General features: G+C 47.0%; 2 protein-coding genes across 3 annotated transcripts; one reads left to right on the forward strand and one right to left on the reverse strand.

Moving 5' to 3' along the window:
- The first annotated feature begins 856 nt into the window (after positions 1–856).
- ABCG4 (ATP binding cassette subfamily G member 4) lies at positions 857–79,948 on the forward strand. The gene is made up of 15 exons (XM_078608214.1): positions 857–1,156; positions 19,708–19,987; positions 44,654–44,771; positions 46,382–46,514; positions 48,620–48,670; positions 62,659–62,804; positions 63,981–64,104; positions 68,987–69,101; positions 70,974–71,131; positions 74,753–74,857; positions 75,515–75,683; positions 76,359–76,459; positions 77,705–77,863; positions 78,728–78,846; positions 79,662–79,948. The coding sequence occupies exons 1-15, from the start codon at positions 1,115–1,117 to the stop codon at positions 79,891–79,893; spliced, it is 2,052 nt and encodes a 683-aa protein (XP_078464340.1). The 5' UTR covers positions 857–1,114; the 3' UTR covers positions 79,894–79,948.
- A 15,906-nt stretch (positions 79,949–95,854) lies between these two features.
- On the reverse strand, positions 95,855–123,881 carry LOC144728644 (beta-secretase 1-like). Of its 2 annotated transcripts, none has more exons than XM_078608216.1 (10): positions 123,486–123,881; positions 119,965–120,252; positions 113,411–113,499; positions 112,564–112,780; positions 111,354–111,485; positions 110,199–110,333; positions 108,316–108,417; positions 107,641–107,790; positions 104,862–105,033; positions 95,855–103,239 (listed from the first exon to the last, which is right to left on the reverse strand). In XM_078608216.1, the coding sequence occupies exons 1-10, from the start codon at positions 123,540–123,542 to the stop codon at positions 102,989–102,991; spliced, it is 1,593 nt and encodes a 530-aa protein (XP_078464342.1). In that variant the 5' UTR covers positions 123,543–123,881; the 3' UTR covers positions 95,855–102,988. The 2 variants fall into 2 exon arrangements, with proteins under 2 accessions (XP_078464342.1, XP_078464341.1); XM_078608215.1 differs by having other exon boundaries at positions 123,468–123,881.
- Positions 123,882–136,050: the final 12,169 nt, after the last annotated feature.

Genomic DNA, 136,050 nt, shown 5'->3' on the forward strand with positions numbered 1-136,050 from the left:
ACTTCACACCGGCATCAATTCCCTGAACAGCGTTCACGCTTTCATCAATGATTTCACGCCGTTATCATCGTCAATCACATTCACACCGTTTGCACGAGCCCCAGACCAATTCTAGATTTGAAGCTTTCGTGACTGCAAGGATTCATATTCTTAGGGTTTTTCGGTAAAGTCACGTAAGTAAAAAATGAAAATTCAACGTCGTGAATTTTATTTTACTTTAATTAATTTTAAAATTTTACCTATGTGATTTTACCGAAAAAACCTAAGATAATAAGCCCCAGACCAGATGCAACTTCTCTGACACGCACAATCGCTCTCAATCACCACTTCTCACGCGCTCTTTAATGATCTCCACACGCTTCCCGAACTGTGGCGAGTTATACTCGCTTGGGGAGTTCACAACTTTACCACCACCACCACCAAAACCACCACCGTTAGTGGGGTTGTGGATTACCCCATTGGTGGGGGGCTCGAATCATTAAAAAATGTGCGCACTCCACGGCCCACCACCCCTCCACCCTCCCAATGTGAATGTATAACATCCTGGTGAGATAACAGAAGGAGACATCGACAATAAACACAAAATATGGATCTTCTCTATGTTAACGAATGCAGCTTATGTTAATCAACACGCGTTCATTTTTCACTCCGTACACTATTTGATATTTGTCACGAATTCCCCACCCACCACCACCACTTCCCACCAATGAACTACTCGGAATCCGTGTAAGCTTTTTGCTTGGGTTGTTTACCACCACCACCATCAACAACAACAGCAGCACAACCAACTTCTGTCCCGAGCACTGAATGGGGGGGGGGGGGTAGTCGCTGCGTGGCCACGTGATGCGGGCAGCACCACCACCAGCAGCAGCATCATCGTCTGCTCCTGCTGCCGGCTAAACGCGCATTGTGCTGCCACCTGCCCTGCTGCTGCATCCGAGCCGGTCAGCAGATGCCATCATCATTTAATTCTCTCTCCTCCCACACACACTCTCTCTCTCTATTCATTGTTGTTAGAGGCTGTGTCATTGCTGGCTGTCGTTGTCGCTGAGAGCAGCAGCAGCAGCAGCGACTCCCCCGTGTTTCGGTGCGGCCGTGGGCTCTCTTCCCACGTATGGCTTGCCTCACTGCTGCGTTCTCCTCCAAGATAGCCAAGGTGTGTGTTGTCTGTCTGTGTGTTTATGCCACTACTACATAGCACACACACACACGTGTGGTTTGTATGTCTGCACGTACACGATGTGTTTTTTGTTAATTTATAAAAGTGTGCGAAAATGAAGGGTCGTTGCCCGAAACGTCGCCTATTTTGTGTGTTGTTTCGCCTATAGGCTAGTGTTATTGAATGACGAATGTGTAGAGTTTGTTGTTATTTGTGGTCCTGCACCACTGCTGCCAACAAACAAAACCCTTTATGTTATACGGGTAAGCTTACAATCGACATGTGATGTGATATAGGTGTGTCTAGTATAATGTATAGAGTACAGTACTGCAATATACAACCCGGTTATGATTAATCGCCGAGTCTGTGATATTCTAATGTGTGCTGTGCAATGATTGCGATACACACACACGCTAAACATCGCCTTGTTCACTCTGTACACGGTAATATAGTTACACGTTCAGTATATTTGTGCAACTCGCTATACTGTTTGCCACCATGGAAGTTTGTATCCCTTCGCATTTCTCAAATCAACACAGACCAGGCGTGCGCCTCCTGCAATTCACCCAGTAGACAGACACACACACACTATACACCTTGCAATAGATATATGCAATGTTTCGATTTAAAGCTTTCGTGACTGCAGGGATTCATCTTCTTGGTTCTTTCGGTAAAGTCACGTAGAAGGGAAGTACTAAAATAATAAAAATAAAACATAATAAAATGAAATAATTATGTTTTATTTTTATTATTTTATTACTTCCCTTCTACGTGACTTTACCGAAAGAACCAAGAAGATATATGCAATGATCCATATGTACATTTGTGTGTGCGTATAAATCGCTTCCATTCGGCAGCGAAGCGGTGCACCGTGCCCGGGTTTATCAAACTGCGCAGCATGAAGCACCTTGCGGGAATCTCTCCAAGTGTGCGCGTGTAGGCTGCATGCAGTATATACAATGCAGCGCTTGTGTGTGTGTATATCCTGCATAGGTGTGGGAGGCACCATTGACCTTCTCTCGCGGCTTTAATCGCTACGTTGTTGCAAGCACGGAGGCGAGCTCCGATTGTGTAAAACAAAAACTTGTCACGATCGCGATAGCCAAAGCGTCAGTCTCGACATCATCAGCCGATCCATTCGCCGGTGTCGTGCCCCCAGCGATGTTTGCCCATCGCCTCGTGCAAGCGACAAACTCGACATCCGCACGAATCGTCGGTGGTTTGTTTGCTTCGCTGCGGGCGAATGTGATTTGCTAAGCTTCTGTAAGAATCGTACGCGCACAGACGCGTTGGCAACACAGGAGGAGGAACGCTGATGATGATGTTGTTGTTGTGACTGCACTGGTTATAACATCAGCGTCATTTTCAATGGGTGATGCTATCCCCAGAGCTCTGTGTTATCACCACCAGCCCCTCCTCCTCGACCGTGCTGTTCGGTAACAAATGTGTCGCCGTCTATAGAGGATGGTTTGCATGTTCACACTCGCAGCTCGAAGGCTTCTTCTTTCCGAAGAAACTTTACCCCGACCTTACGCAGAGCTCTCTTTTTCAATCCTTTATATTAAGTTCGCTTGCTTAGGACCGTGCAAATCTTTCGGTCGTTTTTTAACCCACTTCCCGTGATCCAATCGAGCTGACATTTTCCACACAGACTCGTTGTGTATGACAATTAATGTTCGTGAAAAATTTTTTCCTAAATTTTACACTTTTTATGACAAAAATATTATATTTAATTACCAATTGCTTAATGCTGCCATGCAATCATCTGACCCATAGGTGGCAGCCATCTCAAGCCAGAGGACGAGAGGACTCTAGCCGCCACGCATATAAAGGATTTATAGTGAAAAACTTAGTTTTTACGGGTTATACTTGTTCGCGGTGATGTGATGATGGCACCGTCATCACGGATCATATTATTGTGTGGAAGTGCGTGGATTAAAGGGCCCATCCATTTAGTAGGTACGCAAAATATATGTCAAAACTTGACCGCCCCCCCCCCCCCGAATCCTATAGAACGGCCAATATTTAATTCACGCAGAAACGATAAAGGATCAATAATATTGACGTGTTGAAGCAGACGGTCCACCGCCGGACTATCTAACTGATTTGGAGGCCAATGTAGACACATTATTATCGAGGCTTCACCACTGCCCCCGTTTCCTATCCGTACGAACATTGTCAGTAGCCCCCCCACCCCATACACACGCATTTGGGTTAACCCCCCTCCATGCGTACGCACTAAACGGATGGCCCCTAATGGGGAGATGGATGATGGGGGTGGGTGTGGGGTTAGTTGATTGGCGTGTGAGCGATTTGCGACACAAAATAATCGTGGAAAGATCATCGCGGATTTATAGGAAGAATAGGGATGCGGATAGTAGGGCTTCTTCGCGGGACCCTGCATATACCACTTCCCATATAGGGTGGAGGTAATAGGGTCGCGGATAAGAGGAGTTCTCAGAATCGAAATATTGATTTCAGCTCGAGGAATCCGATGAGCTATTAAGCTCTTTAAAAATAAATGCAATTAAAATGAATACAAATTAAATAAAAAATCACGACGTTTCGGAGGCAACACAAGTCTCCATCATCAGGTGGGACCGTCACAACCGGAGACTTGTGTTGCCTCCGAAACGTCGTGATTTTTTATTTTATTTTTATTAATTTTAATTTCATTTATTACCTACGTGACTTTACCGAAAGAACTAAGAGTATGAATCATTGCAGTCACGAAAGCTTCACATCTAGAATTGATTTTTTTTATTTACTTCCAGCCGTTTCACAGATGTCTCCATTTAGACAAACGTTACGTTTGAGTTTTTCACTTCTGAATTGTAATCTGTTGCAGCAAAATCCACGTTGTGCTGTACTTCTATGCCCCCCCCCCCCCCCCCCCCGATACAAACACGGGCTGACCAGCCGTGGTGAAGTATGGTCAAATATAATCTGCAGCCTTGCTGGACATCCCGTGGCTTCTGCTGTTATTGTCGATGTCAGGCCGTACTGTATCTTGTAATGACAGGCGACAACAGGGACGCGACGTCAGGATTGAGGTTTTGATCGAGGGCCCTTTATGAAATGAAAGTGCGAGATACGAATCGATGCGTTTTCTTGTGCGTCGGTCAATATTATCCTTTATTTGAAATTAATCACCCACCCAACAAATATTCATATAAACAAGGCCAGTTGTAGTGATTGGGTGAACGGATAGTGGCAGGAGTAGTTTAAGTTATTAAACCGGCCCCAAAAAAATGTTGTTCCATTTCCCCGAAATATCAAATTTCTGATTAAATTCGGTTATCATTGATATGGCCAACCTTACAAACGGAAGCGATTCCGATTTCGCGCGTTCCACGCGAATCGATTTGCGGCAACAGCGTTGTTCAATGGAAGAGAATCGATTCCCGATCGCTGTCACGAATCGATTCCTGCTGACTGCCAGTAACCTCTCCGTGTGTCCGATAGTAACCCCCAGCCGCGTAACGCAAAACCCATTTGACATTTTGGTATAGCAACAAAAGCGCGCAAGCTCCGTACGAAGGACAATTAAACAACATCTCACGGATTAAATTGTCAGTGTTCACTTATTAACACGTAAAAAAAAAAACCTGCAATGCAGAAGTAATAGATTAATAACACCAATTGCTCGTTCGGTACAACTGTATGCCGATATTGCAGTGATAGTGTGCGCATTTATTGTGAAGCCGTAACCAATGACATGGATAGTCATCGGTCATGTACTCTTATCAGGATGATGTGTACATTTTCACGAGGTAATTGTGGATTACAGTGACAATACAGCGCCTTAAATATGCAGAACAATACATTGAGATCGATGCTTGCATACGGGACGATAATATAATTGCCCTTCTTCTTGCTTCTTTCGGTAAAGTAACGTAGAATGGAAATAATAAAATAAAATGAAATATTCTTATTATTTTATTATTTCCATTCTACGTAACTTTACCGAAAGAACCAAGAAGATGAATCCCTGCAGTCACGAAAGCTTTAAATCGAAATATAATTGCCCTTGTTCTGGAATTATATTGGAAAGAAAGTGGCCCTCGTTTTGATCATCATTACTGGCTGATTGTTTGTGTATTGTAACGACACGTTCGACTGTGACGGTACCGCAGTGCAATGCTGTGCTTCTTGTATTGAGAGCTATTAAAGCCTCACATTCCTCAGTGGAATTATGACAGTTCATTGATGGTCATCAGTTATTGATGGCCTCATAAATAATACAGCAACGCATTGCTGTTCAGTATTTGTCCAGCATATGGTGATATCCGTGTGGTTTAATCCACATATAGCTGCCCTGCACACAACTGCCAAGTCCCAATGTAATACTGTACAGTACCACGTTTCGGCACTGTGCCCGTACTGCATTGATATCGTCAATGCTTGACATCATTATACACATTTTTTTTCAATAACATCGCAGAATTGCGGTGTTGTTCATTTATCGCCAAACCGGCGCTGCTGTAACCGTGGTAGGGGCGTGAATGGAGGAAACGTAGCCCGCATGTACACATCGTTCTTCCACGTTTGATTAAATGCCCCTTGAAAACATTTCCCTGGCCAGTGCGCAATCATCCACGTCAGTGTCCTTCACTCGTTTCCAGAGGAGAGGCCACACTTTCGCCGATAAGACATCGTCGGTGTGAGGGCCACCACACGTTTGAAACCATTGGGGGGGGGGGTGTTTAACAGGAACACGATGAACGGGGCAGGGTGTTTTCATATTTGTGTGTTGTCGGGGGCCGCACAAAAGGCCACCCAGGACCCCCCAGTGACCAGCGGGCCTTGCAATGAACAACACCGCTCTGCAGTCTGCTACAGCAGTGCTTCTCAACCGGTGTGTTTTCAGAATCGCAAGTTTGCTGGGAACAGACAAACTCCCTCCGTGCCGTTCAGTGGCTGATCCACCCACCACCTCCCCGCTCTGAAGCCCTCTCCACATTGGCCGTGCGAGCGAGCAGTACGGCGGGTGGTAGATGGTCGTCGGCCCTCGTCCTAGGGCCCCCCTCGTCCTAGGCCCCCCTCAATCTCCCCCTTGGTCGCACAAGCGAAGTCGGGCAAAACTGCAACGTGCAGTCAAAAACGGGGCGAGACGCACCGGTCACACCGAATTTGACATGGGCGCTGTTGGGGTAAGAATACACTACGATATTGAAACGTTTCCCCCCCAAAGAGAAAATTCGGCAACGTCGTACGATATGAGGTCAACGATAGTCGTATCTTTCGATTTAAAGCTTTCGTGACTGCAGGGATTCATCTTCTTGGTTCTTTCGGTAAAGTAACGTAGAATGGAAATAATAAAGTAATACCAATAAAAAGAATATAATACATCTTTATTTTATTGTTATGTTTTCTTTTTATTATTTTACTATTTCCATTCTACGTGACTTTACCGAAAGAACTAAGAGGATAGTCGTATCGTCGTCTGTGTTGCTGAAATATCGTCGAATCGTTGATTGGCATTCCTCGTTTCGTTGTTAACATTTGATTTGATTTCCTGACAAAATGTCTATGGATCAACAATAGTTCAGGAACACGGAGGCAATTATGAAATGGTGAAATAAAGTAGCCGCTACTCATGAAAGTAATGCTTTCTAAAACGTTTCCTGTAGCTTTAAGACGTCATCGTCATTTCCGTAGTTAATTAGATGAATTGATCATTTCTTTAACTGGCACTTGCGCGTGCTTTTTATGAGCGTTATATATTGTACAGTTACCATGGTTACTCGCCTAGTGTTGAGTGAACTGCAACTGAGCAACCTTTAAGTATCGCACAGTACTTTCCATTCGTACAAGAAGCACAATGGTTCAAAAGTCAAGACTATAAAGATGGAATTTAACATGACAAAGTTGTGAGAAACTGAATCGCCAACTTCAAGATCCTCCATGGACTCGCCTCAGTCTACATCTCCCCTCTCATCTCATTCTGCTCCTCTGAATGAGACGAGAGGGAAGATGTAGACTCAAGGGCTTCCTCTTCACCTCTGCCTTGTAATGGTTACGATACACCGTATGCATAGCAGCCACATAGCCGCAAGTAACTGTACCTGTGGGATGGCAGGAAGGACGGCAAGGTCAAATTTCGATTTAATGCTTTCGTGACTGCAGGGATTCATATTCTTGGTTCTTTCGGTAAAGTCACGTAGAAGGGAAATAATAAAATAATACAAATAAAACAATAAAATAAAATTCTCACGACGTTTCGGCCACAATGTAAGAAGTCGTCCTCCTCCTTCCACCCAGATTAAAATACGCTGCCAAGCTTAGCAGTGTTCATTAGGACGCTGTCTTTCCGACAGCTCGGTTTCTTCACCTGAGGACGGCTGCATGCGTTGTGGCCGAAACGTCGTGAGAATTTCATTGTTTTATTTTTATTATTTTATTATTTCCCTTCTACGTGACTTTACCGAAAGAACCAAGAATACAGAAAGGTCGTTTATATGCGAGCTAAATGTGGTTGTTTTACCGTGAGACGTGTGAGTTTTTGCCAGATATTCCAGTTCTCCCCCGCCAGAAAGCAGAAAATACTGAGAACATGACCCAAGCGGTGAGGTGCAAAAGAAAGCGTAGCACGTGACTATTAGCCTCATGCCCTATTCACAATTAATATTTCACAACATTTACGCTAACCATAGGGTACAGAAATATTATAACATCTCAAACTTTTTGACGGAATAACATAAATAACAGAATTTAGAATTAGACCATTGTGGTAACATTGGCAGATATACTGTGCAGGTGTTTGGTATAATATGCTAAATGAAGCTAAACAATACAATGCAGGACTAAATTACAGGAATTAAGACTTAACTTGTCCATTGTTCAAATGTGTAAATGTTTGTGACTGTAATGACCAGGACCGCCCAGAGGTAGCTGGTGGCCCCAGGCTGGATAGAGCCTGGGTAGAATGTCACATGGGGTGGGGGTCCTTATTAAGCCGGCAAAAATGAGGTCAGTTGTGGGGCCTCCTTGTGTGGTGCCTGTGGCAAAATTCCCCCTTTGCCCCCCCCCCTCTTTGGGCACACCTGACAAAACTTCACATGTTTTTTAACCCTTTCCCATTCTGAGACATCTGCAAGTTGCAGGGTGGGTCCCGTTCACCGCTGAATCTCGGAACGTGCAAGCGGTTGGCGTTAGTTTTATTTAGAGAGGTGTAGCGACGCTGTTTTTAAAGAGATTGTACTGTACTCACCGCAGAGAACTGTAGCGACACGACCGCACTCTAAGATAGCTGGCGCCCAACTGTGCCACACGCCCTCCCGCATGGCAGTTTTACTTCCGATTCCATTCAGAATCGATTCCATTCAGAATCGATTCCGATGACGTATACGTACGTAATCGGAACAGAATCGGAAGAAATGCTGATAACGTACACGAACGTCATCGGAACGGGGAAGGGTGACTAGAAACATGACATGGCATGGCGGTAGCGCACTCACCGCTTGTTGCAGATGTCCACGGTTCTAATCTAATGGCCGCCCTGATTAATACTGCAGTTATTTTAACCACACACAAATACACGCCCTTCTGCTGTGCAGTGGATTGTCAAAGATCCTGTGACGTCGTTCAAAAGAGTGGGCCTCTGTGTGTCGGCGTCATGGTCTGCATTTGGAAAATAATCCGCAAAATACTAAATTGGAATCTAACCAGAAAACATTGACGTCAACTGCGAAAACTTGGCAGGACCCTCTTGAAAAAAGACTCTTATTTGTAATACATTAATAACAATACCTTTTGGCATGTACAATTTTCAACTAATTCTTGGGGGGTGGGGCATGCAAAATTTTCTAACAATGATAAAATTTGATTTAAAAAAACGTTAATGTTTTGTTGCTATGGGAGACCGACCTTGGCAGAGAGAGAAGAAAGAGAGAGAAAAACCAGCGCTAAAAGGCTGCTATATAACACCATCAGTCGCCTATGGCACTGTTGGAGGAAGACCTAGCCACGTATGCGGCATTGCTCAGCCTTGCGATGCCACCATTCATCTCGCTCATGTAATTGAGCTAAATACGGCACACTGCCTTAACAACAAGGGCAAATTACGAATCGATTCCACGTGCTCCTCCCCTTCTCCAGTCGACCCTTTGCCGATGGAGGTGTACTCCCTCCACACTGCTTCTGACACTGCAGACTCGAGCGCTGCCGTTATTGTTGCTAATTAAACTGCGGTTGCCAATTAAACAACTGTACGTACTTCCGATGACAAAATGCACGTTGGAAAGCGCTACTAAAAGCCACTTCATGTGCACGATTTGTCTTGGTTTTTTTCGTTGATCACAGAAAAGGGTGGACGTACCGTTTCATCCGTCTCCTGCCACCGACAATCGGCGCATGTAGTGGCATCACGTTTCCAAAAATCAGCCCTTGCTGGCCATTCCAAAATTTGTAATTGTGTTAACCGGTCCAAGCTTTTCCCCTTGTCGTACAAACTAATTCTACTTGCAAATACAGGGTGCTTCAAAAAAAATGTCAACACTTACGTGGGACTATCGGTTTTAATAGAAAAAAACAGATTATAATAACAAATGTATGTTAATAACGTCAAAAAGTCTCCACTTTTTCGCCACCATTGTCAAAACGTGCCTGGAATCTTCTCCAGGTGGTGTCCAGAGGCCGGAGGCACATCTCTTGTGGTGTTGTTGCAAATTCTCCGAAGTGTTCACATTTTTTTGAAGCACCCTGTATTATCTTCTTGGTTCTTTCGGTAAAGTCACGTAGAAGGGAAATAATAAAATAATAAAAATAAAACATAATAAAATAATTCTCATGACGTTTCGGCCACAACGCAAGCAGCCGTCCTCAGGTGAAGAACAAGTCTGTCGGGAAGACAGCGTCTGAATGAAACATAATTTTTATTTACATTATTTTATTATTTCCCTTCTACGTGACTTTACCGAAAGAACCAAGAAGATGAATCCCTGCAGTCACGAAAGCTTTAAATCGAAATTCACCCTGTATTAATCTGGAAAAAAGGCGCACACGCAGGCTTTCAGCTCAAATATTTTGTTATAGACACTAGTGAGACCTCCTCCTACCCTCTACAGCCTTTAGTCAGAGAGCGGCGCACTGAGGATGGCAGAGGTGTGTGCGCTTGCAGGTGGGGAGCGGTAGTGTAGCGGTTAGCGCGCTGCACTACGAACCTCGCCACCTGGGTTCCATTCCCACTCTACGGCCAACACCAGTGACGATTATCTGAGCCGGTCCTGGACCTCCCCTAGGTCGACTCGGCCTCAAATGAGTACCTTGGCGCGATGTGTGAATATCACCACTAGGGAGACAACGGTGACCGGGCGTGGTTTTTGGCCACCCACCCAACCCGTTCGTGTGACGTGCCAAGCCTTAATGGGTGCCACTCGCGAAACAGCACTTGCCCCCAAAAGTCTGCTAAGGCTACACGGGTGGGAATCTTTGTCGTCTGTTGTGCCTGCAGGCGACGGACGAGCGTGGTTGTGGGTTGCCGTGTGGGAATAAAAAGTGTGCTGTACTTGGCCCTTCCCCCCTCTCCAACCATTATATAAACGGAGTGGTAGCCCCTGCAATCTCTCATTTACTTGATACAGCTGTCGTGGCTGTGACGGTTCCACCTGAAGACGGAAGCTTGTGTTGCCTCCGAAACGTCGTGATTTTTATTTTATTTTATTAATGTTAATGTTTTACCTACGTGACTTTACCGAAAAAACCTAAGAATATGAATATTCGCGAGGAGCTTTGGCGAGAGGGAGGGAGGGCTGCATTTTCAAATCTGACATCACAAGTCAAACAGCCGCTCTGCCACTGCGCACTCCCCAGCAGATGATGTCACGAGCGCCTCTTCCAGTCCTCTGCATCTCTCCCACCCCCACCAAGCACCAGCAATCCATCCAGCCAGCCTTGAGCCTTGAGGCAGGCATGAATATTTAATATCGACGCACAGCTTGCGCGCACGCAGGCAGGCACACACACACACACGCTACCAGCCGCAACGTATTCCTTATTTAGCGCATGTGGAGCCGACGCAAGAGTATACGCTAATTAGCTTTGTGTTGATTGTCGGTGCGTTGGATGTTGAAGGCTTGGCTTCACGTAATTGTCCCACGAAGAAAGCTGTGCGGCTGAATGTTGACGTCAAGGTCATCCCAGTAAACTCGGTCCCCAAACGGTGCTCACGTACAAGTCGCGGTAGTAGTAGTAGTATACAGTGTGTTGCAGACACAGCGTGAGACGACAGGGTTTGCTGTGTGTGTGTGCAGTCTCCAGCCACACGGTGCCTTGCAGGTGCTGTAATTGGACCGAGACTCGCACCTGTAGAGGTGAGTGTATAGTGACATTTACTAGGCGGTGCAACGGTGTAATGCCGGAGCTTTGCTTCAAACGCTCTGTAAACTCACACACTTGTGTGTGTTGTTCCCTCCGCTCACCACCACTGCCGCTGCACCTTCGATTAGCACGGTTTTAGCTACGTACTGTGCGAAATAAGTTAAATGTGCACTTGTGACTCGGGGAAAGGGGTGCCTGCCTGTGTGTGGGCGTGCATGTTTTTCTTAATGTGTTGCATGCGGACGATAATTTCGAATAGGTTATCGCATTTTGGTTTGTCCACAATACGTGTTGAACTGACTTTGGTTTGTTATTAGTTAGTTTAACACGTAGGCTTTCGCGACCAATATTATTCATAATCAACGTTTTTGGGTTTAGATCGCGTTATTTATAAATGTGTCGTAACCCTCCACCACCCGACACGGCCAATCAGTAAAAAAGTGTCACGTTGACAAAAGACAAATAGTTCACTGCTTTAGCCCACCGGTGTGTTGAAGCGTGAAACCACAACATTTACAATTTGAGTACGACGTTTCGCGGGCAATTCTGGCGAATTGCCCGATGATGCTGGATGCAATTACCAGCGAAACGTCGTACTCAAATTGTAAATGTTGTGGTTTCACACTTCAACACACCGGTGGGCTAAAGCAGTGAACTATTTGTCTTTTGTCAACGTGACAATTTTTTTACTGATTGGCCGTGTTGGGTGGTGGAGGGTTACGACACAATTATAAATAACGCGATCTAAACCCAAAAACGTTGATTATGAATTGTTATTAGTTGTTTTCACGTTCCGTATGCGTACAAGACAACCCAATTGCTACTTTATCATGCTTTGAATGTCTGCTGTGAGTTGTACTGCGTCTATAGGCCACGTGACCGAACATAGCTGGTGTGTTGTCGAGCAATCGCAAAGTGAGATCTAGAATATTCTTAGGTTTTTTCGGTAAAGTCACGTACGTGACTTTACCGAAAAAACCTAAGAATATGATGCCTTGCAGTCACGAAAGCTTCAAATCTAGAATGAGATCTAGAATTTGGAGTTTCACGCAAACCATTAACTTGCCTGAAAGGCAAAGCAATGGAGGTAAGCGATTTAAAGGTATCTATGTATAATTTAAATGTGCACATTCTGTATCAAAAAAATAACACCTCTACTTCGTAGGTTATCACCTGTCCTGATTTTCCCAGGATCGTTTTCTCCCTGAGGTAGCTTTCGCGGGAAATCAATAAGTCTTTCGAGAACATTAAATATTAGTATTTTGAGAAGTTCTACTTCCCACGATGATACACTGTATCCCGGTTTCTTGTACGGCAAGAAGTGGAAATTCGCATACTGTACTGCACTGCACTATTAACTATTCTATTAGGGAATCTGTTCGGGAATTGTACCAGATCTGTACAAGAAAGTAGTTCGTCGTCAACTGCTCTGAAACCGCGTTATAATGGAGCTCGTTCCTCGTTATGGTGGGCGCCTTCTTTGTTATAACGGCACGCATTCCTCGTTATAACGGGAGCGTACCTCGTTATAACGGGAGCGTACCTCGTTATAACGGGAGCGTACCTCGTTATAATGGGAGCGTACCTCGTTATAACGGGAGCGTACCGCGTTATAACGGCACGCGTACCGCGTTATAACGGCACGCGTACCGCGTTATAACGGCACGCGTACCGCGTTATAACGGCACGCGTACCGCGTTATAACGGCGTGTGTTCCGGGTCATCATGCGCGCCTTCCGGGTTGTGCGACAAGTGTGGAAGAACCGCGTTCAGTTTTTTAGAAGGGTGTTTTAACTATCAAAGTCCACGTGGTAGTTGAAATGCATCAACTGCTACTTGCAAAGCACCGTGGTTGAGTGAGCACAAAGACAAATAAGGGCATTGGGGGGTAGTGAGTGAAGTCCATTGTGAAGGTGTTGCATGAAGTGTTAGATCGGTTCTGCGTTGCCCTTAATGGCAAGCGGAATTATTTTCCCTCTTCCATGTACAGATATTCAGGATGTGTTCCTGATGTTCAGATTGTTCAGATCAGTTACATTTGGCGCCGAGAAACAACATTTAAAAAAAAATGTGATTACGAATCAAACTGATAATAATTACGTCAAATGAAGTGATATCTCTTTCACGACGTTGCAAAAAGTGATATTGCATGCCGTTCGGGTAACACTTTTTCGCGTGCGAAAAGACACGTTAAATTATAACGCAAAGTGATTAACGTATCTTGCCAAAAAAAAATGAAATGCATAACTCTCATCTCTCGTGTAGAGGCAAGGCTAAAGTCAAGGTTGGGAAGGGTGTTATCTGAGCCGACGTGCCTAGGTGTGGTTACTAAACACCAGAGGTGTGGACTCGAGTCATGTGACTTGGACTCGAGTCAGACTCGAGTCATGAATTTGATGACTTGCGACTCGACTTGGACTTGCATAACAATGACTTTGTCCCACCTATGAGATGTGGACTCGAGTCATGTGACTTGGACTCGAGTCAGACTCGAGTCATGAATTTGATGACTTGCGACTCGACTTGGACTTGCATAACAATGACTTTGTCCCACCTATGAGATGTGGACTCGAGTCATGTGACTTGGACTCGAGTCAGACTCGAGTCATGAATTTGATGACTTGCGACTCGACTTGGACTTGCATAACAATGACTTTGTCCCACCTCTGCTAAACACCGAAAGCTTTCTTTCTTTGCACGTGGACTAAATCGTCTGCACCTTGTATAGGCGTAATGTGCTCAATTGGTCCCTCTCCTGCCTTGGGTGGCTTCTTGAGCCAGTGCTCTTGGGCCAACCGCGGTTTGGAGAGCTTACACGAAGGGTGAGAGAGGGGCTACATTATTAATCAGCACATTCCACCTCCACGAAAGGGCCGTGTCGACTCCCAACAGCCAAACACGATTTATTATGCGGTGTTTTGTTTTACCAGGTAAGGCCTACTGAGCTCTATATAGTTATTTTTTCAGAAGCGACCTGGCCACCACAAATGACAGCTCATCGGAGTGGCTTATCATCGCGTAGAAAATGTATGTCAGCCAAATACTCTTGAAGTGCGTGTTTCTTAAATGTGGAGGGGAAATAACCGGAGGGCCCGGAGAAAAATCCATGCCACCACGCGGAGAACTGGGTTAGCATCGGACCCACAACCTCCTGCATACCAGGTGAGGTTGTGAACATCTGGCCACTGTGGTGTCCCATAATTCTACTTATTTAATCATCCCTATCTCCTGCAAATGGCTCTTAAACTTGAAGGCGCAGAACATCGCTTTATCCGCAAATGGTACCGATGTCCTAATTATGTCCGCCCCTCAACCCACCAGTGACAACCCTCCAACAATAACAGAGGAAGCAAACGGTGTACAGAAGGACCTCTCACTAGCTGCGCGAGCCCTCGTGTGACCTCCGCAAACCCTCTCGTTGCTCGCCGTGGTTGTCCCACGTGGCCAGGATTCTTCTGCTCATTATCACTCCTCTCCGACTTCACTTTTCACAGCCAAACTCGGCCCAATGCTGTAATGATAGCGCATAGTCGGCGAACGTTTTGACTGCTCTTCTACCCCACGGCCTTTTGGGAGACCTTGTTTGCAACAGCAATTTGTTTTTGCTAGCTCGTTGCCGGCACAAAGTGCTCAATGTATTCAACCGTGTGTGCAGTGCAGGAAAGCCTTGCTGAACGTGGGGCGGTGGGGGTGGCTGGTTACGTTTCTGGGAAATGCCGCGTTGGGCAAAGTTGCGTTAGTTAAAACCGTGTTGAAGACGAGGAGGGTTCCCCATACTCTGAACGCGCTACTTAGAGAGACGTGTTTTGTTAGTGTTTTGCCTCTTCTCCCGCTCTCCCGTAAAGACTTGACAACATTTAAGGAGATGTACCGTATTCTCTGTATTTTAAAGTAAGGCACGCGCCTCAAGCATTGGGGGACATTTTGGAAGAAAAATAACCAGTCCAACAGTTATCTGGGAAATAACAACGTCCATAACAAAAGTCTCTTGTGAGAAAAAAATTTCACATCTAATATATGAAACTATAACCATATACGAAATTTCTACTCTTTGGTTCTTTCGGTAAAGTCACGTAGGCATAAAATAAAAGAAATCACGACGTTTCGATCGCAACACAAGCAATCATCATCAGGTGGGGAACCACAGCAAGATTTTTTTTGCTGAAGTGGGAGAGAGATGCCGTGGTAAGAGGTGTTATATAGGTGAGAAAGGGGTGAGGGGCAAGGGGGGGAGAGAGAGGGGGGGACTGTGTGGAACGCTAGCCTTTCTCACTTATGTAGGACTTGAAATATGACGCGCCACGCGTTCGGTTGTTCTGTTGCTATGCAAGCGAGCGGTGTACAGTGGGGGGTATCTGAGGATGGGGTTGTTGTTGTCGGGCGTGAGGGAGACGTCGTTAAGATCGGCGACAGGTGTTAGGGGGTAACCGAGGATGCAGGCCGGTGATTGGTTAGGAGGGTGAGTAGTTAATGACCGGCGCCGCTCTGGCGGGAATAACAAGGTCACATGAGGCTGGGGGCCTGGGGGCGAGTGACGAAGGGGGGGGGGGTGAGATAATTGATTGGGACTGATTGGTGTGGGGATAAGAGGATAGCGTAACGGAGAGACGGGAGTCTTGATTGGGATTGGAGCTGGAGCGGTTGGTGCCAGGGAGAGAGACGGAGCAGCAGTGAGTAGAGAAGATACGATAACGGTAGCAGTGGATAGAGATAGGATAGAGTACGGTAACAGTGGATAGAGATAGTACAGAGAGTACGGTAGCAGTGGAGAGAGAGAACGCAGAGTGCGGTAGCAGTGGTAGCAGTGCATCGGAGGAATAGAGAACAGGGTAGCAGCGGAGTAACGGACCTTGGGAGAGCAGGAGAGCGAACGGAGAGACATAGAGTGTCGTTGATGGCGGATAGTGTAACGGAGCGAACGAGGAGACACGGAGCGGTGATGAGGAGAAGGTGTGAACTCTGAAGTGTGAATAAATGGAACGAGAAAGGCAACCGGAGTACGAGTCCTACACTTATATAACTTCTTACCACGGCATCTCTCTCCCACTTCAGCAAAACATTTTTCTTGCTGTGGTTCCCCACCTGATGATGATTGCTTGTGTTGCGATCGAAACGTCGTGATTTATTTTATTTTATACCGACGTGACTTTACTGAAAGAACCAAAGAGTATGGATTCCTGCAGTCACGAAAGCTTCAAATCAAGATTAGACGAAATTTTATTTTTAGTATGCGAAACCGCTGAGGTATTCGCGCTTTTCAGAGGTGGCCGGATGAATGCCGACACCACCAAGCGAGCCCTGGTGGTCACCCATCCACGTGCTAACCAGGTGCACCGCTGTTTAACACATAGTAAGCTTTCGCTACCAATGTCATCCTTAATACAGGTTTTTTGGGTTAGATCGCGTTAATATATACACGTGTCATTAAACCCGCTACCACCCGACGCAGCCAATTCATAAGGGTTGTCACGCAAACAGAACATGTCATTTCGTTGCTAGTACAGCACGCCGGTGTGTTGGAGAGCAAATCCACCCCTGCTTAGCTCATCTGATAAATCCTTAAGCAACAGCTTTGGCGGATGATCAGGTACGCACGACACCTGGCAAAAGCAATGTGTGAGCTTCTTTTATGTGGTCGTTTCCGTGCCCCCCCTCCTCCTTTTTTTGCGTAGATCCAAAAGTGTTGCAAATATTTGAGTCCGTATGAAGCGCTGCCTTTTTCCCAACATTGGGGTCTAAAAATAAAATAAAAATCTCATTTATAATGGTCGTTCATGCAAATTGAATTCTCACAATAGCTGAAGAACCACACGACAAGCTGGAAGGCCCCAGGCAGTGAGCCGGTGCCAACCATTGCTCTGCACTTCTCTGTAATATTAAACAACAAAACTGAAAGCAATTTTTTAGTTTTACCAGGTAAGGCCAACTGAGTTATGTAGCTCTCTTTCAGAAGCGACCTGGCCACAAGTGGCTTAAGTGGAAATGTATAGCAGGCAGATATTCTTAAACGCGCATTTCGAGAATATTCAAATGTTTTCAGCCAATTGGTGTGTTTACAGAAGGGGTGATACACAGTGTGTGCTACCTTGAGCTATTTCGGGACGAGAGTCGTTCGTTACCACTCGTATTTTAAGATTTTAGGTTGTAATTAATGCACTGACTGGATTCTTTCCGTTGACTATTAAGTTGTACTTTTTGTCATCATCCATGTTCAATCCACTGCTTGATTAAATATACCCCGCAAGATGCTGCCACATGAATATCATATTATTCATGATATATGCAACTTTTTATTTATTTAACTACTGCAGTTTAAAATTAGTTTTTTTAATGAAACCCCTTTTCTAAACGTGTACATTACAGTACTGTGTTTGCTTATTGTTGTAAAAATAAATCCTTTTGTGGCGAAAAATGGTACATTAACAGTTTTAGTGTTATATTCAACGATCGTATGTATGTGAACTTTCGCACCGTACGTAGCCAATCGTGCTAATCGGAGGTGTCATGTTTGCTTCAAAATCAAGTCGTTCCGAACTATTTCAACCACATTCATCCTTTGATTACAAGAACCGCATCCAACTGCAATCTACGGACTGTCTGCCGTGCTAAAATTAGCCCTTTGAGCAGATGGTTAACAGTGATCTTTCACAAAAAATGCCAAGTTCCCCTGCTTGACACCATTATACATGCATGCACTCTCATGCAGAAACATTGACAAATGCATCTTTCGCTGTTTTAAAGGGACATTGTGGATGTTTTATTTTTCTCACCTATTGTAACCCTTTGTGAAGGGGTGCATGAATGTCAAAAGCCAGCCGTTTCCCTTGTGAAGGGTGGCACAGAATGTGCACTTCTCGGATGTGAAAGTCTGTAATGCGAAGGGGCCCATTTCGGTCGGCTGATATGAACGCAAAAAAAATATCTTAACCAAGGGTACGTGGTATGCAAAGCTTCGATTTTGTCACCTTTGCTGATCTCAAGGAGCATGAACCATCACGCGAGCTCCTGTCATTCTCGCAGCGGCTGCTTTTGGTTGGCCATCGAGCAAAGGTGGTCACCGCATCGCGCGCTTTACAGATGCGCTTCTGCAGGCGTCTGCAACACTCTTCCGATATTGGGAAGCAACTGGGGCTATGCACTTTCAAATCGAGGTTGAAAACGTATTTCTTTAGAACTGCTTTTTGTGTGCAGTTTATTGTTCTTCCCCAGGCACGTCCGATTAGCACAGATGGCTACGTACGGTGCGAAAAGAAGTTCAACATATTTACGTATAAGTGCCTAACCTCGTGTGTTTTTACAGCCGTTATCAAGATTTCACTTTACACTTGATGCAAACTCATGAAATCCGTGACCTTGACTGCCATAGCAAAATAGGAGCCATGGTTAAATATGTAATAGTTTTTCCGCCGATGAAGCAGAGCAATAATGTGAATTAGGTTTCGTTGTTGTGAGCAGACATGCTGACCTTACAGCAAAGTCCGTACCAGATTGGTTTGTTACCACCCTCTTCTTTATTGACTATTACTAAACATAAGTATATTATTATTTTGTTAATGTTTTTTTTATTTTCAATATCCCCCCCTCCCACTAAACATGAAACGAATTGTCTACCGGGTCACGACGGAGTGGTCAAAACATGTAGTCGTCAAAGTCTCGGCGTGAGACCGAGTTTGTCCCGCAGCAGCAACCCACGTTTGCTGCTGCCGCCCCTCCGCGGTGAGTCACACGGTGGCGTAGGAACAGGAAACCATTCAGAAAAGCGTCGGCTACGCATGCTTCGGAGTTCCGTGAAAAGTGCTGTGGATGTGGTGTACAGGCACATGCCGGCACCATCCCCACCAGCTGTCGCCACGAGTGTGAGATGTTAACTACCTCGCCTGGTATACAGAAGGTCGTGGGTTCCATCTTGACTCTGACGCCTGTATATTTTTTCTGGGTCCTCCGGTTTTTCGCCTCCACATTTAGAATCGACACGTCTTTCCAGCGTTTGACTGCTAGAAATGTCCACGTGATGAGCCACTTCGTCAAGCAATCATTTTTGATAACCAGGTTGCTGCTGAAAAAAGAGCTATATAGCTAAGTGGGCCTTACCTTGAAAAAATAAAAATTGTTTAGTTTAAATTGTCATCAAGTCGGTTGTTTTGGCAGGATGACGACGACGAAGACGAGAGAGAGAGAGCGAGATACGGAGAGAGACCCTGACATGCCGGTTGCCCATGCCTCTGCAGAGCTTGGGCGTGAAGATGGAGAAGGAGGGCGATCACGTGAACGTGGCGATGGAGCCCATCGCGTGCCCGCCGCTGCCGCCGTCGACGATGTCCGGTGGCGCCGCGGCGGCGGCTGCGGCGGCGCCCGACGTGCCGCTGCTCGCCACGCACCTCAAGAAGGTGGAGAACCACATCACGGAGGCACAGCGCCTCTCGCACCTGCCCCGTCGGCCCGCGCTCGAGCTCGAGTTCCACGAGCTGAGCTACTCCGTCCGCGAGGGCTCCTGCTGGAGGAAGCGAGGTTAGTTGCTGCTGCTGCTGTTGCTGCTGTTGCTGCTGCTGTTGCTGCTGCTGCTGTTGCTGCTGCTGCTGTTGCTGCTGTTGCTGCTGCTGTTGCTGTTGCTGCTGTTGCTGCTGTTGCTGTTGTTGCTGCTGCTGTTGCTGCTGCTCCAGCTGCTGCTGCTGCTTCTCTCTGCTGCTTGCCGGTGCTGTTTGGTCTGTCGATCGTTGTGTACGCGCGTGTTCTTTATTTCTTTCTATTATTCCGCTTGTTTAACCCGGTACTCTCGGTTTCACGAGGGTCCTGCCAAGTGTTGCCATTTGGTGGTGGTGATTGCTGTGTATATTCCAGTGGAGTAATTTGGGCTGTGATTTTCTAATTTGGAAACGCGTTTGGAGCGTTGGTGCAGTGGTCAGCTAGCACACTGCGCAAGCAACCTAGGTGGAAACTGGTTTCTGAGCCAGTTCTGACAGTTGTATGGGGTTATATAAATATGTGAATTCTTGATATTATTTGGGCAATAAGTACGGGTGTGGTGTATAAATGGTATCTTTCTCTGCACTTACAGGCTGTTCACTTGTATATGTTGTTGTGTACATGTCTGTTCACATCTGTAAATGCATATTCACGTGTGCATGTGTGTTTATCACATGTCACGCATTTACACTACTGGCAGTATTGGCTCCATTCTCATCCATTCTCGTCACTGGTGTCATTCAGTTTCTCACTCTGGCCTGGGAATTCCTTTAGGTCGACTCGGAATTGTTTGAGCACCCGATGCAGTGTGTCTAGATGAGAGGTCACTTAATTGGCGGAAGGACACATCTTGTCAAGGAGCATAGACCATCACGCGAACTCCGGTCATCCTCGCAGCAGCGGCTTTTGGCTCGGCCATCGAACAAAGAAGTCAGATGCGCTTCTGCGGCCGTCTGGAACGCTCTTCCTTCCGATATTAGGATGCCACTGGAGCTATGCACTTTTAAATCATCTCGATTGAAAACTAATTTCTGTAGAACTGCTCTTTTTGTTAAGTTTGTCCTTCCCCCGCACCTCCGATTAGCACGGATGGCTACGTACTGTGCGAAAGAAGTTTAACATAGTCCAGTTCTGTGGTCAATCATCAATCGGCCTGTGGAAACACTGGACCCCACCATAGCATGGTGGAATTTCCACCCTTGTTTCAGGCCGGCCGATTGGAATGGACGCCACCGTAAGCTTGTGTGAGCAAAGTGCTGCTCGCCACAAGACAGCCACTGGACACTCAGTAAATGCGCGATTGTTTTTCTTCGTTTGATTTTGTAGATTTTAGATTAACACATTGACAGTAGTTTCACCCGTGAGCCTCTTTTGCATTTTGTTCCCATCTATGTTTGAACAGGTGTGCTTTACAGTTCCGTGACAGGCATTGGCACCCGTGGTTAGAACAATAGCAGTTGCCCTAATTACACATTTTATGTTATTTGGCCAAAATATGTCCATAAGGATTGATGAAAAGATGCCCCCACCCCCAACAAGAGGGGGGGGGGGGGAAGACTCCACTCTTGTTGAGCTCCTCTTGATGAAGAGGAAAAAAAAGCTCAACACATTCGTCAAATTAACATGACCAATATCATTATGTTGATCAACTGTGAAACACATTCCTGCGGAGGGAGCTGGTAGGAACGTTGGGTTGCTCGGTCAATGGCCAGGGTCAACGGCGGCGTGGTGTATTCCGCAAATATGCGCGACTGTGAGGGCGGGCACAAGCCGGCGTGAGTAGGTTAAACGTTGAGTTTTATAAGGGCACCACGGGGTGACCAGCCCCTCCCCTCCCCACCCAGCCCCACCCCTCCCACCCCCCACCCAGCCCCTCCCTCCCCACCCAGCCCCTCCCTGCACGACGGACGGACGGACACAATAATCCCCTGTGGGCTGGTGTAACCAGGAGGTTCCTACCAGTATCATGTATTCATATTGTAATTTATAATAATACGTTAACCCTCCCTCTTTTCTCATCGCACCGGATCGGTTCACAAGTGACGACATCACTTTTTGCCCTCTATTTAAGACCGAGACAGGAGAATTTATCCACAATTCTGGCTGTCGCCTGATGAGACTGGTTCTAATTACCGGCGAAACGTCACGGTGCTTGTATGGTAAATAATTGTGGGGCTTACTCTCCACCACATCGGTGTGCTGAACTAGTAACTAATTGGCCACTTTTTGTTTACGTGACAAACCTTTACTAATTGGCTGTGGCGGGTTTAACGACACATTTATATTTACGCGATCTCGCCAAAAAACCTCGATTATGAACATTCGTCAAATAGCTTTGCCCTAAAAGGAGTAAATATATCTTCACACAAGTGACGTTTCAGGCCATAGCCCTTCTTCTTTGCCATGTGCTATGACCAAGGGTTATTGCCCAATACGTCATCTCTTATATATATTTTTTCCTTTTAGGGCAGTGTTGTTTGACAAATGTTGGTTTTTTGTTGCCGTTTGTGGTTGTGCACCACTTATCCTTTCGTGTGGATTAATAACAGCAGATTTTAGATGTTGTTATCCACTCCATTTAACACGTAAGCTTTCGCGACCAATATTCATAACAAAGGTTTTTGGGTTAGATCGCCTAAGTATAAACGTGTCCGCTCCGTTGTCTGTTCGTAAGCAGAGTGTATCTCGCGTCCGTTCCTCCTTTACAGGAGTGAAGGCAGCGGTAGCGACGGCGTGTTCACGATGTGGCTCGGCGGTTTGGGATTAGTGGCCGCACCGCTCGCAGGCCGCCGAAATCTACCATGCGCCATTTGTGGCATCGGGTGGCCGCATCGGCCACTTGGTCCGGTCCCGATTCGGTTGATGGTCGACCATTGGCGGTGTGGACGGTTGAAACCCGGGAGGTCCGACGGTAGGGTCGTGCACCACTGCCCAATGCAGTATCACAAAAAGAAGTTGTTTTTTTTGTGTTTCATTCCAGTGATGAAAGGTTGAACACAAAGTTGAGTGGATCACATTGTTGTAAAGTGTTGTCCCTCGGGTGGTTTGGAGACTCACAGCAGGATGTTGCCACACGTGGTGGTCCGAGATGACGTGATACAGCTGTCGGGCTGTGACGGTTCCACCTGAAGACGGAAGCTTGTGTTGCCTCCAAAACGTCGTGATTTTTATTTTTTATTTTACTTTTATTAATTTTAATTTTAATTTTTTACCTACGTGACTTTACCGAAAAAACCTAAGAAATAGACGTGACAATTCTTTAATTGAAACTGATTATTGTATCGCAGCGATACACGCGCTCCATCCATGTATTACAACAACCAATTCATATTTAGGAATTATGAAATGGCAGAGAACATGACGGAACAAAATGTGAAACGGTGCAAAATGAGACGGAATGAACGCGACAAAAATAGGAGAGACGACAGTGTTATTGTCCGGATTCATGACAGTTCATCAATTTGTGAAGTTCACGTCGATTCCAAGTGCTGGTCAATTAGAACTTTGTATTCTAGTTTATTCCGCAGCTGTTGAGGGCTGTGAGAAGTCAAGTTGTGAATCGTTGCTTTATCGGTCTGCCCTTTAAAGTGACAACTAGAGGTATGTAAACGTTGTGAGTATTATCCAAAGAAGAGACGTCGTTATCTGCACTGCATGTGCTCACTACCCATAGCCTATATGCAGCGCTGTTAGATTGAAGTCATACAGTTAAATATCGCTGTGTGCCTGGCCACGATGTATGTAAGTATACTGAACTTTTTTCACACTCTTCTTGGTTCTTTCGGTAAAGTCACGTAGTTAGGGAAATAAAAAAGATAAAGCATAATAAAATAAAATTCTCACGACGTTTCGGCCACAACGTAAGCAGGACGTAAACAGGACGGATACTTGCGTTGTGGCCGAAACGTCGTGAGAATTTTGTTTTATTTTGTTTTATTATGTTTGATTTTTTAATGTTTTAATTTTTTAATTTTATTATTTCCCTTCTACGTGACTTTACCGAAAGAACCAAGAAGATGAATCCCTGCAGTCACGAAAGCTTTAAATCGAAATTCTTTCACACCATAACCAACTGTTCTATCAGTAAATGAGATACCAAAAGGAACACAGGTAAGATTTAATTGGGAGATGGCATGGGATGCACTTGCGATGTCTCGGCTTGCCCTCACTAATTTAGTCACAACGTTTTTTCATACGCACGTTAATGTAATCACCAGAGGTGTGGACTCGAGTCATGTGACTTGGACTCGAGTCAGACTCGAGTCATGAATTTGATGACTTGCGACTCGACTTGGACTTGCATAACAATGACTTTGTCCCACCTATGAGATGTGGACTCGAGTCATGTGACTTGGACTCGAGTCAGACTCGAGTCATGAATTTGATGACTTGCGACTCGACTTGGACTTGCATAACAATGACTTTGTCCCACCTCTGGTAATCACTGCTGCACATACTGCTGCATGTATGTTTGTTGAACTTCTTTCTCACCATATGTAGCCAACCGCACTAGTCAGAGGTGCAGGGGAAGGACAACAAACTCAACACGAAAAGCAGTTTTAAAGAAATTAGTTTTAAATCTAGATTTTCAAGTGCATAGCTCCAGTGGCTTGCTAACATTGTAAGGAAGAGCGTTCCAGACGGCCGCAGAAGCGCGCAATGCGGTGACCGTCATTGCTCGATGGCCAGCGGAAAGCTGCTGCTGCTGCTGCAAGGATAACCGGAGTTCGCGTGATAGTTTAGGAAACCATGCAGTGTCTGTTTTAGGGAAGCATTTACTCTTCAAGCCAGAGTGACCACCGCAGCCACGCGGCGAGGGGCACAACGTGACTTGCGTACGTTCAATGTGTCCCGGTAATCGGGGTCCGTTCTCTCCATCAAGGTTGCTGAGCGCAGGCCCCAAAGGCCCAAAAATGCCACGCGGCCAGCAATTAACAGCACACTTTTTTACTCTTTGAAACTCGTGTTAGATGAATAATGCGTCTTGAATCGAGCAAGGGTCGTTTATACGAACCTTGGGGTGGTTGGGGGGGGGGGCGAGCTGGAGGAAGGAAAGAGACAATGGGAGGGAATTCCAAAGTTGAGCAGTACGAGGGAAGAAGCGGAAAGAGGAGTGTTTTTATTTTCTTGGTTCTATCGGTAAAGTCACGTAGAAGGGAAATAATAAAATAATAAAAATTGTTTTTTTATATAAAAAAAATAAATGTTTTAAATAAAAATATAAATGTTTGTTATTCTTTCGGTAAAGTCACGTAGAAGGGAAAAAAAAAATGTATATAAAAAAAATAAATGTTTTAAATAAAAATATAAATGTTTGTTATTATTTCGGTAAAGTCACGTAGAAGGGAAATAATAAAATAATAAAAATAGCTTTTAAGTAAAAATATAAATGTTTATTATTTTTATTATTTCCTCTTCTACGTGACTTTACCGAAAGAACCAAGAATATGAATCCCTGCAGTCACGAAAGCTTTAAATCAAGATTTAAGGAGTGTTTATTACGTGCAGCGGGCACGGGGGTTGTACACCGTACGCACGAGACGACGCGGTCCGGCAGACCGAACCTTCGACGGGAATCAATGACTCAAGTTCACGGGAAAACAAATAACAATGGTGTAGGAGTTATAGCAGAGCGGGTAATGGGGAGACAGACCGCCGGTTAGGTTTAGTTCTATTTTTGTCTGCAGCGCGAGCGAGAAGGCACTGCTTAGTCCTTCGCATTCAATAAGCGCACCGCTCTGCGTTTCTGCGCTAATCACGGGTGCTGTGGTCGCTGCGCACTCGAGATAAATGTTTGCCGTTGTACGATTGAATGGCTTTTCAAAATTATGTGTTCGTGTACGCGTCCGGTTGGTGGTGGGGAGCCGGATTTAGACGTCTAAACAGTCGCAAGGCTATGTTGTAGTCTCGCGTACAGTAGATCATCAACCTACTTGCTGTACTGATGCCTATGGGTGGTCTCACTGCCCTTGCAGGTGGGTGTCACATTTGAAGATCTCCACTCGATCCACATAGCTGAGTACAATTTGAGAAAGTAAGCCACACTTTATGCGGCCCTTTATCTGGTCATCAACAATATTTCTGTTTCGATTAAACCACAAGTATAAAATGTGGTATGCGAATGCTGAATACGGTTTTGGGGATTGGTTGTGGTAGCAATGCAGGACAGAAACATTTCAGCTTATCCGCAACAACCTAGGGGATGAACTTAATGGATAATAGCAGCAATTATACTTCGCTCATATCTGAAAAAAATCAAATCATTGCGTAGTAGTAGTAGTAGTACTAATTTGTCCATTCAGCTCCTCTTATCTTCAAAAATTTGCGGATCAAACGGAGATTGAGTGGTAAAATTGTCTCAAGTTCAGTAGCTTGCACGGATTGTTGCATCACAGAACCGTGAGAGTTGACGATGGCTTGGGCATGCCTTTATTCAGCAGCGGGATAGATCGTGGCTGATGATGGTGCACATAAGCTGCCATCGGGAGAAACAATCTTCCGGAGGAATTCAAATGAAATAAACGGTCTCCCTGGATTGAAATAAGAGACGTGCCCATGGCATTGCACTAATCGATGTGAATTCTTTTGTTTAATCATGTGCATTAACAAATGAGAACTTAAAAAAAAAAATTGAAGTGCAATGCCAACGGGCGGTGATGGATAGTTGCCGACTCTACGTCACGCTTAGTGGAGAGCAGAAAGAAAGGTCACCGTGATGTTTTACGTACAAAGAGTTTTTAAGCCGTTAAAACTGCCCTTACATTTTATAGCGAAACAGCGCACGCCACTGTCTTCATCGATCCTTGGTCTGAAGTGCACAGTTTTCAAGGTTTTTTTGTAACAGTGCAGCTATTATTGTTATCATCATCTCAATATTGCCTCCTTTTTATATTTATTCAGCTTGAGCAGAGGAGTAGTCGGGGCACTCTTGTTGCAAGGACAACCCAGTCGCACGTAAAAAAAAACAACGCTCGTAACGGTGACCCTCTGAAAACACACAGACAAAAATGACCAGCCCGCAGAGGTCGCAGTCGGGTACCCGATACCCGTACCCTACCCGATACCCGGCTACCCGTACTCGGCCGGGTATCGGGTAGGGTACCCGTTTGCGACCCTGGTGTGGCTGGGTACGGGTAAGGAATCAAAACCCGTTTGCGACCTCTGCCAGCCCTCAACACACCCCGGTTGTTAATGAGATCGTTCACACTTTTAAGGACAGTGAGTGGGTCTTGGGCAGGCCACTTTGCTAGGAGGGATGATGGCCGGTGGCTAAGTAGAAGAACAATGACAACGGAGTGGTAGCCGAGGAACGGAACGGGTCAGAGAGGACGTCCACCGGAGAGATGGAGCGATAAAATCGGTTTCAGCTGCAGGGTGTATTTTTGCATCTCGGGATCGCGAGAGGTGGCGGCGGCGGCTTTTGAAGACCTTCATCCAGCAGTCGATTGACCATGGCTGACGATGACGATGGTGAATGCCTGTGACGGCTTAACTAAAGAGAAACGCCAGACAAATATACACGCTGCAATCCCAATGCTGCAGCCTGCGGGTTCGCCTTCTCTTCACCGAGACGTCTGTTAAAAAGCGCTTCATAGCTCATCAGATTCCCCCAGTGCAGATAAATCTGTTTCATACATTCTCTGCCTAGACGCGCGCGTGCGTTTCAATTTTCGTTGCGCGTCGTCGTCGTCGTTGCGAGGCGACGCCGCCGCCCAGTGACACCTCGGAGCGAAATACCCCGACGAGCGACAACGGCGTTTGCCGCTCGGGCCTGCGGTGGTGATGCCGAGTGCGGTGTGCCGCATGGAAGCGGTTGGCAGCAGCAGGTGCACGCTCCCAATACGTGCAATTTCCCTTCAGCGCGAGCCAGGCGTAACCCACGCCGACGTCGTGTCTCCGGCGTGCCCCTCTGTCATCTCCGACCCTGAGGGGAACGGGGGGAGGGGTGGGGGGGGATGATTTTATAATAAACGGAGGGATATTGTTATTTTTTTTTAGGATTGCTCCCGTTCACCTGCCCCGACTGCTCGCGCTGCAAAATTGTACAGCTTTTCAGCTGCGGGTCACTTGTCTGCTGTGAGAGTCGTATCGGGTGCACACGTTTAGATAAAGCGCAACTCCATCCGTCTCGGTGGCAAGATGTTAACTACCTCTCCTGGTATACGGCAGGTCGTGGGTTAGATCCCCCCGACTGTGACGGCTGTATATTTGAAGTTTTTCAATGTCGTATGGATATTTCTCCGGGTCCTACGGTTTTTCCCTCCACATGTAGAATCAACATGCGTTTAGAGTATTTGGTTGCTATTCATTTACACATGATAAGCTATGTATAATAGTTTTAGTTTAAACTCAACAATGTTTTATCTTACCAGGTAAGGCCCACTGAGCTATGCAGTTCTTTTTCAGAAGCGACCTGGCCACAAAAGATAGCTCAACGAAGCGGCTTTATCACGTGGAAATTTATAGCAACCAAATAATCCTAAACGCACGTTTCTAAATGTGGAGGTTAAAAGACCGGAGCACCCTTAGAAAAACCCACGCGACCACGGAGAGAACATGAAAACTCCAAATATACAGCAGGCGTCAGGGTCGGGATCGAACCCACGACCTCCTGAATATCAGGCGAGGTAGTTAACATCTCCTAGCCACCGCTGAGTGTGAGAACTGCTCAGCAGTGGTAACAATGTCAGTAGTTTTGTCTGCCCAAGTACGTGTGCTGTGTGGCCACAAAAAAAACATCACGAAATGAAGAGTTGCCTATGACGGGGGAAATGTCCTGAAAATGTTACGCGGCTATTCAGTTGCGCGCGCGCGCGAAGGTCGCGTACGATCTGTGCAAGCCGACTCAGACTCGACGTCCCATCTGCGGGGAAAACCGAGTTAAATCGTAGCCATCATTAGTCACGATGACGATCACGGTTTGTAAACCGTTTACTCAGGCTCGTCCAGAAACACAACAGCGACGGCCTCAAAAGGTTGAATGATATTGCAACTTTAAAGGGACGCCATCGTGGGTTGTAATGCAGAGGTCGCAAACGGGTTTTGATTCCTTACTCGTACCCGTACCCGGCCGCACCAGGGTCGAAAACGGGTACCCGTACCCGGCCGTACCCGTACCCTACCCAATACCCGGCCGGGTACGGGTAGGGTACGGGTACCTGATTGCGACCTCTGGGATTAAGCCATGTTGCAGGCGCGGGTGGGTTGATTCTAGGAACTTGAATTGTGGGAAGAGACAAGACGTTGGGAAATGAGTGACAAACAGTTACTCACCAGTGACTCACGGTCTACCCGTACCCGGCCGCACCAGGGTCGTAAACGGGTACCCGTACCCGGCCGGGTACGAGTAGCCGGGTATCGGGTAGGGTTACGGGTATCGGGTACCCGGTTGCGACCTCTGGTGTAATGATGAGGCGGGCTGGGCTTGCAATGCAGAGGTTGCCAGTTTCATCTCGTGGCGTGGCAGCAGAGATGACACAGTGGGCACGCTTTGTAAACACCCCCCCCCCTACCCCCCCCCCTACCCCCTCCCCCACCTGTGTCTACCACGCAGTACTCTCTGAATGAGTTCACCGCAGGTCTTGTGGTTAAGTGTTGGGGGTGCTCCCACCAATAACACACACCCAGTGCTGGATTATCCTTGTAGCCAGAGTAGCATATGCTACGGGCCCCGCACTTTCAAGGGCACCCCGCTAAATGTTTTCGAGCTATCTATTCCGTTTCGATTTAAAACTTTCGTGACTCCAGGGATTCATCTTCTTGGTTCTTTCGGTAAAGTCACGTAGAAGGGAAGTAATAAAATAATAAAAATAAAGCATAACAAAATAATTCTCACGACGTTTCGGCCACAACGCAAGCAGCCGTCTTTAGGTGGAGAACAGGTCTGTCGAGAAAGCAGACTCTGCCTTCTCGACAGACCTATCAATTCGGGTTCGGTGATTCTGCACTTGCTCTATGACTATAGTTGTTGCAGGGCTGCACCTTTTACCTGACAGCGATTTGCTTCCGTGTTTGTGTTCGTGCTATTTAGCGCTGCCTCCAATCATCGTCTCTACAGCCTCGTTCCTGTCATAAGCTCGTGGGTCATGCGTGTGACACTGGCGCATACGCTGTGCCAGGAGAGGCACCGTTGAACGATAGCTGATTGGTATTGACTCTCTCGTGCTCTTGCGAGCGCCAGTCACTTCACATGATCGGCAACGAGCTACAGATTGGATTTAAGGAAATGGACTCTGTGGAATTTTTGCAAAAGGTCCGTCGGCTCACTACATCAGCAGTGCGCACGTGTCCAGTTAACTTAAAACAAATTATAATGAATTTGTATTTGTTCGGCTTACAGCTAGATGTATTTTCGTGGAGCGAGGCTGGTGCGTGTGCAGACGGGGACTTCCTTGTGTGCTTGCGGTTGGCTGCGCTAGATTCCGCTGCTGCTCGTGCAGCGGCCTCGTATCATTATTATTGTTATTTTGTATCACGGTGGCTGAGCGCAGGTGCAATGGCCAAGCCGCCAGCAGCAAAACAACACTCAAGTTTGTAAGAGACAAAGAGTGAATTCGTTGCTTGCGGAAAGTTTGACGAGTTTTGGGAAAGATTGTGGCCAGGAATTCCAGCGTGGAGGAAGCGATGAGAGGGAAGAAGCAGAAAGAAGCGTTTTGGCATTAGTGGTGGTGGTTGAACGTGGTGCGCAGGATGAAACAAAAAGAGTCAGTGTCTGGCTGATCGAGACCTCAACATGGGTAGAGGAATCAATGAGTTCAGTTCAGAATCAGAATGTTTATCCTGGAGAAATCCCATGAGCTATGAAGCTCTTTTTGACAGATGCCCGGTAGGGGCGGGTCAGCAAGTTACAACAACAAACAATACAAAAACAACGATAGGAATTAAAAGTATAGGAAAGGTAAGACAATCAACAATAAATCAATTTAAACTAAACTTTAAATTTTACCAGGAAAATCCCACTGTGCTGTTAGTTATTTTTTCAGAAACGTCCTGGCCACATTATAGCTCAACAATGTGGCAAATAATGGATAATCTAAACGCGTGTTTCTAAATGTGGAGGGAGATACCGGAGGATCCGGTGGGAAAAGAAAAATCAACGCAACCACGACGAGAACATGCAAGTTCATGGCAGTAGCGATGAAAGGGTAACAGGGAGGCGGCCGATTTCTGGTGAGCGGGTGGCTGGAGTGAATATTTGAGACGGATCATCAATCAATCTGACTGCTTTACGTTCCATTATATCATGCGCAGTGGGGTAGGAACTGGATGCTTCGCCCCAGATGTGACGGCATCATTTGAACCCTGGTCAAGTTTGGAGTTGAAGTAGGAATCTCAACCCGGCCTGTGCCTTCTGTTGTTGTCACGCCGCGTCTGGTTGGGTGCGTCGAAGCCAGACAGCGGAGAGGTGAACCCTGCGTGGGGTGCCGGCTGCAATCGGCGTTCGTCAACGGCCCACAGACCCCCCCTCCACCCGATCGTTTGCGAGACTAACGAAGGCTCGGTCACGGCTTTGCTAATCAACTCGGGGTGCCCTAGCAGAGCGAGGGTTGCAGCTTTGTGCTTCCTCCAGGGATCGCCAGCTGTCTCGGCCGTAGAGCGAGCGGCTCGCAAAATGTGGGGGGTTTGCAAGAGGATCGTTACGACCCTGGAAGGGTACACCCCCCCCCCCCCCACTGTCTCAGGGCTGCTAACAGGACACGAGCACCGCCGCATCATGGGGTGCCACGGTGGCGAGATGTTAACTACCTCGCCTGGTATACAGGAGGTTGTGGGTTTCATCCCGACCGTGACAATGCCTGTCTCTCCGCATGGTCGTGTGGATTTTTCTTCCCGGGTCTTCCGGTTTTTCCCCCTCCACATTTTAGAATCTTCATGCGTTTGGAGTATATGACTGCTATACATTTCCACGCGATAAGCCATTTTGTTGAGCTCTCATTTGTGGTGAGGTCGCTTCTGAAAAAGAGCTGTATAGCTCAGTGGGCCTTACCTGGTAAAATAAAAATAGTTTAGTTTTATATTTCGATTTAAAGCTTTCGTGACTGCAGGGATTCATCTCCTTGGTTCTTTCGGTAAAGTCACGTAGAAGGGAAATAATAAAATAATAAAAATAAAACATAATAAAATAATTCTCACGACGTTTCGGCCACAACGCAAGCTTAGTTTGGGTTTGTTCATTGGAGCAGCAAAACACAGACCCAAAGTCTTCAATGCGCTTAACCAAAGTCAACACTTAAGGTCACAGCCCGAATGGTCATCTAGAGATAATGGATTAGTTGTCTGCAACCACACGGATTCTCTGGATGAAGCCAAATCAATTGTTATCGGTTACAATCAATTGAATTTCCTATTTGCTGGCGTTAACGGTGCATCCGTTGACCTTGATTTTATTTGAAGTTAAAAAGGCAAAAAAAAGGTAATATCACAATTTCAGTTGCATTCGATGTCTTAAATTTTCATTCGTATTGATACAGCTTTGATCTTGACTTAAAGCTTTCGTGACTGCAGGAATTCATGTTCTTTTGGTCTTTCGGTAAAGTCACGTAGATAGGTTCAAAGAAAATAACAAAAAACTACGACATTTCGATCACAACAGGGGGGGGGGGGTTTAACCCCCTTTTCCTGATGACGACTGCTTGTGTTGCGATCGAAACATCGTAGTTTTTTGTTATTTTCTTTGAAGCAGCTTTGGTTTTGTCCAAAGGGAAGGAAGAGATGTTCAGCGAATTGAGACGTTCTGTGCCGCATAATTTAAACTTTGCTTTTATCGCAATTTGTAAGCGCTGTAAGTGACATCGATTTCGGCTGGAGATTTAACACGGACTTCTGCATTGGAAGTAAGCAATTGTTGTTTTTTTTTTCCAGTGAGGTGAGAAGAGCATCATTATCGTGTTTGTTTGAGAGTCTTGGGCAGTGAGCACAAAGCCAACTAATTTATAACGAATGTTTATCTAAATTACTTCCCCTCGTCAATCAGCTGCTGGACGAAGGCCTTGCCTGACCGTATTTTTACCACACGGCTCAATCGTGGGCACCAAGACCAGCTCGGGTATTGCACACCACCGGCGTTAGCCGTGGCCGGGACCTGAACTCTGCTCACCGGATTCACAATACTGTTGTTCCATTGGAACCTCATTTGCCAGTAAAAAATATAATTGTTTTTTTACCCTTCTATCTGGCAACAAAACTGACCCCTTTTTTTACAAGGAGTCATGTTTGCATAGACCATCTGGTCCAACCCATGTGAGACTAGGCTTTAAGGAAAGCTGTCTCGGGTGTGGACCAATCAACATCAAGGACAGTGCACATTATCGACGTTATGTTTTTTGTTTACATTATGACCGCAGGCATTGTGGTCTATGCAAACATGACTCCTTGTAAAAAAGGGGTCAGTTTTGTTGCAAGATAGAAGGGTAAAAAAACAATTATAATACTGTTGTTTTTTTGGCGCTTTGTCATTGCACTGCCGGATATAGGCCTCCTTGTGTCTTGTCAGTCATGGGCGTTGATTGACGTTACTTCACCACGATTGTCAGCTGGTTGAGGGAAGAGGGGTGGCCGCCAGTACTGGTTCGGGTATCGCATGCCACCAGTGTTAGCCAGGAATTTAACTTGGGTGGGCAGGTTCGTAGCACGAGCGCGATCCTCGCTCCACCACAGTTGCCCATGCTCAATATTTTACCACGGCGATATCTATATATTACTTGCATTCACTGTGGGTTTGATCATCATCCACCAACTACAGGATGCAGGTCACGCGGTACTGTATTGCTCCAAGTAGGTTGTGAAATCTGAGCTGTGTGTACAGGTTCAGCCCTGCAGTTGCTTGCTCCTGCAGGTGGAAGGGCCTCCGCAAATCTGCGTGCGGTCTACGTTTTTTTTTCTTGTTTACCCACAGAGAGCCTCACCGAGTCTCAAGACTCTTTTTCAGGGAGGTCCTGCTTAGTGTTCGCAGTAGAAGGGGGGGTTATGTTGCTGCTGTGCGTATTCCTAATTGAGTAAATTTGTCACGTAACTTTTCAGCATTGGGATGTTTTGGCCAATACCGGCTCCACTGCATGTGTTTAATTTTTTGCTATGGGAGGCAATTTTGGAGAATCTGGAGGAAAACCATGCAGATAGGGGTAGAGCATCCAAACTCAACACGGAGAGGCACCCACTTTGTGAATCGAAGCCACCAGGGCCTTCTTGCTGTGAGGCATGAGCATTACCACGGTGCCACTACCCTGGCTAATTTGTTGTTATGCAGAGCAAGGCACAGCATCACACTTGTACCGTCGTTCCTTGAGAGCACAGATAATGCTGGCATGCCACACACAACCCTTCCCTCGTCACGCTCACCGATGCAACCGTGAACCTTTCGTCGGTGTTGCGCGAAAGATGGCTATCGCTTGTTTCTTGTCGTCCTGCGTGTTTGTTTTGTAAGCACACGCGGCACCTCTGGCCGTATCCGGTAACCGTAGCCGGCAATAGCCGGTCCTGTTTCACGTTTGGTGCCATCAACGAGAAGACAAAGGCAGCGTGCAATTTGTAAATGTAATTATCCTTAAGAGAGGCTGCCCAGCGGTTCCTGGAGGCACCATCCCCACCACCTGTTGCCACGTGTGCCACCGCAGTGGCTAGGAGATGTTAACTACCTCGCCTGGTATGCAGGTGGTCGTGGGTTCGATCCCGACCCTGACGCCTGCTGCTGTATATTTGGGAGTTTGCATGTCTCTCTCCCCGTGGTCACGTGGATTTTTCTCCGGGTTCTTTTGGTTTTCCCTTCGCATTTAGTAACGTTTTTTTAGAGCATTTGGCTGCTATAAATTTCCACAAGATAAGCCACTTCGTTGAGCTTACATTTGTGGCAGAGGTCGCAAACGGGTTTTGATTCCTTACCCGTACCCGGCCGCACAAAGGGTCGCAAACGGGTACCCGTACCCGATACCTGTACCCGATATCCGGCCGGGTACAGGTAGCCGGGTATCGGGTAGGGTACGGGTATCGGGTACCCGATTGCGACCTCTGATTTGTGGCCAGGTCGCTTCTGACAGCTATACAGCTCACTGGGCCTTACCTCGTAAAATAAAATATAGTTTTAGTTTATATGTCCACGTGGGGCCCCCATATTTATTATTATAACAACAACGGGTTCGTTGCAGAGCTCTCTTTTCTATGTATGTCGAACTTATTTCGCGCCCTACATAGCCAACCGTGCTAATCGGAGGTGTGAAGCCCAAGATAAAATGACCCTTTTTGCACCCCCCACCTCTGCTCCCACCTTCTGGGTGGCCCTGACATTAAAGTAACGCTCAACTTTGCACTCAGTGCGCGTTGTACTGCATAGGGATTAGGACCACCACCACATCGTCGTGTTATTGCTACCAAAATCGTGCCGTTTAAATTAAAATTTCTAAGTTTTCTTACGCCCTCGATTGCGGGGACGGTTGCACGCCCGCTGTAGCCCTGAACCAGTGGTGCAAATTCAACATTCCTACGGCAGCGGTGAGCCCCTAACCACATTATCCCACTGTGGGGCATCATTATATCGAACGCAACATTTAGCGAGAATTAAACAGTCGTTCACAATGACGGATGAACCCATCCCTGCGCCACGAGAGTGTGGAATTTGTGGAGAGACGAAAGGGGGGGATGAGTTGACCCCCACCCCCAAATGGGATTTGAACTCGCAGGCTTCATTTTGATCGTCGTACACTCCAACCATCGTGTTGACCCCTGGCTGAGTTGAGAAAGGGGCTTATTATCAGTATTGCTCGTGATGTTGATGTTGCGGTGTGCTTTGATACCATTGCTGCTGCTGCTGCAGGAGAGTGGCCACTTAGGTAATGAGAAGGTGGGAGTCAGAAAAAAGCAACCATTAAATTAGCCCGCTATGGGACAAACAAGAACAAGAAAAAAACGCCATCTGATTTCAATCGCCCCGCGGAGGTCAAAGTGGAGAATTAAAAGACGCCGGGAAGGCCAAAGTGCTCGATTGAAATACCCCAGGAAGGTGAAAGCTTTAAAGAGAAATCCGCATCGTGACGCCGTGCGCTCGCCATTGGCCGAGTGCACGGCGTGTGGACTCGCAATCGCAGACATTAAATCGTTGTTGCGTAGCTCTAGCTTGAGCCTTCGGATGCTGCCACGGTGGTGCAACTGCAGCGGCATTCCGGAGGTCTGCCGGCTCGTTTTGGCTCTCGCCCCCTTCTCTTGTCCACCCCAGCAGTACAAATGGGGACACCGCAGTCCATCTGCAGGTCGTCTGTGTGGTGGGGCAAAGTGTGGGCACTCCCACTTTTTCCAACATGTTTGGCCAGCGTGGAAGAGTAGGCCAACATGCCCTCCCCATGGGGTTCTCCAGATCTCCTTCTAGTGGAGGAGGCCCTTCTGCCAGCACTGGCGTTAACCGGCAATTGCAGGGCTGCACCTTTAACACCAGAGCACCAGTAGGCGGTTGAATGTAATTTTTACATGACCCAGCGCTTGCCCGACAGCGAGTGCAGATTCTAAATGCGTGAGAATGGCAGAAAAAAAATCTAAATTGAGACCCCTGAATTGTGACAATTCATCAAAATGCACAGGAGGTGAATAGTTTCAAGCTCACCAAATGGTGTCTGTGGCCTCTGCTTAAAGATGAATGGCAGTTCCCTTACAGCTAAATTGGCTCATTTGTGGCACAATTTTCCACGACAAAAAACGTTGACGGATTTTGAGCATCGACCCTTGCCACTTCTGAAGGCCATGCAGCTGTGATCTGTGAGCTATAAACAGATCAACACGACGGCCCTTTTTAAAAGCTCAAATCAGAAATGCTGCCTTCTTAACCGCCGCATTCTGTGAACAATTCATTTGTGCTCACTGAATTCTCCCGTCAAGAGGCAATGGAGCAGTTTCCCTGGCTCCAGTGAATCGTAGCTGATTTGCTTGGTCGGTCGGTTTCTCTGGGGGCAGTTGGAAGTGGTGCAGAGATCAGTAGTGAGATGGATCATATCAGAATGTAGGGCAACAGAATACAGCCCCGATGCACGCGCGCACCCTGGATCTCCAGCTCGGCGTAGCCGGACCGTCTACACGCGTTTATTATTCATATTAATGGGTTTAAGTGGTGCATAGAACACAGTATTCTTACGATAAAACTGGGACATCTGTTATTACATTTATAAGTCCAACTGTGCCCCAATGCTTTCCTTTTAAGATTCCAGAATTGTCGTTTGTCATCGTCCGCGTTAGCCAGTGGCCGACGGTCAAGATTAGCAACACAAGTCTCTGTCATCAGGTGGGACCGTCACAGCCAGATTTGCTGTATCAAGTGAGGCAGGGATTCCAAGATGTAAGTTCTTAAATACAAGTTAAGGGGGAGGGGGGGGGGGAGCTTATCAGAATGTGGTAGCCAATGAATGGAACGTATTGGGAGGGGGGGGGGCTAAAAGAGAGCACGAGGTGCACGTAGACGTGGACGTGTTTGTGCGCAAGCCCCTGATGACGGAGACTTGTGTTGCCTCCGAAACGTCGTGATTTTAATATTTTATTTTGTATTAATTTTAATTTCATTTTTTTACCTACGTGACTTTACCGAAAAAACTAAGAGTATGAATCCTTGCAGTCACGAAAGCTTCAAATCTAGAATTAACAATAATAATAATAAAAACGTGGCAGCCCAAGGAATTGGATGCGTCCAAGATGACATCCACCGAGGTGGTGGAGCGATGGAATTGAGCATCGCCTGCTGAGGCTCGACCACGCGGTGTTGGTCTTCTATGGAGACTGGTCCCCACCATAGGAATATGGAATTTACACAACACAATTCACTCGGAGATCTCAGGGGAGAGCATGGGGACCATTTTTACATGGTCCTGCTATATGATAATAATAATTCGAATCTACAGAGCACCTGCACACGAACAATAGAACATCGCGGCTAAACCTTCATAACGTACCGCGAGGGCATTGTTATTTAACGAGCTGAAATTTGATGAGTTGAAGTTGCGCAAGTCATCGAGATCGAACCAATTCTAATTGGCTAGATGATCCCCCCCTACCCCCTCCGATTTCCATCGGCTAATATTCCTTGTTGAAAAACAGACCAGAGCCGCAAGCAGTTTTCAGAGAGACCTGAGCTCATATGTACGTACGATTGAGACATAGTTTCAGAGAGACCTGAGCTCATATATACGTACGACTGACACATAGTTTCGGAGAGACCTGAGCTCATACGTACGCACGACTGACACATATACTGAGTTCATGTCGACGTGAGTGACGTAGACTGAGTGAAATATAGATTGGATGCCTTTGCACAATTTTAGTTTGTACGTTGAACTTCTATCGCACCGTACGTAGCCAATCGTGCTAGTCGGTGTTTGCGTGTCCAGATGCCGGGTTTCAGGCCAAGTAGCAGATTACACGACGAATCTCCAACTTTTACTTTCAAATAATAATGAATCAAGAAGGGGACTGTTTTATAATCAGGAGAAATGCGGTTCTCCCCACACACCGCTGACCCTGCGTGTCTCACATTTACGCTTGCTCTGCGTGCACTGTGCTGTTCACCTACGCAATCGGGGCATTCACACAAAACAAACAATTGACCACCGACGTGCACTCGTTTTGCACACCCGCAAGCGCTTCGTCTCGGCATTGCCTATCGATTTCCGAACAACACCTTCGGCATCGCCTTATGGATCTCCGTTTTTGCGCAAATAGCGCTTGCCCAAAATGCGGTTTACGTGCTGGCTGCTGCTCGCGGCAAGATAGGCCGGGTTACCTTGAGCCAATGCCCTCCAGTAAACCCTCGGCAGCATTTCCGTGCCGGTTTCCGGGAGCAGGAAGGAGCGACACCGCCGCCGTTGCCACTGGCAGCGATTGACAGGAGCGCTGTGTGCGCGAGATGCGGGGGGGCGGCGGTGATTGGCTCCCCCAGCACGCGGAATGAACGCGTTGCCCGGCTCGTGGCGTTTTGGGTAATCTGGGTCAGGCTAGCGTCGTTCTCAGGGTGCTCGTGGGTGGCATTGAAGGCGCCTGCGTTGCCGTACCTTTTAAAATCCTTTATTAAATCCTTTATATTAAGTTCACTTGCTTGTTTGCGTGCTTGCTTGCTTGCTTACGACCGTGCAAATCTTTCAGTCGTTTTTAACCCACTTCCCGTGATCCAATCGAGCTGACATTTTGCACACAGACTCGTTGTGCGTGACAATTAATTTTCGTGAAAAAAAGTTCCAAAATTTGACACTGTTTAGGGACATTTCTTTAATTATTTAATTACTCATTGCTTAATGGTGGCAGACAATCATCTGACCCATAGGTGGCAGCCATCTCAATCCAGCGGACGAGAGGACTCGAGCCGCCCGTTTCATGATGACGCAAAGGTTGACTAACCACATGGCATGAAATCCCTGCCCCCACGCTGTACAGTGGAGACTATTTATAGAGCAGTTAAATTGAAGCCGCCAGGTTCTTGAAAGTGGTAAAATGGGTCAACGCTAGTGCCCTCGGGAATATACGGGGCATGTTAAGAGGTGATCTTACATATAAAGGATTTATAGTGAAAAACTTTGTTTTTACGGGTTAATTTTTTATGATGTGGGATGTTGATGAGCGTTGAACCCGTTTGACTTTTGGTCGTGTTATTGTCTTATGGCCCAAGTGTGGCAACTTGGTTTGGTTATTGTCATGTTTATCATTGCTAACTTGATCATCATCGTCATCTCGCTCTCTCTGTGTGTGTGCCATGTCCTCTCTCAAAGCCGTCGGCAATCGTGGCCTTCCATTTAGCCGTGTCCACGATGTTATTTAAGAACTTTGCATTCGATCGTCGGTGTAAATATGGGCATCTGCTTGGCTTCACGAGCAGATATGCTCCTGATAAGTGGTCCCTAAAAGCGAAATTCTCATTGCCTCCCATTTTATAATTGGAGATGCGTTCTTACGCGTTAAAAATCCGGCCCCGAGGCATAATTGAATCACACTCTAGAATGCAGCAAAAAAAATTTGAAATCACATTGAATAGAAAATCGATAATTGTATGATCAAATATGAATAATACTCAAAATAAGTCTGGAAATTTAAAAACATACTGTACAGTGCTGGTTAAAAACCGTGGTGATTGTTGCATGAGGTGATTGGTGCACGCCTGGTATTTTTGCTTTCAAGTAATTGAAAAAAAAAGATAATGTTTTATAATAATCAGGAGAAATGCGGTTCTCCCCACACACCGCTCGCACTGCGTGTCTCACATTTGCTATTGTTCTGCGTGCACAGTGCTGTTCACCTACGCCATCGGGGCATTCACACAAAAATTATAATTGACCACCGACGTGCACTCGTTTTGCACACCCGCAAGCGCTTCGTCTCGGCATTGCCTATCGATTTCCGAACAACACCTTCGGCATCGCCTTATGGATCTCCGTTTTTGCGCAAATAGTGCTTGCCCAAAATGCGGTTTACGTGCTGGCTGCTGCTCGCGGCAAGATAGGCCGGGTTACCTTGAGCCAATGCCCTCCAGTAAACCCTCGGCAGCATTTCCGTGCCGGTTTCCGGGAGGAGGAAGGATGAGCGACACCGCCGCTGTTGCGACTGGCAGCGATTGAAGGGAGTACACGTGGAGTACAGTACCAGCCCTGGGACTCTCCTGCACTGCGCTGCACGCTGCACTACCAGGCGGCAAGGGCGGCACCATTTTTTTCCCCCACAAGATTTATAATGTCGATTTATAATGTAGAGATTCAACATTCTGTAAAATGCGAATTTAACACGACACGTATTGAATTTGTGCCTTAATTTATACTTTATGTGAAACAGAAATTACATACATTTAGTCGCCATATACGACGGATGGCTCTGTCTGTATGTATGTTGAATTTCTTTCGCACCATACATAGCCAACCGTGCTAATCGGTGGTGCGGGGGAAGGAGAACAAACTAAACACAAAGACTCCAATAATGGACTGGCAGTCAAGGAATGGTAATTGTCCCGGGGGCCATGGCCACGGAGCAGATGGAACGATGAAATCGGTGGCTGTTGCAGTTGCCATGTGGATTATTACACCGCAAGAGTTGGTGACGGCTTGAGGAGCTTCATCCGGTAGTTGATTGACCATGGCTCATGATGATAGACGAACAAGTGATATCAGTGGATTGCAAAATCGCTGTGAATGATTATAATGCATGTATAATTAGCGACTGCCATCATTGTCCAAATGTCATCATAATCACCGTCGTAATCATTGAATTACCATAGCGTGTAGTAACGCCTGACTTTTATTATTGCACGAATTCAAATAGTCGTGACTTTGACGAGCATCATAATCGCAATTATCTTTTGACTGGTTATCCACCAAAGCGGTGCGTCATTTGCCCTTACCCATACATTGTGTGCCCCGGTCGTCTCGTGCCTGTGATAGGTGACCCCAATCTCTCAACCTGCAAAGAAACCATATCTGGTTATCATTTCTCTGACACAGGTAGCTCGATACATTATCCAAATACATCCCTGGGCTAGACCACAAGAACATTATCTGGGTGGCTTTTTTTTTTTCCCGTGAAATCCGATACGTTTCTGACCCTTCTTGCCATTAAGGCCGCTCCTTCGTTTCTATATTTGCCAATACTGTATATTATAGTTTATTTTTACAACGACGCGACGTTCATCTTTTATTCAGTAGAGCGAGTGCACTGTTGTTGTCGTTTGACTTTAGGCCTGCCTCCCTTTTGTCTGCACAGTAGAGAATAACGCTGCTTTTGTGTCGGTGTTTTTTGTGAGCAGCCTTGCAAACGACATTCAATTGAATGTCTATATCAGTTGATTAAAATAACACATTGTATCCATAGTTGTGAATTATCTTGGTGGGAGCATAGCTGTGTTCCCGATTCCTCGAATGGTTTATATGTCATTACTTTCGTCAAGTGGTCTGTCTGGCTGTTGTCCCAGAAGAACCATTTCCCAAAACGCACAAATGTGTTCATCCTTCGGGAAGTGTTATTGAGCGATGTGTGAGTCAGATTTTATTATCACTCTTTGTCTATCACAGTATCATATTTTTTTCTTGATTTAACTAGAAAATTCTCAATTCAAGACTATTCTTTCTTCACAAGCATACTACTTTGGTAATTGTTTGGCCAAATCCTTGAATATTTTCTGTACGAATTGGAGGTAACCAGAGCACCATAAAGAAAAAAAGAATTGTGCATAGGAGATGATATTCAAGCTCTCATACAGATGGCCTGCTAGCAACCTACTTTCTCTACCGACTTCTGCAGCAGATTGCATTGTTGTGGGCAGCGGAGCACCGGTGTGGGTTATGGACTAAGTTCGCTTGTACGGGGAGGTGGGCAGGTGACTCCAAAGTCAAAGTGCTGAGCTGGCACTGATGCATGCATTGGTTTGAATCCAGACAGCCGCCTGTAAATAACTAACACGAAACATTTATTTATTTTACCAGGTAAGGCCCACTGAGCTACGTAGCTCTTTTCCAGAAGCGACCTGGCTACAAATGATAGTTCAACAACGTGGCTTTATCACGTGGAAATGTTTATCAGCCAAATACTCTAAAAGCATGTATCTAAATGTGGAGGGAAATGCCAGAGGGCCAGGAGATGAATCAATGCGACCATGGGGAGAGAACATGCAAACTCCAAATGTACAGGCATCGGGATAGGGATTGAACCCACGACTTCCTGCATACCAGGCGAGGTAGTTAACATCTCACCACCATGGCGCCTGTGATTGCGACTGGGTCCCCGATCGTAGTGAGTTGATGGTCACCAACGACTGCACAAAAAAGCCATCGCACAATTTTATTCTGCACTCGATTTTGAAAAAAAGAATCTCGCTCTTGACTGTTGTGTGCATCGGAAGTGGCAAGTGCTGCCATCTACTGCCTGCAGGCTGTATATCGCTGGAAGGGATCTCAGAGGTAGCTCTGTGATGCCACTTCTGTGGGCCGTTCTCCGACACGAAGGGTGTCTCCGCTCTGCGAGAGATCCGAATGGATGCTCCATCACGCGCCGACGTGACGCCAGACGGCACAGTCGGGACGACGTTTGGGTCAAATGGCACAACGAAAATGGATGAGGAAAAAGAATAAATGCTTGCGCAGCTGTATGGCGGCCGCACAGGAATGTGGAAGAGGATTGGCTTTCAAGTTGCATTGAACTGTCAGCTTGGTGGAGCCTAAATTGAATTCTGCCTAGAAATAGGATAATGCCGATGCGATCAAACTCATTGCTGATTTTTTTGCCCTTATGAAAGAAGTCACATTTTCTGAGAAAATCCATTGAGTTTTAAAACGACTTGACTAAGGACCTTTTTAAATCCTTTATATTAAGTTCGCGTGCTTGCTTGCTTGCTTGCGTGCTTGCTTGCTTGTTAAGGACCGTGCAAATCTTTCGGTCTTTTTTTAACCCACTTCCCGTGATCCAATCGAGCTGACATTTTCCACACAGACTCGTTGTGCCAGACAATTATTGTTCGTGAAAATTTTTTTCCAAAATGTTACACTTTTTAGGCAAAAAAAAATTATTTTACATATATTCAAATAGAACGCATTCATGGCTTTGGCTGAACGTCAGAGTGTAAGAGCCCAGAGCGTAACCCCTCCACAGGCCGTGGCGGAGTAGCGCAGTTGGTAGCGCCCTCGCTTCCCATGCCAAAGGTCGCGGTATCGATCCCCGCGTCCTCCACAGGCGAATATATTTTTAAATCCTTTATATTAAGTTCGCTTGCTTGCTTGGGACCGTGCAAATCTTTCGCTCGTTTTTTAACCCACTTCCCGTGATCCAATCGAGCTGACATTTTCCACACAGACTCGTTGTGTGTGACAATTAATTTTCGTGAAAAAAAAAATCCAAAATTTTACACTGTTTAGGGAAAACAAATTAAATATTTAATTACCAATTGCTTAATGGTGGCAGACAATCATCTGACGCATAGGTGGCAGCCATCTCAAGCCAGAGGACGAGAGGACTCTAGCCGCCACGCATATAAAGGATTTATAGTGAAAAACTTTGTTTTTACGGGTTTGTTTAATAGTTGGTATTGCTTTGGGAACACCGGCTATGGCACACTTACATTGAAATGGCATGTGTAGAATAATCTATTTAGATATAGGTTTATCAAATATGTTTCGTATTATAGGTTCTTTATATGTAAAATCTTTCAAACGAAATGCTTAAACACATTCCTGCGGAAGGAGCTGGTAGAGGAACGTTGGGTTGCTCGGTCAATGGCCAGGGTCAACGGCGGCGTGGTGTATTCCGCAAATATTCCCGACTGTGAGGGCGGGCACAAGCCGGCGTGAGTATGTTAAACGTTGAGTTTTATAAGGGCACCACGGGGTGACCAGCGCCTCCCCACCCTCCCCACCCAGCCCCTCCCCACCCTCCCCACCCAGTCCCTCTCCACCCAGCCTCCGTCTTGACCCCCACAGGCTGCAGTGTGAGCGATGCTTGACCTCCGTCTTGACCCCTTCACAGGCTACAGTGTGAGCGACCCTTGACCTCTGTCTTGACCCCCGCAGGCTACAGTGTGAGCGATGTTTGACCTGTCTTGACCCCCACATGCTGCAGTGAGCGACCCTTGACCTCCATCTTGACCCCCACAGGCTGCAGTGTGAGCAACCCTTGACCTCCATCTTGACCCCCACAGGCTACAGTGTGAGAGCGCTTGACCTGCATCTTGACCCCCACAGGCTGCAGTGTGAGCGACGCTTGACCTGTGTCTTGACCCCTTCACAGGCTACAAGACGGTGCTCAAGTGTCTCTCGGGTAAATTCTGCAGCCGAGAGCTCGTGGGCATCATGGGACCATCGGGCGCGGGAAAATCGTCGCTCATGAACATCCTGGCCGGATATCGGTGAGTGGCGTCCTCGCATCAAACGAAGTCCCGCACCTGGGTACGCGCGCCCGTTTCTGACGCAGCGCGAGACTGTCACTGTTGCTGTGGCAGCGCCTGTGTTTTTCACAGGCGTGCTGTGCAGTACGCGCTCCGTAGGGGGCCATGATCGATATCTTTTCTCCCAATTGTTGCGAGGGACTCCCAGTGCCGTGCCAGTCAGTTATGGGGTTTAAATCACCGTGCTGTCACCCTGCTCGCCATTGCGGGTTGGTGAAGGGCGGGGCCTGTTTACTGTTTTTTAGATATCAGCCGTAACCGACGTTGGCCGTGATGGGGGAATTGATTTCAGGTTATCGGGTTTATAGCGCAGTACGCTAAACGCTGTTTTCTACCGCGCCCCGCCTTGAGTAACAATCACGTGAGCAATCTACTATTGAGACAAAACTATCTTGAATTCATTGATTGATCTCCTAATACCTTCAAGGCGTGGATATTGCAATACTTTGTTGATCTAGGCTGCGGCCTGGCAAGTTGACAATAATCGTCTTCTTAATGCATTAACAGAATGCTGCTTGGGAACACACACACGCACCGCTTTATCGCTCTACTCGTCCAATAGAGAAAAACTACATTGGCTCCCGGCCTCGGCGTGCATTGCTTTGAAAGACGGTCGTTGTCTTTCCCGTTGGAACGATCGCTGTGGGGGTGAAGCAATGTGTGCTCCTGGGGTTTAGTTGGCACCCTGCGCTATGAACCCAGCAACCTGAATTCACGATTAACATCTGTGGCGAGCGATGTCTGAACCGATTCTCCGCTCGCCAGCAATTCACCGGTCCGCACTGACCGGGTGCTAACTAAATTTTTATTTATTTTTTCTTTTACGAGGGAAGGCCCACTGAGCTATGTAGCTCTTTTTCAAAAGCGACCAGGCCACAAATGATGGATCAACCGAGTGGCTTATCGCGTGGAAATTTTTAGCGACCAAATACTCTAAACGTTTGTCGATTCTAAATGTGGAGGGAAAAACCGGAGGACCCGGAGTAAAATCCACACATCCACGGGGAGAACATGCGAACTCCAAATGTACAGGCGTCAGGGTCAGGATTGAACTCACGACCTCCTGTATACCAGACGAGGTAGTTAACATCTCGCCAATGCGTGCCCTATTATCGTCGAAATGGCTTGGGTGAGGCCTTCATCCAGCATTAGATTGATTAATGGCTATACAGTACATAATTATTGTTGCTGTTATTGTCGGTAGTGGTGGTGGTGGTGTAGAAGCCTCGACGGACCCCAATCGACGCCGTCTGCGATCTGCAGCCCACGATGAGCTGCTGCTGTACCTCCCCCTGCGCATAGCTTGTGGAGCGCTACGGCCGGCGCAGTTTTGGGGTTCTCTGGCCCGAAGACCTGGAACCAGTTACTTGCGAGATGATGATGTTCGGGATCCATCCTCGAATCTGAGCCAGTTTTGTATCGGGATTAAAAGCCGTGGTGTTCCAAAGAGCTTACCGCGGTGCGATCAGGCGCGGCACATTCGTGATGGACTGCTAAAACACGTGCTCACGCTTGCCTGGTCGTGGCCGAGAGAGAACCAAGTGCTGCTTCTGCTGCTGTGTGCGGTGCAGGAAGACGGGGATGAAGGGACAGATCCTGGTGAATGGGAATCCACGCGACCCGCGCACCTTCAGGAAGATGTCCTGCTACATCATGCAGGACGATGTCCTCCTGCCACACCTCACAGTGCAGGAGGCCATGATGGTGAGTGGCGTTAGTCTCCCTCAGTGTGCGAGATTCGTGCTTTCCTTCCTTCGCCATTTGAGAGTGCCGCATGGCAGTCGTACCGCGAGTCTGTACGCACAGGGGATGCTGCTGCTGCTGCTGCGGTGTAACGGTTCAACACACTGTGACATGAAATCCACAGTTCGACAGTTTTGTATTTGGTCACCCAGTGTGGCATTCGAAACAATGGAGCAAGTTTCTTAACTCTGTGCCCCCCCCTCAACCCCCCACCGCCCCCCCCCCCCCAGTCTCTCTGGACGCAGCAATCTCAACGGGTTCACCAGAGTTTAGTCTACCGGCAGGTCGCACGTGACGTTGTAAAGTGTGGGTACTCCCACCCTTTGACGGGCTGGCCAGGCTTGGAAGAGTAGGCCAAGACACCTTCTGGAGGGGGCTGTCTCAAGCTTCTTCTAGTGGAGGGGCCCCTCTACCGCCTTCAACTTGGAGGGTGTCGCTTCGTTTGCCGACATCAGTTGAGGAAAAGCTGTCGCTCGGCATTAATTTCAGGCTTAGTGGGCCCAGCGGAGGCATTCGGCAATTGCGCTAATTCATCTTGTTCGGTGATATAGAGCCACAAATTGGGTTGCCACCTGTCCTGGTTTCCCCAGGGTGTCCTCTTTCCCAGGTAGCTCTTCAGTTTTTTTATAGTCCTGGTTTTTGTAAACATGTTATTGATACACCACTCAAGACAGTGACTTTACGTGTAGGTCTCCCCGCTGCCTGGTATTTAGAGATGATTTTTCCCGTAATATTTTTTTGTACATCAGTAGTAGTGGTAACCTTGTTCACACTGCTGGGATCAGACCCATGTTCTTGAGATGGCATCTGATGGAAATTCCACTCCTGGTTCATTCCATTTACTTTATTTGTACCATAGTGAAGTTAGCATTGTAAAAAAAAAAATATTAAAAAGATATGCATAAAATAAAATGATTATCAGATGGATGGCAAATCTTCAATTCCAGTGTGGGGCTTCCAAAGAACCCGTTTCACCTTTTGCCTTCGCTGCAACCTGCTCTTATCCTGCTTCTATTTCCATCGACAGAAGCCGACAAATAACGTTAGCACGTAACCCCATCCTGGATCAATACGCCGCCGGTACCCAAAAGCGGTCGCGACTGCGCGCATCCGGCAACAAAGCGCCAAAGCGGCAAAGCCGTGTGACCGCCTCGTTAGTTGCGGTGCAATAATTCTAATTAGGGGGTTCGCACCACGGAGTGATGGCACTTAGACCGTGACGTTTGCGAACGACGCCGTTGTGACGTTTGCGGAGGCCGCTGTGCCGTTGGGGGTTTGCACGCTCGGCATCCGGTGAGGGGACAAGGCTCCGGTTACCGATTTCCCAGTCAAGGTGGTAGGAATCTTAAGAGTGAGGTTCTTGTTTCATTATTGCTTCAATGCCACCCAGTGTTAACATGGGGGAAGACAGTTGATACTAGATTTTAAGTTGTCGTGACTGCAAGGATCCATACTCTTTGGTTTTTTCGGTAAAGTCACGTAGGTGAAAATAAAAAGAATAAAATAATTTTTTTTTAATAAAATAATATTTTTCTTTTTATTATTTTTATTTTCACCTACGTGACTTTACCGAAAGAACCAAAGAGTATGTAAAGACAGTTGCTAATTAGGTTGTTGATGGCACCATTTTTTCATTGTAACAATGATGATCAAAAAAAATGACAACAGGGTAGAGCTGCAGCCCTGCAATTGCCAGCTCATGGCCATTGCTGGCGGAAGGGCCTCCACTAGAGAGAGCCCCACAGAGGCCCTCTGGAGTCTCTTTACATTTTAACCACTCGCAGAAATTCCCTTCTTCATTAGCATTATCATTGGCCCTGGTGGATCCCCTGCAGGATGAAAGCCTCCCCAAGTCCCTTGCCATCTCTCACGATCTTGCGATGTAGCAATCGCCCCCTGCACACGAGCCGATTTTCATAGTTCCATCTCCTTGGCAGGCCGCCCTCTGGGACACATTCTGCCCTCGTTGAGTGTAAATCCTGAAACGGAATGCTCTCAAATCTGCGCCGCTTTACCGATTTCTTTAGCCAACGGCTAACTCTCTGCTCCTCATCTTTTCATCGCAGGTCTCCGCAAATCTGAAATTGCAAGAGAAATTGGACGAGAAGAAGAGGCTGGTGAGTTCAGTTTGGATGAAACTGCTAGTGTGTGTCACGTGATTTTAATTATTATTTGTTTGTATATATATTTTTTTCTCCAGTACGTTGTATCATCCGTCTCGTGTTCATTACCGGTGCTTTATTTGTCTTTAAATGGAATACTCTTGCCAATAACGTCTGGTAATCTGGCAGCATTTGGTTGAGAAACACGGCTCTGCTGCTGAGACCCATCATCTTGCAAACAAGTCCAGAGTTTGCTTGCTTGCTTAAATAAACACCGCTTGATAATGTTGGTCTGGAAATTCGGTAGGCTGCTGGACGAAGGAACGTTTTTAATTGTGTGTTACCAGCAGAGGCGGTTCCAGAAACAATTCCTCCGTAATTAGGTCATCGTAATAATGTCAGCAACGTACCTTTTGCAACTAGCTGTTCCCTCCCCCCCAAGGTGCTGAACAATCGAAGAAAAATTAAGTACAAAGATTGGAACATCTCGTGAAGAAGAAATTAGTGCGGGGAAGATCCACGGGGGGGAGGGGGGGTTAGAGGAGGGGGTGGGGTTAGAGGAGGGGGGGGGGTAGAGGAGGGGGGTTAGAGGAGGGGGGGGTTAGAGGAAGGGGGGGTTAGAGGAGGGGGGTTAGAGGAGGGGGGTTAGAGGAGGGGGGTTAGAGGAGGGGGTGGGGTTAGAGGAGGGGGGTTAGAGGAGGGGGGGGTTAGAGGAGGGGGGGGTTAGAGGAGGGGGGTTAGAGGAGGGGGTGGGGTTAGAGGAGGGGGGTTAGAGGAGGGGGGGTTAGAGGAGGGGGTGGGGTTAGAGGAGGGGGGGGGTTAGAGGAGGAGGGGGGGGGGTTAGAGGAGGGGGAGGGGGGTGGGGCCTTCCGAGCTGTCGCGCGACCCCTGAGAGAGAGAGAGAGAAGGCCGAGGCTTTGCGTTGTGACTCTCTCCGCACAATGGCGGCGCAGCGCGTAACCCGCCGGGTCTGTTGCGTCGTGCGGGCGGCCGCCTGCTCTCCTCCACTCTTCGTTCGCCAGACCTCGCCGCTCGTTCGCACACACACAAACAAAGCGCTTGCCGCAAATAAAAACCACGGTACCTTTGCTGCTGCTGTCGTCAAGGAGCATAAACCACGACGTGAACTCCGGTCATCCTTGCAGCAGCAGCGGCTGCGGCGGCTTTTGGCGGCTGCCCATCGAACAAAGATGGTGGTCACCGCATCGCGCGGCGCTTTCAGATGCGCTTCTGCGGCCATTTGAAACGCTCTTTCTTCCGATTTTAGGAAGCCACTGGAGCTATGCACTTTAAAATCTAGATAGAAAACGAATTTCTTTACAACTGCTTTTTGTGCTGAGTTTGTTGTCCTTCCCCCGCACCTCCGATGAGCACGGTTGGCTACGTACGGTGCGAAAGAAGTTCAACGTACAGCCATGGTGAAGCGACACCCCAAGGCGACGCCACCTCTCACGATCCTGCGACTTAACAATCCACCCAACTTTCGATTTAAAGCTTTCGTGACCGGAGGGATTCACCTTCTTGGTTCTTTCGGTAAAGTCACGTACAATGGAAATAATAAAGTAATAAAAAATAAACCAATAAAATTATTCTCACGACGTTTCGGCCACAACGCAAGCAGCCGTCCTCAGGTGAAGAAACAGGTATGTCGATAAGACAGTCTGAATGAATTATTTTATTATGTTTTATTTTTATTATTTTATTATTTCCATTCTACGTGACTTTACCGAAAGAACGAAGAAGATGAATCCACCCAACGTCTGCGCACGCACGGATTTTATTGCTCCGTCTCCCCGCTGGACGGGCTCACAATCGCGGTCCATTCTTCGACTGCCGCTCTGTTGGCCATTGTCCCTCCGAGTGGCGGCTTCCGATGGGCTTCAGCACTGCACAGCACATGTTTACTGCATGCAGTTTTGTTTATGGAGGCAATGAACGTGAGCACAATATTACACTTGCAAGCGCGTCATATTCAGCTGTGACCTGCTTGCCAAGGCTTTGACGGTACAAAAAAAATATATTTTCACCTCTAAAAATGTGCGAAAGAGACACAGACCGCGTGTCAAGAGTGTGCCGTACTTTGCTTGTCCAGTATATTTTCTTAGGAACCATTATCGGAGTGCTGTTACAGCCACTGTAGATATTGCCAGAATGCACGGCTGGCTGTTTTCAAACCATCTTCCCTATCACAGGCGGGTATCAGCACAGCATTACAGAGTGTGCTGTTCTCCGTAAGCCTGGTTAACCGCTTTCTGATACAATATTTACCGTATTCTCTGCAGTGTAACATGTTCCGGAAATCAAGGTGCAGCCCAAACTTGTGCCCAGTGTCAATATAGTATACAAAATCTGGTCACACACACACCAGATTCTCAGACGCGCACTCCAACATTATTTTTAAATACAGGGGAAAAAGCACGTTTCATCATCTGGAGAAGGGTACAGTACAACTCGGCAGTATGAGGTTACATTTTACGATTTAAAGCTTTCGTGACTGCAGGGATTCATCTTCTTGGTTCTTTCAGTAAAGTCACGTAGAAGGGAAGTAATAAAATAATAAAAAGAAAACATTATTTTATTATGTTTTCTTTTTATTATTTTATTACTTCCCTTCTACGTGACTTTACCGAAAGAACCAAGAAGTATGAGGTTTCCTTATCGTGCAGACAATTTCACCTCCCGCTGCCCACTTGAGGAAGAAGGGGGGGGGGCTTCATAGGCAGCGTCTCCTCATTAATTTCCTTTCACCTCCAATTCATCGCGATGGTGTCGTCGGCATCGTGTCTATCGGCGTTAAGAGTCGTGTTCGGGTCGCCCTCAAAGCAAGTGCGGCCCTGTGCGGTAGAGAAAGAGCCCACGGAAGCGGATGTCACAGAACTACCTCTGAGAAAATCCCTTCAAATCGGTGACGCAATTTCCTCGGCATTATTTCGAGTAATTTGGCTGCTGTAAATTTCCACGCGATAAGCCACTTCGTTGGGCTATCATTTCTGATGGCCAGGTCGCTTCTGAAAAAGAGCTGTATAGCTCAGTGGGCCTTACCTGGTGAAATTAAAATAGCAATAGTACAGGTAGGAACAACAGGTTCCACACTGCCCACCAGGGATTATTTGTCTGTTGTGCATAGCCCCTCCCAAACATGTACGCTCCCGGATTGGTTTAAGTGCGTCACGTGACCGTGAGCTTTCTGTCGTGCACGAATGCGCTGTGGAACCAAGTTCCTACCTGCCCACTCCGAAGGAACGTGTTTAAATAGCTTCATCCCAGGTGACTGCCTGGATTCAAACCCAGGATCTAAGCGGTGCCAGCTTGGCACTTTAGCTGGCCACCTCGTTGTAAGAGGTAAGAGTTTCGCGACCAATATTATCCATAATAGAGGGTTTTTTAAAGGTTAGATTGCGTAAATATGAATTCGTCGTTAAAACCACCACCATCCGACACAGCTAATTAGTGGTTTGTCACATTTTTGGCTGTCGCCTGATGAGGCTGGTTTGTAATTACCGGCGAAACGTCGTACTCGAATTGTAAATGGTGTGGATTTACTCTCCAACACACAAGCGGTGTGCTGAACTCGTAACTAATTGGCACGTATTCACTTGATACAGCTGTCGTGGTGGCTGTGACGGTTCCACCTGAAGACGGAGGCTTGTGTTGCTTCCGAAACGTCGTGATTTTTTATTTTGTTTTATTTTTTATTTTACTTTTATTAATTAACATTTTTTACCTACGTGACTTTACCGAAAAAAACCTAAGAATATGAATCCTTGCAGTCACGAAAGCTTCAAATCTAGAATTGGCACGTATTGTTTACGTGACAAACCTTACTAATTCGCTGTCGGATGATGGCGGGTTTAACGACACAAAGTTACGCGATCTAACCCAAAAAAAAAACTCCATTATGAAGGCGATTAAGTGAATCTGTGCGAGTTTTGTAAATATCTCGGATACAAACATGAAGGGTGCTCACCATCTCTGGTTTTACTTCGTACGCATCGTGCACCGCTTTTTCGCTCTGTAGGCTCCAATAGAGGAGGAGGGGCAGTCCCCTCCGACAACAACAACGGAGGGTGGAGGAGTGATGCTCACAACAACGGGCAGAGTGCCGGCTGGCTAATAATACACAGCGAGTTGGCACAGTTGGGGGGGGGAGCACTGTTACTGGATCAGCCGGTCATCTCCGCCTGTTATCCCATTACACCTGGGTCTATTCCGTGATCACCTGCCAGCGAGCCTGCGACACTTCACATGGCCTCAAAGCCGCGCCTAGCCTGGCGCAGTCGCTGTGGCGATAGTCACCTGTCGACGAAAGGTGGCGGTGGTTGTTGTTGCTTGCGCTTGGTGGCCCAGTGTCTGTGTGTGGGACCTGTCTCCGCCCTCCCATTAGGGCCTCTGCTGCCTCGTAAGTAACGGCTGACGCTCGTTGCCCTCAAAATTAACAGTTTGCTCAGAATGTGAATTGGTACCAGGGCGGTGTCGAAACGGTCAATCGGAGAGGAACCCGCCGAAATTGTTGGAATCTGGTTTGGTGAGGCCCACCTCAATACTAATAATTACACAGTCTAATTCTGCTATTAATCGTCATGCACAAATTGCCGCATGTAAAGTTGTACCGCTGTAATTGCTATATTAACAACAGTGCTTAGCCCAAGGGCAAGTCTGCTTGCGGATTGGTTTGAAAGCAAGTGCTGTTCAGATGGCGCCATTTTTTTATTTTCTACAATTACACATGGGTGTACTTAACCGAATGCGGAATTATTTACCCACTTTGTATTTTTTTGCCGATTTTCTGAAATTCAGCGATTGCCACGGCAATCCCCCCCCTCCCCCCCTCGTGCTAGGGAGTGGGATGGACCGTGGCAACCGCAGGACCGCGAGTGAGGGGATGATGACAACTTGGGGAGGCCTTCATTCAGCAGTGGACAGAACACTGCTGATAATGATGATTGTCTGGCTTCGAGTCTAGGAGTGCGCTTGATGGGACATTAAGGAGTTTGGTGTCAATGTCACACCACGCTTAGGTCTTTTGCAAATAAACAGCAGGAAGCCACGACTCTCATCATGCTTTGGGTGCATGTCATGTTACCACCACATTCGCACGGTTGGCTTCGTACGGTGCGAAATAAGTTGAACATAGATACATACATAAGTACAATGCTCACATTTTTCTCTAAACCACCAATGCATAAGAGTTGTTACATGCAATTTGGTGGTTACGTGACATACACGCAAGGCATGCTGGGAGCCGTGCCTTGTTGCTGTTTGTGAGTAGGGCGCACCTTCCAGCCTGCACGAATTGTCCCGTTGCGATGGGTTCTCTCATCATTTCGCAGAACGTGTTGGGTTTGACGTTTAAGCCTGTTGCCCTTTTTAGCGTGGGATCCGATGCACACGGCACGCTTGTGCCCTGTGTTGCGTTATGGCGGAGCGTGTCGGAACGGTACAAGACGGATGATTCGCATTACCAGCGTGTTCCATTTCCTTGCATCCCAAGCTGACGATGTGGAATGTGATGAATGGAGCGGTTAGTTCGAGTGACCTGCCTGGCGTCCGCTGTGGTGCTCAGAGTTTCCTGGGTAATTAGAGCGCTGGATGCGAGTGCTAGGATCGTTGTCTAAGACTGCAGCGTGCTCTCCCTCTACACACGGAGCCCAAATTATATATACACAGTCCTAGCAAGCTCTTAGGCGATGGGGCAGTGACACGATTGCGATAACTGCTGATGATAATGATGACAGTGGGAGTCGAGCAGTGGTAGAGTGATTAGTGCACTGCAGACCTGCACTGTGAACCCGGAGAGTCAAGTTCGATTCCCGGCCCACGGAAAGCTTTAGTGGCGAGGTGACACCTGAACCGACCCTGATTGCCCCATTTTACCAAACTGCGCTGACCAATTTGGCGAATTACAGTCAAAGAACCCCCAATACTCACGCGGTATGGAGAGGCATTCATCCAGCAGTGGATTGGCAAGGGTTTTAGGTTATTGCTAATATTCCGCTTGAGGTCGTAACGATTTGCCCCTATGAATCAAGTCATCCTTGCGCTTCAGGATTGCTGTTCCGTTCAAGAATTTGTTTATATTACATCGTGTTGAATCTAGCGGCCTCTAGTGGCTGTAGCGATTCTGTGAAAACCCATTTGATAAATCAAGCACACAAAAAATTGAAGTCTTACGGCAGGACTTCGATGTGGGCACCGTGAGCATGCGGACTCGATATTAACTGATGAGTTGATGCATCGTTCCACCACACCGCTGCTAATCAGCAGTGGGTGAGTGTCTCACAAGCTGGCATTGTCACCAGACAATGAGAATCCCCCTCCCTCCCCCCCATCAAGTGGAAAAAAAACCCACCCCAGATTAATTTTTAAAAGGCCACAGGTGTTTTGTATTTTGAAGGTTATTCGCTCAAACGACCTGTCACACTCTCGCACCTGCCTATCGTTGGTGGCCGTTCATCACGTGGTTATTTCCCACGCTGGCCTGCACCATTAAATACTCTATAGTTAGGGAAACTAAAGTCGAAAGTGATTTTCTGCTCCCATTTGCATCCCTGGGTCAGTGGTGAAAATTCCACGTTCCTGTGGCCGAGGGTGCGAGCCTCTCCAGGGGACGACTGCCTTGGCGACGCAACGTTTCCATCGCGTTTCAGCACCCTCCCCCCCCACCATGTATTTTTCTTGGTTTATTTCACGTAGCGGCGATTTGCATAAATCAATCTACGGCTTTGAACCTCGTCTTTTAAATCAGCGGGGACGCGCAGGGTTCGTGCATTGCCCTGCGCTATTACCCCCGTCCCGTTAACAGAGAAATGTCACCTTGGAAATAACCAAAAAAAAGGGGAGGAGCGCTGTGGAAATATGGCCTGGCAATGGCAGCCGCTCGCTGCGGCTTGCGTAACACCCAGCAGCAGCAGCAGCCGCAGTGAGCTGGGGGTAGGAGGCTCCCAGCTCCGAAGGTAGATCGGGACGTCCCTTGGGAATTGTTGCAGTCGAGGTCCAGGCGTCGCTAGAGATCTGCGGCACTCTACGATGCCTCGTGTTGCATGAATCGTGATGTCGTGCTTGTGGGTCACGGTGCTGGTGGTGTTGGTGTTGATTTGTGCGTGCCGTTCACCTGGCCGTTTCTCCTCCTTTGAACAAAAAAAATTGAACAGTACGTATTCGTAGCATGAGCATCTTACCACTCTGTTTAGCGATCAAGTCAACGTGTCTTTGGTTTTCACCTATTCCACAGATTTGTTTTATCGGCGCAGGGGCTATGACGAAAACTGTGCAGTAAACTGCCATCAAGTTGAACACAATTCCGGAACCAGATGTGGGTAGACAAACCATTCCTGCCTCCTGGACACTTCATTTAATTTACGTAGCGCCCTGGTGAAAGTGCTGAACAAATAATTAAATATTTGCACGGCAAAAAAAGTAGTGTGCGTTGAGATGAGGTTGATTTAGAAAAGGTTGTAGCACGCAATGTGAATATGACGATAAACGATGATGGGAGTGACAATGAGTGGTGAATGATGAGCGACTGATGGTGAACGGGTGAGGGAAGTTGGCAAGAGGAGATGGAGTAAATGATGGGGAAGGGAGGTGGAAAGGGAGTTTTGGGGGTGGCAGGGGGGTAATGCGGGGGGGGGGGGACAAGCCAGTTTAAGGGCACGACAAAAATTTTACGGCAAGGCTGATTGCCTGACATGTAGGGGACAGTTTGTTCCAGTGCGAGGGGGGGGGCCAAGGAGCTACAAAAAAACAGAATCGTGATTGGGCACAGGGAGGGAGGGAGGGGGAACAGATACCGCTTGGGAGGGGGGGGGTATTGTGAACGGGGGGGGGGGCGAGGAAGGAGCGTGGAATGAAATGAGAGACGCGAGGTTCGTTGGGGCGAGACCGCGAAAAAGATTTCCCGTCCTCCACCGGGTCAAATCCAAGCAGGTCACGAACCCTTCGTGTAACATGTTCACTTTCCTATTTCCGCTCTTGCTGCACACTGCCCAATGTCTCTCTAAAATGAATACCGGTGAATATAAGACTGTTTTTCGAACGGTGGTTTCTTACTAATGTACTTTTTCGAAGGAATATCTAGTGTAGGTGCAGTTCGATAATTCAAAATTAACCCAAGTGCTATGCTATTTCAATAATAGTCATAATTTACGGGCCATTGTGAAGCTAGGTGAGTGAAGGCTTCTTCACATGGAATCAGTCGTGTGTTGTTTGACCATACCTCACCACGTGGGTCTCAGTGCAGACTGGTAAACGAGTGAGGCTCACATTGCACGCCACTGATATTAGCCATGGCCTGGAATTGAATTTGGGTTGTGGGGCTCATAGTGCAGTACAACAGCGCACTCGCCACCGTTCCACTGCGTCACCCCAAGAGTCGTGCTATTAAGTAGCTGCAATTAAATTAACAAAAATTATCCGTGGAAAATACACAAGGTTACAAGATTCTTATTAATAATGGAGAGCCTCCAAATTGTAATTCCATGACGCCAAAGGACATTGATAAACATCTGGTTAATTGCTGCAAAAAAATCAAAGGCAAAGTGCGCCGGATCGACTGCCCTTTGTGTTTTATGTCCCGCATTTAGCAGCACATTTTTTATTTTTATTTTTGTTCCGGTACAGTCACCGGCATTGACAGACGTATACGTCACGGCAGCATCGATTTTTCTCGAGAATTTTTTTTTATTTGGTGAACTGGCACCGGGGACTCGAGGCATCTTTACAATGCTCCGGGGAAACTAGTAATTCGATTTGTGCACGGTTTTGTTTTGTTTGCGTTGAACGGAGGGGCCACCGTATTTTATTTGAAGCACTCTTGCCAATAACATCCGATAATCCAGCGGCGATTGTTTAACAAGCCCTGATTGGTGAGACCCAGAAGGTGGAAACAAGTCGAGAGCTTGCTACAAACAAATGCTTCTTGATAATATTCGTCTGGAAAGCCGAAAGACCGATGGGACTGAACCAGGGGTCGGCAAGCGACGTTAGAAGGATAATTTTTTTTTAGAATTTAATAAAACAACTCGATTTCAAGAGCCGCCAATGCATGTCAATATGAGACAGTGGTGGGTCCTTAATAAATAAACTGTCACGAAGTGGCCCGGAGCCGCAGGTCGCCCACCCCTGGACTAGACAATTGTTTTGTTCATATGAAGACGGATGGAACGGAGTTCTGCGTATATTTGTAGTCAAAGGATGAGGTCCGGAAGATGAACATACCATTGTGTGGCACACATTTTGTGGAGTGTGAATTCTGGGAACCGTGGGTTGCCTTGTGGGTATGGTCAAGGAATAACAATGGAGGGTGAGAGGCTGCGACGGTTTATTTTCACGATTGTCTCGTGCAAGGTACTACTGAGCCCTCTGTTCAAAATGAGCTGGATGCTCGATGCATTTGTCGCGAATGGTCAAATCCACGATGGGGAAACTGCACGGTATACAAGGGGGGTGCTGTGGCCAGCACCACACCTGGGCGCCTCTAAGTCTCCGCTATGTCGATGTTTACAGCCCACGCCCAGGTACTCATTTGAGGCCAAGTCAACGTATGGGGGGGGAGGCTCAGGAGCAAGTTCAAAGATCACTCGCCGCTGATGTGCACGACCGGGAATCGAACCCGGCAACCCGCCAGGGTCGTAGTACAGTGGCTAATTACAGAGCCGCCTGAAACAGACGTGTACACATTTGTACATACACACATGAATACGTGCGTACATCCACGCATTCAAATTCTGTCACCTGGTGAACTACACAAAGGACTTTTATTGGCAGGATCATCATGACTAAGTCGAGTATCAATAAGGTGCATCGTCCATGGCAATAAGCGCAGCTTCGCTTAAGTCCTTACTTTCTTATGTATTGCAAGTGGAAGGGACTTTGTTTGACTTCTAAAGTGGGGAAAAGCGCATTGGGCACCGTTGTGCAGTGTTTGAGTGCAAAAACAAAGACAAATATCCCCTGTGTAGCCTTAACAGACTGTTGGGGCGAGTGCTGTTAGTGAGCACCTATGAAGGCCGGCACGACCGCCTTTGTCTCCCCAGTGGCGATGTTTACACACGACACCAGGTACTCATTTGAGGCCGAGTCGACCTAGGGGAGGCTCAGGACCGATTAAAATAATCGTCACCGGTGTTGGCCGTGAGCGGGAATCGAACTCGAGTCGCCGTGTTCGTAGCGCTAACCGCTGCACCACCGCTCCCCACCCTGCCCATTGCAACTCGTGGTGCGTGCCAATGCAGGGACCTTTCAAGTTCGGAGAAAGTGAACAAATCTCTAAAATTGGCAGCAGTTCATTCGGTTATCTACCGGTGACATCCTTTTAAACGGTGGTATCCCATTGGGAGTGTCCACAAATAGCTACTGTGTTTGAGCAGACATGCATATTTAAAATTCCTCCTCATGAGTGTACAGTATTTCCTCGTTATTTGCGAGGGATACGTTCCAGAGATACTCGTGAATTTCACATTTCTTGGATAATGATATTGGCCCCCGAAAATGTGATTTTTTTATTGCCTTGAATAAATACGTAGATAAGCTATCAAATATATGAACATTATCATAATAACTCATCTCTGTATCTTATCACTTTCTCTCTCATTGCTTTATCTCATCACGTTCTCTCTCATCACTTTACATCATCACTTTATCTCTCATCACTTTATCTCATCAATTTATCTCTCATCACTTTATCTCATCACTTTATCTCATCACTTTCTCTCTGTCGATGCAGTCATGTAGAGTTCCAGATGCGATTCACAGACAGCAAGTTCGTGAATAACGAGGGAAGAACACTGTGCACAGGCACTCCTCGGTTTACGTGCTTTTGTGGTCCGCCATTTTGGAATAACGTGGAGCTTTGAATTCAGACCTTTTACTGACGTAGGCGAGGCAATTTTCGTAGTAACGTCAACCGCAACGTGACGTGCGCCACCCCCAGCAGCCGGTGCGGTGCGATGACGAGTCACGTGCTCCACCGCACAGCATCTCGCCGCGTGCTCCACCAGCGGGCTCTTCCCTTTGTCTCGCGTCTCCCTCCTCGTCTCCATCCATCCTCTCCACAACTCCGCCGTAGTTACATTGCACGGGGGACTAAGTGGAGAAGGAGACGTTGCACGGAGCCACTAGAGATTTATAAAATGGGTGCTGAGAGAAATTAGAAAGACAACAAGTTGTGAAGGGATAATTAAGAACACAGGTGGCCCGGGGAGTCTTCACATCCGGAGAGGAAGGGGGGTGGGGGTGCAGGTGGTGAAGGGATTGTTAATGAGAGGGTACTGTAGCAAGATAAGATTTGAGGACGGAGAGGAAGATATTAAAGAGGAGCGTCGCTGGCAATAGGACGATTGATATAGGCTAGGATAATATAGGCGATTATGTCTGCGAGTGTGAGTGAAATCCCCTAACCCCCTCCTTTATCAGTATTTCTTATGGGAAAATTGCTTTTGGCATACGCGAATTTTTACATACGCGCGTTTTTCCAGGAACGAATCTAACACGTATACGTCAAGGAGTGCTTGTATACACTCCTGTACAATTAGAATATATACATGCTACATTCAATAATATACCAACAATAATAATAATGTCCAGCCCATTTGTCAATCCAGTGCTGGATAGCGGTTGCTTGACCATTCTTCACCATGCTGCTTCTTGAAGATTGATGAAGGGCAGAGGTGGGGGGGTTCCATTACCAGTTTGAATGTCACTCATCACCCATGTTGCCCACAGCCAAAGTTGAACTTCGGCTGGTTCAGTTCGTAACGCATGGTTTTGGTGAGTGCCTTTTAAAAATACACGCCGATTGTTGTTCATGCCTTGGCCTTGAGTCCAACTCGGGTACTGTAATGTCAGTGCACTTTTCTACTCTCTGATTCACTTTGTACTTGTAGTTTCACAAACGGCAAACAGCACACGTGGACGAATGGAACCAGGGTATACTGTTATCAACTGTATGTGCTCCTAGCTATGTCTGCATGTACGTTGAACTTCTTTCGCACCGTATGTAGCCAACCGTGCTCATCAGATGTGCAGCGGAAGGACCACAAACTAAACACAAAAAGCAGTTTGAAAGAAATGAGTTTTCAATCTCGATGATTTAAAAGGGCATAGCTTCCAGTGGATTCCTAATATCGGAAAGAAGAGCGTTCCAGACGGCCGCAGAGGGGCATCTGAAAGCGCGCGATGCAGTGACCGTATTTGTGATGATCTTCGAACAGAGGGAAATACAAAAGCAAGAGACTGCAAAGGGAGAGGGAAGAGAACACACAATGGATGCTTTCTCTCATCGTAAACTCGCCTTGTAGCGCGCTGCACACTATCCTCAAAGCTAAGAGAACGACTTGGAGGCACAGGAAACCACAGAGAGGCGGGAAGGCACCCAGCCGGTCAGCTGGTGCCGAATGCTGCCCTCCCCCAAGCTCTGCTGTCCTCTGTTATATGTCGGTGTTGCATTGGTCAATTCAGGAGTGTTGACGTGTGGGAGGAAAACGGAAAAACCCCGGCATGAAACCCCCACACGTGTGCGAGGGGGCATCTGTCAAATCGAGTTGGAACCGTCGGGAGTCTACGTTTGGTTTGCCGCGTTCTTCTGGCAAGCCGGGGCATGGCACCTCGACGCCCGCGGGAAGGGAGTTTCACAGCATTTGTGTGATCCACCAACCATGTGTGTCCGCGTGTGCATGTGTGTGTGCTCCCCCCACTCTCTTTGACCAAAACAAAGAGAGTTGGGAGCGGTAGTGCAACTGCTGTCCTTGTTTTGTGTGTGTGAGAGTGAGAGAGAGATGAAAGGGGAGAGACCCTAATGGGGTTGCCAATTCCACGATCCCATGGGCTGGGCACCCCCCACAGCCTGATGCTTTTGATGAAATATCCACAAAGAAAAATATCCTGCACGGCTATTGGCCTTTACAGCGCACTGATGTCACCTGTGCACGGTTGCCAGCGATGCAATCGGCCAGTCTTTTTGCAACACCTTCTACACGATTCTGCCCTCGCAGCGGGCAGCCGAGATAGACTCTTGCAAATGTGAGAAAAAACGTAATGGGCTCTCGAAGTCTGCGAAGCCGGGTTCGGGATAGCAATCATGACCAAAACAAAGGTCACGTTCCAATAGTTCGCTCATTCATTCCTCTCTCGGTGTGAACAATGTCATCGTACGTGTGCGCTACCCTGTTAGCCACACGTGTTTTATATGTGCATGTGTAAAAGTGGGGAGTAGTGGCAGAGCAGTTAGCGCGCCGCGCTACGAACCCGGCGACCTGCGTTTGCATCCCTTCCACGACCAACATCAGTGACGGTGAATATCTGAACCGGTTCTGAGCCTCCCCTAGGTGAACTCGGCCTAAAATGAGGACCTGGTGCGGTGCGTAAACATCATCAAAGCAACTGGGCACGATGCCAGCCACCCATCCCCTAGTGTGGCTGTGCCAGCATTAATAGCTCCTCGCTAACAGCACTTGCACTCATCGGTCTGTGCGGAGTGGTGGTGTAGCGGTTAGCGCACTGCGCTACGAACCCGGTGACCCGAGTTCGATTCCCGCTTACGGCCAACACCAGTGACGACTATTTGAACCGGTCCTTGGCCTCCCCTAGGTCGACTCGGCCTCAAATGAGTACCTGGTGCGGTGTGTAAACATCGCCACTGGGGAGACAAAGGCGGCCAAACGTGGTGTTGGCCACCCACCCCCTCGTGTGCGGTACCGACATGGTATGTATATATGTTGAACTGTTTTTGCACCGTACATAGCTAACCGTGCTAATCGGAGGTGCGGGAGGGCAACAAACTCAACAAAAAACGCAGTTCTAAAGAAGTTAGTTTTCATTCTACATTTAAAAGTTTGTAGCTCCAGTGCCTTCCTCATAACCGAAGGAAGTGCGGTCCAGACGGCCGCAGAAGCGCATCTGAAAGCGCGCGACGCGGTGACCCTCATTGTTCGATGGCCAGCCAAGCGCCGCCGATGCGAGGCCTTCACAGGTGCTGCTCGCCATGACGGTCTCTCTCTGCGCCGCAGGTGTTTGAGATCCTGACGGCGCTGGGCCTGCTGGAGTGCCGCGACACGCGCACGTGCCGGCTCTCCGGCGGGCAACGCAAGCGCCTCGCCATCGGCCTGGAGCTCGTCAACAATCCCCCCGTCATGTTCTTCGACGAGCCGACGAGGTGAGGGCCACGCGGTGACGGGAGTCCGAGACACGCGATCTCTCTCTCTTTCTCTCTCTAGCGTACGGCAGGTACGTGCAACTCACACGTCCTAGTCAGTGAGCCACGCGATAGCTTCGGGAGCAGCGCGACCGATACTGCCGAGTCCGCCGGAGAGAGCGGGCGTAGGATGTGGTTGTTTGCAATGCGGTCGATTGTCTGGTTCGGCTGGCTGCAGTCACCCCGTGGGTCGTCTTCAATTCTCCGCTTGTGGAGGAGGAGGTGTGCACAGCGACCTGTTGCCGTTCCGAAACGGTTGGTGGAGCACCGAGGTTTTCTTGGCAGATCAACGCCGTGCATAGCAGTGGTGGGGTCGTCGATGGGGCTTTCATTTGGAATGTCCACGGAACTCCACAGTGTTCGCCAGCGGTCTTCAATTGACCCCCTTCATCCAATTGGTGTCCGGGATTTCAAACACGCGACGATGCACTCGCGAAACACGCTACCTGCTTCGTATGCTGTAGCTGGTGACGCGACTGTCAATATACTATAGCCCGTGAGACGTGTGTTGATATACTATCGTGAGACGAGTGTCGCTGGTGAGACGATTGTTTAGATACCGTACCAGGTGAGATGCCGAGTGATAGAGAGTGTTGTTTATAAGCGTGTGCGTATGTGTGTAATGTTGGCCCAGTGGTTTGCCCATTGTCAACTTCGGCAGCCTGGGAGACGGGGAGGCCTGCGGACGGGAGTGGGGTTGCCCACACCACCCACCGCGTGCCGTGCTGGCCATTAATGGGGGCTCGTTAACAGGCCTCACTCCTCCAATCCATGAGGCTAAATGTGGGATGTTTGCCTATGGGTGCGCGTGTGGGGAGCGGTGACGCAGCGGTTTGCGCGGTGCCCATCAAAGCCTGCGAGCGTGCGTTCGATACCCGCTCACGACCGACACCGGCGACGAGTAACGGACTCGGCCCCGGTCGTTTTCTGGGTCGACACGACCTGGTGCGGTGTTTAAACATCATCAGCACTGGGGAGAGACACGCGTGGCTGGGCACGCTGCCGGCCCACTCCACGCCCTCGCGTGCCGTGGGGCGGCCTTCGAGAGCGCCCCGCTAACGGAACTTCCCCCAAAGCTTCGTTGCGAGGTTGCCTGTATTGAGGTGCCATTTGCCCCCTTTTTGTGTTTGTGTGCAGCGGCCTGGACAGCTCATCGTGCTTCCAGGTGGTGTCCCTCATGAAGACGCTGGCCCTGGGGGGACGCACGGTCATCTGCACGATACACCAGCCCAGCGCCAAGCTCTTCGAGATGTTTGACAAGGTGAGCGCCGCCGCTTGGGAGTGGCGGGGAATGCTTTGCCTTGAGCAGAAGTCCCAAGGTTGTACCGTGACGCTACGCCCCACCGTCTGTGCTCCCCTGCCTTTACCAAGTCGCACTGACCAACGTGGCAAGGCGTGGGGAAAGGCCCTCATCCAGCAGTGGATTGACACGTTTGTAAAAAAAAAAAACGTAGCATTATCACAGTTTCGTTAGTTTGAGTATTCAGCATCATGAGCCATGGTCGATGGTGGAAGAAGGTTCTCCCCATTTCACTGCTACCTTTCACGATCATGCTCTGTAACAATCCGCACGCCACTTGCTCAAGAGGTGATGACATTGCCCCATTGATTGTGCGGATGTTCCTGTGCGCATACAAAAAAACGGCCTCAAATGTTCACCAGAACGGTGTCCTCTTTGCTACTGCGAGTGAGCGAGAGTAACTTGATGCGTGGTTCGGAAACATGGGCAGTAACGAAAGGTATGGAACAAAATCTGAAAATTGCGCAAAGAAGCGTGAAGAGACGCACGCTTGAATTTGTATTAAGAAACAAAACGAGGGTCGTGTGTATTGGAGAATGCATGCATGTTAATGGCATCATTCAAACTGTTACTAAACGTAAGTGGGCTTGAGCACGAATGGAACATATTCCTTGCAGGATGTTCGCAGTGGAGATGAAGCGATGAGAATCGGCTCGTGTGCAACCGCTGGATGGATTTTGCCATCGCAGCGTTGTGAGATGTGGCAGTGGCTCTTGGAGGATTTTATCTAGAAGTGGATTGACCATGGCTGATGATGATGTTGATGATGCTGAGTCGAATAGATTAAGTGTTTCTGTATGTAAGGTGGTGTATGTGATGATAGAGGAGTTGTAAAGAATGTTCAACTTGATGTAGATCAGAACTGGGAAAATTCAAAGGCCAATGTGATCTGATAAGAGCGAATCCCATCAAGTTAAGCTGCTACAAGATCAGACATTGGTATTTACACAAAAACCATGCCCAAGAACAACAAAAAACACATTCCTTAATTATCTTTTTCATTTTGACCAAGGTATGCTTTCATCTTGGGGTGGAGCAGTAGCACGGTGGTTATACCTGGCAACAACCCCAGTTCTGTTCCTAGCCAAGGCTCACATAGGTGGCGAACGATATCTGAACCAATACTGTGAAAGTACGGATGGTGAAGTATGGTCCAATAACCTCGATGACTGACAAGGCGGGGTCAGGCCTGACTTCAGGAGTGGTCGCTAGGTCAGTGCAGATGGTGAAAGGCCTGAGATCATTGGTGGGTCACAGGCTGACCGAACCACACAGGTGGGACCCGACCAGCTTGACATGCCCGTTTGTGGTGACTAGTGTTTGAGCCAAAATTTGAAGGCAAAGGTACAGCTCTGCAATTGCTTGCCCATGCCCCTGCTGGCAGATGGACATTGACGCGGCAGAGCCAGTAGAGGCCTTGTATGGAAAATGTTGGTCTCTTTCTTCCAAGCAGACCCCAACTTATTTGTTTTCCTCCCACACAAGAGATAGAATTTGTCAAAGCTCACTGTTAGTGGGTCCCTCCTGAGAAAGTCTTGAGGCTCGGTGTGGTTTTTATCCCGGTTCAATGAACGACATGACAGGCGCGTCGCCTCGCTTAACGAGCGAGACGCCGTTTCGCAAAAAGAATTGCTCGTCAAGCAAAAACTCGTTAAAGACGATCATCCTTTTCCCATTGACTCATCCCCATGTCACAAGCTGAGCTACGTTTCAGCCCCAAAGTGTTCCACTCTAGAACTTTTTTTTTACACGACAAACACAAATTCGAATTTTTAAATAAAGAAATCAAACATAAAAATGTTACACTTGCCACACATGAAGAACAACAGTGCTGGCAGTTGCCTGGCATTTATGTTGTTGTTTGAAAGGGGTTAGATGATGTTAGTGGGTTTATGGAGCAGCAGGGGCCATGCAAGATCACTCGCCACTGATGCCGTGGCTGGGAATCGAACCAGAGTTGCTGGGTTCATAGCCACGATACGGGGATGCGAGATGTAGCGCGACTTCCTGTCCTCAGTGGCACCAATTAATTAGCGCCCCCCACCCACTCACCCCCTCCCACCCTCCCACCCCTCCCTCCGACCCACCCACCCACCCACCCCTCCCCCCACCCACCCACCCACCCACCCCTCCCCCCCACCCACCCACCCCTCCCCCCACCCACTCCCCCCACCCACTCACCCCTCCCCCCCCACCCCTCCCCCCCACCCACCCACCCCTCCCCCCACCCACCCACCCACCCGTCCCCTCCCCCCACCCACCCAACCCTCCGACCACCCCCCCCACCCCCACCCACACCACCCTCCCCCCCGCCCTCCCCCCACCCACATCACCCCTCCCACCTCCACCTATAGTCACCTTCTGTCGCAAGGCGTGAGAACAATAATATTTCGGTTCGCCAAAATACACGCCGGTGAATGCCACTCCACGCGATATCCCGCAGTGTTCCCGGTCAAGCGAGAGCCCGTCGCAGCGCAGTCGCCTCTCGTCCTTGTGCAAGAGACTTTATAATAACACACGAGAGGGCGGCTGCACTTGAGGCGCCGCGCGTTGCGTTGGCAGAATTTCCTTTTCGAGCTAGAGGGTTTTGTTAGAAATGTCAAATCTAATTAAATCCCCTGCTGTGTGTGCGGAGCGCTCGATTAAATAAAAAAAAGATCCCACCTACGACAAGATGCATGCTGCACCGTCTAAAATGAGATTTCACTCTAATCGCGAAATATGTTTTCCTGAAAATAATTCCAACAGCTCACATTTGCATTTGCTAATACTTGGCCCTTCGTCAATCCGCTTCCGGACGAAGGCCTCTCCCCAACTTCTCTCGCTCGTGAGGGGGGGGGGGGTGGGGGTGGGGGGGGTTGATTGTCCAGACTTGACCCCGCTGGGTCGGCACGGGTCGGTGAAGTTTCAACAGCTCACTCGCCACTGATGTTGGCCGCGGCCCGGATTGGAACTCGGGTCGCCGGGTTCGCTGGAGCAGCACTGCGCCGCTTTGTCCCGCTCTCCACATCGGAGGTACAGGAATAGCCCCGGTGACATTTTGCAATCTGTGTGGTGGCGGGCAGTCTGGTATTATTTTCCAAAGATCCGATTTGTCCCCCCCCCCGCACCTCTCCCCATCCCCATTAATAACGGGCTTCGTCTGCCAGCGGATGCATGCACTCCGCGAAGAGATATCACCGCAAAGCAACTAAATTATACATGCGTCATCTGCGTTCAGCGTTGCGGCCAAAGTACTTTGCGTCATTCTAAATTAATAACGATCGTTGGGGGGGGGGGGGGGGGCGCGGTGGATGGGAGCATGTTGTCGCCGGGGGGATATTGGGGGGCCTGTGTGCGAGTGTATGCATTACATCCTGACGCGTCATGTGCCCCTCCACCTACACCCACGCTCACACCGGATTCCAACAGAGGGCATCCATGGGTTGTATGGATCTATGGTTTATATGATGGGATTATTCAAGTGCACTTTGTCGGGCAGTGCGGTGGCGTAGTGGTAACAACAGACAAATAGACCTGGGTTCGATTTCCAACTCGGAACCTTTCTGTGTGGAGTTTGTATGTTCTCCCCCTGTATGTATGTTAAACTTCTTTCGCACTGTATGTAGCCAACCTGCGCTCATCAGAGGTGGGGGGGAAGGACAACAAACTCGAGACAAAAATCAGTTCTAAAGAAATGAGTTTTCAATCTAGATTATTTAAACGTGCTTAGCTCCAGTGGCTTCCTAATGTCGGAAGGGAGAGCGTTCCAGACGGCCGCAGAAGCGCACCTGAAAGTGCGCGATAGTTCGCCAAAAGCTGCTGTTTGGTATGGGTTATCTCCAGGTTCTGCTGTTTCCTCTCATAGCTAAAAAAAATACACACAACGTAACTGGTATTGTCCAAAATATCCCAATGCCGAAAAACGACCTTCCAATTACTCAATTGTGGTAGCAGCATCTCCCTTCTTCCTGGGTAAACCACCATTAATAGGTGCGCACAAGCAACAGTTTTCCATAAAATGTAACTTGGCTAACATTGGTATGTTTACGTGTGCTTATGTACGGTAATATACAAGACCAACTTGTGGATTGTTTAAATAAATATCATTTTATTGTTGTAAAATGTTTCCATTACACAGTACAATGGCAAGGTCAATCATTATTAAACGTTGTCTAAGCATGGTGCACTGAAATGCCGCACACATTATGCAGAGGAAATGTGTATTTCATTTAATGCAGAATTATAATGCTTTATGCATATTACCACATCACCCAGAATGCACCCAATCTCATAAAGTCTCAAGCTAAGCAAACCTATGTCCAGATGGGGCTTGGGGTGGTTGACCGACCGTCGCAGGTGCTATAGGCTTCGGGGTTAAGTTGTGGACAGTAGAGGGCACATTCAGCCAGATCGATTGCTGTACCGTACTTGTGTGCGCACACATTTGTGTGTCTCGCCTCTCACCAACCGGCTCTGACCAGCGGGGCGAAATTTGGTAAAATAACCCCCGCTACTCAAAAAACACGGGGAAGCCCTCATCCCCGTTGTCGATTGGCAAAGGGCCGTCGGTTTAAATGCACACAATGCTTCAGCGCACACGTACACACACACACACATTGTACTATATTGTAATTTGTTTTGCGGAAAGTTTTAAAAAAAATCAAAGTAGAAGAGAAATAGAACTCCGGTTGTTGGTTGCATACGACGCTCTTGGCCGATTTTTTAAATTGGAGGATTTTCTTACTTCGGGAATGTTACTTACCTGGCTACAGCCATTTCATTCCGGCGTACTGCCCCCCCCCCACAACCCCCACCGAGAGGTGATGCGTGGTTTAAAGCGACGCCGTGTTCTCTGCTGCAGCTGTACATCCTGAGCCAGGGCCAGTGCATCTACAAGGGCACCGTGACGGAGCTCGTCCCGTACCTGCGAGGACTTGGCCTCCACTGCCCCACCTACCACAATCCCGCCGACTTCGGTTCGTAAGCCCCGCGCACGCACGCACGCACGCACGCACACGCACACACGCACGCACACACGCTCACGCACGCACACACGCACACACACACGCGCACACGCACGCACGCACGCACACGCCGTCGCGCTCCATGTGACCGAGCGTGCGGGTTGATTCGACACGAGAGGTTTGCCCGCTCGGTTGTAATCCCAGGCGTGGATTTCGGGCCGTGCGTTTTGGGCTTTTTTAAATTTCTCTTCGAGATTTTGCCACGCGCTGCTGCGGGAAATCTTCGGGAGTTGAATTCAAAAAAGCTTGGACGGTGCTGACAGTAGAAGTGGTTGAGAGGAGAAAGCCACACCAGGGACACGCTCGTTCGTACTTGGATGGGAGACTGGGAACGCCGTTTGTTTTCAGACTGGGCTGAGAGTCTCCCAATGAGATGGCACCGCAGCAGTGGATTCTTGAACTCTTGAGGATTTCCTTGGTAAAAGGGAGATTCATCTTCTTGGTTCTTTCGGTAAAATCACGTAGAAGGAAATAATAAAAACAAAACATAATAAAATAATTCTCACGACGTTTCGGCCACAGACTCTGCCTTCTCGACAGACCTGTTCTCCACCTGAAGACGGCTGCTTGCGTTGTGGCAGAAACGTCGTGAGAATAATTTTATTATGTTCTATTTTTATTATTTTATTATTTTCCTTCTACGTGACTTTACCGAAAGAACCAAGAAGATGAATCCCTGCAGTCACGAAAGCTTTAAATCGAAAAAAAGGGAGATTATTATTCATGCTGCCTCGCCTCACATCAACGTCACTTGACTAACAAGAGTGGTCCATATATTTCACTGCTTTAGTCCACTAAACTGACATAACTAATTGAATTTCGCAGTCAAAAAAAATCCATGAATGATTGTAGACTGAGCCTATTGACTCAAATGTAAATTCTGGCTAAATTAACACAGCTTGAGGCTCATTAAGGCATTCTTAAATATGTGCATGGCATTGCGATTGTTACGCAAGTGTCACTAAAGCACACCATGTGCCGTGAAACTGACGTCAATGATGCTGTGACATCGATCATCGCCATGGAGAAATGTGCCATGGCCTTTGCTGGCTTGCAATGCACCACTCATGTATTTGGCATTGTTTGATGGTGCTTCTTGTAAAGGGAGCGTGAGGAAGGAGGGATCGTTGCGGCTTGGAACATGGGTGAAGTAGAATGAATGGTATATGTGCCAGACTTCACTAACGTTCCACAGGTCGTTGACTAGTCTCCGACTATAGCTCAAGTGAAAAACAGTTGACTAAGTTAACACTCATTTCTAATTTCTTTTTGGGTTTAGGCCGTATAATGACATGGCCAATTTTGTGCTGCGTCACCCTACAGTTGCACTGTACGAGCATTTAACGCGGCCAATTATTATTATCGTTTCAGCTCGCCGGTAAATTGAGTAACAATTTGCGGTAACTAAATTCAGCGCTGTAGATGCAGTGGTTCGCTCGAGACTGCGTTGAGCATCCTCAGGTCATTGATACTGCCGCAGTGGCGAGATGTTAACTACCTCACCTGGTATATAGGAGGTCGTGGGTTCGATCCCGACGCCTGTCTATTTGGAGTTTGTGTGTTCTCCCCGTGATTGCGTGGATTTTTCTCCAAGTCCTCCGGTTTTTCCCTCCACATTTAGGAGTATTTTGCTGCTATACATTTCCACACGATGAGCCACTCTGTTGAGCTATCATTCATGGCCAGGTCACTTGCGAAAAAAATCTGTATAGCTCGGTGGGCCTTAACTGATAAAATAACAATAGTTTAGATTATAGTTTTAATTTTAATCGTAACGCCGGCCGCTGACGCCGCCCGTTTGCCCGCGACCGCCCGCGTGTGCAGTGATCGAGGTGGCCTCGGGGGAGTACGGCGACCTCAACCCCATCCTCGTGTCGGCCGTGACCGAGGGTCGCTGCAGCATGGAGCCCAAGAAGTCCCTGGACGGGGACGGGGCCCTGGAGGTCGTGCCATCGGACGCGCACAGGAACGGCGCGCTCACCGTGAGTGGCCACGCACGTCGGGACCCTCGCCGGCCGGCTCAGCGGAGCTGGGAAGGAGGGGGTGGGGGGGGGGATGGAGCTACCCTGTGTCGTGGCCAGTGTTAAAATTCCTTTGTCAAGGCGCTCTTCCCCCCCTCCAACCCAGCTTAAATATACGCTGCCAAGCTTGGTGGTGTTCATTCAGACGCTGTCTTTCCGACAGACCTATTCTTAGGTTTTTTGTTTCTTCACCTGAGGACGGCTGCTTGCGTTGTGGCCGAAACGTCGTGAGAATTGTATTTTATTATGTTTTCTTTTTATTATTTTATTATTTCCCTTCTATGTGACTTTACCGAAAGAACCAAGAGGAGTGTTAATTCAGTCGGACGTTTTGTATCCTCCGCAACGAGCTTTGGGGTGTGGCTCAGGTCACTTCGTGGGATTGGAACAGCAGTCCAGATTCCCCAGAAATAGGAATTTGGAATTTCCACCGCTTGCTTCAAGCAACCCGAATGCTCACCGCTTGCCCAGGTTACCGTGCTGGCTGGTGTTGGCGGGGGGGGGGGGGACATTTGGACTTTTTGGAATCGCTATTGGCAGTCCTGATCCAGACCTTCCACAAAGTGACTGCTCACCACGGTGGTGCTTCATTTACTGACCCCACACAGAGAGTTGATGGGCCGAGTTGACCCACCGTTAAGTGTGACATTGATTTCTCCGAGGTACGCGCGCCCACCCCAGCGCAATTTGGAAAGCACCTTTATTGTGGGTTTCTTCAGCACGTGTGCGGAGGATGGCGCGTGCGTCACTTGCCGGCATTTTGCTCGCGTGAGACCTGCGTTTGCGCCGTGGTGATTTCCGGCACGGAATTTTTTCGGCACACTAGCACCGCCGTGCCGCAAAGGTAAACGGAAACGCTGACGAGTGTGAGTATGCACGAAGTCTTAACGCGGTGAGAGACGCGGTTAATAATGGATCCACTCTGTTGGCAAGTGTAAACCCTTTAACATTTGCTCTCCGCCCTAGCTCTTGTAATGGGTCGTTGGGCAAACATTTCACGTGGTTATAATGCGAGGTATATGCAAAGGGCACTGCGATTTTCTTCGCTGTTGGTATATTTACGCCGTCAATTGCCAGAGCTGACGAAAGACTCCCCCCCCCCTCCCCGTTGCTCAATCAATACAAGTGTGCACTCATTGAGCACTGCGCCTGTAAATGAATGAGTGCCAATGATTCGCTCGGCCTAAAGACCCGTTAAACCCCCGCTGGCCCTGCCTAACAGCTCCCTCTGCTGAGTGCTGGGAGACAGGGACCTCGGTTATCTCTGCCTAAGGAAACCAATGCGAAGTTCAACGTGAGGTTTATTTGTTTGTTCGTATTCTGTATTGAACCAGGAGATGGAATATATGTTCATTGAGACACTTGAGGCAATGCCACGTGAGCTAGGGGAAACCTGAGTTACGTGAAGATTAATTTACCTTGTAAATAAAACAATTTTTTATTTTACCAGGTAAGGCCAACCCGAGCTTAATATCTCTTTTTCAGAAGCGACTTGGCCACAAACAATAGCTCGACAAAGTAGATTATCACGAGGAAATTTCTCGCAATGAATAAAATTATCCACGAGATTTTTTTGGGATTGAGATTCATCAACAACCTTCACTGCAAAACTATAAATAATGGAACATTATTAAGAGTTTAATAATTGAACATTTAAGTGTTGCAATTAAGTGCAGCTTGTGATTGGTCGGTGTGTAGGTGTTGTGAGCCGTGTGTGCGTTGTGATTGGTCGGTGTGTAGGTGTTGTGAGCCGCGTGTGTTTGTGATTGGTCGGTGTGTAGGTGCTGTGAGCCATGTGTGTTGTGATTGGTCGGTGTGTAGGTGTTGTGAGCCGTGTGTGTTTGTGATTGGTCGGTGTGTAGGTGTTGTGAGCCGTGTGTGTTTTGTGATTGGTCGGTGTGTAGGTGTTGTGAACTGTGTGTGTTTGTGATTGGTCGGTGTGTAGGTGCTGCGAGCCGTGTGTGTTTGTGATTGGTCGGTGTGTAGGTGCTGTGAGCCGTGTGTGTTGTGATTGGTCGGTGTGTAGGTGCTGTGAGCCGTGTGTGTTGTGATTGGTCGGTGTGTAGGTGCTGTGAGCCGTGTGTGTTGTGATTGGTCGGTGTGTAGGTGCTGTGAGCCGTGTGTGTTGTGATTGGTCGGTGTGTAGGTGTTGTGAGCCGTGTGTGTTTGTGATTGGTCGGTGTGTAGGTGCTGTGAGCCGTGTGTGTTTGTGATTGGTCGGTGTGTAGGTGTTGTGAGCCGTGTGTGTTTGTGATTGGTCGGTGTGTAGGTGTTGTGAACCGTGTGTGTTTGTGATTGGTCGGTGTGTAGGTGCTGTGAGCCGTGTGTGTTTGTGATTGGTCGGTGTGTAGGTGCTGTGAGCCGTGTGTGTTTGTGATTGGTCGGTGTGTAGGTGCTGTGAGCCGTGTGTGTTTGTGATTGGTCGGTGTGTAGGTGCTGTGAGCCGTGTGCGTTGTGATTGGTCGGTGTGTATGTGCTGTGAGCCGTGTGTGTTTGTGATTGGTCGGTGTGTAGGTGCTGTGAGCCGTGTGTGCGTTGTGATTGGTCGGTGTGTATGTGCTGTGAGCCGTGTGTGTTTGTGATTGGTCGGTGTGTAGGTGCTGTGAGCCGTGTGCGTTGTGATTGGTCGGTGTGTAGGTGCTGTGAGCCGTGTGCGTTGTGATTGGTCGGTGTGTATGTGCTGTGAGCCGCGTGTGTTTGTGATTGGTCGGTGTGTAGGTGCTGTGAGCCGTGTGTGCGTTGTGATTGGTCGGTGTGTATGTGCTGTGAGCCGTGTGCGTTGTGATTGGTCGGTGTGTAGGTGCTGTGAGCCGTGTGTGCGTTGTGATTGGTCGGTGTGTATGTGCTGTGAGCCGTGTGTGTTTGTGATTGGTCGGTGTGTAGGTGCTGTGAGCCGTGTGCGTTGTGATTGGTCGGTGTGTAGGTGCTGTGAGCCATGTGTGTTTGTGATTGGTCGGTGTGTAGGTGCTGTGAGCCATGTGTGTTTGTGATTGGTTGGTGTGTAGGTGCTGTGAGCCGTGTGTGCGTTGTGATTGGTCGGTGTGTAGGTGCTGTGAGCCATGTGCGTTGTGATTGGTCAGTGTGTAGGTGCTGTGAGCCGTGTGCGTTGTGATTGGTCGGTGTGTAGGTGCTGTGAGCCGTGTGCGTTGTGATTGGTCGGTGTGTAGGTGCTGTGAGCCGTGTGTGCGTTGTGATTGGTCGGTGTGTAGGTGCTGTGAGCCATGTGCGTTGTGATTGGTCAGTGTGTAGGTGCTGTGAGCCGTGTGCGTTGTGATTGGTCGGTGTGTAGGTGCTGTGAGCCGTGTGCGTTGTGATTGGTCGGTGTGTAGGTGCTGTGATCCTAGTGTGCGTTGTGATAGGTCGGTGTGTAGGTGCTGTGAGCTGTGTGTGTTTGTGATTGGTCGGTGTGTAGGTGCTGTGAGCCGTGTGTGTTTGTGATTGGTCGGTGTGTAGGTGCTGTGAGCCGTGTGTGCGTTGTGATAGGTCGGTGTGTAGGTGCTGTGAGCTGTGTGTGTTTGTGATTGGTCGGTGTGTAGGTGCTGTGAGCTGTGTAAGAGCTGTGTTCCCCTGTGTGTCGCCCAGGAGCGAAGTGCTGTCAGTGAAAACTGCCACAGCTTCTCAACGGGTGGATTCACGCAATTCTCAATTCTATTCAAGCGCAGCATCCTCTCCATCATGAGGGACATGGTGAGTCACAGAGACCAATTCCTCATGTTTTCATCTCCGATTATCGCAGTTTGTACTACGTACATTGAAAAGAAGGTCAAACTGTACATTAATACTACATTTTCATGTTGTTACCTTGTATAACATTGTGAATACAATTCAATATTATTGTTTACCCAGGAAAGCCTCGCCAATTATTCTGACACTTTTTCAGGATGGCCCTGTTAAGTTTGCTCCTCGGGGGAAATGTTGCAGTGTGAAATTAATATTTTCAATTTCAAAAACTGAGTTATCGTTATCAAGTGTTAATTAAACGTGTTTGGTAATGCGTGTAAATGTAATGTAACAATTAATTATGTAATTACAATGATGAATTCGTTTGCGTATGATGGACGTGCCCCCTAACCGCCAAGGCTGTCCCACCGCCCCCCTCCACGAGTCCGGCTTGGAGAGGCCTAGGCCGCGAGGCTGCATGGCGGTCGTCCCCTCCGTGTAAACGTCGCCACGAGGGAGACGCAGGCGTGGTGCTGGCCACCCATCCCCTCGTGTGGCGTGACGGCCTTCATAGCCGCTACTCGCCAACAGTCTATGAAGGCTATCGGGGGTGGGATCTTTGTCTTTGTCGTTACCTTTGCGATCGTGCGCGAGCCGCGAGCCCGTTTGTCGTCGTCGTTTCAGGTGCTCACCCACATGCGCCTGGGCTCCCACATCGCCATCGGCCTCCTCATTGGCCTGCTGTACCTGCACATCGGCAACGAGGCCACCAAGGTCTTCAACAACTCCGGCTTCCTCTTCTTCTCCATGCTCTTCCTCATGTTCGCCGCCCTCATGCCCACCGTGCTCACCTGTGAGTTCTCCTCCGGCCTGCGACTCGGTGTCGAGATGTTAACCCCCTCGCCTGGTATGCAGGAAGTCGTGGGTTCGATCCCGACCCCTGACCCCTGTTGTACATTTGGTGTTTTGCGTGTCTCTTTTCCCCGTGGTCATGTGGATTTTTCTCCGGGTCCTCCGGTTTTTCCCTCCACATTTAGAATGAACATCACGCGTTTAAGGGTGTTTGGCCGCTATAAATGTTCACGTTGTGAGCCACTCCGTTAAGCTATCATTTGTGATAGCAAGGTCGCTTATGAAAAATAGCTGTATAGCTCTGTGTGCCTTACCTGGTAAAATGAAAAAAATAGTTACGTTAACTACCTTGCCTGGGAAACTAAAATCCGTGGGTTCGATCCCAACCCTGACGCCTGTATAATTGGCGTTTGCATGTTCTCCCCATGATTGCGTGGATTTTTCTCCAGGTCTTCCGGTTTTCCCCTCCACATTAAGAAACGTGCGTTTTAGAGTATTTGGCTGCTTTAGATTCCACACGATGAGCTCGCATTAGTGATGGTCAGGTAGCTTTTGAAAAAAAATAACTACATAGCTCAGTGGGCCTTACATGGTAAAAAAAAAAGTTTAGTTAGAATTTTGTTGTATTATATATATAACGTTGGTCATTGCGGGCGTGCATTTTGTGTGCGCACAGTTCCCGAGGAGATGGGAGTGTTCATGAGGGAGCACCTCAACTACTGGTACAGCCTCAAGGCCTACTACCTTGCCAAGACGATGGCCGACATTCCCTTCCAGGTAGCCGCTCGCCGCTGGGATGACCGGCGGCTTCCCCGCTCAGAGGCCGAGGCAACGCGCTGCGATGCCTTAACCGTAGTCAGTCATCATCACAATTACCATCATGCTCGTCAGCATCATCATGGTCAGCAGTATCACTCTTGTTGGCATCATCATTGTTCTTCTTGGTTCTTTCGGTAAAGTCACGTAGAATGGAAATAATAAAATGATACAAATAAAACAATGAAATAATTCTCACGACGTTTCGGCCACAACGCAAGCAGCCGTCCTCAGGTGGAGAAGCGTTTTGTCTCTGTCTTCTCGACAGACCTGTTCCCCACCTGAGGATGGCTGCTTGCGTTGTGGCCGAAACGTCGTGAGAATTTTTTTATTATGTTTTATTTTTATTATTTTATTATTTCCATTCCACGTGACTTTACCGAAAGAACCAAGAAGATGAATCCCTGCAGTCACGAAAGCTTTAAATCGAAAAAATCAACGTTGTTATTATCATCGTAAATGTTTGTTTACGAAGGACTCGGCAACGCCGTGTTGGTCCAAGTGGTTATGTGACCATACTCTTTGTTTTTTTTTAAAGTCACGTAGGTAAAAAATAAAATAAAATAAAAGACAACAACTAAATTAAATCACCTCCGTGACTTTACCGAAAAAACCAAAGAGTATGAATCCTTGCAGTCACGAAAGCTTCAAATCTAGAATTAATGTGTGACCATACTTCACCATGCTGGTCAGAGCACTTTGGTCAGGGAGGCGGGGGGTGGGGGCGGGATCCAGGACCGGTTCGGATATCGCTCGCCAATTGACGTTAACCGTGACCAGGGGTCAAACTCGAGTCGTGGTGTTGAGTTCACCGCGCTATTAACTACTCCACACCGGTCTTCATGACCATCATCGTAAAGGTCACAATATACCGCTTCTCTTTCTTCCTCCTCCTCCTTGGGAAATCCCTCCCAATCGTCGCTTTTCTCAATTCGGGAAGCGTATAAACTCTTACTTATCACACCGGCGGTTTGTTTGTTGCCGATCGCTCAGCGTTTTGGGCACCTCCGATGAGCGCGGTTGGCTACGTACGGGGGGGGACCAAAAGAGCTCACTGTGCCTCGTTGCCTGTGGCTTAGCAACCATGATAAACAAAAAAAGCGTCACTTCATAATTGTCGCGAACGATAGAACCGCCGCCGCCGCCGTGGTCGTCGTCGTGGGTGATTCACGCCCGCGATGGTTTGGGATGAACGTCGCCCCACAGGTGGCCTTCCCCATGGCGTACTGCGCCATCGTCTACTGGATGACGTCGCAGCCGCCCGAGCTGCTGCGCTTCGTCCTCTTCACGGCCATCTCCGTCATGACGTCGCTCGTGGCGCAGTCGCTGGGCCTTCTCATCGGCGCCGCCTCCACCTCCCTGCAGGTTCGTGCTGCCCCGCATAGTCCCTCCGCTGTATTGGGGAGGGGGGCTTCCTTCGAGCCATTTACTTAACAAATTGCTCGACGATGTTACCTGGTTCTAGATTTGAAGCTTTCGTGACTGCAAGGATTCATACTCTTAGGTTTTTTCGGTAAAGTCACGTAGGCATAAATAAATAAATAATATAAAAAAATAATAGAAATAAAAGAATAAATCACGACGTTTCAGAGGCAACACAAGCTTCCTTCATCAGGTGTAAAAAGGCACAGCAAAATAACTGTAGTGACTGTAACTCACTGGCGTGGCAGATGCTGTCACTTATTTTTTGTCAATTTACTTTGAGATGACTATTGTGTATAGTAGCTCTGCTTTTTTTGTTATTAGGTGAAGGTCGTAACAGAAGGGTATCGTAGTGTGTTTGATGGAGAATATCGGTTTTGGAGAGAAAAATGTGTGTATGTATGAACTTCTTTCACACCGTACGTAGCCAACCGTGCTAATCGGAGGTGCGGGGGAACTACTTGAAACACGTGACCACCCCATGTACAACACGCTCGCTTTTTGGCCAGGGGACTACATGGTGGGCAGCAGAGGGTAGTACGGAAAAATACATTGTCGCATTGTACTCGTACGTTCCCAAATCTGTGCCAGCCAACTTCACCAACCCACGCTGACCATCGTGCTGAAAGTGTGGTAAACTAATCCCCACTCGCGCGCACGGTGTGAGGAGGTGCTCACCCAGCGGTGGATTATCACCGACTGACTTGTTATGATTCTTGTTGTGAGGGGTGACGTCACTGTGGTGAAACGTCACGCGCGCGCGTGCTAGTGATTACGTTACGCCGTGCCGTGCGTGGATGAACCCAGGTGGCGACGTACGCCGGTCCGGTCACAGCCATCCCCGTGCTGCTCTTCTCCGGCTTCTTTGTCAGCTTCGACACCATCCCCACCTACCTGCAGTGGATCTCCTACATCTCCTACGTCAGGTAGGGGGCCGCTGGCCATCACGTGACGACGCGTGGCGGGCGTCCTGCTGTAAGGCCCCCGGCAAAAGGAAGACTCCTTCGCATTTCTGGCAAATCGCCTGAAGAAGCTGGTGGAAATCGGAAGTGAAAATCGTCGTTAACTCAAATTGTAAATGTTGTGGGTTTTACTCTCCAATAAACTGAATTGGTAACCAGTTGGTACGTTTTGTTAACGTGACAAACCTTACTTATTGGCTGTGTCGGGTGGTGGTGGGTTAACGACACATTTATATTTACGAGATCTAACCCATAAAAGGTTTATTATGAATAATAGTTATCGCGAAAGCCTACGTGTTAAACAAGTGTCTTACTTGTCCAGTTATAACCCCCTTTACGTTGTCCGCAAACGTTTGGCTGCAGCAGCAGCAGCAAACAGTCCTCCTCTGCTGGTGATGATCATCACATCACATCTGCTGCTGTTGTTTTTGGGTCATTCCCCTCTCTCTTCTAGAACCACCACCACCAGGCCACACCAGTCCATCTTTCTCTTGGTCGTCCTCTGCTTCTGTTGCCCTTTAAGGGCATTGCCAATGCTCCTGCTGGCTTCCTTGTTTTGCGGCATTCTTTTGACGAAACCGTAGCAGTCTGTTCCTGAATCCTTCCCGTCGCCGTTCGTTCCATTTTGAAGTTCGCTCTCGCGCGTCCTGTTATTCTGTTCAACCTTCTTCCTTCTCAGTATTACTCGTATGCTGCGGCTCTTCTACCTTCGCGCGGAGACGGACCCACAACCCTTGCCAGCTCGCTGAACTTTTATTTATTTCCGTCTGCGCCGACAGGTACGGCTTCGAAGGCGTCCTCATTTCCATCTACGGGCTGGATCGAGCCGAGCTGAACTGCAACACCACGGCCGCCCTGTGCCCGTTCCAGCAACCGACGGCCGTGCTGGAGCAGCTTGCGGTGCAGGACGGCAAGCTGTACCTCGACTTCATCATCCTAGCCGTGTTCTTCCTGTGCCTGCGCCTGCTGGCCTACGTCGTGCTGCGGATCCGCGTCAAGGCCGAGAGATAAAAGCTCCCCCCCCCCTCCCGTGCGGGTCTCGACGGTAACGCGTTCACGGCCCCCCCCCCCCCCCCCGTGGTGGGGAGCAACCAAGCGGGGGCGGCGGCGAAGGAAGCGTGGTGGGCGGGCACCCGGCGGAGGAAAGCAACAACGATGAACGGAACAATAACTCGCAAAACGAGCAAACAAACAAATCGAAAATCACTCTTCACTCACCGATAAATCACGCCACGTCGCCCGCCAAAACAGCTCGCACGCGTGCCGTCGGGGGGGGGGGGGGGGGGGGCAGGGGGAGAAGGGGGACGCGTTGCGTCTGCGCTACCGCGGTGGTCGGTCACGCGAGCCGCGGGAGTTTTGGCGATCGTGAGAGAGGCCGTGCCGCTTTCTCGGGGCGGATGTTGAAGTCAGGAACTGGACCCGGGCTTTGCTGATGCTTTTGTTTCGTAACCGCCGTGGCAGAGGGTGCTGCTGCTATGCTTGGGGTACGGAGGCATTATCGGGCGTCACACCTGGATGTTAATTGCGAGTATTTCTCGCAAAGATGAGCTTCCCGTTGGCCAGCCCGCGTTGCTTTAGTAAACTTGGCAGGCCATCAGACAGCTCGATATTTGTCAATTAAAGGAAAGCTGGCTTTGTGAGCAGCCTGCCAACGGAGCTCATGCTTTGGTATTCAGCAGCAGTGCGGTCGGCTGGATGTGCCAAAAGCGGTGGATGGATTCTTTTCAGCCGTTCGTTTTTGGCACGTCGGGCATTGGAGAGAGTCTTGAGCCGTTGCAAGCAAATCTTCACTGACTGCACCAAAAAAATAACAACGGTTGAGTGTGGAACCATTTTGACATCTGCCCAACAATGTGTAAAATGCACTCGTTGACTGGATGTTAGAAAATGACCACAGGCAGAGATTGAGAATCACCCTCAATGCGAAGAATCCATTGCCCCCAGCAGCCGGGCTGAGACCGGTGGAATAGCGAGACATTTTACAGGATCGTGTTACAGTTACGGCAGAGTATTGAGATGGCAGTACGAATTAAAAGTGTTGCTTCCCTGTGCTGTGCAGTTCTGCTGCTTCTTTGCAAGTGGTTGCAAAAATTGTACGTTCCCGAAGGCGAGCAATACCCGCTAACCCGTCGGCTTGTATCTTTGCAAATGTCATTGTAGCTTATTTATTTTTAGGACATGTTGGGCCGAAGTTTATTTATTTATTTTTCTTTCGGAATGATTGTACGTGGCAAATCATAAGCCGCGATGTCCAAGTTCGAAAATCAAGTCGTTGGCTTCATGGGGACGGTGAATTTAATGGCACGCGGCCGCCCAGAATGAGTCCAGCGGGCACGAGTTTACCGAGGTGAGCGACCGGTTTGTTTCGGTGCTCCGCAGTCACGCGGCGGATAGTCGTTCACCTTCCACGTGTGGAGCAGGTGTCCACCCGCGTCCCACGAGTTCCACTTGCGTGGGAGGGGGGAGAGATAGTTGTCTTCATTTAAATACTGAATTCGGTCACACGGCACACATTCCCGGGTATCATTCCACTGTTGTCCGATGCTCTTCGACCTTTGATGGGGAGCGGCAGTGACGGTCAAAAAAGGCTTTCTTGATTTCAAGGGGGGGGGGGGTGGGGGTTGGTGTTTCAGTGAGGACGTCGGCGTGTATCAAGAGGGTCTGGGGCACCGCTGCAGCGGCTCTATTCCCAAAGCTTTAATTTCTCCACGTGTTCACGTTGAGGGATTCTTCCGCATTTTTATTTTAAATTAAACGACTCCGGTTGTGGCAGAAGGTATATCCTGTCATCTTGTCGAAATTGCTGGATGGCTATATTGGCATTGAGCCATCAACAAAAAATAAAAAAAAACTAGGATTTCGCAGTCTACGTCAGACTCGAAGGGGACCACTTTAGACGCCGCTCGCCACTGATGCTAGCCGAGGCTGAAAATTGACTTGGGTCTTGGCACTAAACGGCTGAATATAAAACGGACACATTTTACGCTTGTGTTGTCAGCGGATGTTCACCATTAAGTGGGTGCCTACGACAACAGTTTTGAGTCTTAATGTTTAACAAAACGCACGGGCTCCTCGTGTGTACTGCGTACATTTTTATGCACAAGGGGCATTTAGATAGATATTGACGATGCAATGCAAAGTTGCAGGGAGATAATCGTAGGCCTATTTGAAGCCTATCTTTTTAATCCATAGCCTAGGATAAGTGCATGGATGTTCTGAGTAGCCGTTTAAAAACTAAAGCTAACAACGATGTGAGTTTGTTTGTACTGCTAAGTCCCGTTCTCTAAATATCTCCACCACTCACACACACAGACAAGTAGTTGTGCACGTGTGAAAGCAAGTCCTGACTTTTTTCTTAGTTAAATTACGTGGTCGTTTTTTTTACGTCTCTGTGACCTGTGGATGTTTGTATCTCTTTTCAGGCGATACAATGCTACTATTTGAGTCCTAAGTTGGTTTTATTATGTTATTAATCATACCAATAAATAATGGTACTTTGTTTTGCTTGTTTTTGGTTACCTTTGGCATTGTTTCCCGTTCACCTGTTAGACGGTTTTTACCACCTTTATATGGAGCTTGTAGATGCAGGCACAGGAGTTTACATGTGGACTGGCATCGAGGCATTTTCTCCGTATAATGAAAGCTCTAACAATGTATCTTTGCCGTACCGTCGCTCACAGACAGGAATTGAAATCAGATTCCCCCAAGTGGCGTTAGATAATGTATCAGCGGATGACTGTTAGAGGCGCGGACAAGGGCCGCATTGGTGTGAAATCTAAACAAACATTCGCCTGTCGCCACATTTCATCGACCTTATCCCAAACGCCTTACTTTCCAGTCCGCTTCCTTTTGTAATTAAACGTGTGACATTTTATTTTTGTTTCTATTAATTTGTTTTCGAGCAGTCACCGTTATAGCACGCCGTCGCCGTACGCTGGTTTACCATCGCCTGCTCAGTCTGCGATGTAAAGCCCGAATGATACATTTGTTGGTATCTATATATAAATAATATACATATCCTCCGTGTTGCTTTCAATATTTTAAGATGCGTCCACACCTGAGCGATCCGTCGTGCAACCAAATCTCTCCAAAAAAATCTTGCAGCCGACTCGTCTGTAACTGCTTTGTCCACATCGCAGTGGTTTCTGCAACAAGGGTGTGTCTGGGTTGTGGCTAGATTATCTGGCCATGCCCACTACAGCATGACCCCTTGCCCTTATCCTGGTTAAGAAAGGAAAAGTTGCCCCTATAGCCTGAAAAAGTGGTGTTAGCGAGCACCTAATGAAGGCCGCCACGGCACACGAGGGAGTGGGCGACCAGCACCAGACCTGGCAGCCGCCTTTGTCTCCCCAGAGGCGATGTTTACACAGCGCACCAGGTACTCATTTGAGGCTGAGTCGATCTAGGGTAGGCCCAGGACCGGTTCAAACACTCGTCGCTGGTGTTGGCCTTGAGCGGGAATTGAACTCGGGTGGCTGGGTTCGTAGTGCAGTGCGCTAACCGCTACATTACCACCCCATCCCCCCAGCCACATCACAATTCTAATGACCTACCATATTTTCGCATGTGCGCAACCGATGCACATTGGCGGTCAACTGATGCACATTGGCACACAAGCAAATCGGTTGCATGCAACTGACCCGACCTACTTGGTGATGCTGCAATGGAAGTGGTGCACATGCGCACACAGCAACGAACTCGACATATCCGTCATTGGCACTGCCTTGAAAAGTTTTTTTTTATCACAGATTAATAGGTGCCGTGAGCAATGGTCCTTCGTAACGCACAGAGATACGCAGGAGAGATAGTAAAGAAGAGTCAGAGGCTACACTTTTCACCACCGTGGGGCCTGATAAGAATTACATTTTTTACATTTTTCCTGATGAACATTTTTTTAAACTGGCATGTGGTTACCTCTAAGTAGCTACTGAGTACCGGACAAACCTCTCGGTTATCAAAAATGTGTTACTAAATAAACGAATTTGAATTAAATGTTTTTTTACTGTTGTGAAGGCATTGCTTCATGGGTTGCAGTGTGTGATCTTGCGCAATTATTTACCACAAATAATTATTCGCATTGTCTCCATGGTGACTCGTACACTTGGTGGCACGGCTGATCACTCAGATGTGGGTACACGTTGAGGTGGTGTGTGCTACGTTGTGAGCCATGGTCAGGGGTAGGCAATCTGCGGTTCTGGAGCCGCGTGCGGCTCTGTGAGTGACTGCTTCGTGACTTTATTTATTAAAGACCCCACCGTGTCTCGTATGCACGTGCGTTGCTGCTCTTGATATTGATTTGAGTTTTTTTTTTCACCGAATTTGAAAACTTTGGGCTCTTGTTGTTGTTTTGCCTGCCGACCCCTGGCAGTGAGGTTTTGTTCATTGTTTCATCGAGAAAAAAAAAAACCTTCCCCCGCCTGTAGTAGATTTAACACGGTACAGCGGTAGTGCTGGTGGTGGTGATGATGTTATACCAAATAACAAATGTGCCGTAGGATTGAAGACTTCAGTGCTGTGACCCAGTGCTAAGAATTGAAGTCGGAATTCGGTTAGACAACATGGACACGAGTGGTCTTGTGCGGCAGACTGAAACACAAGAAAACGTTTGCAGTTATCAAATTGGAAAAAATATATATTTACAATATATGCATTGTTCCTGCGCGTTGGTGTTTGAATAATATGAGTGTTCACGTCTCTGTGCTCACAGTTAATGTCCTACACGGTAACCTTTGTGGAATCACTGTGGTTATGATGTATTTAACACGGCAATGCTTCCGTGTGATAGCCATGTAGAGTGTGAGTTGTTGCTGTTGGAGGAAAACGCAATGCAGTATTTTGGCCAGGCTATAGTGCGGTACTTGCTTATAGCTAGCAATGTGAAACTATTCTGAATTATAATAATAATGACGATTGCACATATGCGCGATGCTGGTTCTTTGTTGGTGATGAGTCTCTTTAGTTTGTTTGGATGTTGAACCACTGTACGAGAAGTGTTTTATGCTCACGTGCATGATGACAACGCATGATTTTAAAAGCAATTTCTGAAAGAAAAAAAATGGACACGCGTTAAATGTATTTCATGCAGCATCTACTGGACATGCTGAGTGTTTTATCAGGTAATACTGTAGCAGACAATTTTTCATATAACTGCGCAAAAAGACGGTGTGTATTTTTTGTTTGTCTTTAATGTTGGGTTCAAGCTTGGGTTTTATTACCACAAAATACTCCACCGCGTATAAAATGAAATGCCCCAAATTGTGTTCGCGAGGACCACGTGTTGCGAACGACCTTGAGTCGGGATTGTTTTGGCGAAGTTCACTTTACGCTTGTGATGGTGGGTCCCGCAGAAATTGGCGTCGCGAAGCAAGAGAGGCCACCAGGAGGGCGTACGGTATGGTGCAGAGGTTGCTGGGCAATACACTTGAGGGCACCACACGGACTTAAAAAAAATGCAAGCACTTTGTGAATCTGCTCTCACCAAAGTTAGGGGGGTGGTGTGGTGGTTTCATCTCCTCCTGCTTGGTACCCTGTCCTGTTAACACCGTGTGAAAAGGTGTGATTTTGTCTGTACTGTTAACAACCATGTACTGTGAACACCATGGGAAACGGTGTGGTTTTGTCTTAATGCAACCAATGGGGAAAGGTAGCACCCACAGAAAGTGTTTTTCATTTTCAGGGATTCTCCAACGTAGGCTGCTGATGGGTGGCGAGATGCATCAGGTGGGATTCAAACGCTCACCTCTAGGAAGGAGATGGTTGCTCCCAGCGATAATGACCATGTTAGGGTACAGGGACTCCTTCACTTACGAATATTCGACTTAATGAACTTTCAGAGATACGAACAAACCTGCCTGTTCGGAACGAGTCGTAAGTTCAACCGCTAGGCAATAGATGGCGGTGATTGTTCGGTGTCATTACCCAGCATTCCCAGCGTTTCTACCTGGGCCGCCGCCATTGCCTGTTGTGTCGTCGCTGTGCGGACGTTTTCTGTGCTTTTCATGAACATTATTAACCCCCATCATGTCTCAGAAGCATAAGAGTGGTGAAAGTGTTGATGGTGGTAGTGACATCTACAGGAGATTATACAACTTTTAAAGCCATTCCCCGTGTTTAGTGTACATGCCGTACAACATGTTTGGAATCGACAGGCGTAAAGTTGGACTTACGTACAATTCGACTTACGAACAGACTTATGGAAGCTACATCGTTCGTATGTAGAGGAGTCTCTACTGACACATTCAGCCAATAGATTGATGATACAGCAATTGCACAAAAAGCCATCCAAATTATTTGCACTCGTTTTGGCTCGCCGCAAATATATGATTGCAAATATCACAGATGGAGCCTAGTGTACATTCACCTCCACAGAGATATCCGTGTTGTTATCTGTGGGAATGTGGCCCCTGCTGTTGTTTCTGAGGTTTGGTGGTAAGATGTAGTTTTCCTGTGCATCCATCTGCATAACAACGTTTCAAAGGGGAAACATGTTTACTGCTTGCAGTTATGAATGCTTTGCTCCTGCAGCGAATGATAACGTAATAATAACGTCCTTTGTTTATAGTGGAAAGCCTCAAGGAGTCTTCAGTAATGTTGGTTTCAGGAGGGTCCTGCATTGGGGATGCTACACAAATCCCACCGATGAGCGACACGTGCGAAGAAGAAAGCCACACAAATCAGAATGTTTAATTATCTTGGGGGAATCCGATGAGCTATGAAGCTCTTTTTCACAGATGTCTAGTCGGGGTGGGTCATAAAGTGACATCAACAACAAAAATAATACTATAAAGGTGATACGAATAAGATAGAGAAAAGTTCAGCAAAGCCAGGGAGTACAAATTGCACAAGTGCATAAATTCCTGAATATTTGTCAAGGTCAAAATGCAAGCTTGGATAAAGCAGCAAAACAACAAAATAATCTAAGATCACACCCAGACACCACAATCTCTCGAGTACATTGCACTTTAAAATGGAACTATCGATACCATTGGTATGGTTCGTAGTGCCAAATCGCAGTTGCAAATGTGTCTGTATCTGTCACTAGTCTTCAATTGCAGGATATCTTTATAAGGAAGATTGATTGGGTTAAGGGAGGTAACAAAATTGTTCCAAAACGTCGGTGCTGCAACGGCAAAAGCTTTTGTCACCCATTACAAATCTTGTTCTCGGGTTTTTTGGGCTTTGACAATGGTGTTCATGAATTCGCTAAGTATAGCGCAGATTTGCCAATAAGGATTTTATGGATGAACAGGGCCCAATTTTTCTTGCATCAAGTAACTTGACATTGGATTTTAAGCAGAGGGCCACAATGGTGGATCCAGTGCATATCGAAGAGCAGAATGATAAAGGGGGCGGGTGAAGTCTTGTTGTTTAATGGTGAATGAGTAGCTGATCTGTAAGCAACGTCACAGGAGCCAAAAAATGGTAGAATGTATTTGAAGCAATCCTTTTGTTTAATTATGTGCTTTCTAATATTCGTAATAGGTGAAGGCAATTAAACCGTATTTACGTGTGCAATGGGTTGATAGATGAGATCTGCCACAAGTGCAAATGTAGGAAACTCGCCTTCTCCTGTGGATGATGACGATGTCTCAATTGATGCTTATGCAGCACGGCCGGCCAGTTCAGATGTGGGTACGAAACGAGAGGTAGGAGACGATGATTTTCACAAACATTTTGAAGGTTGGTGCGTGAAGGGGGAAAAAGAGGCCGGTGATGTGAACGGTGGTGAATTTGGAGGATAAATTTTACCCTGGCGTGTGTTTTGTCAAAGACATGTTCCTGCCGATCCAATATTATGATTATATCCGTTGACAATATCTCGTTTTGTGGACATCCAGGAAGAGTGTCCTTAGTAGAACATTCTTCATTTTCAATTGAAATGAATGTTTGCCAGAAGAGTCTTGGGGTTTTTTTGTTGTTACAATAATTTGATAGTATGAAAATGTAGTTTGTATTGCTTGACCAGTGCATCTTTCTTAGTGTTCTATAAGTAATCCGATCAGGGAGGCTGCTCGATGGTTTTGCATTTATTCTAGGCGTTATCTCTAGTTTTTAGGAATTGGTTCTTAAAATATGTCCAACCATTTTTAAAAAACTAAAATCTTGCTCACCGTATCCCAGTCAGAATGCAGTATCATATAAATGCTTGAAGATGAACATTATTCAATGATTGTTTTATCATGATTTCATGAGGTGTTTTCTTTTGTGTGATGGATGCCAAAGATAAAGGCATGGTCACTGGGATGGTTACACAAGACTCGTTTAGAAAATTTTCCGCGTGAATTTATCAGTAGGATATGGACGAGCGGTCTGATTTTATATATTGGGTCTAGTGGTTAATTCATCACGTGGTAGGTTTTGCTAGTTCCAATTAAGATCCCCTATGATTTACCAGTTCACCTTTTTGGAGTGGATAACATTATTTCATCCAGAGATTCATTTGCTATTTTGCTATTTGTTAGTGTATTGCAATACACAAGACTAAAATGTTGTATTTCCTGGAAGAGAAATGTTTTGCCCGATACATTCAAAGGAGCACGTGTTGAATACAGATATAAGTTGTAAACAGATATCGCCACATCTCCTCCTCTTGATTGTCTGGAGTTGAGGTCCAAACGGCTGAGCCACAGTGAAGGCGGACAGCCGTGCCTCAGTGAAAGCGACCGGGCAGTGTTGGAGGTGCTTAGAGTCGTGGCAGATGCAGCTGAGCAGTGGCAAAGACGGTCGTGACATGGGGTTGGGGGGTATGAGTAGCAGCCAAGCCACAGCGGAGGGAGTCAGGCCCACGGTGGGGTGGCACGGTCTGCCTTGTCGCGGTGTTGTGGCCGTGGTGGTGGTAACCGGAGCCAGAGCCACAGGAGGTGAATTCGCTCGGATGCAGATTGCGATGAGGTCTCCGCGGAGCCTCGGTCTCACTGAGCGAGCCCGGACGCTTTGAGGAAAGGGAGTAAGCCAGCCGGACCCGGTTGGGCTGCCCTGGTCACAGGGAAACAACGGGCTGTGTGTGGAGACGAAGAAAGAAGGCCCCGCCAGCGAGTCAGTTTGTTAATCTTGGGCAGAGGAGACGCGCCGGTGTCATTTGCTGTTGAAGGACATCACTCGGCAAGTTTGTCCCGAAGTGTTTCATGAACGGAACAGCTGCGCCACACAGAATGATTCAAACTGTTGCTGTACTGCCATCTCCTGGCCATCTTGCAGGCCAGGAGGGTATGCAGTGTTGCAAATCCGCCAAGCCTTAAATTCAACTTGCTGGAGCTTAGATGTGTGACCTCGCCTCTAGAGCCGGCCCAGCCACTAAGCGACCCTTGCAATTGCAAAGGGCCCCGTGGCCAGCAGAGGGCCCCCTAGAGTCACTGCTAGCTAGTGGGTGAAAAAAATCATACATCAAAGGGGCCTCCAACCAAATTTTGCTTAGGGCCCCCAAAGGTCTAGGGCCGGTTCTGCTCGCCTCGTCCGATGACATTACAAGAGAATGTTTCAATGTGGCTGCTGCCGTCTCAATGTGACGCTATCTTGGTGATGTCTGGAAGAACTTAATCTCTGAGCTCATGACCCGATGAGGATCAAAACAGTTTGAGCAAAATGACGACGTCTTGTGTCGATGCTAAATTCGGTCATGAAAAGTAGAGTCTACCTGTGAAGAGCTTTATTGTGACGTTTATCGTTGGATGGTGGTGGGTTAATTTTGGTATAAATCTACCACTTGGCCAAACCCAAAAAAATATGAAGACATTTCTCGAAGATTCCGTTCCAGTTATATTGGTTAATGCATTGTCCTTTGGATAATTAATTGTACGCAGGAAATGTATCGTTGATGCATTCAATACCATTCTTGTTACGGCTTTTTACCATCCCATGTGGCCTACTCCATAATAATGAACAGCACTTGTCAGTCCACAGCTGGATGAGGGCCCTCCCCCTCACTTTGTTGGTCACGTGGCTTATTTGACCATACTTCACCGTGCGGCCCGGCCTACGAACTGCTTCGGATATCACTAGCCACTGATGTCAGCGAGCCTCCCGCCTCCTGCTTAGCGCTCTCATACGGCTCCCAAACGACTCGGAAGTGAGTGGCGTAAATTCGTACTTGGTATAATGTGGCATGGCTTTCTCAGAGGTGTTCTCTTGCGCTTGTGTGAAGTAGCGGATTTTTATTTTTACTCTCGGGGCTGCGACTTCACAGCACGCCGATGAACTTGGCTGTTGGGAGACATACGTGTCGTAACACACGAGTCTTGCCATGTCCACAACATGTATGTTGGACTATCAATGCAATTACACGCGAGTGTGTGCGTCTATTTTACGAGAAGCTTTGGCCCGCTCGGCTTGATGAATCCTGTAAGATATCGGCGACTTGTTTTATCATCGGCGCATGAGATGGTGTTCATCTCACGCACGTGTTGGCAATAAGATAATTTGAGCGTTCCGTTGCGTTTCGGAGGAATCTTGAATATGTTAAGATGTAACCACTGCTATCGTATCATTTGGTGCAAGCACTCATGCGGAATGACCTGGAGATTTGGTATTGTGGGTATCGTGAGAATTGTCCGCTCGATTGGTTGCACACGCCTGCACCAGGCATTCCAGGAACATTGTTTCACAACTGTAAGGGGAACATGTGCTCCATCCTCCGGGGATATAACGGTGCATCGATTCGCCCATTTAGTGTCGGTTTTTGTAGCTTTTGTGGAAACGCACACGCGTGTGGAATCGTGTGCGTAAAGAGTCGTCGTTTGTCCTGTGTGTTTACACATCGCTGTTGGGATGTGGATGGAGAGCCTTGACTAAGAATGTCACCTTTATTTGCTGATTGAGCCCAATTCAGCTGCGAAAAATGCCCCTGCGTATGTGTTTAAAAGGCCAAAAATAACTCCATTATCGTTGCCTCCACATTTAATAATATTCGTTGTAGTCCATCAAGCCTGTTGGCTTTCCAGCCCAATATTATATCTAAGCAGCGTTTGGTTTAAGCAAGGCGAACTGTGGAGTTGGGTTTATTAAACGAATGCCGGTCGGATTGACCTATCATGCCATTTTAGTGAGCACACTCATTGAGCGTTTAACGTTTGTGGCGAAAACATTGGTGTCTGCCTCCTCCTTACTGTGTATTCAATAACTCTGTTGTCATTTGTTAGAGAATAGCCATGACAGTTGACCCTTTCTTAACTGTAGCAAAATTACACCTATTTATTATTATTCATTCAACGCACCCATAGCCATATATATTTTTTACCGTTTAGATTATGTGATTGAAAATCGTGTGTTTGGAGCAATTAAGAGTCCGTTTATCATACCTGTCAACCCCTTATCAGTGCCCACCTTATTACAAACCAATGAACCCTTATTGGTCACCCCGTGTTCCTTATACATCTCAACGTTCATCAAACAAAGTCCCATCACAAGGGAGAAACACAAACGCATAGATATCATGAAACAGACACATTTTTGTTGGCCCGTATTGAAACGTCTGTACGCCACCGTATGGACCTGAACTCAATAGCCCCGTACAAGAATACGGGCTAAACCGTATGGGTTGACAGCTACGGTGTGTGTATGTACGTGGAAGAATGACAGCCGGGGGAGTGGGGTCATTTAAAAGAAGGGCAAGACAAGTTGAAGGCATCCTTGACACGATTCTATTTATTTCACTGTTACCGTATTCTGGTACCAGTTTTTAACCGGTTACCTGGCAACGATTTACAACTTGTCCCCACACTTTGTTCGACACTCTATATATACTCTATATATACTGTGTATAGGTGTGTGTGTGTGGTTGTTTCCTAATAGTACTGTAGTGTACGTATGTGTGCGCCTTTCTGCGTGTATATACTACGATTAAGCTTAATTTGTTGTTTTGAAATTCCAAAATTGAAAGACGTAAAAAACACGTTTTTTTGCCTCATGAATGAGTTAATATTACTCATGTCATATGTATTTGCTAACATAGTATCTTAATGGTTTTTTTTTCAAATTACCCATGACAGTTTGAATTCTTGACCAGTGTATCTCAGCCATCACCTCTGTGAAAGTGATGCTTGCCTCAAAGTCATCTCCAGTCGTATTTTCACAGCATCATAACACAGTCTAATGATTCTAACCTTCAAGAAAACCAATTAAAATCAAATTTTTAAAAAATATTCTTGAAATAAAGGTCATAAGTTGCATGAGCACAGCCATTTGTGTCATCCTTACATTTTAATATTTTGCTAATCTGAGTGTTATTTTGGTTCTAAAACTGTAATTAAGAGATAGTATTTGTCTAATAATATTTAACCTTTATTAATAGATTTGTTTAGAAGCTAATTAAGGCCGTAATATTGTTTCGTTGGACGTTTAATTTACTTGCCAATGTCTTTGCATTCAGTGAAATTGTCAGGACTGTGAACCTCACTGGTGTAGATGGTCTCCACTCATTAAAACAGGTTTGAAGAAGATGCTTCGTGGTCGATTTGAAGCTTTCGTGACAGCAAGGATTCATACTATTTCGTTTTGTCGGTAAAGTCACGTAGATAAAAAATAAAATAAGTGAAAACAAAATTAAATCACGACGTTTCGGGCGCAACACAAGCAACTCAGTGGGGCTTTCCTAGGTAAAAGGAGCGTAATCAAAATAAATGTAATGGGTGTAGCCTAAGGGTTATGGGCTACACTCATTTAAAACCTTTAAAACAGTCTGCCTCAGCAGCAGACCATGCTTTCCCACCTGATGACGGACGCTTGTGTTGCGCCCGAAACGTCGTGATTTAATTTAGTTTTCATTTATTTTATTTTATTTTTTACCTACGTGACTTTACTCAAAAAACAAAGAGTCAGATGCTTAGTGGAAGGAAATGCATCTCGATTTATGTGACTGCATTAAAATGTACACTTCCAAGTAAATTAGTTACCACACAATTGCTCCCTCAACACAAACGTAAAGTCACCCCAGTGAGATAATTTGCGTCGTCATCATCAACATTAGCCACTATCTCTCACGACCCTGAGATGTAACAGTCCTGCTCACCAGCCGATTTCAACCGCTCCATCTCCGCTGTAGACGTCCTCACATGCGTTCCATTCCTTTGCTACCACTCTGTCATTGTTCTAGACGATCGGCCCACCACCATCATCATCCTCCCTTTCTCACAACTATGCATTACAGTTTATTTTTAATCGCTACGCACTGTGGTTATTACATTTCGGATAGCGAAACTTCAGTGAGGATGCTGGTGAAACCAGTCTTGTCAGTAGAAGTGGACGGTTTGCTGCACATAGCGACGCATGCTCTGATTGATATGTCGTCATCATGGGTATGATGATCAAGCAGGAAAGGGTCTCCGAAGGTTTGGCAAAATTGGGGTTCGGTGTGAGTTGTCTCAATGTCCTCAACATTACTTGGGCCCCACTGGAATATTGTATTACTTACGCAGGAATTTTTTACCCCTGCTGCTGCTGCAAAAAAAAAACCTGGTAGGACCTTCCTGGATTTTTTATGTCGATTCGGTGAGGCTTTCCTGGGTTAAAATGAGCGTAATCAAAATACAATTTTTAAGATCCAAAAGTGACAACGTCGGTGAAGCATGGCAGATTTTGATGTTGGGAGTAATGCACACCATCGAAAACGAAAACGTACACAACCTACCAAAGCTGTCAACTTAATTTTGAAATTAGAATGAGGGATTTGTTTATGGTTTTAATGAGTAATCCTAAAATTTGGTCCCGATAAAAAATATATTCGACGTGCAAATGACCGTCGCACGCTGGCGTGAGGTAACGTGTTAGCGCTTTTGCCGCCAAAACTGTTGTCACTTTGATTAGGGCCAGACGACACGCACATTTATGATAGAATGCAAGGCATCGGAAATCCGTAATATGTTTAGTTTAAACTCATCCCTAGAGAATATATGCACGGTGAAAACTCCACATCCGCACTCCAATCTGCAAATCCTAGACATTCGCCGTGCCCACACGATGCGCGTCTCATACAAAAAAAATCGCACTTCTCCGTGAACGAGAGGAGTTATTGATAATTGTTTTTTTACTCTTTTAGCTGGCAACAAAACTGACACCTTTTTTACAAGGAGTCATGTTTGCATTGACCACAATACCATTCCGACCGCAGGTATTGTGGTCAATGCAAACATGACTCCTTGTAAAAAAAAAGGTGTCAGTTTTGTTGCCAGATAAAAGGGTAAAAAAAAACAATTCTCATTTTGTTACTGGCAAAGGAGGTTCCAATGATGAGAGGAGTTATTGTTTGCGGTGTACCGCGTATTACAGGATCTGGGAATAAATTTCCACCCCTCCCCCCCCCCCCCGTGAATTGGTGGAGTTTCGAACAGTTTCCCACTCTTCGTCATTATCTCACCGATGGAAACAGTCTCGCAGTGTTACGCTGTTCGACACACCCCTCGCCTCGATTGCGTTGCCGCCATCGGAGTCTTTACGCTCGGTCCTCTGTGTTGTCACCCCGGGGTGGTCGACAGACGCTCGCTCGCGAATTGTGGAGCAAAGCGTTGCTCGCTCGTCCCCCTGCCCTGTGCTCGCGAACGTTTGGTTTGTGACCCAAACGGTGTCAGAGGGACGCTAAAAGCCAGCTTTGAGCGAAAAGCCAGCTTTGAGCGACCCGAATTGACCGTAGCCCTTGCAACTGCTTTGCCCCCACCGGCCACTGCGTCTGAGCGAGCAGTTGCGCGCTAAGGGATTTCCAGTGGAACGTGACATTGCAACACAATTCTAGATTTGAAGCTTTCGTGACTGCAAGGATTCATACTCTTGGGTTTTTTCGGTAAAGTCACGTAGGTAAAAAAAGAATAATAATAATAATAATGAAATAAAATAATAATAAATGAAAATAACCAAATTAAATCACGACGTTTCGGAAGCAACACAAGACTCCGTCATCAGGTGTAACTGCTCCGGTAAAATCCTGTTCACACGCTACAGTAATTTTACTGGAGCAGTTGCACCTGATGACGGAGGCTTGTGTTGCTTCCGAAACGTCGTAATTTAATTTGGTTATTTTCATTTATTATTATTATTTATTATTATTTTTACCTACGTGACTTTACCGAAAAAACCTAAGAGTATTGAAACACAAAGCACACACCAAACGTGGCGCGCAACGGAATGCGTCACTAAAACGTCGTTGAGATCGGTTTGAAAGCCTGTTGATGTGCTCTGTGAAGGAGGGCTCTGGCCTGAAACGTCACCTGTTTTGTATATTTAATTTTAAGGGCAGTGTTATTGACGAATGCGATGTTTGTTGGTCTTGTGCACCGCTGCCAGGGGCAGTCACCAAAAAAGTTTGAACATTGGTGCCTCTGCAATAGTAATCAACCCGTGCAACTGCTCACAACTGGCTTTCACACAAGCCACGCAGTTGCATGCAACCAAGTTGCGTTCGTGGTCCGCTTCGGTGTGGGACCTGCGGAACGATGGCAGATCAAGTAAAAACTAAAATTTGCTGCAGATAAAAAAAAAATTCTTAAGTTTTAACGATTCAATGCAAGTTTGACGTCACGTATTGTTGTTTTTTTTATATACTGTAGATGGTTCTTTTCCATGGTAAGTGCATGTGGTTTAATGCAAGTAACAGTTACTTGAAAAGTCGAAAGTATGTTTCTCTTTGTTAATGCAAGAGCGGTGCAAATAAAGGTATCATTCCCTGTCATTGTTTCTTGTTTGTTGTGGCATGCAATGGTACGTGCATCTCATTGTGTCGAGGGCTTATCAGTCAATACATTGCTCTAAAGTCCGTTCATTTATGGCCTAATGATATATACCAGTGTGTGAAAAAATTCGTCGTCTTAAACTTTTTTCATTGAGATTTATCTCTCGTTTGTGGTTATGACCACCAGTTAAACGTGTTTGGTACGCAATGTGTTTTGCTGTAAATGGAAAAATGCTTTAACGAAAAAAATCTGCATTTAATTTTCATTTGTCTTATATTTAATTTCACGAATACAACAAAGGAAACCAAGCAAACGAAATACAATTTTCACCGAAAGGTTTATTTTACAAACTTATTTTTCACATCGATCGATAGCAAACTGTTCTCCTTTAATTATTCGATACTTTTATTATTTTCTCATAAAATTCTGCCCGAAAGCTGCAATTTTAAGTTTGTCAAAATGTATGATTATAGATTGTACGATGATCATTTTTATTCATATAACATCGCCTCGCGGACACTCTTACCCTTGTACAGACACGGGCAGTAGAAAATTACTCGTTCGTTGGAAACAAAAATATCTTCATGAACCAAAATAAACTACATCTGCAGCTAATCCAGGGATCGATCCATCGGTCTGCTCCACCTTCTAAAAGCAGAACCATCATTGCAATCTTCAGTTTGTGGTTTAAACTACGTCTCAATGCTTAAGGAACAAACCTGTCAACCTTTTATACAAGTCACACCCTATTACACAATTCACATTGTTCCATACCATGCCTCTCATTTGCTGCAGAATGCCTTCAAGGTTACCCTTTTCAGGGTAACCTTTTCAGGGTAACCTTGGAAATATTGGAAACATTAAATTCTGCACTCATGGTCGAAGCATTTAAATCCAGCCTGGCAAGATATGACACGGAAAAGATTGACAATTGTATCACGGTGGGCCAGACAAAATATCTAACTTGTTTGTTACCACTTGCGATGGCAACACATTAGGTTTACTAAAATTCAAATCACCAATACAAGGGAATTGTGCAGTAACCTTGCTTAAGAAAAATTATGTTCTTACATAATCCACATCTATTAACCATACATAGAAACTTGTATTGCTAAATATGTCCCACCATCCGTGGGAAGGCATTCTGCTCCGGCCTATGAGAATAACACAACTTTTAAATGTACATGCCTTTGAAGAATGTTGCAGAGTATCCCTTTTAACTCTGATACAAATCCAAATCAAAGAGGGCGCTGCATAAATTATTTTGTTGGAATATTCTGAAGCATTGACCACGAGGTTGAAATATTCCAATATACTTGAATAACTTTTGAAAACTTAAACTCCTGACCAAACAATTTCCAGTGCCACCAACCAATTACAATGTTCAAACTATCAATAAATGGATTCGCTTTATTAATCAAGTTAAATTGGAAGTGGTAGCAGCAAGTTATGAACAAACACGTTTTCAAATGCTATCAATATATACATTATCCATATGATATGATGCACGGTCCAATGTATTTTGAGCTTTTCAACCGTACGTAGCCAAATGTTCTAATCGGTGCGAATGGTAAAAATAATGTAATTGTTATACAAATGTAAAGCCTAATTTAAGTGTTAATGGTCATAGGTTGAGGTTAGTGCCTGAAAATATTTAACTGTTATTTATGCATAATTAAGGTCCCATTCTCAATAGTATGTACCCAAAGTTTATTATCTAATTAAGACAATGAAATGGAAGACAATTCTAAATTAGTCCACTTGTTATTTTGTTTCCATTCTTTCTCCAGTTGCGAATGCTGATTTAAGTGCATTATTTAAAAAAAAGCAACATTTTAACCAACAACGTGATACCTACCAGGACAATACAAAACATCAAACAACCGTTTTTAGAATTACCTGTACAATTCCAACATCTGGCAACTAAAAATCAAATCAAATGTTTATTACAGCTTGTGGTATTTGATTACAGGCGTTTGGTTCTGTGCATATGGGGGGGGGGAGGGAGTATGCAACGCTCTTCATATTCAAAGAATCGAGTGATGAGCTTTTGTTAGTAAAGCAGTGTACAGTCATGGCAATGGCAGTGAGATATGTAGTTGTGAGACAAAGAAAACCGGAAAATTGGCATTCGCACAAAGTTGTTTGGCAGGGCCACATTGCAAAGGGACCTTTAATTTGGCAAAGGTAGCCGTTCTTACAAATAATAAAACAGGCCTATTTGTTCCTTATCCATGAAAATGCAGTGTTCATATGATAGCAGTGCTTTTTTTCCAAATCTAAGACTGGGAATTAAATCTCGATAATCTTACCAGATCAGCTATGTTCAAGGAACACGTGGATGTTAGTCAACCGAAGACTGAGAAACTGTGGACTGGATTCTACTCCCGAAATTCCTCACGTGATCTGCTGTTGTTCAACTCGCCCGTGAGAACTCACAAACGAAAACGTGAGACGCGTCAGCTTGCCAGAAGTCAACCATGGCAATGAAAGCAAAAATGCAGCCACCAGTTTCAAACTGCAGTTTTTTTTTATCCCTCGCTTCAAGCGGTAGTGGAAGATGCGTCCAAACAACAAAAAGGGGTTCTAGATTTGAAGCGTTCGTGACTGCAAGGATTCATACTCTTAGTTTTTTCGGTAAAGTCACGTAGGTAAAAAATGAAAATAAAATGTATTAAAATAAAATAATAATAAGTGAGGCACTTGATACAGCAAATCTGGCTGTGACGGTCCCACCTGATGACAGAGACTTGTGTTGCCTCCGAAACGTCGTAATTTTTATTATTTTTTATTAATTTTAATTTCATTTTTTACCTACGTGACTTTATCGAAAAAACTTAAGAGTAACAACAATGGGGGCGCATAAAGCGAAACCCGCACGAGACAGCAGCTGCCTGCAACGTAGCGCGCGCACACGGTTCACAGACCAGACACAACACGTGGTTGTCCCACGTGTGGCCGCACACGAGTGAAGGATTCGAACAGCGAAGAGCAAACTCCGGGGAGAAATAGATTCTCGCCGCATCTACGCGCAATCGCACACTCCGAACCCGCGCGTCGCTCGACACCTGTAACAATTTACGTGCATTTGATGCAAAACAAACCAACAATGCGTACAACTCATTTATTACCGCGATAAATCAATGCACAAAAAGGCACTTCAAGTTGGCCTGAAAACTCGTGGTCGAACAGGATCTGATATTGCTGCAAATGAGTTTGGAAACTTCACAAACACTGGAGTGTTGTAAGCCTTGGCTGCCCGAGGTTTTGTATTCAAACCTTCCGCTTTATCCACAAGCAGAGTTCGCAAACGGGTATTGATTCCTTAGGGTACGGGTATCGGGTACCCGATTGCGACCTCTGGGATGAAGCCATGTTGCAGGCGCGGGTGGGTTGATTCGAGGAACTTGAATTGTGAGAAGAGACAAGACGTTGAGAAATGAGTGACAAACAGTTACTCACCAGTGACTCACGGCCTACCCGTACCCGTACCCGGCCGCACCAGGGTCGCAAACGGGTACCCGTACCCGGCCGGGTACGGGTAGCCGGGTATCGGGTAGGGTACGGGTATCGGGTACCCGGTTGCGACCTCTGTCCACAAGATATGTTTTGGTCAGCTGTGAAGTAGTCACAATATCATTAAGAATCAATTTGGATAATATAAACAATGAAAATTCGCCACCGGCTTCCAGTTTGCCTGCAATTACACCCAATTCTGTCCAAATTCTGCTGAAATTATACCCAATGCAGCCAACGGGATGTGTAAAAAAAAAGAAACGTGTAATTTTCTTGTGGAGAGAAAAATGTGGAGGCGAATTGTGTACTTCGATTTTTTTTCTCAAGAGTTACATGAGCACCCAAGATCAGCCAAGTGTCTTGCAGTTAGGCTTAACCAACACATCCTACACGGGTTATTATGCTTCACACTGCAACCAAATGTATATTTCTATAAGTTAAACCATGTATTTAGAAAAATACAAGTCGATTTTGGGTAGCAGATGGGAAAGCAAAAATCTAAATTGGAAATGCAATTTCACAAGTTCAGTTATAAAACAGGTCCTGTGTATTTAAGTAAAATAACTAAGTACTGAATTTCTATTAAATGCTTTGTCATTGAATAACTGCACACTCAACGAATTGAAAATCAACAAAACATTACTGAAAATGCAATAGCACGGCTTGTACTGCCTTCGGGTACACGCGCAGTCACATTTTCGTTCATGAATACAAACACATTCTTCATTTATTATTTAGCACGAATGTTTATTCGCAGCTGCTTGTGATCCCAAGTACGATTTTCCGTGTTGGGCTGCATGCTGGGGCGTTTCTCTCTCTCTCCCCTTCAGCTTTCAAAATCCACCACTGCGGGCAAATGCGGGCATTAAATTCGGGGCATTGAATTCGGGGCACTGAATTCGGGGCATTGAATTCGACATGCAAAGCCAACATGAAAAAAAATACTTGGGTTGTCTAAGAAGAGTGTCACTGACTGGCATATCTGCACAATAGAATCATATGGCGATGTCACACAAAAGTTTCCCTTCAAACTTCATACACAACAGGCATTTAATTTCAAAATAATGAAAAAACATTTTCCACTAGCATAGCGTAGCACCACATACCTTCCATCTATTTGTCACAAATACACAGATTGTTAGTGTGCAGAATGTCCGGCAATGAGCGATGGGAATTCTCTTTGGCATAACTTCACGTAACATCCAGCTCTGCACAGCTGACTGAGATTCCCAGACCCAGCTTGTTGGGCCACACGTGTGCAGCAACAGAAAATAGTGTACATCGTACACCGAGGATACAGATTTTAGTTTGTTTTTAGTGTTCATTAGAAGGAGCCCTTCAATTGCTTTTTCACGCCAATCCTGACAGAAAGACCGACTACACTGGAGGGAGCGCGAGAGGTAGTTTGAACTACTCTTCCACGATATCCAGACACCTTCAAAGAGGTGGGGATAGCCACACTTTTGCTAAACTCTGAACCCATTTATACTCCGTGTTGACCAGAGATCGATTAAATCGAACCGGTAACCTCGAGATTAGTGTGCTAACCATGCCTTCATGGCCGCATTATTGTTGTCTTTTGTTTGTTTATTATGAATCAGTAAAGCATACTATCAACATAACATCAACATTGAATTCTAACATTTTACCATTTCAAGTCGTATATATTTGCCGCAGTGCCGGGAAAAAGTTATGTTTTTTTAAACAAAAGTTTGATAAACGTACACCTCTTTAGTTAAACCAAGAGAAAAGGAATTACAAACTATGCGATACTATACTGAACATCCAAACCCAGCTATCACAAAAGACTTGCACAACACTTCATGATAAACCTACTGCAGTGTTGACAAAGAACCAGAACTCTTCAATTGTATTGTTTTGGGATGTGCACGACCTGTAAGTCCATTTCATTGGCAGGTACAACACCCATCCTTGATTTAACAAAAAAAAAAACTTTAAATAACGCACGTCACAAACTTACTAGAGTTGTCCAAACAGCTTTGGCCAGCTTACAACTGCTGAAATAATTGTATACACATTCAGCCACAAGATTATATTTTCCTTCTATCTGACCACCAAAAAATATAGATTTACAGGTGCCCAGTCTTTCCAAGTTTGATTTGCAACACTCCTTCACTTTCATTCGGGTCCCTTCGTTGCCAGCGAGCCATTTTGTGGGAAACATGAAAGCAACGTTCATTTTACTGTTGGTCCATAACTATGCTGGACAATTGTTCTGGAGAAATCTCAAGGCGGTCCAAAAACAGTATTCCAACAGGTGGCCTCCGTAGGTTTTCCTCATCCGACGCCGAACGCATTGCACACCAAAGGCAACTTCAGCCGATTACCCCAAGCTATTTGATATGCTCAAATGTATTTTTATGGCCATTTGATTTTCATGCCGGCTCGCACAGAGCCAGACAAAATACAGCAACAGGCTCCAACTCAGCCTTCACAATGAGGATTTTTTTTTGATTTTGTGACAGAAAAGTGAAAATAATTTAAAAAGACCAAAGTTTACAAAATGTAATTACAGAATGAATACATTTTAGAATTTCTTTTAAATAAAGTGTCATTAGATTACATGGAGTTTATACACTTGTACGCATGTGTGTATAGCTCGGTGTAAAAACTTATCTCCCCTCAAGTTTTACAGTTTGGTGGAGTGAGATTATATCAGCAAGCACTGATAAAGCAGACAGTGCGACAGGTGGTATTGGCATACAAGTATTGGCCACCTTTGTCTTCCCACTGCAGATGTGAAATACCACACCCCACGAGGTACCAATGTGTATTATATAAACATAGCCCAAGGCAGGGCCTGGCCAGGTTTTAATATCAGTTACCACTGGGTATGACATTTAGCTTGACGGGTCCACAATGATATTGCTCCCCACATACACTCACACACGATAAACAAAGACAAATATCGCATGTATTGCCTTAATAGACTGTTGGGGAAAGAAGTGTGAGTGAGCACCTATGACGGTTGGCATGGCACACGAGGGGGTGGGTGGCCAGCACCACGCACGACTGCCTTTGTCTCCCCAGTGGTGATATTTACACACCACACCAGGTACTCATTTGAGGCTGAGTCGACCTAGGGGAGGCCCATAACTGGTTCAGATAATCGTCACTGGTGTTGGCTGCGAGCGGGAATCGAACTCGAGTCACCAGGTTCATAGTGCAGCGCGCTAACCGCTACGCTACCGCTCCCCGCAACATATACACACACGTACACACACACATATATACACGTGGCCAGATGATGCTGTAAAAGAATGCCTGCCTCACAATTGGAAACGTCGTGAATTTTAATGCTAGACAGAGAGTCATCACTCAGCCCATCATCTTTCCAGGTTTGGTAAATTAGGTACTTGCCCTTCCGGGTGATCGATAGTGGTTGTCTTACTGGAAGACGCTGCAATGCCACCAAGTATGGCATTTTCATACTTGTTGGCATTCAGATTAGAGCACCACCAAGTGCTGTTAAGCGAGCACCTACGAAGGCTGCTGGCACGGTGCACGAAGTGGGTCGTGTGGCCACGCACCACGCAGTATTTACAAAAAAAAAACCATGTAGCCTTTAACAGACTGTTGGGGCAAGTGATGTGAACGAGTACCCATGAAGGCTGGCACGAGATGGGGGGGGGGGGGGTTGGGGTGGGGAAGGGTTGGACTGAAGTGTGGCCAGCACCACGCAGTATATACAAAGCCAAAGGTCCCCGTGTAGCCTTTAACAGACTGTTGGGGCAAGTGCTGTTAACAAGCACCCATGAAGGCTGGCACGAGATGGGTGGTGGACGAGGGTGTGGCCAACACCACGCGGTATAAACGTACGCTACGTGCGCGCACACACACACACACACAGGGCTGGACGGCCAAGTGCCAAAGGGTCTCCCTCCTCCTCGGAGTGGGGGGGGGGGGGGGTGACGCTGCTATTTGAGCAGCGACGTGTCGTCGGTGAGCTCGTCGCCAGCCCTGCGCCGGCAGCGGCCGCACTGGCCCTGCAGCGTGAGGAGGCACACGGGCAGCATGAAGAGGGCGCAGATGGCGGCCATGACGTACGCGACGGTGAGCAGCGCCGTCTCGTCGGGCCGCGCCGCGCTGTACGCGCACTCCGCCATGTTCACGTCGGACAGCACGAAGGGGCCCGACACGCTGGGGGAGTCCCCGGGGCCTCCTCGCACTGCAGGTGGGGGAGGGAGGGAGGGGGGGGGAGAGAACCCGGCACGCGCGTGCGTGTGAATAAGCGGCACGCAAAAAAACATGAAGATCAATTGTGATTTATAATCGAGTCGTTATTTAGACTTGCTGGATTGTATGCCGACTTTCCTCGCTTGGACCTTGTCTGTAAGAGCTGCTTTGGTGTCAAGAGAAATGTCGTATCGCTAATGCAGTGGTTCTTAACCTTTGCTGCTGCCTTTGGTTCTGAATCGTGACAATTTAGTTATAGAGACATAGGTTTGATGAAACAAAGCGGTTGTACTTAAGTGCCCGTGCTTAATGTGTTTTCGATGATTTAACTTCTAAATAAATCTGGCATGTCTCGCACCCCCAGAAAAGGCATCTCGTACCTCCAGGGGGTGCGTGCACCCCAGGTTATGAACCACTGCGCTAATTGATACGGTTGGTGATGAGAATTGTTCTTTAACTCACCCCGTGAGCTGATGCAAGAGATAATTGGCGCTTTGTTAAGCGCTTGTGCGTGCGACATTTCGTTTGGCTGTGTCGAGTGTTGGGAGGGTTTTACGACACAGATTTGGCCAGATCATTTATGTGAGCCGACCCAAAACAATTCTGAATTACACAGGCGCCATTCATGCAAACTGCATCTCAAAACGCTGTACAATTTGTACCGCGCGGAGTGTTTTGCACGGACGAGCGTCAATCAACAGACAAGCAGGGAGGCGGCCAGAACCAGCACCAACAATTGCCTGGGCTCTGTGGCCCTAAATTCATATGATTGGCCAACTCCATTAAATGAGCATTATACATGTCCTTTTGCCCCGGCACCGTACAGTTCAACATTTTAACCCTTTCCCATTCCGATGATGTACGTGTATGTACATAAGCACGTGTACATCATCAAAACAAAACTGGAAGAAAAACTAAGATGAAATAAATGTATCCGTACCGAGGCTCCCCCAAGGCCACGCGGGGAGAGCGTGTGGCACAGTTTGGCGCCAGCTATTAGAGTGTGGTCGTGTCGCTACAGTTCTCTGCGGTGATTACAATGTCTTTAAAAACAGCGGCGCTGCGCCTCTCTAAAAAAAAAGAATTAACGCCAACCTCTTGCGCGTAAGAAAGATTCAGGGGTGAACGGGACCTACCCTGCAACTTGTAGACGTCTCGGAACGGGAAAGGGTTAAATGCACAGCCCGTTTTGTCAATGCACCGCTATTCTAGGGCCTCCCCGTAACGTACAGGTCATGGGGACTATGTGACCACCACTGCTGGTCAGTTCAGGATGGTCAAAAGGCGGGAACCATAGACGTGCGAGCACAGTACGGTATAACAATTGCATTTGCTGCACTGCCGTCTGTTGACGTATCCTACCAGCGGGCTATGCAATTTGGCCGCCCACCGAAGCGATATCGGAACTCAACCCTGCTTAGCTTGAGGTGTATGTATGTACGTTGAACTTCTTTCACACCGTACGTAGCCAACCGTGCAAATCGGGAGGTGCGGGGGAAGGACAACAATGGGACAAGATCGGGACGAATTTGGGCGACAGGCCTAACGGTAAGTACGTGCGTGTAGGTGTGCACGCGCGCAACGCGGTTCTCACACGTGGGTGCGACGACGCACCTGAGCAGCGGCTGACGGCGAAGCCGACGCGCTTGTGAGCGCGGTCGAACACGACGTAGAACCCCTCCATGACGACGGCGCCGATCACCGTGCCCGTGCTCGACTGCGAGATGGCGAACTTGTAGCAGTCGTCGAGCATCGACGCCACGTCCTCCACCGCGCGCAGGTATTGCTGTTGCCGACGCGCACGAGGGGGCAACAACGTTCAGAGGGTACGCCGCCGTGTGTTTTGCGTGCGATGGATTGTGGCGCGCAGCAGTGCAGGGGTTAGCGCGCGCCGCGCTACGGAACCGGTGACCCGAGTTCGATTCTCGCTCGCGGTCAACACCGGTGACGATTATCTCAACTCGTCCCTTGGTCGACTTGGCCTCAAATGAGTACCTGGAGCGATGTTCAGATGTCGCCACAAGGGAAACAAGGGTGGGGCGTGGTGGCGGGCACTCACCCCCCCCTTGTGTGGCCACCTCAATAGGTGCTTACTAGCAGCACTTGGCCCAACAATCTGTTAAAACATGTACATCACACAACGGGGGTATCGTTGTGTGATGTACCGTTTCACGACAATGAGCGGAGCGCCGGGCGGCTAAAACACAGCAAGTTGGTACACAGTGGAGGACGTGGGTGGTGGGTCTGTCAGTCAACTCAGTCAAGCCACAGCATCTGAGTCATTGCTTGTGGACTACACACACAGTACCCGGGTCCATCCCATGATCTCCTGCCTTCCACACTGCACGTGATAGCCTCCGATTGTACATAGCCTGGCACAAGCGCTGTGGTGACATCACTACCACCTGGTGGAAAATGGCAGCTGTTGTTGTAGTGTGTGTGTAGTCCACAACAATGACCTTACCAGCTAGCTTTCAACACTGGCCTTAGAGAGCAACCACCCTTGTGTGTGTGTGCAGGGAGCAGAAGAGTAAAATTACTTTGGGGAACGACGGCATAGTGGTCAGTGCACTGCGTGATTAACCTGGCGACCCGATTTTAATTCTCGGTCATGGAAAACATCAACTCAGCCTTAAATCAGTAACTAGTGCAGTGTATAAACCATGAGCACTGGGGAGACAAAAACGGTCGGGCATGACGCTTGCCACACTGCTGCAGTGGCGAGATGTTAACTACCTCGCCTGGTATACAGGAGGTCATGGGTTCGATCACGACTGACACCTGTATATTTGTAATTTGCATGTTCTCCTGGTAATTGCGTGTATTTTTATCTGGGTCCCCCGGTTTTTCCCTCTACATTTAGAAAAATGTGGCCGCTATAAATCTCCACGTGATAAGCCACTTCGTTGAGCTATCATTTGTGGCCAGGTCGCTTGTGAAAAAAAGCGAAATAGCTCAGTGTGGCCTTACCTGGCAAAATAAAAATAGTTGAATTTAATAGTTTTAGTTTATCTCATGTATTGTATCAGCCTTCATAGTTGCCAACTAAGAGCGTTACATGAGGGAACTCTGTCTTACACACACACACAGTAGACATCTCAGTGTGGTTGGCCGATTGTCCTGGCAAGTTCCAACATAAGCTGTCAGGTCAAATCAAAAACATCGTGGCTAAAGGGGACTCGAGCATTGAGAAGTGGCTGGCAACTCGACAGAAATGCAATTATCAATAGACTAGGAGATTTTTTGATTTAAAGCCTTCGTGACTGCAGGGCTGTTTGCGAGACTTGGCCAAAGCCTGCCAGCGCGACGGGTTGGTAATAAAGAGGGGAAGAGGTTCTGATGCCACTCACCACTGGCGTTAGCCGTGGCTGGGAATTTAATTCAGGTCGTGGGGTTCACAGCGCGGTGTTATTATTTTAATTAGACAAATACAACTATACTCTTAGGTTTTAATCGGTAAACTCACGTAGGTAAATAATAATAAAATAATAATAAATGAAAATAAATCATTAAACTTGATATCACTTATATTATGGATTCTTTCGGTAAAGTCACGCATAAGGGAAACAATAAAATATTTTCATAATTTTATTGGTTCCCTTCTGACACCTGTATATTTGGAAAATATTTATTATTATTTTATTGTTTCCCTTCTACGTGACTTTACCGAAAGAACCAAGAAGACTAGGAGATGTAAACAATAATAATCCTTAAGGTGTAGAAGAAGGCCAAACAGGGGAGAAAATATGTTTACACAGTATCTGTAAGAGACAACCTGGTGGTGATGTGGTAGAATTCTTAACTCCCAGTTGCAACAGGATGATTTCAAATCCTGGGCAGGAGCCAACACAGTCCATCATAACCATAGAGTGCATAAAATAGGTACCGCTTTGTGTGAAGTCAACAGTGGTTGCAAAGTGCAGCAACTGCCCTTTTTCATAGGAATGTGGAATTTCCATCACTGGTTTAAAGTTTCACATGCATATTAGCACTACCCAGTGCGTGTCTAAGCATGAGAAACACACATGATTTTTTTAAATTTGTACTACCATTATTAATCACTGCTAAACGCATATTTATTGTGTGCGTATGATACTGTTATTTACGCACGCAAACAACAAACGTACACAGGCCATGTCTTCATTGCCGCAGCGTCTTTAACCTGCAGCGCGCACTGCCGCCAACTTCGTGGCACGCCACGCGACAGACTTGCACAGCAAAGTGAAACAAATCGCTTGACTTTTGTGTAAACACCCAGGGCCACGAGTAACACATCTCGAATAAATCACAGACAGCAACAAAACTGCGAGTGGAACTGCAGGCAACCGCGTCTCTTTGGTAAAACGTGACAAACAACCCCACTGATTTGAAAACGCCCAACGGCTCTGCTCACCGCAGGCATGATGGTGACCCTGAAAGACTGGTTGGTGGCCTCCCCCATGAGGTAGAGGGAGATGTTTGGGAACAGATGCCATGGGGTGCTGCCCGGTCTCCAACAAACCAGCTGCTCTCCCAGCCAGAAACCCTCGGGGAACTTCTCCGTCTGCAACACGCGCGCACACACGCATGCACACAGACACACACATGGATAAAGATCCACCACCAATCATAGTGCACAGACCGTCAGCTAAAGTGCTGTGTGCGCAAGCAGTTAACGGACATGGCAAGGCACGTGGCCGGTGATGTGTCCAGCTCTACGCATAACCCTGTTGTCTCTGTATGCAGAACTTATTTCGCACCGTACGTAGCCAACCGTGCTAAATCTTAGGTGCCTCAGATCTCCTCCCCGCTCTGTAATCTCCCTTCCCGTCGTCTCCTTTCCGAAGTTCTTACAACCTCGCTCAATCCGAGAAAAACTTACGAACTCTTACACTTTAAATGGCCGTTTGCCATTTTAGGACTTTGGGCCTGCGCTCGGCAACTGTGGTCTAGAAAAAATAATACGATTCGGAAACAATCGACTGCTACTACAGGCGTGGTTTGATCGCACGTGTCATGAGCGAGCGTACGAGTCGACACGTGCCCAGCCGCGCACGCGTTGCGCAACCGGCGTCCGTGTCAAACCCACGGGAGAGTTGCGCTTGATGGCGGAGACGACCGCGTTGAAGACTCGCTTCGGGAGGCGCAGGTTTGTGGTGCCACTGTCGACGATGCTCTTGTCGTAGTTGTACTGCGAAGGGGGCGTGAAAACATGACATGCTTCAAACATCCGCTCCCACAGCATCACACGATCAAGAGGCCAAGTGTCCGTTGGAATTTCTCTCGTGGAGAAGCGGAACCCTTCCCGTTAGAGAACGGCCGACGAAAGTTGAAATCACACAGCAGGGTCGTTATTTTATTACAAATCGCTGCAATATCTATCCCACCCTTGTACCAGCATGGCCATGCAGCCAGTGGAATGCGCGGAGCTGAGCTATCACGGGCCATTCTACGACCGGATAGCAAGTCTGGCTTCACAACACACGTTGCCCCGTAGACCAATTGTATATCTCAGTGCGAGTCAAACCAAGGCATCGCAACGTGACCGATTTCTTCAGTCAGTCAATAGGGGCGAGAAGTTTTCAACAGTTTTCAACCACTGTGAGAGGTAACAACGTACAGTCTTTCCTTGCTGTCGTCATTACCTGTAATTTTTTTTGTCAAATCTAGATTAAAGTCTTTTCATTATAAAGCATTAAAACCCACAGGGTCCCCATACGTACACCGTAAAGCAATTCCATGATACCGGAATGGACGGAATAGAACAAGGAGCAGTGATTGAACTCTCCAAAGACTTAAACAAATGGCAGCATCTAAGCACAAATTTAAAAAAAACGTCAACAACATTTTAAAAGGAACAATATATGACTTTCTTGACTGCAGGAATTCATATTCTTTGGTTCTTTCGGTAGAGTCACGTTGATGGAAAAAAATAAAAAAAAATAAAAAATTTTAATAAAAACCAAAAACTCACGACGTTTCGATTGCAACACAAGCGGTCGTCATCAGGCGGAGAGAAAAGTGGTTGATGACCGAGAAGACGGTTATAAAGTCAGCAATCATTGGAAAGATGTCATCCACCACTTTGGGTTATGATTTGATTTGTAATTTCTTGTCAACCTCCACTGTCAGCAATGTGGATGTGTGGAGCGAGGTGCAATGCCCCCCATCTCTACCCCCTCTCTCTCCCCCCCTATCTCTACCCCCCTTCTCTCTCCCCCTATCTCTACCCCCCCTCTCTCTCCCCCTATCTCTACCCCTATCTCTACCCCCCCCCTCTCTCTACCCCTATCTCTACCCCCCCTCTCTCTCCCCCCATCTCTACCCCCCCTCTCTCTCCCCCCATCTCTACCCCCCCTATCTCTACCCCCCTTCTCTGTCCCCTATCTCTACCCCGTCTCTCTCCCCCTATCTCTACCCCCTCTCTCCCCCTATCTCTACCCCCTCTCTCCCCCTATCTCTACCCCCTCTCTCCCCCCTCTCCCTCTCCCCTGTCTCTGCCCCCTCTCTCTTCTATCTCTGCCCCCTCTCTCTTCTATCTCTGCCCCCTCTCTCTTCTATCTCTGCCCCCTCTCTCTTCCCCTTTGTCTGCTCCTGCATCAGCATTGACTGCCCTGCCCGTGCTGCTGACACACTTGGACTGCGCTGCTCAGCGCTGGCTCCACGGCTCTTGTGCCCCGCCCACTCACAGCTTTGGCTCGTCTGCGCCCATTTCAAGCCTTTATAAACAGTTGCAGTTAGAAGCTTGCAACCCCCCCCCCCCCACTATTCTCTCCGCCTGATGACGACCACTTGTTTTGCGATCGAAACGTCGTGATTTTTTGGTTTTTATTTTTTTCCATCCACGTGACTTTACCGAAAGAACTAAAGAATATGAACAATATCTATTTGGCAAAATTTTGGGCAATGGTCCTTCTTTATGGCACATGGAATTAATGAACGAACGTACGTACGTACGTAGGGCGCGCTTACCTCTTTGCAGTCCATTTTAAGGTCTCTGCCGTGCACTTCCATGCGCACAATGATCACCTCGTAATACCATTCCCTCCGTATGGGGCTGTACCACATGTCTCCGATGTACAGGTCGGTGTCCACCCCACCCAGAATCTGCAAAGATAGCCGCCGAGTGAATTCACATCGGGGAAGTATTATAAAATATAAACCAGACTCAATGCTCGTGCTTTACATTAGAAAAACTGCATTTACCTCCGCTCCAATGAGCAATTGAGACGGCACAAATCTCCATCGGTGGCGCAGAGCACGTCAGAAATTCCACCAGTATTTCTGTGTGATAACTGCTGCTGACCCATCATAAAGTGGTAGTCATCGTATCTACCCAGGAGGAATGATTGGCCGAGTTGGCCCTCGACCAGGATTACTGTCGACCTTCTGATTAGAGTCGAGCATTCTAGCCCAAGCGCCACCGCGACAGGTCATAATAATCACTTCAATATCAACACTTCTAAGCGAGTTTTACAATACCGAGTATTCTTGCAAGTGGGCAAAAAGGAGCGCCCACAGAAACCAACATGGACGCAAAAGGGTCGCGCACACGCTGAAGGGTTATAAGTACAAGAGACACCCCGTGTAGCCTTTAACAGACTGTTGGGGCAAGTGCTGTTAGCAAGCGCCTGTTAAGGCTGGCACTGTGCACCAAGAGGAGGGTGGCCAGCACCCATGCCTGGCCACCTTTGTCTCCCCGATAACAATGTACTGACCAAGGGGTAGACCAGGACCGGTGCATATATTTGTCACAGCTGTCAAAGCAGGAATTGAACTCGGGTGACTGGGTTCGGAGTGCAGCACGAGAAGGTGTGTGGCCGGCACCACACCCGGCCACCTTTGTCTCCCCAATGGATACACACACGACAGCAGGTACTCATTTGAGGCCGATTCGCCCTAGGAGAGGACCCAGGACCAGTTCAGATGATCGTCACTGGTGGTGGTGCCCGTGAGAGGGAACCAAACTCGGGTCGCCGGGTTCGTAGCGCAGAGCGCCAACCGCCGCACTACCACTCCCCTAAAGAATCGCAGACGCACACACACACAGGCACGCACGCACACACACACACAGGCACGCATGCACGTACACACAGGCACGCACAAACACACGCAAACCGGGCGCACCATTGTGCCTCCGGCCGTGCCGTCCGTGGAGTTTGGGTCGGGGAAGAGGCCGCACAGCTGAAGCGAGAAGACGTTGGGGATGCCCGTCTGCTTCACCAGCGAGTCGAAGAACGGCTCCAAGGAATCGTCAGGCTGAATGGGCATGATAGGCAGCGGTATTATCATCATCATCATCATTACCGATAACACAAGCGTCACCATGAGAAAAACACCTCCAGCGTCACAATAACCGGCATTATTATCGCCATCGGTATCATCACCATAATCAGAGCTACCATGTGCACCACCACATGGGTATGTTTCCCCCGCGCCCACGGCCACCACCCCTGTTGCGGTTTAAACCCAGCAGGCCGCCCTGGTTAATAGAACAGTAAATATGCGTCTGCTTCGCAGTAGAGGTTGATCCCGTGACATCATTTAAAGCGAGGGGGTCACGGTCCAAGTTTGGCAAATTCTAAAAATTACCCCGCAAATCACTCAATTGGGTTTGGAATGGGCAATCAACACCTCCCACTGGCGATGATTGCAAGAACAACAAGTCCCCCCACTTGACACGGGGGTTGCGTTCCTGCAAACAGCCGCGTAAAGTGAATTTTCCCACAAAGAACACCGGTAAAGGTGGGGGTGGCCATTCCAGCCCGTGAGTTTATTGTTGTTCTTATTTAACAGTACATTCTTTTACATGTTTCTTTTTAAAAGTGTCGTGTTCATACGGTATATAAAATAAAAAAATGCTATGTCCGACAGGCATTTAATTAAATACAAAAGGTGCGAGAGATATGGCGCGTGAAAAAGGGAGTGAAGGCGATAGATCGTACGAAACGATGATGCTAGGCACACAAAGGTGTCCCGGAACAATGAGTGAGGGACGAAGAAGGCACTGAACCTCGCAGCCGACACCCACGTAGCGGCTCAGAAAAGTAGCCCCTCACGCGAGCTAGACTCGCGTCATAGCAGGCGATGTGAGCGAAAACGCGTCGCGTGAACGCCACGCGTTAAAAAACGAGGATTTTACTGTGCCGTGCAGGCCAGGTGATTGTGCCACACGGGGATAACGAACACCTGGGGGGTGCCCTTACAAATGCACCGAGATGACGTGCGATGCAAGTCGCTCATCGCGTGTGCGAAGCGCCTGTCGAGGAGCCCCGGCGTGAAGGAGAGCGGCTCTAAAACAAACCATCGTCGCCATCGTCACCATCGTCGTCGTTACCCGCGCGATGTTGGCGTAGGCGAGCCCCAGGATTCCCTCCCAGTTGGAGCCGTTAATGAAGAAGCTGTTGGAGTAGGTAATGGCGGCCACGTTGGCGCGCACGCTGGAGTTGCCACCGTGCGGCACGGAGACCAGGTCCGTGCCCAGGTCTCCCTGCCAGTTGCCCTGCGTGTACGGCACGTACACGCTGGAGCGGCTCGGTCGGTACGTCGATGACCTGCGGCGTAGGTACACAACGCAGCGGGGCGTTGCTTTACAAGCGTCGGGATGCGATGGTATCTCAAGGCTCTGCGCAACAGCGGAAGGCGTCATATTTAATTATTATGATGTTATTATCACGACCTGCAACGCCATTATCCATGATAATCAGCATCGGTGTTATCACTCGCATTGTCAACACTGTTAGCAAAAACCAGAGGCATCACCAACACCGGCACAATCACCAATACAGAACCATAAACACCTGCACAATCATCGTCACTCGTAACGTCATCATCTTTTTTTTTTCCAGCATGCCAGACATCCCCTTTAAATTGAAATGAATCTCTCGCCAATCAGTCTGGCTTCGAGAGGCTTTACTGTGCATCCTGTCACACAATTTGCGTAGGCGTCGGGGGTTACACAAGAGGAGTCGATATCTGATGCACGCACGGCAAAAGCAGGGTATGCAAATTGTGTTACCTTCCCTACATCGCGATTGCTCAAAGGTCAAACTGGCTTAAGTGTGCATTTATATTTGCACGTTTCATATTAAGTTACACGTGCATGCAAGCGCACAAGAATATCAGTAGCGGAGCACCTTTTTTACGCAGGCCGAGATTGAACCACAATGCCCGACGGCACTTACTGCTCGGGGCGGTAGTAGCGCTTGAGGAAGAGGTGGGGTGCAGCGCCCACGGCGAAGTTGCTGCTGCCCGTGTCCACCAGAATGTTCAGCTGCAAGCGTGGGGAGAGACAAAGAGGCCGTGGTGATAGTTTCATTTTGAAGTGGCAGGTGCCTGCACTTCTTCGTTTCGCGAGCAGGTGGCAGCCCAGCGTGACACAGTACACCCCTTTGGCGAGGGAGATATAAACACGTTTCAGCTGCATAATTATAATCGCGTCATTTGTGAAAATGTTTATGGCGTCATTCATACAAATCTGACGATCACTAAGGAACCAACAGACAAGATGAAAAAGCCAATCATGCGGTTAGCTGGCGCCAAAATATTCACAAGCTCTGCAGTGCTCTATATATCGAGGTGTTTTCAGCGAATTAAGGTGTGTATATTCGCGTGGGAGGAAACCCGAGCACCTGGAGAAAAATCCACGCGTGCTAAGGGGCAATATTCTATCCAACACAGAAGGGACAGATGTTAATTTATACTTTACTGCATCGTCTTCTCCTAGCAAGCCGGGGCATGGCACCTCGAAACGAATTGGAAGGGAGTTTCACAACATTTGTGCGATCAACCAACACCTCGCCTCCACAGTACTGGATTACAGGTGTTGGCCACCACTGCCCGGGCATGCACGCATTACCTATGTTTTACATCTATATATTTAAAAGACAAACATTTGGTGGAGGCTAATCCACCAGCAGTGGCATGAACAAGGAACTGCAGGTCTGCACCTTTACATGACCTTTTTTACACACATACATACAGCGAGTACATACAGATCCTCAATGCACGCATATATATGTACAGCCCTCTGTAAATGCACTGCTAGGCAAGGGCTTCAACAACACTGAGGATCATGGGAATTATTTGGCTATATTCCACCATGCTGCTCAGTGCAGGTTTAAGATAGGGAATATACACGTGGGAGCACAGAAGTACAGTACAACAATGTATTTTGCTGCACTGCCTTCTGTTATATGCACGGTGGGGTCACCTATCCAGGCGCTATCCAGGACCAACCGGCTTGACTACCGAGGTTTGGTGGGACGGGGAAAATAATTTTAGACGGTCATATGCATGGATTATGTACACACGAACATTAAACAAGGTGATTTCCTGCAACATTTTACATACGGCAGTGCTTATCTCTAGTTTAAATCCAGTGATGGCAATTCCACATTCCTAAGGCAGAGGTTGAGTCTTTAATAAAAAAAGACTAAATACTGTTAACTCCCCACAAATAATGTACTTTTGTGAACCCCGGAGGAATGAGAGGGCTGGCTGAACTGACCCTCATCGAGGGCTTTTAACCCTCACCCACATTCAATAACGCTCTTACATTAAAATTGCCTCTCCTTTTAAACTCCGAATACATTTCCGAAAAAAAACCCCGATCAACCCCTCTGGCGCAACGCAATACACCGCTGCCCATTAAATATACCGGGGCCGTGCGGTCAACCCGGCAGTGACCCGGACTGCAATCCCAACTGACAGGACCACCTCATTCAAATGTCACGAGATGTCGTTCACGGACTCGCAAGCGTGGCTCAGTGGCCACGCGCATTTTGTGCTGCCACGAAATATTTCGCGGGGCCACGCTCACCAGAGGGGGGGGGGGTCACACATTCCTCAGCTAGGAACGAATCAGGTGGCTGACGACAAGCTATGGACCTCATGACTGCGGATCACATGCCTTCGCATAAAGCCCTCACCCATTTACTGCACTGGTGCCAGATGAGGCTCAAATACTGGGAAAATTTGAAAAACAACCACTTACAATCCGTGAACCCACAGTTTATAGTTTGATGATGATGATGATATACGTTAAAAGAAAAGGGTGCAGCCCTGCAATTGCCTGCTCCTACCACTGCAGACAGAAAAACCTCCACCAGAGGGAGCCCTAGAGAGCCCCGACAGTGTATCTTTGGCCTACTCTTCCACACTGGCCCGACGTCTTGATGATAATGACCTAGTTTTAAAGACAACATAAGGGACATGGGAAAGAATATGGCCTTGGTGAACGTGTTAAAAAGAAGACTTTGATATATATGCATTGTGGCTGTGTTGATGGAATTTTAGTGCTGCGAATTCCATTAAGGTGTAACCGGATACTTAATATCCTTGTCATCTGCACCATTTATACTCGCGTGTGTAAAATGTCAAGTCATGTACAAATATATAGCTCATTAAAATTTAAGCAAGTCGTTTTTTTTTTACACCAAAACCAACATAGAAAAATATGCATCGTGCCACACACACACAGACACACTGGACAGATGTACATGCTCAGTCTCACCAAAAGACCCTTTGCATAATCTCAAAGCCATGTGAAAGCACATATCTTAACCAGCATTGCTTAAAGGGAACACCGCCAAGTGCATTACTCCCATTGAAAAAGGCACTTAGAATCTCCATTGGTCACCGGTGTATGAAAAATTGGATTGGGCCCCTGCAGATGTATTGTGCTGGAGTGGAGCAATTACATTGGTACGCCAAGACTTCCTTTTTGGTGAAGGCAACGATGCGTAGGATATTGATTGAGCTGATAATTTTCCTCTCCTGATGATTTCTATTACTGAGCACCACAGTGGGTATGAAGTCCACCGGGTCAATGATTTTCTCCTCCCAATAAGTACAATGAGAAGCTGGGTTTAAGCCGTACCGATTGATGTGGGACAACCTTTATCACCCCAACCACGACCGAAGCATTCCCTGCTGGTGGCAGGGCAACCAGCTGCCTGAAGCACATCTACAGGGACTTATCAGATCGACCGATAAGCAAAATAGCATTTCTAAATTTAAAACCAGACTTTCCCGTTGCAGGTCTGTCGAGAGACACAAGGGCAAATACGAGCATGCTAAAGCTTTAACTTGACATGCAATGAAAACAAAATAACATCAGCATATCGGTGCATGTTCAGTTTAGAAAAATCCAGGACGTGTGTATTGCGAGTGCAGATTAATTACAGCAGATGCCCCACATTTGCTTATCGTCGTTTTTTAAGAGTGAATGTTTTTTTTTTACGCATCTTATAAACGAATTCTAACCACAACTTGCACGGGAAGTGAAGGGGCAAAGCTCTTGGTCGTAAGATACGGGGACGATTAAATAGAGGGCAACGAGAAGTCAAACATGAGACCATATTCAAACGTGGAAAAAGGTATAAGTCACATTGCAATGAGCCCACACTACTGTAACACTACAGACCCATTGCTGTGTAAGGATAAACTTGACAATGCACAACTCAAGAATGCTCCAAGTCAGCATCCTGTGACTCAAGGCAGAAAAATGTGGCCTCACATAGGAATGACTGTAATATTGTTTTTCACGACTCTTAAAAGCTGGTCGAAAACACTCTAATAAGCAGTGTCTCTTTTTCCCCACGTGACCGTGCCGCGTGTTCTTTTGCCAGGTTCGGCCAATGCCAAAAAAAAACCCAGAAGAACCTTTGTGCTAGAAATGTTGCTCAAAGAGTGGCAATTTAAGTAATTTGCCTTTGCATGGAAAATTGCCCTTTAGGGATGGTTACATCACTGCACAGCAGCATTCCATACTAATCAATGTAATGCACTCTTGCGGATCAGTCCGTCCAGTCCCCCTGAAAATTGGGGCTTATAAACACCGGGAAACGCACGCCAACTCTGCGCACGGCTTCTTACAATCAAGTAAATGTTGCACACTGCAAGGTGGTCACAAATGTGCACCTCATTGTGGCATACAAATCATAATCGGAATATTTATTCACACTGGAGGAATCCGATGAACTACAAAGCTCTTTTTCACAGTTGTCCAGTAGGGGCAGGTCAGAATAACAAATGTATTGCTTACCTATGTAAATGTATTTATTTAACTTCAACGTGATTGCATAATATTTTATTTATAACACAGAGATTGTTTTTTTAACGTCTATATTCATGGATTAAAGCTTGTAACCATATTTGACCCAATGGTTTTTTCGGCACTTTTTCCGTCTTATAATGCATGGCCCTTTGTCAATCCACCGACTCATTCTGAGTTGGGCGTAAAGGGTTGTTTGACCATACTTCACCACCCTGGTCATGCAGGTTCAAGGGGGGACCCCAGGATTGGTTCAGACAGTGCTCGTCACTGCAGTTAGCCGTGGCCGACAATTAAACGTAGTTAGTAGCATTTCTATTCCAGAGGGCTAATTACTATGTCACCACTCCACTCCTCCACTGAATGTTCAACAACATTGATACAAATTTTGAGTCACCATATTGTCAAGAGTGGAACATTTCAAATCATTCTGTGTTGCGTGTTGTGGCTTTAAAAAAAAACATTTTAAATGTACAAGTATCCATACACTCGCGTAATAAATCACAGCGACTGTATACGTCAATCAAATACTGTCCAATCAGTCATTTTACATGGAGTGCTCTTGCCAACATTGTCTGGTAATCCAGCAAAATTTGTTTTTAACAAGCTTGACTGCCAATGAGACCCAATAGGTCAAAACGGTGCCGGGTTTGCGTACGTAAAGAAACGCTGCTTCTAGATCTTGGAAGCCGATAGGCTGATGGACACAAACACAATTTATTCATGTATGAAACACAGAATAGAGTTCTGATTATGTTTACTATGCAATAAAGAGAGGACCTGTGTAATAAGAGGACACACGTCCTAAATAAATATTGCCTCCTTATATATTTGTCCATCCACTTAAATGTATTTTTGCCACAACTCCGCTGGTCACAGTCTTCTGGGAGTGAATCATATCAGCAGCATTGGTCGAATACAAGCAAGCTCTGAACCGGCTGTAACCTTCAGTGTCTTATCAGTAGTCATCCTTACTTTAACCAAATCTGATGAACTGCCAGATGTTAATGGGCAAACCCTTTCTGATGAGGGCTATGTTCCTAGTTTATATAACAGTGGCTTGCTCAGAAAACCGACACACATTTAAAACAAGTAGAATATAAAACACAGTATTTTTGGCTCTCACGAAAGCACAGCGAAAGAACGTCGCACACTTTTATTGAGGCTCAAAGCCCACATCCAAAACACGCAGGGCCCATTAAAAACAGGTTAAATACAATAGGACCATTCCAGATTCTCACCCCACTCGTACAAGCATAGTTTACTTTTGTCATGTCTTCCTTTGGATAAGATTAGCACCGTGTACACATTACGAATACACACGGAGTGAATTAGTTAGGTCAACAAATGTCTGCTGCCTTAAGAAGATAAAAAGGTAGAGATTTACAGCAGTGAGGGAGAAGCTAACCGAATGTTTGAAATCAAAAAAATAAACGAAGGATTTTAGTCTATAGCAAGGGACATGCAGTTCACAGGTCACGGACATTACCCAGAATTCAAGTTAAATATCTGTCTTATATGAGTGTCATGAATAAAATGAAAAGCAGTGGCAGTGTGAATTTCAATTCATGTGAAGGCTGGAATGAACCAAAATAGCACAAATGGGACAAACATTGCCGACATCTTGGAGACAAATATGTGCCAATTATACAATAGCTATACATTCAAGTTTGTAAAGCATTCGATGCCTGACAGGCAGGAAACATTACTTACAGAGAAGAGAAGCACACGGATATAGTTGAGGCTAAACGTGCAGCACTACAATATTTTGCCCGTGCCACTGCTGGCAGAAACGTCTCCACTCGAGGGAGCACCTGAGATCCCCTCTAGAGGCTATTTTGGTCTACTCTTCCACGATGACCAGATGTCTTGAAAGATGTGGGAACACCCACACTTTACCCCACCACGTGCAACCTGCTGATCGACGAACTGTGGCACACCCATTTACACTTGTTGGGCAGACAGACGTTGATGGATTGACGAATCTTGCATCATTGTTTCAACTGCCACGTCGGAAGACAGAATCAAGCTGGCAACTACTGGATTGAAAGTCCAGTGCACTAACCATGACAACACCACAGCAGCCTCGCACACTTCTGTACGAAGTTCAAATTAAATGGCGCCACAAACTTACGTGGTGCCATCTTCACCGACCACCGCTTCACATGACGTTGTCCCGCACACAATGTAATCCAGTGCGTTCTCTGGAGGCGAGGGTTGGTATATTGCACAGGAGTTGGCAAAACAGCAAATGGAGCTGTTCACGTGTTAAGTGGGATTCCTCTGGGTACTTGAGCGTATTCCCACGCAACATACACATCACCCTCAACATGTAATTGGCCAAATATACCAATGCAGGAAATACCTGAACACGGAGTGTTAAGACACAGGAAGGCTTTCCAGCATAAATAACACCGTTATTATACTCTGCTCCGCTGGAAGCGAGAATTCTAGGGAGGACATTTATTTCTCCGAACACGATACAACCGACATATGACTGGCGTTAAAATGAAAACAAGGATTGACAACAAAACTCCTCCACTGCTGGCCCCGAGCGAGCAGGCGATTGAGCGAGCAGGCACGTAAATAAGCGCGAGTGGAGCGAGTAAACGAGTTTGCGAGCAGTTCAGCGATAGGCGCGAGCCAGCGATCGCCGCGAGCGATTGCGCAAGCGAGTGTTACCATCTGGGGTGGGGTGCCCAAGGCCATCTCGATGTAGTATCCCTGCCCAGGTTTCCCTCGCAGGTTGTCGAGCATGCCGGGGACGTCCACAGCCTCGGCTCCCAACGCCAGCGCGTCCCCCCCATCCTCGGGCGGCCGCGGCGACGCCTTCGCCGGCACCACCCCCATCAGCTCCTCCTGCAGGGCGACGGCCCTCGGCTGGACGTGCCGATTGTACGCGGTGGGGCCGGCGGCGAGGCGGCGAGACACCAAGCGCTCCGTCCTCAGCGGGATGCGCACGGAGCCGACCTGGAGGTGGGACGATGGAGAAGGCGGGGAGGAGGGTTCCACGAGAGTTCATCTCACGGGACGCGCACGGTGCAGAGTAAAATTGACAACGAACGCCGAGAATTCTCCTCGTCCAATCTTGTCAGACCTGGGAAGCTAAGGAAGGTTAAGCTTAGAGAGTGCTCGGATGGGGGACCGACACACACAAAATGGGTGTTATAGGGCAATGGTGTTGGTAGCACAGACAAATTCACTGCCGCACTATACAACGATGCCCCCACGTATATGCCCGCCGCATTCGCCAACCTGCACAGACCAGTGCGGTGAATTATGGCCAGCGAGTCTGCCCCTCACACGGGCTCTTTGATAAAAAAAAGAACACGTATATACAGGCACGATAACAAGCCAACATTTTAGACAATGGTCCCTGTTTAGAGCAAAATATCCACCGAGAAAAAATGTATACAGTACGAGCCGAGTGTTAACCTTTATGGGGTATACATTTCTCTGCTACAGCATTAATGAAAAAAGGTTAGACTTGTATATATACTCCTGCCAGAAGAACCAATTATTCATCTTTCTTGAATACAAATGTCAATTGCTTATGCAGACTGGGAGTAGAATGTAGCGTGTAGTACTGGTTTACTTTTAAGGAAAACATCAGCCTGCTTGTTTTGGCTATCACTGTGCATGCGTTATCACTCATTCTCCCCCGGAGAACAAGGGGGCAAACACAAACTCTCCCAAGGTGCGGTTTTTCAGGTTGGGCTGCTGCGTGCTGGGAAATTATTTTCTCAATAGTGAATTCTTAAATTCCTGAACAAGTCCGGATTCCCAGTGGGTGTGTTGTTGGCTCAGAAGCTTGAGAGAATGAAATGCTGAGCAAGCAAGCCCAACCCAGGTCGCATTTGGATGACAATTTAGCTGTGGAAACTTGCGCCTTAAGCGCACGACTGCCATTTGTGTCTACAAATGTGAACGCAAATGTACGTCAATTGAGCCTTGCTGGGCTTTTCAGACCAAAGTTCTCAAAGGCAGCAATTTTTTTTTTGTCGAGACAAGCACTGGAAATATTTCGAAATTCTGTGTCGGTCGCGTTAAATAAATTCAGTCGTTACCAGGGGGGGGGGGCAACCCTTCCAGCAATGAAAAATGATAGAGGAGTTGTTAGTAAGTAAAGACTTGTCCCTTGCTTTTTATTCGACGCGTGTGCGGCGATGGCGCGGCCATCAATCGAGGGTCAAATTCGAACCGCGTTGTGTGATCGGCATCGCGCTCGCTGAATGCCTTCAGAGAAGTCGTGTTCTGTATACGCAACTGCGCACAAGTCTGAGTCACTGAGAACTGCTTTGCCATTACTTGTTGCCAATTTTGGACTCAGACTATTGTCCTATCATCTCATAGAGTCCCTGGCATAAAATAATATGCTACACAGTGGCAGTGGGGGTCGCAAAATGCCGATTAATTACGAATAAACCCCAATGATCCGATCGAAAGAAGGGATTTCGATCGGATTATTGGAGGGGAAAGTGCCACCCCCCCCATGGCTCCGCCAGTGAATGTTATTGGCAAGAGAGCTCCATACACACTTGCGTAGAATCCCGTTGAGAGACAAACAAAAGAATATTAATCCAGGATTTTCGGTCAACTTTTCACGGGGCATCTGAATTTTAAGTCACGCTCCACTTTTCAGAGCTTATTTTGTTGAACCAGATGGGACATCGCGAGGCAAGGATGCGCCAAAAATGACAAAGGCAACAATGGTGGCAATTACAATTTGTGTAATCGATGGTACTCTCGTTTTTACTACGTCCATCACAATGTACTCGGCAACTCCGTACAATTTACCCGCCTCAACAATGGATGAAAGGCGGCAATTGGTGAACAAAAATTTCTAACCAACTCACAACCAATTTGGCCATTTACCCCCCCCTCCTCCTCCTCCCACACTCCCCGATGCGCGATAGAATTATAAAGCGCCGTCCCTTCATCGATGTAATTACAGCAATGAAATGAAATCATCACACAACAGCCTTGCGATAAACTGCGGGTTGGTGAAAGCAGCACGCACATTAAGCACTATACAATTAGCGCGCTCGCATCCGTCAACAAAGGGACGAGAGGTTTCAAACTGCGTATTTCTCAACATGCACAATTTTACGATTTTTATATTCTTAGGTTTTTTCGGTAAAGTCACGTAGGTAAAACATCAAAATTAATGAAAATAAAATAAAATCACTTGATGCAGCTAATTCGGCTGTGACGGTCCCACCTGATGACGGAGACTTGTGTTGCCTCCGAAACGTCGTGATTTTTGTTTTTATTTTATTTTCATTAATTTTGATGTTTTACCTACGTGACTTTACCGAAAAAACCTAAGAATATGATTCCTTGCAGTCACGAAAGCTTCAAATCTAGAATTTTACGATTGAAATTCAAAGGCTGGACCAGCAGCAGCAACGCCATCGCATCACTGACACACAGGCAATACCTCTCATTTGTGAAGGCGCGATTGGATCCAATGCTCGGCTAAATACAAACGCACGTGTTTTGAACTATCACCAGCATGATCATCATCGGCCGTGGTCAATCCACTGCTGGATGAAGGCACTCCTCCCCCCCCCCCAAGCAGACGTGGGCCACCTCTCACGATTTTCAGCTAACAACCCGTGCCAAGCACCTGCAAACGACAGCTCCCATCTCCTCGGGCGCGTTCCACTCCCGTCAATCTTCACCACCACCATCATCATCATCCCTTGTCCCTGGCCACCCTAACTCCCTTACTTAATTTCGAACGCCATTAACCAACCTGCGCTAATGCCCAATCCAACCGCGTTCATCTTTCGGTCGCTCAATGTAAACCGCAAAAAAAATCGGTGCGCATTACAAATTAGTTTTTTGAGCGTTCAACGCGACTCGCACCGAATGCCACACGTAGCAGCTGTTATCTCAAACGCCGTACACATTCGAAGCAAGGTTTATCCTCGGCATAACGGAAGAGGGTAGGAAGAGGACCCGAAGTGCAATTTAAACCCACGGCCGAACACGTGTTGGGGTCAAGCCAAAGCCGAAGCCGCTACTACCGAACACCTTCGAGACGCGGCGCAGTAGTTAACGACCGCCGCCGGTGCGGCAGCAGACGCGGGGCCCTCTCAATGCCCCCGCTCTACGGTAATTACGGTGATCGAGTCGAAAGTAGTGCGTCAGTCGCGCGCAGTAACACACACAACACGCACCTCGGCCAGGCCGCTCACCGCCTCGCACACCATCGCCGCAGCAGCCACCGCCGCGATCAGAAGCAAGTCCCGCATCGTCGTCGGCGCGTTCAGCGGGCGCGATGTTGTCACGATCGTAATAAAAAAAAACCCGCAGCGCTAAACGGGCGATTCGTCCGCCAATAGAGCTCTCGAACAGCTCTCTCGACGGCCCCTTCCTAGCCCCTTCGGTTCGGACGTAGCGGCCGTGAGCCCAGCGCCGTGAGCCCAGCGCCGCTCTTGCCTAACGCCGGTGCCGGCCGAGGCTCTCCGTGGCCCCGCGGGGACCTCCCTGTCCCGAGCCGTTGTCCCGCAGCGTCCGGCCGAGCGGCCGCGATTTCCTCCCCTCGGTTCTACGGCACCGCGAGCTCTGAGCGGCAGTGAAAGACAGCGGAGACTGAAGACGGGAAACACCCCCCCAGCCCCGCCCCCATCCCCCCCAGCCCCGCCCCCATCCCCCCAGCCCCGCCCCCATCCCCCCAGCCCCGCCCCCATCCCCCCCAGCCCCGCCCCCTCGATCCCCCGCTCGTCGATCCCCCCCTCCCCTCGTGGCGCTTTTACAAAGTGTACCCAATAAGCCGTCCGCCTCCAATCTCGTCTCACTCCTCCACGCACTCTCCTACCTCTCTCATTTCACTCTACTCCCCTCCACGCGCTCTCCTACCCCTCCCCTCTCATCTCACTCTACTCCCCTCCACGCACTCTCCTACCTCTCTCATTTCACTCTACTCCCCTCCACGCACTCTCCTACCTCTCCCCTCTCATCTCACTCTACTCCCCTCCACGCACTCTCCTACCTCTCTCATTTCACTCTACTCCCCTCCACGCGCTCTCCTACCCCTCCCCTCTCATCTCACTCTACTCCCCTCCACGCACTCTCCTACCTCTCTCATTTCACTCTACTCCCCTCCACGCACTCTCCTACCTCTCCCCTCTCATCTCACTCTACTCCCCTCCACGCACTCTCCTACCTCTCCCCTCTCATCTCACTCTACTCCCCTCCACGCACTCTCCTACCCCTCCCCTCCCATCTCACTCTACTCCCCTCCACGCACTCTCCCCCCTCTCCCACCTCTCATCTCACTCTGCTCCACGCACTCTCCCACCTCTCATCTCACTCTACTCCCCTCCACGGACTCTCCCACCTCTCCCCCCTCTCGTCTTACTCTACTCCCCTCCACGCACTCTCCTACCTCTCATCTCACTCTACTCCCCTCCACGCACTCTCCCGCCTCTCATCTCACTCTGCTCCACGCATTCTCCTACCTCCTCTCATCTCACTCTACTCCCCTCCACGCACTCTCCCATCTGTCCCCTCCAATCTCACTCTACCCTCATCCACGAACTATCCACTCCAGCAACCAATGTTTTCTGTCAAATCCCGCGGTCAACTTTTGCTGAGCAGGGGATCAGTATTTTTCCTGTCTGGAACACCCCTGTATGCTGTTGGCTCCCTGCCCATGTTTCGAAGGCCCGTCCAGCATCTTCAAATTTGGTCACACGTACACGCTATACATGTCAATCGACGTATTGAACAAGGTACCTCGTAATATTGTGTTGGCAGTGGTGCGAATGCACAAATAACGAATCCAACACATTTGTCATGTTCACTTGGACCTTGAAGGGAAATATATAATTGGTGACGTTTTGGATGATTGCCCTTCTTGATAGAGAGCAAATTGGCCAGAGAGACAGAGTGGATACGAAGTGTTGGAGACCGCACTAGAGCATTGGGCTATTACATTTGAGCACAGTTTCCCGATGAACAGGTTTTACATTGACATGTGAAATCAATACAATAGCAAATATATAAGAGACAACGCCCGAATAAGTCCGGTTCATTGACAATATACAAAAGGAGGCGATGTCCACGCACATGTCATAAAATGATGAGCACACATCACCCCACAAACAGCCACGCCTCCTTAAGAGCTTATAAATAGCAGAATTGTAATAAATAATTATCATTGGTGTTCTATTTCAATTGAAGCCCTTTGAGGTTCATTATCTCTCGCAAGAAACACCAGCAGTGAGACTATTGGGATTCATTATCACTTTTTAAAGGATGCTAGAATGAACAAAGTTCTTTAAGGGCAGGAATTACAATATTTTTTTTCCTTTTAAAGTTTGTCTTTTTCCCCAGTGTCATTCGTTAATGAGACAGAGGGCCCGTTTGGACAGTTTGCAGGACAGTGAACCTGTGTGTCCGAGAATGCCTACAGAAGACTTAATTTTAACAGACTTCTCCCAATAAACTATTTAATGACCCTTCTCATTCTTCACGTCTTGGGGCTCACACAATCCCCAATACCCTCTTTACCATGCCATGAGATTGTTTGTCGCATGACGGTCAAACGAAAATAAACTTAACGCGATGGTGTTTTTGTGCATGTATTTGTGACCAACGTAACACCATCAACTCACGACATCCGAGAACCTGTTTTCATCACACATGCAGTTTTGTGTGATACTGCATTGGCGGTGGCGCATACAAAAAACACATTCGTCAATAATTCCATCATGAAAGCAACACGTGTAATAGGCGATGTTTCAGACAATGGCACTTCTTTTTTTAGCAGAAATAGTTTTTTTATGACAGGCTGTCATGATTCAAACCCAGGAACATCAGCAGTGCTGGCTGGCTCTGTTCTCTGACCTCTTGCCACCTCCCAGTCTTTTACACGTTTATTTAAGGATATATTTCATATTCCGGTTATGAAATTGGGAACAGGCAAAAAGTCCATCCTCGTTCGGTGATGTTAAAGTCTTTAACATGTGATGTTAAAGTCTTTAACATGTGATGTTAAAGTCTTTAACATCAACTTTCCAGCAGAATACACGCATTTGGTAATTACCAACAAAAAGAGACAGAGGCTGCATGTATTTAACCATTTACTAAAGTGCAAGTAGTCAAATGGCTTTCTGGCCACCCGCGTTCATTTACAAAAATGTGTTTTTTAAATTAACATTTACAATATAAGCATGTATGATTTTGCAGAGTTGAATTCCTATCGTATCGTTGGCCATACAAATCATTGTGAACATTACCAGTCTTATCAACATTTAAATGCAGAGATACATTTATTTTGAGATTGCGGCGCTGTGGAAAATGTGTTTGTCGAAAAGTCTGAATATTTTTAAAAGCAAAAGCTCAAAGTTCTTCTAGATATATTGGTAAAAATGTTGGTTAAATCATGTTTATATAGGCCCTTTCAATAGATTGTTTTAAACCAAATATTGATGTCCTTGCTGAAAATACAATTGCCTTTATTGCCATAACCAAATTATGAGATTTACAACGAACAAATGATTGAGTTACGACCATATCCGGCCTACATAAAAAAACACCACTACAGTGTATGGATTATATTTTTAAGGGTCACTTAAAACACGATAATGCACGTGAATTATAAAATATAACATTTTCTCTTTCTTTTAGTTTTAGCCTATTTAGCTTCATTTTGGATGAGTCACGACCCCTTTACAGGCATTATTGGAGTGAGAAATGTGTGGAAAATAAAGCGCTCTCTCCTCATTAGATGACCCAGTAGTGTTTGTTCATTGCAGAAAAATCAACCCACGCAAAACACAATCTGCTAAACCTTGCCTAATAGCGTGATAACACATCTTATTCTCTAATTTTCACTCCAAAATTACTTGTTATTTTTCTCATGTCTGCATGCGCATTTTGACCTTCATAAGCAATAATTCAGTGGCATATTTTTTTTTGGATTCATCATCATCAGTCATGCTCAATCCACTGCTGGATGAAGGCCTCCCCCCTAAGCCGCCACCACCTTTCACAATCCTTGAATGTAACGATCCACCCAGCACCTGCACACACGCTGATTTCATCGCTCCATGTCCTCAGTGATCACCCTCTCAAAAAGATTCAATTCCTTTTTAGGTTTTTTCGGTAAAGTCACGTAGGTAAAACATCAAAATTAATTAAAATAAAATAAAATAAAAACAAAAATCACGACATTTCGGAGGCAACACAAGTCTCCGTCATCAGGTGGGACCGTCACAGCCGAATTAGCTGCATCAAGTGAGGCAATGATTCAAGAAGTAATCCCTTATAAGCAAGTTGAAGGGGGGAGGAGTGGGGGGGGGGAGCTCATCAGAATGTGGTAGCCAATGAATGGAACGTATCGGGAGGGAGGGGGGCGGGGCTCAAAGACAGCACGGAGTGCTAAGTACAACGCATCGGGAGGGGGTGGGGCGGGGTCAAAACAATGGACGACGGCTTGGACGCGGTTGCTGCTGCACACGCCAACACAATGGACAGAGAGGGGGGAGGGGAGGTCTGATACACATGATAGACAAAAGAACGAAAATGCCCATGTTTATACCAATGCTGGCTGAACAATGAAGAGAGCACTGCCAAAAAATAACTGGGGATGTTAACACTCGGTAAAGTAAAGTAACATAGTGCCTGTCAGATAAGATGGTCCAAAAAAGTGTAATTAAGTCTTTTTTGCGTGGTTGATAACATCTTTCCAATGATTACTAAGTTTGTACCCATCATCACGGTTGAAATTATGTCTGTGTTTGTATATTTGTATGGCTTCGTGTACAAACCTTTGATGGTAGCCGGGAGGTTTGCAGAGAACCTTGGTCTCGGAAAAGATAATTTCATGAGAGCCCACCGAGTTGTAGCAATGATCGGCAACGGCAGAAGAATCAGTTCTGCCGTGTTTCAGATCTGACTTGTGGTCGCGGACACGATCAGAAACATGACGTTTCGTTTCTCCAATGTAGCAATCACCACAAATGCAACTCAATTTGTAGACTCCAGGATACTGTAAGTCAGGAACGACATCCTTCACAGATGGAATCAGATCACGGATTTTATGCACTGTACTGAATCGAACTTGGATCTTATGTTTGTTTAGAATTTTGGAGATCATTTTGGTCACGCCTGCTATGTATGGTAACGTGATGGTTTTGGTCGGAGTTTCAAGTGGCTGTTTCTGTGTGGTGGGAGAGACAGCTTGGCGGATAGTACGGTCAGAGTATCCGTTCATCCTGAGGGCCCGATGTACATGTCTTAATTCACCGGTCAGGTGGTGTTTAGGTCAGAAATGCCATGGGCTCTGTGGTATAGCGTTTTCATGAGAGAATTCTTTTGAGATGGGTGGTGGTGGGAATCCGGTTTCAAGTAGGAATCTGTGTGGGTGGCTTTCCTGTAGACAGAATGTCCCAAGGATCCGTCAGGCCTCCTCTCAAACAGAATATCCAAGAATGGTAGTTTACCGTCTTTCTCCACTTCCATGGTGAATCTGATGGATGGGTGTCTAGAATTGATGTGGTCCAAGAAGTGGTTCAATGCTGGGAGGCCATGTGGCCAGATGACGAAAGTGTCATCCACATACCTCTTCCACAGGGAAGGACGCAGGGTAGATGTCTGGATGGCGTCTGATTCAAACTTTTCCATGAACATGTTGGCTATAACTGGTGACAAAGGGGAGCCCATAGGGGTACCCTCATTCTGTTTGTAGAAGGTGCCATTCCAGGTAAAATAGGTGTTGGTGAGGCAATGCCTAACCAGCGCAGGTGCATCAGAATTCAATCCATGTTGGACTAAGTCCTCAATTATTGTTAGGGTGTCCGGTACTGGGACTTTGGTAAACAAAGATACTACATCAAAGCTGACGAGGATGTCATCAGGAGATAGTACCATGTCCTTAACCATAGAGACTAATTGGGTTGAGTTGAGTACTGCCGAAGAGGTCTTGCCTGTGAAAGGGAGCAGAGTATCTGATAGAAAACGGGCTAGTTTGTACGTAGGAGAGTTTATCGTCGACACAATGGGTCGTAGCGGGGTGCCTTCCTTATGGATTTTGGGAAGACCATAGAGTCTGGGAGGTCTTGCCGCCGATGGTTTTAGAGAGGGACGTTTGCTTGGTTCGATTAGGGAAGTCGAACTCGTGATGATACTGTTGGTTTTCGTCGTTAGGCTTTTAGTGGGATCGTTTTTAATTTTGGAGTAACTCCCATCATTAAGAAGGTCCAAGATTTTGTTGTTGTATGAATCTTTATCCATGATGACCGTGGCATTGCCCTTGTCTGCCGAGAGGATAACTATATCATCTCTCTTTTTTAGGTCCGCGAGTTCAGAGCGTTCGTTTTTGCTGATGTTACTAGTGGGTTTCTTAGCATTCTTAAGAATAGTAGCTATTTCAGCTCTTGCTACATCCGCATGGATGTGTCCTATGCCTCTGAGGGCTACATCAATCTGAGAAATCATATCCTCTACTGGTATATATTTAGGGGTGACGGCGAAATTTAGTCCTTTGGCCAGTACCGTTTTTAGAGTGTCAGAAATTGGGATGTTACTCTGATTAATCACGGTCTTGTTAACATCCAGCTTTGCGATGTGTGGCTCTGGTTTCTTCTTAGATAGGAGGTTGAATTTAGAAATCAGGTTAGCTTTGCATTTGGCTGACATTGAGTCAGCAGAAGCAGAAGTCATGTTATCAACGTGGTTCCAATCAGAAGGTGACATTTTTTGTGTTAACATTAAATGTGTTTGTAAGAGAGTCTTGTCTAAATTATCGAGTTCAGATCGGAGTAACCTTATTCTCTCCGAGATTAGTGACAGGCTAGCTTTAAATAAGATCTGTTTAGAGTTCGGTGAGGACACAGCAGCGGATGTGAGTGTGAAAGCGATGGGTATTACCTTGTTATCTCGGCATCTCTTGAGGAAGGCCAGCGTCTCGAGAAGCTGTGACTTCTTGTCTCGTTGTCTGTTAAAAACTCTAACAGATAGGTGGAATTCCTCCCCGTAGAGGGCATTAATTCTAGATTTGAAGCTTTCGTGACTGCAAGGAATCATATTCTTAGGTTTTTTCGGTAAAGTCACGTAGGTAAAACATCAAAATTAATGAAAATTAAAAAAAATAAAAACAAAAATCACGACGTTTCGGAGGCAACACAAGTCTCCGTCATCAGGTGGGACCGTCACAGCCGAATTAGCTGCATCAAGTGAGGCAATGATTCAAGAAGTAATCCCTTATAAGCAAGTTGAAGGGGGGAGGAGAGGGGGGGGGCTCATCAGAATGTGGTAGCCAATGAATGGAACGTATCGGGAGGGAGGGGGGCGGGACTCAAAGACAGCACGGAGTGCTAAGTACAACGCATCGGGAGGGGGGGGGGGTCAAAAGAATGGACGACGGCTTGGACGCGGTTGCTGCTGCACACGCCAACACAATGGACAGAGAGGGGGGAGGGGAGGTCTGATACACATGATAGACAAAAGAACGAAAATGCCCATGTTTATACCAATGCTGGCTGAACAATGAAGAGAGCACTGCCAAAAAATAACTGGAGATGTTAACACTCGGTAAAGAAAAGTAAAATAGTGCCTGTCAGATAAGATGGTCCAAAAAAGTGTAATTAAGTCTTTTTTGCGTGGTTGATAACATCTTTCCAATGATTACTAAGTTTGTACCCATCATCACGGTTGAAATTATGTCTGTGTTTGTATATTTGTATGGCTTCGTGTACAAACATTTGATGGTAGCCGGGAGGTTTGCAGAGAACCTTGGTCTCGGAAAAGACAATTTCATGAGAGCCCACCGAGTTGTAGCAATGATCGGCAACGGCAGAAGAATCAGTTCTGCCGTGTTTCAGATCTGACTTGTGCTCGCGGACACGATCAGCAACATGACGTTTCGTTTCTCCAATGTAGCAATCACCACAAATGCAACTCAATTTGTAGACTCCAGGATACTGTAAGTCAGGAACGACATCCTTCACAGATGGAATCAGATCACGGATTTTATGCACTGTACTGAATCGGACTTGGATCTTATGTTTGTTTAGAATTTTGGAGATCTTTTTGGTCACGCCTGCTATGTATGGTAACGTGATGGTTTTGGTCGGAGTTTCAAGTGTCTGTTTCTGTGTGGTGGGAGAGACAGCTTTTGATGTTTTACCTACGTGACTTTACCGAAAAAACCTAAGAATATGATTCCTTGCAGTCACGAAAGCTTCAAATCTAGAATTCAATTCCTTGGCTCCCACTCCATTACTATGTTTGACTGATGGTCACCATCGCTTCTCGTGTTGCTTCCTGCCCAAGCTCAATTTTCCTAAACGTTTGAATGATATCATTAACCTGCATTTATTCTCGAATCCATGTGCTCCTCTTTCTGTCTCTCAATGTAAATTCAAACGTGCATTGCTCCATGCGTATATGCGTACTGTTTAACACGTAGGCTTTCGCGACCAATATAATCAAAAATAGAGTTTTTTTGGTTAGATCACGTAAAAATGAATGTAATCTAGAATTGAAGCTTTCGTGACTGCAGGAATTACTATACTCATTGGTTATTTCGGTAAATTTCGATTTAAAGCTTCCGTGACTGCAGAGATTCATCTTCTTGGTTCTTTCGGTAAAGTCACGTAGAAGGGAAGTAATAAAATAATAAAATTAAATATATTATATTATTATATTATTTTATTTCGGTAAAGTCACGTATGTAGAAATAAAATTAAATTAAAATAAATCACAAATAAAATAAAATAAAAATAAATCACATCATCGTGATTTATTTTAATTTCATTTTATTTGTGATTTATTTTAATTTCATTTTATTTTATTTATACATACGTGACTTTACCGAAAGAACCAATGAGTATAAATATGAATGTGTCGTTAAACCCCCCACCATCCGACACAACCAATACCCCCCCCCCCCCTTCCCTATAGCATTCACACCTGATTAGCTCGCAAGTGACGACATCACATTTATCCCTCTATTTAAGGAACGAAACAGAAGGATTTCTCCACAAATCTGGCCGTCGCCTGATGATGCGCGTTGTAATTACTGCTGAAACGTCGTACTCAAATGCAAAATGTTGTGTGTTTACTCTCCAACACACTGATGTGCTGTACTAGTAACGAATTGGCACGTTCTGCTTACGTGACTAACCTTGCTGAATTGGCTGCGTCGGGTGGTGGCGGGTCTAACGACACATTTATATTTACGTGATATAACCCAAAAACCTCTATTATGTATTATCAGCGTAATGTCAAGTTTTTGTTGTAGTTTTACAATCTCATACGAAAAAATATGCAAGAGGACTAAACTTCCAATGTTTATGGTAAAACATGCAAATTGTCTTATAGCAGGGTATTGCTTTAATTTTAACAAACTAAAATAATGATTAAATATACCCCCATCTTATCGCTTCATCTGCAGTGGCCATCGTCAATGGACGTGTGTCCTCTCCGGTGGCTGTCGTTTTATCGCCAGTCTCATCTACGGATCATCATGGTTCCTGCCCAATCCCATTCACTTTCCCTCATCGTCAATATGACGTCGCATTTTGAATTTGTTTTCTGATTCATTGTGTCCCTGTTCGTGTCTTTCAAAGTCATTCCAAGCGTGAAATTGTAATGTGACGTGAACATTTTAATTCATCTTAACACCAGGGGCAAAGCGAGAAACACCAGTCATATGGAGGTATTGCAGTTGCATATAACAGCCTTACCATCCATTACACTGCATCGATTATATTATTTTTCGTTTATTATGGGAGGCTTAATATCGTCACGTATTGTCTGGTGGAGTAGCCTCACCTTATTATATTCAAAAAATATTTCTCCAAATTGTATTCAAATTGTGCTCTTGCCATTCTGTCACAGATAAGGAATCCATTCGGAAATCTGTTCGGGACTTTGTCGCGCAGAGAGCTGTACACAGAGCAAGGAACCGCTTCTGACATGTTTTCAAGTGACTTCTTATGCACACGAGGGATCACCACTCTCCCACCTGCCCTAGCACGGAGAGAAATGTCCACCGTATAACAGTAAAACCGACATATATAGTTTTTAATCTGGAATGTCACCACATTGAGTGCAAAAGCAATTCAATTACGACAGCATTTCGGTGCAGTCATTGGTGAAAGGGCTAAGACCAGCAACAATTGACAACCCGGCTTGATCACAGGCATCTGCTCGCATTTCGAACTGCCAATCGCCTCAGGTGGAGAAGAGCACCTGAGGGAAGGGGAAGGTGGGAGGTGGGGGGACCCTCGACGGAGGAAATTCCATCTCGAGGCGCGCGAGCTATCTGGATATAGCCAACGTCCTCCATAAGCGTCAAACACTTGAAGAATACACTGGTCAACACACTTTTTCTGGCATAAGGTATTCCAACGGGTTTAAGGTAATTTTGGGGTGCTGATTCCAAATCTGGCATCAGTTTTTGTCTATCACATCAGGTTTTTGAGATATCAAATATTGCATTTTCAATAAAAACTGCAGAAGAAAATATTAAATAAATGTGGATATCTACATTAAATGATATTATAAACACACTATCCTAAAAATACAGCACCATAATTTAACACTAAAGCAGTCACTGACTCGCAACAACTTGCAATCATAAGTGACAGAGTTAATTTCGGGTAAAATCAATTAAAATGGGGTATGCCAATAGCATAAAAATGAGATATGATAGAGCAAATCTGAGATCAGATTTGGAATCAGCACCCTGAAATTAGTCTAAAACAGCTGCAAAAGTCCAGGCCAGATTTTTTTTTGACCAGCGTTATTGTCCGCAGAAGGAAGGGACAGCAAGATGTTCTCGGTCATCGTCAGACGAGCAGAGCCGTGGAATCGATAAGCAACAGACAGCAATGGAGGGACTTCATTAAGGATCCATCGTTGGTGCTGAGCAGACGGACAGACGTTGACGAAGACGGAGAAGCCGGGCGATTCGATCTCAGCTCCTGCTCAGCGCTCAGACCTCTGAGCCACCCACAAATCCGCCGAGGGGCTACTCGAAGCTAATAGCTTGTAAAGCAGGGTTTACGGACCTGCTTCACGAACACAACTCGATGTTAAATTGTGGTTACAGAGGGTGGCAAGGCCCTGGGTGTATTTTTCACCGCAGGCAAGTTCGCGAGAGAGCCACGGTGCAGCGCGGCGAACTGTGTGGTTACACAGCTCGCCCAAATGATGATCCACAGGGTTTAGTTTTTTAAACAGCGGGAAGCCAATGTGATTTGCCGTTAGATACATTTACAGTCCGTGGCAATCGCGAAGACGTGAGCTCGACGCACAGCCGAGCACCTCGCGTTCATTAGTTTCTCTCTTTCGGATTGGCATTTTAGAAAGAGAAAAAAAGTTGACTTCCCATACGACGATGGCGTGCTTGTGTGTCGTATTGAACGCAAAGATGATATTCGTTTTAGATAATACATTCTTACGTTAAAATTATGATTTAATTGGATCTCGGTATGAAGCTTTCTTCGTAATTAAATTTTTTACTTTCATTTTCACTGTAACGTTGGGAATTTAATGTTATGCACATCACCTCTGTTCCCCCTCAGACGAACATTTAAGCATAGACCCCCATCCTCTACCACTCTATCCCTGCTCCCCCTCACTAACACCTCGCTTTAAAATAAAGGAACTTTGTTGTTCAATGAGCGTGAACCGTAGACAACAAAACCTACGAGAACATAATGCCGGGTATAAATAACTCTGTATTGTCGTTTGCAAGTACTGAAACTTTGAACAAATAAATGTTAAATTTCGATTTAAAGCTTTCGTGACCGCAGGGTTTCATTTTCTTGGTTCTTTCGGTAAAGTCACGTAGAAGGGAAATAACAAAATAATAAAAATAAAACATAATAAAATAATTCTCACGACGTTTCGGCCACAACGCAAGCAGCCGTCCTCAGGTGAAGAATGAAACACCACCAAGCTTGGAGCGTATATTTAAGCTGGGTTGGTGGGAGAAGAGCGCCTTGACAAAGGAATTTGCATAGCAAGAGGAATTTAGCATATTTATGGGAAATGCAGATATGGGATTAGTCACTACTTGTGAAATGCGTAGGAGGTGACTTTGAAACCCCCCGCCCACCTCCTACGCATTTCACAAGTAGTGACTAATGATTTTATGATGTTAAATTTATATTATTTTATTATTTTTCCTTCTACGTGACTTTACCGAAAGAACCAAGAAAATAAATGTTACTTTAAAAAAAATGCCACGTCCCGGTGTTTGTGCATTCTCTCCTCATCGGCTCTCCGCTGCAATTCAAGAAGTCGAGTCTCTGTTGGGCTCTCTCGTTTGATTTACTGACCCATTAAGCTGGATATTGCATGGCACAGTGCCCAGCTCTCTGGGGGGCTACCAAGCAGCTGAGCTTCGAGGCTTTCCCAGCTCCTGCTCTCATGCATTGCAGGTTGGTCCAGTTTCGAGCGAGACATTAGCCCATAAGCCCAGCCGGTTATTTAATTTTTTTACCTGGTAAGGAGGCCCACTGAGCTATCTAGCTCTTTTTCAGAAGCGACCCGGCCACAAATGATAGCTCAACGAAGTGGCTTATCACGTCGTAATGTATAGCAGCCAAACACTCTAAACGCGTGTTTATACATGTGGAGGGGAAAACCGGAGGACCCGGAGAAAAATCCACCTCGACCATTGGGAGAGAGAGAGAGACATGCAAACTCCAAATATAAATGCGTCAGGATCAGGATCGAACCCACGACCTCCTGTATACCAGGCGAGGTATTTAACATCTCGCCACCGCGGTTGATCGG

The sequence above is a fragment of the Lampetra planeri genome, chromosome 29 (assembly GCF_965212315.1).
Source record: "Lampetra planeri chromosome 29, kcLamPlan1.2.h2, whole genome shotgun sequence".
Lineage (NCBI taxonomy): Eukaryota > Metazoa > Chordata > Hyperoartia > Petromyzontiformes > Petromyzontidae > Lampetra > Lampetra planeri.

Bases quoted from the DNA above. Each gene is read 5' to 3' on its own strand.
- ABCG4 (XM_078608214.1), top strand. From the start codon at position 1,115: ATGGCTTGCCTCACTGCTGCGTTCTCCTCCAAGATAGCCAAG. The intron at 1,157-19,707 runs GTGTGTGTTGTC...ATGCCTCTGCAG, and splicing joins TCTCCTCCAAGATAGCCAAG to AGCTTGGGCGTGAAGATGGA. The intron at 46,515-48,619 runs GTGAGTGGCGTT...TTTTCATCGCAG, and splicing joins CAGTGCAGGAGGCCATGATG to GTCTCCGCAAATCTGAAATT.
- LOC144728644 (XM_078608215.1), bottom strand. From the start codon at position 123,542: ATGCGGGACTTGCTTCTGATCGCGGCGGTGGCTGCTGCGGCGATGGTG. The intron at 111,486-112,563 runs GTAACGACGACG...ATGCCCATTCAG, and splicing joins CCTACGCCAACATCGCGCGG to CCTGACGATTCCTTGGAGCC. The intron at 108,418-110,198 runs GTAAGCGCGCCC...CCCCCTTCGCAG, and splicing joins TTAAAATGGACTGCAAAGAG to TACAACTACGACAAGAGCAT.